Source organism: Cebidichthys violaceus, unplaced genomic scaffold (assembly GCF_023349555.1).
Source record: "Cebidichthys violaceus isolate CVI_PGR_0920_01 unplaced genomic scaffold, fCebVio1.0.p SCAF_52, whole genome shotgun sequence".
NCBI classification, from domain to species: domain Eukaryota; kingdom Metazoa; phylum Chordata; class Actinopteri; order Perciformes; family Stichaeidae; genus Cebidichthys; species Cebidichthys violaceus.
Window position 1 is genome coordinate 1,546,389 of NW_027176728.1, and position 106,271 is coordinate 1,652,659.

Genomic DNA, 106,271 nt, shown 5'->3' on the forward strand with positions numbered 1-106,271 from the left:
CATAGAGTGATTTTTGGGGTTACACTGAATATGTTACATATTTCTCACTGACATGATGTGAGTTTTTGGAGAGCTAGATAAGGACTACAATTAACAGCCATTTTCATTATTGTTCATTGATTACCTTTGAGTAAAAATGTTGCTATCTAATTTTAGAGGTTTAGAGGGTACTGACAAATCTGCAATCAATCACAAATTACAAAGCCAATTGACATGCAGTAAACCTGGGGACTTTGTGGCCCCCTGAAAGGTCTGGGGGACCCCCCCCCCCCCCCACCCCTGTTGGTCATCCATCTGGCTCCCTGCCTGTCTGCCTCACCCTCTGAAACATTCACACGCAGACTCTTCACTGGAGGTTAACAGTCTTTATATAATAATAAAGTCAGTGGAACAGATGGAGGGGGGGGGTGGGGGGGGGGGGGGGGCAGAGACAGAGAGGCGATGAAAACATCAGAAAAGCTGCCTGAGTTTAGTGGACGAGAGGAGACATTTGGTGATTGGACGGGCTTAGAGGATTACCGACACAGACGAACGCCCCGAGAATCTCTCCGCCGAGCATCATCACTCCGTCTTTGTTTCTCCACCTGCCCGTCATCTCCCCGGGCTCGTCTTTACCGAGCTGCCCTCCAGTGACGTGAGAGGACGTGTATGAAGTCGACGATGCGGCACGGGGATGTCTGGGCTCTCCATCAGCAGAGGAGGTGAGTCGGGAAGAGGGAGGCCCAGACCTCGAAGACGACATCGGTGTCTTTCAGATGTCGATTTTACGCTTTGTTTTTTTTTTGTGGGGTCAATTGTCAGCTTTTATCTGGAAAAATGTAAAAAAAAACAACAACAACAAAAAACACCTTTATGAGTGTAAAAAATGTATTATCAACCACAAAAAAATAAATCATTTAATGTTTCTTCCAAATACTGTACATCACAAAAATGTTTTTTATTTTGCATTGATAGGGAAGAAGTTCTGAGGGAAAAACAAAGTGTTCATTCAGCAGCTGTAGCCGAATAAGAAATAAATGCAGAATAACAGTATTGCTTTTATGTCATGTCGGTGTGTGAATTTCAGGCCGGCTGGATTTAATCCTTGCTGCTCTGCTCTTAATGGCTGTGATTATGTAATTAGATTTGCATGGGGAAGGGAGGGAGGGGTAAATCGGATGGAAAAAAATCCTCTGCTGAAAGGACAGTAGCAATTATGAGAGAGATTCAAGTCAGTTATGGAGTGATGAAAATGATGGTTTTGATCGTAGGAAGCGAGCTCTTATTGGGCCATTCTATTGGTAAAGAGGTGAACAAATAGCTTCAAGATATTGAGCATTTTTGGTGGTTTGGTTTAAGATTTAAAGTATTCTGAAATCATATTTGAATAAAAAAAGAGTTGCAAATCAATATCACCTTTCCAGAAGGATATGGGGATTGTCACCAGGTCACCAGCTCTGAGGTCAAAGGTCAGTGCTTGCTTTCTTATTTCCAGGCTGACTACGAGGATTGGCAAAGAGGACATCGAACTACCGAGCTTCATTCGACGTTCCACACTTTAACTACCAGGCCGCCCTCCTCATCTCCTCCCGCTTCCCGGTGAAACATGTGTCTCCTGTTCCTGGCCCCTCCCATCTTCCTTCTTGCCTTTTTTTCCTCACCGTCCCTTTTTCCACCCGTCGATTGCTCGCGGTCGTGTCCGCAACACTGCATTTGTTATGAGCACGCCGACCTGGTGGACTGCCGCTACCGCGGCTTCGAACGCGTCCCCAGAGGCCTCCCGCACGGCACCTGGCTGCTGGAGCTGGGAGGAAACAACCTGAGCGAGATTGGCACCCGAGCCTTCACCGGGCTGTGGTCCCTGCGGGTGCTGGTGCTGACCGACAGCCAGATACAAGAAGTGCAACCACAGGTAACCAAGGGGCGTATGAGCTTTAAAAGGTCCTGTGTTTTTTTTAGGACAAGTCCTGAAAAATAGCATTGGAAACATTTTGAAAGAATGTTACGAGTACATTTATGAAAGTCACAAAATGAAAAGCAGCTGAACTGTCGACTGAAAGAGATTAAAAAAAAACAGCTGAAATGTTAGTCGACTTATAAACAAGACGTTGATTTATCAGCGCTGATCGCTGAAAACAGTTAAATTGCGGATCTCACTTCCCCACTCTATGCACAAATGAACACGTACGCCACTTCTGTTTGCAAAAACCCAAATGCGTGAAGTGCAGAAAGCATCGAAAGCAGTTGAACTGAAGGAATGAAAAGTAAAGGGAACCAGATGGAGGAAAAGAGTGACAATGGTGGAGAAGGAGAAAGCTAAAATAAAGGATTAATAATAATAATAAGAAGAAGGGAGAATCATTAAAAAGAAGACCTCGGGTCCATCTGGGTCACAGTCAAGGGAGGGGGACAGGGAAGATGGAAATAATCGCAAATAAATAATCGCAATAGTAAAATGCCTGCTTCTCTCTGTCTTTATTTCTTTCTCTCTACAGGCGTTTTTCTCTTTGTCCTTCCTGGAGAGGCTGGATCTCAGTTGGAACCAGTTAACAGCTCTGCCTGTCGACTTCTCGACCAGTCTGTCTGCTCTCAGGGAGCTGCGACTGGAGCACAACAGCTTACACCATGTATCTGGAAACAGGTACCAGTCCGTCCGTCAAAGTACAACGGAAGTCCATCTTTTGATCACTATCATATCATATTCCTATTAGCCTCCTCAGAGGACGTGGAACTTGGATTTGCAAGGGGGGGGGGGGGGGGGGGGCGGACTGAGCTTTCAATTAACTCCACTGTGAACACGCCCACGTCCTTATTGCAAACCAGGAGGGCAGGAGGGCGGGCTTGGTGGATTGTTCAAACAAACACGGTACGTTTTTACCCCAGGAGACCGTTGTTCGTGTCACTTGCCTAACTTAAAGTAAACATTGACGTTTTTGTCGTGTGAGTCATTAGTGACGTGAGTCGTTAGTCAAGTGACTCGTTGAAATGAAATCGATCTGTTTAAATGAGGGCTATTTTTGAGTTTGTACTGGGAAGTCCATTCACCTCCCAAAAACAAAAACCCGCTGACTTACAGACGTCTCTTTATACATCCACAGCCATAGAGTCATTGGTGTATTCAGTCCAAGATGGCGGCATGCTCTACGGCAGCGCCATCTGTCGAAAAAGCACGAGCGTCTCGTCTCTTTGCTTCTATGCTCTCTGGTTCCCTTCAGCTTTATGCAGCCGCAATCTGCCATCTTCCAGATCATTGCTTTGTTTTTCAGCGCACGTGGATTGACCGTGTAATTGTCTCTCCCTCCCGTCCGTCAGCTTCGAGCATCTGGACAACATGGAGAAGCTGGACCTCAGCAACAACCAGCTGGTGGCGGTCGGCTTCGGCGTGTTCAGGGGCCTCTCCAGGCTCAGGCAGCTCTACCTGCACAACAACAGACTGACTGTGGTGCAGCAGGGGAGCCTGGATATGCTGCCTGGACTAGAGGTGCAATAAATGAGACTTGAAATGACTCTGTGTGTATACCAGGTTGCCCGTATGCCTGTCTGTCTGATTTACCCGTCTGTCTGTCTGTCTAGGTGCTCCAGCTGAGCAACAACAACATCTCTCAGATCGACAACAACGCTCTGGCGCCTCTCTACAGCCTGGCCGTCCTCGCTCTGGATGGAAACAACCTGAATCACCTCAAGTTTAAGACCTTCATCTGCCTCCACACAACGGCTACACACATCCAGCTGTCAGGTTTCCAGTATCTATACTTTTTTATTGTTGACCAAGTGAAGAGACACCACTATTGCTCACAATAGAAATGTGCATTATTCACTCTATTGCATAGGAAGATGACATAGTACAAGCGCGTTGCTGCCACCGTGATAAAGAAATGTGCTCAGTTTCTCATTTTAATGGGAAAAGGTTGCTTTTCATGTCATTACATTGAGAGCACATCTGTCCGATACGCTCGCAGTCTAGACGGAGGGTCAGCCAACTGTGGGTTGTGTTCATTCGATCAAATATTACAGCAGGGGTTGTTGCAGACACACCTGGCTGCAATCTTAAGTGCACCTTTCCGATTATGACATATTTATTGTCGTTACTAAATTCATTGTTCTCAACACAATCACTTTATTTTGCGTGACGTCGCGAAACTTTACGGTTTCTCATCAAAACAAGAACCACGCCTCGGTATGACATGATAAGTTGTTGGATGTTTCTATGGCCGCAGGCTGCTTAAGGGCAGCTTCTATGGTACGTGCAATGTTGGCTACCAGATGGCAGGTATTATGTGACAAGAATGAGCCTCTCCTAAACCTCCCGCCAGCCACAGCAACACCCACAAGGCCAGATGGCTTTATGTATGTTAGTGCACTTTGTGCACATCAAGTTCATGACCTTTATCTCCCATCAGTGTATAAGCCGGTAAAGACCCGACTACCAATCCTAAACCACATGTTGTATCTCTCTATATATATTTATATAGGGTATTTATATTTAAAAAATAATGACGTATTTGTAGATATGTTGATTCTGTGCAATAACGGGGACTTTTTTTTGATATAAAATTATATTTGTTATGACAACAAACAGTTCTTGTAATAATGGTATGTAGTCATAATGAAAGACTATTTTATAATAACATGAACAATAGACCCTATATGTTTATGTAATTACTACAACATCTTCCACGTCATTTACATTGTGCCTCTGAATAAAAACTAGCTAAATGTACTTGATGTATATCAAAAGTATTCAAATGTTCCACATCAGGTCCATATCTAAGTGTTAGATTGCACCATGCGACATGATCATGCAATAAATAAAAAGACAAAAACAAACAAACTCACAGTGTGTACGTAGAAGGATTTGATCAATGTAAATGTTTTTTACGTAAACATTGCAGCAAAACTAAAAGTACAGAAAACTGAACAGTTTGCGACCAGATGAAATATGAAAAATGCCCTTTTAACCCTTTGAAATCACATTCCCAGTCACATTGTGCCCCAATCCAACAATATAGGCAAAACAACTTGTTTTTCATTATTATTTTAATATCAAAATCCAATCATCTTTTCTTCCTGTAAAAAAAAAGGGGAAAAAAGAAAGTATGTATATATATATACATACATATATGTGAGTGTGTGTGTGTGTGTGTGTGTGTGTGGATTATATATGTGTGTGTGGATTTGATTTAAATCCCTCTTACAACTGTACACAAGTATTGAGTTTCATTGAGGAATACATCTCACCACAGAAGCTAAAGACACTCCAACTTCTCTTTCACTTGGACTTATGAAATATAAAATATAAATATATATATATATATATAAACATTTTACCTTTTTGTCATGTCTGGTCAAACTCTCCTTTGGGTCAGCGGACTCGGAGTCAGCTGTCGTAACCTCTGTTGTCGCACCACCAGGCAACCCGTGGAGCTGCGACTGCGATCTGCACCGCGTCTTCAGCAAGATCCTGCACGTTCGCCACCTCCACATCGACGACTACGGCAACGTGACGTGCCAGGACCCGCCGCAGCTGGCCGGGGCCTCGCTGGCCTGGGTGGACAGCCGGCTCTGCGTAGCGGAGACCGCCACCGTGCTGGTCATCACCGGCACCGTGCTGGTCACCGTGGTGGCGGCCCTGGTGATGGCGGAGAGGAACAGGAAGAAGAACAGGGGGAAGAACTGGGACACCGAGTCACAGAATCAAACTAATACCTAACAATATGGAGACCCTGTGGGAGCGGAGGATGAACTCCCAGGTTCCTCTCGGGACAAGGAGGCAAGATGGCTGCCACGAACTGACCATTACTTGAACGGACAAGTTCCCCTTTTCCTTTGCTATCTAAACAGGCAACAAAGCAGAAGTCTGAAGGAGGGCCTGAAGGACACTGGTTTGACTTTTTGCTCACGTTTTCACTTAAAAGTATAACGTCCACACCTTTAAAGCCCCTGTGTGATGAATATTCTTTCAACGTTTTTCTGTTTCTGGAGAAAACCTCATCGATTCAAGAGAACGTCGATGCCATGCTTTGATTTCAGTCTCTTTTGATGACATCACTTGGAGGCGCCGAAGTCAGAAAAACATGTAAATTTAAGTGTGTGTTATGTGCATGCTGTATGCACAGTTATTAATAAATCTGTTTAGCCAATCCTCTAAGGCTAGAGTGATTTAAAGGTCAGACTGTGCGTATCGAGACAGCTTCTGTTTCAGAACATTCCCGCTGAAAAGCAACAACGATCAATGAAAAACAGCGAATATCTCGTAACGTGGTTAAAACTGGGAAACCATCAACAGGGATGAAGAGCAGTAATAGGAATAGAGCAGAGACCACAGGCTTACTTTTTCAAATACTGTGACAATAATGGTCTCTAGTATGGGTCAAACTCTACTGGATCCCACATTTCCCATAATGCAACTCATTAAAGTCTGTGTCTCCCCCCCCCCCCCCCCCCCCCGGCCTGGTAAACACCCACAGTACCAAACACCAGACATCCAATTGGAGTCTCAAGTCTAATCCGACACACCCCCTGATGACATCACTATGACATCATTAGGACTCGTAAACAAACAAACTGATCTTCATGTGTAAAATCAGTGGAGTGACCAGATTTCCAAGTCAATGATTGCAATAATGCTGCAAGTCATATTATTATTATTATTATTATTATTAGAATTATCAGTACTACTACTACTACTACTACTACTAATACTACTACTAATAATAATACTGCAAGCTGTACTTGAAAACAGAACAGTGGATCATTGCTTTGAAATTCAGTTTTATCATTTTAAAGTTAACTTTACTTTCCTAATATCATGTTGATTATTTCAACCGTATCGTCCAAACCGACTATAAACTGCTCCGATAAGCTACTTTAATCGATTGAATATGTTGATGATGTTCAACAGACTGATGGCTGAGTGAGTAGATGGTTTTATCAGATATACTACAGACACCGACATGTGGTTGGTTTATCCCACCGTGAATGTAACTTGCTGTGAACAACCCCTACAGTATCTTATGGCTAACGTTAGCTCGTTGTTTTTTATTTATTTTTATGCACGTCCATTAAATGTGTCTCCCATCCGGTCTACTGACCATCATGTCTCTTTATGGTCGTCAAAGTTGTTGATTTGGAGGACATCGGTGACAGAAGCGTGACAGTCTGTTTCTTCCTGTTTCAATGAAGCCCTTCTCTTTCTTATACAAATAACTAGATCGTCACGTAACGACACGCATCTGTAGCGGTTACTTGGGTAAACATTGATGAACTACATTTACTACTACATTTAATAAACAAACTTTTGATATTGTATGCGTTTGATTTTGCACAAACTGAAATCTCTGCTGCTTATTACTGCGTGATCTTCTCGGGACTGTGCACAAATCATTGGAGTGGGGACGGGGGCCGAACCTAATGTTTAAGAAAATGAAATATTTGACCTCTTCCCGCTATCTCCAAATAATATGACAGTGTTGTCATATTATCGTGCATATGCAGTGTTGTGCATTGGTGCGACTCACTAAACCTTAAATAACAAAAGAGTCAATGCATAAAGAATTAAGATGGCGACGATGGTGTTGGCCACTTTAGACATTCGTCTAAAGTGAATAAACACAGACGGAGTTCTTTATGAGCATCATATGTCTTCGTGACAGCACTGAGGATTAATGCTGGATGGATGGAGGGAAAGAGAAACAGAGAAGCAGTCCTATTGAGGTCAAATGCCAGATGTCGAGATGATTGCTGCTGAACTGGAATACATTTATTAGATGTGTTTGTGTTGGGGGGGAGGGGGGGTTATAAAGACAGAGGCAGAGTCCAGACAGGCCTGACAGCAGACTGACACTCTTTTAGCCTTGACTTTCACGGATAATTCTGTTCCATATAAATAAGGATGCTTTGTGAAATGTCAGAATCACATAAGAGTAAACCAACAGTTTTCAAAGAAGTGTTACGGTGCGGCTCAGGCTGCATCCTTCTGTCCGAACCCAACAGGCCCAAGAGCCTACCTGCCCCCGCACCTTGAACCCTGTGTCGAGCTAACATTAGCACATCTCGATCATCGTCATCTAACCCATTGTGACCCAGCTTGAATACCCCAAACGTAAAAATACTATATCCAAACAGAAAATGAGGGATCCCAAAGTTATTCAACCAGGGACGGGGTGACCGTGCATCACTGAAAGCTCAAGGGAAGGACTGATAATGTCATGAACGGAGACAAATTCGTCCCCTTTGTCTCTCTTTTAGTTGACGTTTTTTAAAGCTGAACGGAGCAGACTGGAACAACGGGATTAGAGGCAGATGTACTATATTTGACTGACTGCCAGCAAGGATATGTCTGACACAGTCTGAACGGTGGGGGCTGATGTCGGGCGTTAGCCAAATGGAAAGCAGCATTTGTTGCACTGAAGGCCAACAGCAAATGAGTCTTTACCTCCTTACTGTGTTGCGTTTCCGGTTGAAAGAGGACATTGGGATGAGACAGTGTGGGATTATGGGACGGGCTTTCTGGGAAGACATAAAGACCCTTGATAGAAGGGGATTGTTGAAACGTTTATGATTGTTTTCACTGGTGCAGCATGAGGTCGTCTTTGAAGATTTGGCCCGTTCGAGTGTCAACCCTAAGCCCTAAGAATTGTACCCCACACCCCACAAAGGAAATGTTTGACATTTTGGGAATTATAATAAACTACTATTTGCTTTCTTTAAAGAGTTAACTGAGTAAATGAATACCACTTGTGCCTGTGCGCTAGGTATTGACTCGGAGAAAGCAGGTGGTAAATGGTAAATGGCGCTTTTCTAGTCTTTAACACTACTTGTCGTCATTCACCCATTCACACACTGATGGAAGGTGCTACCATGCCACCGGCCCATCAGGACTATCTAACGTTCACCCAGCGCAGGCACAGCTACAGGAACCGACGATCCTCTGATTGAAGGACGACCCTGCTCTCCGCTTAGCCACAGTCGCCCACAAGGTGGTTAGCCTAGCTTAGCATAAATACAGGAAGCAGGGGAAACAACTAGCTCGGCTCTGTCCAATTTGAAAAACATGCCTGCCAACATCTCTAAAACTGACTAATTAAAACAATATATTAATACCAGGTAGACTGGTGGCATGGCTGTTTCTTTTCACATTTAATGTGATTATTTTAGGGTTTATTTGAATAAAACCAGAGTTGATGATCGTTGTTACAGTGGAAAGAGCTAACCAAGATGGTTTTGATGTCAGGTAAACTTGTTTTGTTTTTCAATGGAGTCTGGTGGCTTTGAGGAAAGCATATTAGTTGTATGTTTTGTACGGTAATAGAGTATAATAATAATAATAATTGATTTTATAGATTTTTTTAATAAGCCCACAGGATTTAAATCTGCGTATATTATAATGAAACAACCACTTCCATTTCTTCTTCTCCGAATGCTCGGAAGGAATCTTGCCTAGCCTTCGTAAGACCCGACTTGGAAGGACCCGTTTGAGAAACACCCAACATCTTTGGTTCTGCTGCATCGATTTTGATCCTTTTTTTGCAAAAAAAAAAAAAACCAAGCTGTCCATCTGAGTGTGTCTGACAGTGTTACAGGAGTGCAGTCAGCAGAGTAATATTTTAAGGTGAATAGTGGGAAATGTAGCTATGTTTAAAGGGATATCAGTTTGATAATATAAGACAAGTGTCTGGTAAAAAAAACCCACTGAACACATCCCAGTTCAGTGTTTTTTCCCACTGGGCTGCCTGATCTGACCTTCTGTAAGCAACACAAAACAGTGTGAGGGCTGAGCCTCATCACACTGGGTCACAGGTCTGTGACGGACTGTTTATGTTTCATCAGACCTGAGGTCAAATTCCAATTTCCTGGAGCATCCTCTAACAGTGTCAATGCACTCTCTCTAAGGACAACGCCACACAACTCTGGCTGCTTGTGTTTGTGCCTCTCATGTAGCCTAATTCAATTTATAGTATGAACATATTATGGCATCAGAACTTACCGTTGTGTATGGTGAGTTTAACATGTATTTAAACTCACCAAATGTTTTCAAATGTTATATGAAAATGAGCTGAATGTAAATGTCGGCTAAATATTTGATGGAGTAAAACATTGTTGAAGTTAAACGCCAAAATACAATGACGCATAGAAATGTTTTTGATCGTGAACTGAAAAAAAAACAGGTTGCAAAGTTATAGGACAAAAACACGGACAACTCCCAGACCGCATTGGGAGCACCCTGTCAATCACATGGCAGCCCCGCCCTAAAACATACCCTCTAAATGGACCATAATGTACTAAATGAACATCATGCTGTATTGAAGAAGACTTGAAACTAGAGATTGAGACCATAAACTCATGTTTACAATGTTTACTGAGGGAATAAATCAAGAGAGAAGTAGAGTCATTTTAGACTAGACTTCTATACAATCAAACTTCTTTTTGTAACCAGAGGAGTCGCCCCCTGCTGGTCATTAGAGAGAATGCAAGTTTCAGGCACTTCTGCATTGGCTTCACTTTTTCTGCCACCTGTTTGGTACACTTGCTGCTCTTGTGGCGCCCTTGGTCTGTCCTTAAGGCATCCCATCCACTTTGGAAACACCGCAATGACCTCTACTCAATGTTTTCTTAGTAATAATATTTGGGCATGAGATAGTCAAACAGCTCTTGTAACAAAACAGCAGCAGGTGGACTTTGCCCGCTGGGCACAGAGACACTTCAGCAAAAGCCTGGCAGAGAGTGTCAGCAGGAAGATGAGCTCCACCAAGGTACCTGTCTGACTGTCTGTCTGTCTGTCCACCTTTCCACCTGTCTTATCTGGTCCTTAATTTGTCCAATTTGTTGGGTGGGGTTCTTTTTTCTTACAGATAAAGACCGTTTTTGTTTTGGTGACGGTGTTGTGTGCAACCAGTTTGGTTGTAGCAAACCCAGTGGAATTGGTGAGTGAACTGACCTTTGACCATTGACCCTTTAACTTCAAACTTAGCTCTTATACTGGCTCAACATAACCAACTCTCTCTCCACATATCCCCCGACAGACAGCAGCCAGACAACAGGGTAAGTAATGTGTGTGTGTGTGTGTGTGTGTGTGTGTGTGTGTGTGTTAGAGAGAGAGAGAGAGAGAGAGAGAGAGAGAGAGAGAGAGAGAGAGAGAGAGAGAGAGAGAGAGAGAGAGAGAGAGAGATGAATTTTGTGTCATGTCATGGGTTTCTGTGCTGGGTTTAAGTGTTTAAGTAGAAACACATGGAAATTAGCTGGTGAGTGCAGTCTTTTATTATTTGATTGAGGCATGAATCTGTGTCCCAGGGGGCGCTGTTATTTTCTACGCCGCCTACCAGGGCCAGCTGAGAGACATCCTGTTCAACCCGATCGTCTTCAACCAGGCGCTGGTGAACCAGGGCTCGGCCTACGACAATGACACGGGTGTGTTCACCGCGCCGGTCGCCGGCGTCTACCAGTTTGTGTTTGTCGCCCAGCTCTGCCGAGGAGACCACAACAACGTCTGGTACTTCATGGTCAACGGGAACGGGAGGATGACCTGCCATGCTCAGGTACATGACGCTGAACTAGAAAAACATAAAGAGAGATCGAGCTTAAAAGAAACATTTTAATGGTAATTAAAAGTCAAAAGAATGGTTGCTATGCACTGGTAATACTTAAGTCCACCATAAGAGAAGACAAAATCAAGGGTTCATAATTAACTGAATGAGGTGTGATGTGTAGCATCTGGCCAGAATTTTTGTTTAAAACATTCAACAAACTCACATTATCAATAGAATGTGAAGAGGTTACATTGTTGACGCTAAGTCAAAGTCGTCTATGTAGCAGATATGTCTACTGAAATGAGCATGCTAGCTAGCTAGCTAGCTAGCCGCGGCCCGTCCTGTCTTGTGATACCACTTGTTCCTCAGGAGGCGATAGTGAGCTCTGATACATATTTTGGAGACTGAACGAACAGATACAATTTCAAACATTTACAATGGGTGACATGCAGCATTGTTTCCTGTTAATTGCAGATTTGAATTTGAATTCAGCGCCACAATGGTGGACTCCACCACTAACAATGAAAACTAGCGTATGGAGAGATAATTTAAAAAAATGTAATAATGTGAATGGCGATGGCTGAAAAGATACAACTTTAAGGGTCATCATTGTGACCCGCTCCAGCAGACATGATGAAGTAAGGTGGGCCAGACTGGACTCAGCAATAGACTAAAAACTATACCATAATTAAATAAACAATAAACTTAACAAAAGTAAAAAACTAAGCTTAGCCTAAATAGATCATACTGGAAAAACAGTTAAAGTTAAGACTACTTTAAACTCCGCCGCCCAGTCATGTTACAGTTCAAATCCATGTCTGTGCAAAATGCCAGCACCTATACATTCCATTCTAATAGACATTTGTGTGAAATTGTCTTTATTAACAAATTAATTATTGAGTTATGGGCAACAACGTTTTTTTTTTTGCGAGGACACAGTGCCCTTTGACCATGAGACGGACATACAGACGTAGCTATGGACGGATGAAGATAACACCTCCGACTACTGATGAAGACCAAGACGTGTGGTTTAAAGTACCAGAAAACAAAAAGTACTTTTACAGGACTCTAGACAACTCAAATTAGCTAAACTATATTGCACACCCTGGTCATCTGAATGTCAATGTCAGGTTGAAAATGAAAACAAAGAAAATTAAAAAAACTAAATTAACAAAAGGCCACGAGGATCTACTAAAAAAAAACATGGACGCTGAGAGAAAAATGTGTCTAAAAATGTCATCGTCCGCTCCTGTCCCCCAGGTGTCTGGTCCTGACACCACCCTCAACACCTGCTACTTCATGGAGGAGCTGAAGACAGGTGACCGGGTGTGGGTGAGGCAGAACATGGGGAGCTGCGCCTGGGCCAGCACTGTCTCCAAAACCATCACCTTCTCCGGCGTCCTGCTGGCTAGGGAGGGCGTGTCCACGCTGGGGGGGAAGTATGGCTCTGGAAGCTCCTGTCCACTGCCCAGCATGGCCCGCCACAAAGCGGCCCACAACGCGGTGTCCGGCTCCGTAGGCCGGAGCGCCTCCTTGTCTCGCGTGGCCGTCACTCTGCTGCTTTGCCGTCTCCTCTTGGATTAATCATGGTGAAGTCATAGACGCTTACATTATAGAAGCTTTTAAACAAATCTATTTGACACTTTCCACAGCTCTAACTTGACTTGCTGGGACCTCTTTTTTTAAAAGTGTCGCATCAAAGTTACAGCACAGCAGCGGTAGAACAGCAGAGTTCTCATTTTATTTGCAGTGGCAAAACGTGTACTTCAATCTTTTGCTTGAAGATATACTTCAATAACAAAATGACCATTTGTGTATCAATTGCTCATTTCGTGTTACCTTGAATTCTTGAAGAAAACTTTCTCGCATGCCTTCACGGTGAATGAAGAATCTAAAAGCGGAGAAAAGATTTGATGAATTGAGGTAAATATAGTTGTTGATGAATTGAAGTATTGATTGAATTGGAATTTGAATTTGCATTGAACAGCAAAACTGTATCAAAACATCGGTCGACAAACTCTCACCAATCTCATAGAGTATAATCCAATAGTAGCATTCGTAATATCGCTGCCTCTGTGGATTTGCCTGTTAGTATAGTATAGTAGTAGCAGTAGTATAGTAGTATAGTATATTATAGTAGTCCACTTGTTACTTTGATTGCTTACCTGTATCGTAATGCTGCTGTAGCGAACAAATTTCCCCTTGCGGGATTAATAAAGTATCCATCTATCTATTTATCTATCTGTGGATAGATAGATAAATATCTAAATATCTATAAATATATAAATATCTGTGGATTTGCCTGGCAACGGCAGCTGTGTCGATACCACGGACAATAACTTCATATTTTTAGGGTAATAAAAATGTACCTGAATTCAGGAAAATGTAGGATATTTTTAGAGACATTCATGTAATCTTACGTCGCAATACTATTTTCTGCGAATTATTTCTCTAGCCATCGTTGCAACTAGCTGATCTGACCAGCTAGAAGGTGGCGGGCAAACGTCTGATGGTTGACCCGGTCAAGTAGTCTTCTAGCTAATGAAGTGCTGCCATGCAGGTTGGTTAAAAAAGTATCATTATTATCCAGAAAAGGAAAAAGAAACTTTGAAAAATAAAAGAAGAAAATCTGATGCCCCGTATCTAGTCATTGTCAACGAATCAGCGGTCAAAAGGGGGCTCCTCCATTAGTCATCGCTCATTCCTGTAATACTTTGCGGTTCATGCGCCCTGACTGGACCACACGCCATTCTCCAACTCAATATTCACCAAAAATATCTTCAATTCCATAATATGTCAGAGACATATTGATTAATACAGCGTTAATATTTGGCTTTTAAAGCACCCTGATGTTTTTGGTTTCTTGTATTCAGTTACTTGTGTTGATGTTGCAGATGTGCATTTGTTCTTGAAATCATTAGGTTCAGAGCCACGCACTGGCTGATGGGAATAAAAGTCAGTGGTGTGCAACAGCCCTCTACATCCAGTAGATGGAGACACCTCATTGATGACATCCACTGTGTGCCGCGTGGAACATAATGTCATAATGAAGTCATACATGTCACCTCTCAGGGCTTGGTGCCTTGCTCACTGGAACCTCAGTATCTGATAAAGGTGAAAATATCCATAGGTCATTCAGTTTCCCGCTAGTAATTAAACTTGCTAACAACTTAGAAAATATGTCTGACAACTGTTGGCATGCTATTGTATATCTGTTAAGGTTATTCTACATCAGCTTTGTGAATGATGAAATATGAACACTGTCAGTAATCTATGTTGTTTCAGTCAGTATTCTAGTGAACATGAGCTGCTCTCTCTCAGACTTGTGAACAGGTGAAACCTGTCCAGCTGCTCCTCCATTGACGTTTTTGAAAGTTCCTTTTCTTTGTTATTCTGTCGTAGCGTTCTCAGTTCTGAAACAGGAAATGTTCCCAGACACTCACCTGGGTGCTCTCAGTGTCCTCTATGACATCTTAGCTCTGCACTTTATACTCAGTGACATCACAAATTTGAGCTTTAATACTCTAGTTTTTTCGATTTGGGAGAGAGTTGTCCATGTTTACTCATATTTTTGGACTGCCTTAGACCCTAATTGCATGTCAACATTTTTAAAAACGGGCCGATAGTTCCCCTTTGGAATTGTTTCATCTTTATGTTGTAATAATTGATTGTATTGTATTTATTGTTATCGCTTCATCTACATCCACGACTGTCATGTTATCTCATGAGACATTTGTGAAATTCCCATAATGAGCATATGAACTCTTAAGTTATGGCCCAAAACGTGTTTTGATGAAGTAAATTGAATCAGTTGAGTGCCCAATTTGCTAAAAAATATTTTGACTGCCATAATTTCTGCTGTCATGAGATGTCAAACAATGTCATACACACTATCATTGACTCAACAGCTGCTGGGTCAAACTGTAGCTTCAGTTGACACAGAAACAGCTGTTCGTTGCAGAGTTGTGCAGTGAGTGAGTGTGTGTGTGTGTGTGTGTGTGTGTGTGTGTGGGGGGCGGGGGGGGGGGGGGGGGGGGGGTGCACATCCTCTCCTCTGCTGGAGCTCTGGCGTTCCTCGCCGACAGCAGGCCTCCCAGCCTTCTTCTGCACACGAGATGAGGACGCCGGCTTCCTGTTGTTACATTGGCTGCGATCGACTCACATGCGAACATTCACTTCTTTACCAAAAGCCTTAACTGAAAGGAATAATGGAAATAATAGAAAAGGACTTAAATCCACTGAAGTTCATATTATTCCTAAAGATGTTGAAATAAATTCACAAAAGTATTTCATTTAATGTTGCTTTTTTTTAAATGCCATCATAGAGGCTTTTGTCAACTGCCAACCAAATGACCCAGTTTGTATGAGTGGAAACTTGTGTCACAAAGAAAAGGTTGAGTTCTCGGAAAGAACTAGAAAAAAAACAGATAAGCGAGCTGCTAAAAATACTCTGTCATGCCATGTAGGCTCAGATATGTGGGCAGTGCGTTGTTGTCTTCATAAATGTATGGAAACTGACATAACTTGCATGTTAACTGCTGATCTGACAGGTGGGTAGATTAGTGTTGGTGCTGACTTTTGGTTTCACTTCCTGGAAATGATGATGCTGTGCGCCGTATCTCCTCTTGAAAGACTTTTATTGGGAACAGATTTCAGATTAGAGCAGTTGTCAAGCACTTACACAAACAGACAGCGCTGTTGAGTAGAATACCAAATGCTTTGAAAATGCTCTGATTTGTGCAGAATGTGATTAACTGATCGAGAGTAAAAAAAAAAAAATACTTTAACATATGAATTCACTGAAATGAGGAGTATCTGTTTGTGCAGCTCAGCTCTCAGCCGTCCTGTTTTCCCGAGGAAACCTGTGCAGCAGACAGAGAAGGACACATTGTCAGAGGTTTATAACAAAAATAGCAATCTAATCTATTGACCACTTACTTATCATCTCTTTGGCACAAAGAATTTTTGAATAAACTGCAAAACACCATGCATATTTTCAACTTTCATCCCTTTCAACTGCATGACATTATAAATATTCAGCATAGCAAATTTGTCCCTAAAATTATATTGTGACGAGGAAATGAATTGCTGCCTGAACATGTGGGAGTGAAGAAAGCGCTACATCTATGAAGCTTAGGTTGGTAGTCATGGTGGATGGCGGACGCACAAAGGACATTAACAGCGGAGATCAGGGTTCACATCCTGAGTCCTGTGTGTGGGCAGGTTTAGGACCCAAAAGCACTTTGCTTTAGGTCCAGTGACGAATGCGGTCTCTTGCTGAAAGTCAGTTGAGTTCTTTTGTCGTAAACCAGTAGTTGTAGTCAAATGTCGTGCGTAGCTACACATACGCGTGCACAATTTGAATCATGTTTGAGTTGCTGTGACGGCTCGCTGCTATTGCTTGCTTATTCAAAGTTTGTTAACACTGCACATCCTTGGGTCCCCATCAATGCACCCGCCGAGTGTGAAGTCGATCGGACGAACGGTCCTCGAGACATGCAAAGGACACACGCATGCATACAAAGAGCCCTCGCTTTACATTAGATATAAACGTCACGTATCTATAACAGGTTGAGAAAAAGGTGCGACAGTCCCACTTTCTAACATCAGTCATTATTAAAGTAATCTTCGGTACATCACAGTGACTCGAGTCGGACGCACCTGAAGCCTCCACACCATGAACCCCACAAAGACTCCGAAGACGCCGCCCTTGACTATCAGAACAACGTAGGACAGCTTGGCAGTGTGGATGATCCTCAAATACTTCCCTGGAAAATAACGCATAATATTAGCGAAGTCTTGTTGATGCTTTAAACTGTGTGGGTTCAAACTAAATCATGTTTACCTCTTGTCACTGCAGCTCCTGACAAGGAAAAAAAGAAAGTACATATAGCTGTTGTTTTTTTCAGTGCAATTATTAAAAACATGCATATTATTCAGAGTTTCCTATACCGCTGACGCCTTCGACCCTATTTGAACGGTGCACGGTCTCGTTCCCGTTGAAGAAGCTGACGGTGCAGGTGAACTTCTTGCCCGGTGTGAACCACTCACTGAGCGGGACCCTCAGCCTGCTGGTGAGGCTGTAGTGTCCCCCCCCCCACAGGGCCGCGTTGTCGGTCGACACGCCGTCCGTGACGTTCACCCCGTCGACCTGCCAAAACACGCTCACGTGGTCCGGGTAGAAGCGAGAGGCCACGCACACCAAGGTCTTCTTCTTTCTCTTGTCTTTGTTGTTCTGACTTTCGTTCGGCGAAGGCTGAAGCACTTTCACCGCTGGCGGGGTGACGGCACGGTTTGGATCTGCGTGAACAAAACAAAAAAAAGAGAATGGTTCCACATTTTGGGAAATACACTTACTCTCTTTCTTGCCAGGAGTTGACAAGATTGAGGAGATTGATGCCGCTGTGATGTCAGTACAATAAATACGTAGCTAGAGCCAGCAGCCGGTTAGCATAGCTTAGCATAAAGACCGGAAACTGGAGCAAACAGCGAGCCACAATCTTTATAAAGTTATCCGTATCTACCCAACAGACACTGTTGTATCTCATTTGTTTAAGACATACTTTGTTCAAATTGAACAAATGATAAACGATATGCTAACAAGTGAGCTTTAGAGGTCCTGGTAGGTGTATCTTGTTAACTTCAGACAGAGACAAGCTAGCTAAAGAAGCTAGTTTCCCCCTGATTCCAGTTTTTTGCTGCTGGTTTACCCTACAGACATAAGAGTGGCATCATCTCTCTAACTTTTGGCAAGTAAGCAAATAAGTACATTTTTTTAAAGCTACCTATCAAATTTCTGGAGATACTGTGACCCTTTAATACCAGAATTAGACATGACCAGTGAGGAGGAGGTAGGAGGACTTTCTCAGGTCCTACACGTTACATTAATCACATTTAGAGCCCTTATCGTTCTATTTCGTTAGTCTTTTATTGTCTTACAAAGAACTGTTGGCCTGGTCCCCTTCCTGAGATAAACAGGTTAAGTGGCGCGCAACACAAAATCTAATTAATCTCATTTTACTCCATGTATGCCATTAAGCTTTTTCCCCCTTTGTTTTGTTTCAGTTACTTTGTGTTTGCTTTATTTAACTTTTAAAATGAGAAAGAGACACCCTCTAAATTCCAAATTCACAGCTTTGGATTTTACACTGTTTGGGGTCCATCAAACTACAACGTTTTTGCTTAGACATTCCAATTATAATATTGCCTGTAAATGTTATTTTCCTACTTCAATTTGGTGCCACTACCAGAGTATGCAGGGTTGGAGCTGGTCACCTCGACACACAACTAAAAACTCTTCACACTGTCCAACAGCTGCCTTCAATTAACTGATGAATTGGTTAGTCTATAAAATGTCAGAAAATGCTGAAAAGTGTCTGGAAATGTCCCCAAAAATCAGCCTTAAATTTCAACATAATAGAACACTATTTGAAGAATTAGTTCGGTCTAGAGAACAAGGTGAAAACACTTCAAACCAACCTTGTAGATAAAACAGCTAACTTTGAATTATACATTATGAAATATTACATAATCTGTCTTTTGAATTCTATATCATTTTACGTCTTCTTTTTTTTTTTTTTACCTTAATTAAGAGAGTAAATTTAGTCCCAGTCCCAAAGTAAACATCTCTGACAGTACCAGAGCTGATGAGAACTCAGATTGAGAGCAATAATTTGGGAAAAGAGCCAATTCTTTTAATCCTGCATCAGTTTGCTGAAGATGATGCCGATTTTCTTACCTAAGACGGTCAGTTTAGATCCAGCTCCAAAGCGAGCGGCGGCGAATGAACACAGAGCTGTCCGACTGTGACAAAAACGCATCTTACTGCTTTTGTCTCTGTGTTCCTTTTTGCAATTTTGCCGGTGAACCTCCTGTGTCATTCTCCACCAAAATTGTCTCATGTTTCATGTCTCGCATGTTTTTGCGATTCGCTTTGTATTTTGAGAATCTTAAGATGTTTCCTATGACCTATGAAGTAAAAAAATCAAACTGAAACATGTTGATAAAATGGTCATCTTGGTTTTTCGACAGGAACAGAGTCAGTCAAATTATTCCCAAGTCAGGTAAATTCATTTGGTCGGCAATTTTCAAACAAGGAAAACATTTTTTTGTTTTCTCACCAACTTACCTATAACTGTGGGTTTAGCTCCTTATCCAGAGCAACCTTTGGTGCAACTTTCACTGCATCCTCGATCAAAAAGTAACAAAACTGCCCATTACAGGCTTTAGTTTTTGTACAATGTCAGAATAGAATAGAAAATTGAGTGTCCGAGGTAACTTGCAGCGCTCCACGCTATGCATGTTAAAGGGAGGAGGTTTTGGTACAGCTGCTGTATTGGATTGTATCACCGTGCCCCCTGTCCCACAGTGAAAAAGCTTTACTCAAAAACCTGACTTCCCTCTGCTTGCTTTTGTCTTTCCTTCCCCCGCTCTGCCTCTCCGTATCTCAGCCTCCATCTTCCTGCTTCTGCCTGCGAGAGCAGCTGTGCAGGTCGGCCCCACTGAACAGGCCGGGCTATTTCTGTGACGGCTAAGAACAGAAGCCATCAGGAAAAGAAAACTCTGTGTTTCCATGCTGTAGCTGCACAGAGGAAGTGACGTCTTTACTGATCACACCTTTTTATCCAACCCGGTTCTAACTGATATCATTTTCTGCATCGACCAGAAGGAGCTTAAGCACGATTGTCAAATTGTTTATTGCGGCTACGTTGGTCTGTCAAATATGAAGTCCAACAATTTAGTAGAAGATCATTGGTGATTTCCATAAGTCCTTCACCTTTCTTCTAATGCCACCCTTAACCTGCATTGGTTATCTCCCCCGCCCCCCCTGGAGTGGAGATTTCTTTGAGAACATGGCCTTTATTAAAGATTCCAAAGACACTACAGGTGAATACAGGGTAAAACAAGTTTAACTGCTTAACTGATAGATACCTGATAAAGCTTAACTGATAGATACCAGCATTGAACTTCCCCAGTTGTTTGTTAGTTAGAGGCACCCGTTATTATACAATGTAACTAATAGCTTTATTGATGTTAATAAACCTTTTTCTAATGCCAATTATATCAGTTTATAAACCTTAAAGATATGATTCAGCAGACATAGATTGCAGTTTTTAATCCAGAAAATGTTGAAAAACATAATTTCTCAAAATGCAAAGTGACAATGAGTCCAAAACCTCAAAATAGGCAATTTTTGTGTTAATTAAGCTGATATTAAAACAGAAAGTCCTCGCATTTGAGAAAGTAGAACCAACACACCAACCCTAACCCTTTTGAATGACGTGTGCTGACCTGTGCATTATCTTGGACTACCTATTTAAAAATGCCAGTCGCAGAGCTTGGGGAGGGGAGTTGAAAAGAATCTCTATCCCAAAACGTCTTACTGCCGGAGCACCCCATGATCCTATTTCCTTAACTTACAGGTTACGCACACCCAAACCATTCATCTTTAATGGCTAACCCTGACCATCTTTGTCTCCGCTGCTATACCCATGATGAGGCACTTTCGATTCTTCACCTTTGACAAACTGGTTCATTCTAAACTTTTGGACTTTTTGAAGATTTACACCCAGCGGTCCCTCTGCCTCACTCCCCGCCGCTGGGAAAATAAGTCGCCGGCCAGCTCCAAGATGGACCGTCGCGGCTGTAGCCAACCCAAACCCCAAAGTTAGCACTTCTGTCTCTGGCCTAGCCGTGAGGAGCAGCGACCAATAGATGCTGTAGGGAGAGGCGAGGAGGAAGGTCTAAATAGAGGATGTTAATGTGCTATTATGTCATGACATAGATTAGTCCCAAACGGTCCACTCTATCTCCGAATTGGCTGTCCCAAGTTTCGGGCTGATTTGAATCAGTAGATGGCGATTATGGTCATTTTTGACCGTGAAATGCAGATTTTTTATTATAAATTTGATAAAAACTGCCAATATCAACACCAGCGCTGATGTGTTTCATCACAGTACAGTTATATCATCTTTATACCTGAAAAAATAAACGCTTCGCCCTCAAAACCATTGTTTTACTCTGGTACGCCGAGCCTGGCGTGCGCTTCACTCTTGTTGCGACACGTCTTGGTGTGATCGGCCTCTAATTGTGCAGTTACTCTTTACTAACAAGTAGGAAAGTGGTACCAAATCAGATAAATAAATATCAAAGAATCAAACCAAGTTTCAGGGAAAAGTCCAAACTACAACATAAAGGACAATGTGGCTTTCTGAACACGTTTAATCCAGATGATGATGGGTAGAGATTTAGGTCATGTTGAGTATCGTGAACCAGCCAAAGCAAACTCTGGTATGAAGTTTGCAGATGACAGCACCGCCATCGTCCGTATTACAAACATAGATGAGAGTTCATAAAGAGAGGTGCTCAGAGAACCATCTACTGCTCAACGTCAGTAAAACCAAGGAGCTGATTGTTGGTCTTAGAAAATAGACACACACACACACACACACACACACACACACACACACACACACACACACACACACACACACACACACACACACACACACACACCTCTGTCTGCATCAATGGAGCTGACTCCTCGGTGCGTTTGTTCATGTGGTTTGCAGCAGGTGCACAGCTGACATGTGGGTTTTTGTATGGGAATTTGGGGCTTTTCTGTCATTGTGTGTCTGTAATGCTGCACAGAAGTAATGCCCACTATCTTGGGGACGCCTCAGTTTGAGAAAATGAAGGAATGCCTCCTTCGCGCCATTTCCACTAATGTTAAAACTACCCTGGAAGGGTTTTTCAACAATTTGAACAATTGTGGAAGTTATAAAACCAACTAGCTTTAGAGAAGGGTCTCCCTGAGGGCGGTGATACCACAGAACGGTGTAATAGTCGTTGATGCTGTGTTTGCAGGACAGTTTGACTTCATCTTTTGTCTCCCCCAGCAGATCGGCCGGAGTCTGATGAACATCTTCACTTTTATTTGGAGATATTCCTGCAGAAAGGAGCAAAAAAAAAAATGATGAGTGTTAAAATAAAATGTAGCAATAAGATCAAACTTACAATGTTGAAGCAAAAATGAAGAACTTAATGTACCTTTGATCCAGAGTGAGACAACAATGGTAATTAAAGCACTGTGCATGTTGAGAACTCTTTACTGTTCGTGTGTCAAGCGGGGAAATGGAAGTGATACGTTTCAAACGGCATCACACGACGAAGGAGAGGAAAAGGTTTGACGTCAAAGGCAGATGTGGTTTACCTAATAAGGTGATATTCTGAGAAACAGAATCATTTTGACCGTATGTTGAGTTTAGAATTAATTCTGTGTGAGGATAAACATAAACAATTAGACCAGAAGTCTAAAAGGGGCTTATGTCTTTATTACACCCCATGTATTGGATGGAAGGGTTGGAGACTATATGTATTGAGTCCTATATGCAGTCTATCAGTACAAATGTAAACGTGGCACTAGAGGGAAATCCATGTGAAGTGGATTCTCTTCAAAGTAACCAGACTCCTCTGACAAAACCAGTAATTTTACTTTGCAGAACACAGGAGGATCTGGTCTACCAGTCAGTTAGTTTGTTTGGGTTATCATGTGACTTTGGTGTTTTAAAGGGTAAGTTCAGATTCACCCCATACAACCCCACTCCCTTTAAGCTTAACCTTTATTAAGGTTAGTGGACCGAACAGCTACCTCCAATCCTTTGTTGCTGTTTGACAACATCACTTGACTTCCTCCACGTCAAAATGACTACGGCAGCTTTAGTGTAAAAATAATTTTCTTAGTAATTTTGGGTGCACTTGCTGATATTGTTCTTCTTGGGAGGACAGTCTCCCTTAAACTCAATGTGTGCAGCTACTCCATGTGTTTTTGGAATATAATGACCATAGACGTATACGAGGTGTAAAGCTCATCTTCTCACCATAATCATCTTTTGAACAAGATGTGTCATCGGCCTCATTGGTCTGACCCAAATACCAGATGTCTGGTCTCAAAAATTAATTTCAGGAGGGCAATAAATGATTTGAAATAGATTGTTTCTAAGGATTCCCCTCAACATTGTCGGTAAGACACAAGTAGCAACTCTAGCTGAAATCAACATTACACAAACGTATTAGCTGATAGTGATACGATATCAAACCAAATTCCGACCACAGGAGCAGGTGCCTGCTGTTCCATGTCATGTACAAAACCACCGGTGCTGAAAGTTACTGTAAAGTTCATATAAGTAACAATTGAAAGTAACAGGACTGAGCTTTTTGTACAGCATTAGCAAATACATGAAATGAAACCAATCGTCATCGCTGCAAAACTGCATTGTGAATTACGTTTTTTGAGGGAAACCTGTGGAGATCTGGGTTCGGGGTTGGGGGTCATGGTGGATGGTGAAAAAAAACAGGAGACTGTTGTTCGTGTCCTGAGTGACATAAGCAAGAACTTTTGGCGTGTTTTTATTTTGTTTTGTTTCAATTTTGTAGTAATTTTAAACGAACCATGATATTCTTTACTAAACCGAAGCCAGAGTTCCACGAGAGGGACCATGTTGAGGCTTCTGATCATTGTGACCTATTCTTCCTCTGTCTCTATTTTACTGCACCGGCACACTGAGCACACACCGTGGGACCAACTGAGAGAGGAGGAGTGAGACATTTAGCAAACTGATTTGGTTCTTCCCGTAGTGCTTCTCTCTTCTGTCATTATCTGTGAATATGTACGCAAAGAAAAACTTTATTCATGACAGTAGCCTGTACCGCTATAAACGTTTTACATTTCTGCAAAACCGCGGATACGATGACGGCATTTGGTCAAAGACGTAGCACAACGAGAGACAAGAGCAAGAATGTAGTATAAATCGATCAGCCGTTTTTGAAAGTCACGTGGTATAATAACCGGTATAACAAGCAAAAAGTCCACCCTGGGTGGGGTTGGGGGTTGTGGGGGATGGGTAAAAAAAACACACAGGACTTTAACCCAGGAGACCGCAATCGTATCCCGTGTGAAGCTAAAAGTAATCTCAGGTAGACATTACTCCACTATCTTTTTACATCACAAATAGTTGTTTTTTGTATATTAATGTACTGAATCCTGCATATTGCACCTTTACCCAAATAGTTTAGTTTTTTCTTAACCTAATCAATAGTTTAAAAACTTTAACCACGTTAAACCTTTTTGATTCAGTGACATCGTCATTCAACGTATCCCGTGGTTTTGCAAAAACGTACTCTACCCAACAATGTTCTTGGTTTGTAAAGCATCAGTTGACCCAAATTACAGAAAGTCATTTTGAGACACGCTAGTGGCATTGATCTATGGGAGGCAATGTCTGATGGTTGGTCTCTCTCCCAGGAGATTGAAGCCTTTGACAGCTGGTCAAAGTTTTCACTTATCTTGTAAAACATCTTATCTCATGGATCGGCACTACATTTTGCACCACGAACTTCTAATTCTCCTCCAATATTATCTCATTCTCAGTGACAGATTTGATCAAAACCTGTAAGGATAAAACCAAAACTATCTTCATGAGCAAACACTACTGGGGGGTTAAGTGATTAAAAAACATTTTATTTTCATGTCATTTGGGTAAACTGGCCCTCTAAAGTGCTTTAAAAATCCCAGTCCCTCTTTCTGTACATCTCCATCTCTTCCTTTTTTAAAAACCTGCTTTTACCTGGCCTCACCTCATCCACATCCCTCTGATGTTTACCCCCAGTGCAAAGTCAACTGCTGAGTCCCACTCGCCTGCAGAGGGGGCTTCCTCTCAGCAAACAGAGCCTCCTCTGTGTCTGAAACCGGAGAGGTCAGCATTCCTCTGCCCAGGCCTCAAATAAAGACCCGAATTCTATGCAGAAATAATCCAGATTCCCGCTGGGACTGCAGCCTATCCTGGGGCAGCTGCCTCCCTCAAGGTGGACAATCAGTGTCTTTGTCAAGCCAAGCTGATGCCAACAGGCTGAGCACCGGAGCAGGTCCACCCAGCAGCCCTCAGTCTGGCGGAGCTGGGCAGACGGGTCTGTCTCGCTGTGGAAACACTGGATTATTTTTGGACAAATTTTGATCATCAATACTGGATTATCAGTGTTTTTTTGATGGATTATGGATGTTCAAAATCCTCCTTTTCAAATTGGATTCAACAGCCCGCAGGAAACGTCACAGGCTCTTTTGGGATACCCCTCTTTTGGGATACCCACAACAACGAGGAGTCTCCACCGACTGAGAGGTAGGCCATGATTATTCATCTTTTCTGACCAAGACACAGTACACTCCGCCGGGTGAGGAGCGTGGGATATGTTTTCAGACCAGAGAGGAGGCTGACTTTTTTTTCTTTTTTTTGAAACAATGACGTTTAAGAGATTTTCAGATTTCAGGCAAAATGTCACAGTGCATGTCAAATTATTTCCTGAGCTTGTTTTTTAGCAAACATGGACACCGAAAGACCTGATTTAGCTCCTAAAGCAAAGTAAAGACCTCTCTGGGATTTGTCTCAGTTGCATCTTTTTCTCTTCTCCACACACTCTCTGTCTCAGTTAGGATCAGCCCTTCCAAGGGATTGAGCAAGCATTTCTGAGATTTGTTGCATTAATGTCCCAGATCAAGTCACTGTACAACTGGTGAACCAGTAAAAAAATAAAAACCTGCTTTAATTCAAGTCCTAGGGGGGCAGTCAGTGAGTCACTCAGGGAATTAGGCAGAATTCAAATGTCAGACCACTTAACATGCTTTATTTCAGCATTCAAAATAATTAAAAACATCTCAATTTATTATACATATACAAAATAGGTACAGATCCTTGTGGTGTTTCCCCCCCATGGGTGTGTCTGTCTGCATTATCTCACAAACTTCTTCCTTATGGCTCTCTTTCTGTGCATTGTTTGAAAAAAATAAAATAGATCTCCAATTTTTCTTTTTGTTGAGAAAATTCAACCTTCGCACAAGAAAACAAGAAACAAACTACAACAGATGTGTGGATGAAGGAGGTGGGGGGAGGATTTTTTTGGAGGACAGAAGAGGTGGAGGTTGGGGTTTAAAAACATGAAACCAAAAAGTGTGAGAAGAAGAGATGCGGATCCGCTCTTCACTTTGAACTCAGAGCTAGAGGCTCGAGTGCCAGCGCGACCGTGGCTGGAAAAGAGAGAAGAAGTCTGTCTCATTCTGGGCGCCAAGAGTAAATAAAAAACGATGGTTTCGTTTTAGCACCAAGAGGGCCCTGCCACGCCAGAGTGACCTTAACACTACACAACAGTATAGCCGTACTGGACAGCCAGGAGACCTCAAAGAAAGTATAGCACCTTTAATTTTAGCTGTATCCGCTTCTGCTAAAGTATTGGTAAAAGTCGACTACCCCAACGAACGCCAAAACTACTGCAGGCTTCACTTCACAAACACTGGGCCAGACTTTTTTCATACAGCTGATATTCCTTGCTTTTCTGAGGTAGCCATAGGATTTTTCTTTCACAACTTTCAAAAAAGAGGTTGGAACCCATGTTTCTCTGCTGGTGGTTTTAATGTGACTTTTCTTTAAAAAAAAAAGAAAAAGGGAGCAATAGAAAGGAACAAACAAGAAAGCAACCACAACAACAAACAAATCACAACAGCCACAAAATCAGCGGATGAGGAGGGGGAATTGTCAGTGTTGTCTGTGGCAGGTTGACGGGGTAGGGGGGGCGGGGGGGGGCAGAACAACAGAGACAAACATGGCTGTCAGTTTCACCGTTTATTCATCAACACCTGAAACGTGGTACAAAGCAATTGGGTTCTGTCTGTTGGGGACTGTCCTTTCATTCCTCTCGCCACAGTGGTGTATAAAAATACAAAAGTCACCTGTGTGTTTCTGTAAACTCCAGAGAAGCCTGGTATGGCTGGATGAAGAGGGGAAGTCAATTTTTTTTACACTTTACAGAAGCATATATTATTTTCTTGTTGCCAGTGAAACAAAATGTCTTCTCTACAGGATCCTTGGTGTTGGTGATGGTAAAAAAAAACAAAAAAAAAATAAGAGTCAGAAACGAAAAAAAAAGTAGTGGTCCCAAACGCGGCGATGCAGATTCCGCCGCATCGCCGGCATCTTGTTGAAGTGCAGGTTTTAGGCAAAGTGGACCATCGGAACAATGGCCGAATGGAAATTCGTAGAATCAGGAACGAGGGGTCAGATTTTTCAGAAAAATGGCATTAGAGAAATGTTTTGGTGGGCTTTTTTTTTGAGAGAGATGACTGCTAGAAAAATTAAAACACACACTCACACACACAACAACAATTTCAAGTCCAGATTTCTCTTTTTACAAGAAACAGACGGGTCCAACTTCAAGGCCAAACTCTTGGTCTGGAGCACCAACGTCCATAGGAGCGATATCAATGATGGGCAGGCGAGATGTTTTCGATGTCTTGTAGTCGATGACTGTCTTGCCCCATGTACCGGTGTGTGACTGGAGGGAGAGAAGAAGAAAGGGGAGTTAGTGTCACCATTCAAATTGGTTAACACAGGACATTTGAAAATGTCTCCAATTCTGCCTGAACTTTTGTTCAAATCCCATGAACAGCAAGACTAGCTACAGTAGCTAGCATGCATGTTTGAAACCACTGAGTCGATACCATCAGGGGAAGTATAAGCTTGCTGAATTGTGACCTACTGGTCATTCCTAACTTTGAAGGTTTAGCATTTGAAGCTCACTCAGCTGTCAGTGGGATTGGCAAAAAATCAGTGGGATTTTTCTCACCGTGCATCCATCTTCCAGGACACTGTAGGTGAAGCGGCTGTTGCCCTCGGCTCTGATCTCGATCTCGTTGGAGCCCTGGAGGAGCAGGGCCTTCTTGAGGTTGCCGACGGTGGCGTCCATGTAGGCGACGCTGTTCTTGCAGTGGTAGGTGATGTTCTGGGTTGCCTCAGTGGACATGAGACGCAGGAAAGTCAGCTGGATGTTGACATCCTCTGGCGTGGAGCCCTCGCTGCCGTACTCGAACTGTGTAGGAAAGAGGAAGGGGGAGATGTTACTGACTGAACTGAAGGGACAAGAAGCAGAGAGGTAAGGTCGAGTTGAGGAATAGTAGGAAACAAAAGAGGGACGAGAAGTGGAAATGAGAGGAGGGGTAGAGGAAGGAGGAATTGAGAGGGAAGTTGACCTAAGAGAAGGCAAGTAGGGATGGATTTGGAGCAAGGAGTGAGGAAGTGCTCAGTTTGGTTGGTTCAGCATGTTTACCTGGAAGCCATCGGTCATAGCCTCTCCGAACCAGACGTGCTTCTTCTCCTTGATATTCTTGCTCATGTACCAGTTCTTCTTGGCGACCTCGGGCTGAGTTGGGGTTATGCAGGTCTCTCCGGTCTCCATGTTGCAGTAGACCTTGATGGCGTCATGAGTGCAGCCCTGGTCAGGGTCGATGAAGTACTCGCCTGGAGAACAAGGAGTCAGGAGAGGAAAAGTTCAGAAAAACCCGGTATGCTAGTTTAGATTCTCCAATCCTCCTCTACACTTGGATTGATCCACCGCAGTTGGGTAAAAACTCACCGCTCTTCCAGTCAGGGTGGCACATCTTGAGGTCGCGGCAGGTTCTGGCGGGGTTCTTGCGGGTTCCGTCAGGGCTGCGGATCTGCTCGATCTGCTGGCTCAGGCTCTTCAGGGTGCCGTCCACCTCCAAGTCGCGATCACGGAGAACGTTAGCGTCATCAGCACGGAACATGCGGAAGGGATCGGGGGCCTTCTCCTGAGGCTGGGAAATGAAGCCAAGGTCGAATCCGCCACCAGGGGCACCTGGTGCTCCGGGAGGTCCAGGAGGTCCTGGAGGACCCTGAGACAGAAGAAGGGCAAGAGGAGGAAGAGAAGAAGTATGTTATTTCAGTGCTCGTAGAGGCTTTGTGGTATTCCTAGCAAACCACAACCTCTATTTTCCCTCAGTTAGAAGACACAAAGTTAATTGACAGAGGAGTGGATGGATAGTTAAACAGCCAGACTTACAGCGGGTCCCATCTCTCCAGAACGTCCACGAGGTCCAGGAGGTCCAGTGGGTCCAGGCAGGCCAGTCATACCGTCCTTACCAGCAGATCCAGCAGATCCAGATGGGCCCTGCAAACAGCATAATGTCAAAGTCCCTCCAAACACTCACAGATAGACCAAATATTAAAATACAAAACACCTAAAACTACTCCAAGCACTAAAATATTGTCTGGTGTGTTAACTCACTCTAGGTCCAGCGGGTCCAGCAGAACCAGCGGGTCCTTGCTCTCCAGAAGATCCCTATGGGTTCAGAACAGAAACAGTAGTTAGAAATAAAGTCTGTATGTTGTTTATGTTATATATGTATAGATGTGAGTGTGAAGTGACTTACAGATGGTCCAGGAGCTCCCTGCATGCCAGTGAATCCTCTGTGTCCCTTCATGCCTCTCTCTCCAGCCTCTCCACTCTCTCCCTTGTCTCCGCGAAGTCCAGGACCTCCCTGTTAGGGGTAAAAAGGGGATGAAGAGCATTGTTTTGCCTTCATTTGAATGACGTTCCATCTATTCTATTGTTTGTTTTTATCAATGGCGCAAAGGTTGTTACTTACAGAAGGTCCACGAGGTCCAGAAGGGCCAGCAGAGCCAGCGGGGCCACTAGGTCCCTGGAGCATACAAAAAACAGTTTGATGTAAAGGCAGGTTGCAGCGAAACACAATCTATGCTTACACCTACTGTAGCTCTAATATTAATGGCTATTTCCCATTAACATGTACTCTACTGTATACTGAAGATATCTTCATAAAAGCACAATGACTACACTGAAAAATGTTTTTGGTGACACTCACAGTCTCTCCACGGTCACCGTTCTTTCCAGCGGGTCCAACGGGTCCGGGGGCACCAGAGGGTCCAGGGGCACCAGGGGCTCCAGATGGGCCGCTCTCTCCACGTTCTCCCTAAAATGCAAAAACAAAATAATGTTATTTCACCAGCTTTAATATCCTTACAAGCTGCTGTGGTGAAAAAACGCACAGATAGAACCAAATATATGTCTGGATCGCACCTAGTTTTTTTTGCCTTTGATTTTTGTCCACAGAGACTTTAGATATACACGATTTGGTGAGACAGGCCACTGTCTAGGCTATATAGAACATTACCAGCAGGTATAACTCTACATTGGTGTTTCTATCACGTCAACAGAATTTATTTCAGACAGAATTGGCTCTGATTGTATGAGATAATGTTAATTTAATTTTCAGCTTACTAACTATAGTGCTAAGGTAAGGTGCTAAGCTAAGCATCACTGTATCTAGCAGAAGCCACTGTAGCTGTTGTTGTATGCATGTTTGCTCAATGACCTTGCAGGCTGCATTACCTAGGTTCAGGTCAACATAGCTGACTCTTCCCAAGCCTTTGTGGTTGTTTTGCTTCAATATATAGTCGTATCGTCTCTTTGTGTCTCTTTGCAGCTGTTTTGCAACTCTTTATAGTTGTTTTAGTGTCTCTTTGTAGTTGCCTGTTTAGTAATCCATCTGGTGTTGGTGACTTAGCGATGATGCAATTTGAACTCACCTTGGGTCCAGCACCTCCATCGCGACCAGATGATCCCTCGTTTCCGGGGCTTCCCTAAAACACAAACACAAAGCAGGTTAACTATTTAGAAAACACCTACTGCAGTATACAAAAGTCAGACAGATAGTTAGTGTACAGGTGCAATTGTTTCTTCATACCTCACGTCCAGGCTCACCAGGGGCTCCAGCCAGTCCAGTGGGTCCCATAGGTCCGGGAGGTCCACGCTCACCACTGGGGCCAGAAGATCCAGCCTTTCCAACCTCTCCCTGCGGGTGACACAGGCAAAGTCAGTCCAGTCCTAGCAACCACAATTACTTTTCTAATAGATTCAAGTTTATGTGGGCTTGTTTAATGTTGCAGGTTTTAATGCAGCAAGGTGCTGTTAATTGAGGATAGATTTTAGAAAATCTGCTTCCTACTCGCTGGAGGTCACATAGTGTTGCAACCAGGTGAGTGAAGCGTTTTCATGGAATATAGCAGATTTCCAAATCATCCTCAGTGGTTTTGTTTCATTGTCACATCATTTAGAAGTGGTTTTCAATCACTACATTTTTCGGGATTTGGAGTGATGTTTGATTCTAAACATCATATTGGCTGGATAAACACGTTTGGATATTCTGGTTCCATCAGCTCCACTGTGCAGTTTGTCATTTTGTAGAGTAGAGTTTGTAGAGTAATAACAGGAACTTACGGAAGGTCCGGGCATGCCAGGGAAACCTCGCTCTCCTCTCTGTCCAGGCAGACCAATAACACCACGCTGTCCAGCAATACCTAAAGGTCCAGGCAGACCAGAAGATCCCTGCAAGGGTGGAGAGAGAGAGAGACAAAGTGAAAGAGGTTATAGACTATACATCAAGGTGTAGGAACAACAACGAAAAGCTAAATAATGTTCGTGTGTTGTCAGTAAAAATGTGGGAACTTAATTCAATGCTACCACATAAAGAGGACAATTTAGTTGGAATCAAATCACGCTGTTCTTTTTTAGCAACCAATCATTTGCTTCTGTGATAGATTGAGATGGAAGGGGCTCTAGTTGCTTTTGATGGTTTACTATAACTTACAGGAGCTCCCTCGGCTCCAGCGCCACCCTTCTCTCCAGCAGGTCCTGGGGGTCCAGCAGCACCCATCTCACCAGGGCGACCAGAAGGTCCAGTCTCACCACGGTTTCCTTTGGGTCCCTCTTTGCCAGATGGACCAGAGGGTCCGGGAGGTCCAGAGTTGCCCTATGGGGATGAACGCAACATTGCTGAAAACCATCGAGGATGTTGGGCCCTGCCATAGGAACAATAAGTGCCAATAACATTAAAGGAAGACTTACAGAGGGGCCGGGAGGTCCAACTCTGCCAGCAGCACCAGGGAAGCCAGTAGCACCCTAGGGACAGAGAGAGAGCAATTAGCTGACTGTGGCTGGAAAAATGACCGTATCACATTTGTACAATCAATGAATAAAGAGGGATGAATATTAAACAATGGGCTTTTTTGCAATATAAGTGCATCTGTAGTAAACATATTTTGACAGTGGATTGTCTCCAGAATTCTCTCTCTGCTATGGCCATGGTCACCTCTGACCACTACACTACTGCTCCAGATCTAGGATTTGAAGCTGAAGTCAGCATAAATGTAAATATATTAGAGGAAAAGGAGGACAGAAAAGACAAGTGGTGACTCACAGGAGGTCCAGCGGCTCCGCGGGCTCCCTTAGGGCCGGAGTTTCCATTGGGACCCTGTAAGGACACAACAAATTGTCAATCAACATGGGAGAACCAGTACCATGCAATGTAGCCTCAACTTCTAATGTTCACTCTGAATTATGGGATTTTCTATATGGAAGTTTAAATGTTGACAAACCTGAGGTCCAGGGGCACCAGTGGGTCCAGCAGCGCCGGGGGGACCAGCATCTCCCTTAGCACCATTATCTCCAGACTCTCCCTTACCACCAGGCTGTCCATCAGCACCCTGTGGTGGAATGATGGGGTGAGAGGCTCAGTAAAAAGCTAAAGAAAAACAGTTGGTGAGAGGAGCCAGGACATTCATGAAGAAGTGACTTACAGGAGGTCCAGCAAATCCAGCAGGTCCAGGTGGTCCAGACTCTCCACGTTCACCCTGCGAAAGAGGAGGTGAACAAAAAGTCAGTCAGTGATTTCCATAGTCAAGCAGCTTCCTCTTCTGCTCTTGAGAAGAACAGATGGACAGGTACTTACAGGGCCTCCGCGAGCTCCAGCAGGTCCGACAGGTCCGGCGGCGCCAGGCTCTCCCTTGTCTCCGGTGGAACCAGCGGGTCCGGGAAGTCCAATTGGTCCAGTCAAACCACGGGGGCCATCCTTACCAGGAGCTCCATCACCACCTTTGCCTCCTTGGTCACCCTTGGTTATTGGATGGAGAGGGGGAGTGAGAAATATATATATATACTGGAAAGCTACTGTGGATTGTGTTGCGTGAGTCGGGCTTCTCATTAGGGTACTTCAGTAGTGACTAATCCTATATACTGGGAATATTGGGAGTACTAGGAATATTGTTGTGGCGACTCACTCTGTCTCCCCTCAGTCCTGGAAGGCCAGCGGATCCACGCTCACCAGGCATTCCCTGGAGTCCAGGAGAACCCTGGGATCCAGGAGCACCGGGGGCTCCAGCATCTCCCTGGGGAAGAGGAGGAAGGGGTAGAAAAGAAGAGCAGTAAGGTTACTCAACAATCAACAAGAACAGGCTATCAAGGTTTTTTTTCTTTCACATCTCGCAAGGTTTACCTTGGCACCCTCGTTTCCAGCAGATCCGGGGGATCCACGGCCACCAGCGGGTCCAACAGCACCAGGTGCACCGCGCTCACCGGTGAATCCTCTGTCACCCTGAGGGGAAGGGGTGGCAGAGAGTTAGGGAATTTGAAATGGAAGTCCAAGAGTGGTCAAAGAAGTCATGAGTGATCTGTGATTAGTCCTACCCCATTAGCATTAGCCTGTTATTTGCTAGCTTTAGCCTGTTAGCATTAACATCAATGTTCATACAACTTAGAGCAAGAACATGTAGCTTTGTTTGTAGCCTGGTTGGGAACAATTTAATTATTTAGACAGCTCTCCAAAGATGCTTCATTAATGGATGCTGCTGGGAGCAGACTGCTGAGTAACTGGGAACAAGACAATGATAATAAGTGACTTACTCTGTTTCCAGCAGGTCCTGTGGCTCCAGCCTCACCGGGCACACCCTAGATAGATAGAGAGGCAATTCATACGTTAATTACCAGTAAACAGTATCAATTTGATCATGTATTTAAATCAACCATATTTCAGTCAGTACCTGCTCTCCGGGCTTTCCACTCTCACCAATGGCACCCTGGGGTCCTGGGAGACCCTGGAATCCGGGAGGTCCGCCTGGTCCCTGTTCTCCTCTCTCACCAGCAGGACCCTGAGGTTGAACAGGAGAAGGACTATTGGAGCTAACAGAATGTGGCCAGGAGTAAGGCATGGTGTGGGTACCACTTGTTGTCAGTAGCTTTTAAGTGTAGTTTGTAGTGTGCGACAATAAGGCTTATGAGGCGGGTGTCAATGTGGGCATGTGTGCGTTTTACGTACAGCAGGTCCAGAGGGGCCTTGAGCACCAACGTCACCATCCTTTCCGGGGGCACCCTGAGTAGAGAGATGGTAGGCTTTCAGACACATGGGTTCAACAAACAGTAGAGTACAGTGGATTCAAAGAGAAGCAAAGTGTAGACAACTTACAAGTGGGCCAGTGGGTCCCATTACTCCTCTCTCGCCAGGCTTTCCACCCTCACCCTACAGACAGAAGTAGAAGAGCACTATTAGCAGGGATGCCTACTTCTCAGTAGTCTACTCACTTAAAAAAAAAAACTGAAACAAATGAGCCATAATACTTGAGACCCATTACTCACAGCAGCTCCCTTGGGTCCGGGGAATCCCATGACTCCGGGCTGGCCTCTAGCTCCAACAGCGCCAGGGGGTCCGGGGCGGCCATCTTGTCCAGTGGCTCCCTGGTGAGGAGGAATAATGAAGGATTAATTTAATTACATGCAACATATCTGATGAAAATCAAATATATTGTCCTGAGCGTGAACTTACAGCGGGTCCCGTTTTGCCATCAGGTCCAGGGCTGCCAGGGCTACCAGTCAAACCCTACGAGCAGAGGTCAGAGGTCAGAGGACAGCCTGTGCAGTGAATAAATGATGTTGCTGATAATTATGGTAGGGAATCTCACCTTAGCTCCGGGCAAACCAGGCTCACCAGTGCGGCCAGACTCACCGGTTGAACCTTTAGGTCCAAGAGCACCGGGGGCACCGCGCTCGCCATTGGCACCCTATGACGGGGGAGAAAGAGAGAGAAGAGAGGTAGAAAGGCAAAGATTAGTTCAATCAAATCTGATCTGAAGAATCTCCATGATTGTAAGAGGAAAAGAGGGACGTATCGAATGTGTGTGTTTGTGTTTTATACTCACTTTGGCTCCAGCAGGACCATCAGAACCAGGGAAACCACGACCACCAGGACCACCCTGTAGAGAGAATCAAGCACATGTTTCTTAGCTCGAGGAACAACACTGTATCTAGACAGGGATGGGCTATTGCCATAATCTTAATATGCTCTGTCGTTTCCCATCAAGTAAGTCCATGTCATCAATGTGTAATCCCGCTCTACCTTGGTTGAATGATATTGTATTGTCTAAACTGTTTAAAAATGTCAGGTTTTCTTCACTGTCAGGCATGATGCATTGTGGGCCAGATCAGGAAGGCTCAGGAAGAAATTGTCGTGATGACATGATCATGTCACTCCCTGGTGGCAGCATGAGCTATGTTCGCATTCTATGCGCAAAACATGTCAAATATTGTGTCAGTAATAATTTTTCCAAATATCTGGAAATGATGCTCTGTTTGTGCATTGACAGTTCATCTATCTGGCCTGCAGGGGGCACTAGAGAGTGTGTTTAAATGTGCCTGTTTAGCCAAAAGGGCTTCTGTATCATTTGTGGCCTACACTATGTATACTTGTATTATATGGGTAGGTCATATTACGACTGGCTCCCTCATTTATATATTCATAACATTCATAAGATATTCATATTTGCACTGGAGGGCAACTCGATCACTTTTCTTACAAGTAACACTTAATATTAAAAAATATCACAGCATACAGTATATTACAGTGGAAAGTGAGATGCTTACTCGCTCTCCAGGAGCTCCACGGGCTCCTGCAGCACCAGGCTCTCCTCTGGCTCCTCTCTTGCCTTCCTCACCGGATGGTCCTGGGCCTCCTTGAACTCCTGCAGGACCCTGGAGAACAAACACGCAAACACACACACGGGTGGCATAAGAAATTGAACGTGTATTCGTGCATGTGTGTATTACGGAGCTACGCTCCATTCTGACTGTGGTGAACTTCAACTTACAGCCTCTCCCTTGGCACCGGCCTCTCCCTTGGCTCCTTGGGCACCAACATCACCCTGAGAGAAACGAGCAAATAAAACAAACATTAACTAACGATACCAAGTGAACAACTGACATCAGTGGTCAAAATCAATCAAACAAACACGCAAACAAATAAGCACAACTGAGACAAATCTCAACAACAAATAAATAAATAACAATAAAGATAAACAAATAGCTGTCAACAACAAACAAAACACTGGTACGGAACTAAAGTAAAACAATGTTTACTTGTGATTCAGCAGTTTTACTTTTAATTCACTATGTTTGGAATTAATTACAATTTCTAATCGTGTCCATTACATGCGACAGACTCTAGACAGAAAATACTATTTTTGGTGTTGGTTAGTTGTTTCTGAGAAAGATTTACTCACAGTGTTACCCTTGGCTCCGGGGGCACCACCAGCACCCTGAGGTCCTGGGGGTCCACGTGGTCCGGGGAAACCGGGAGCTCCGGCAACTCCGGCAGCACCCTGCAGGGGGCGGCAGCACACAGCAGCAACACGGTCACATCATGCTGCACTGCCAGTCTCTGAGGCTAAGCTACTATGAAACAACACCTTTTTGAGCCAGGATGGGATTCGAATCCTCAACCCTGTCATCCTCATGAGGTAAATGTGATGAGATAGATACTCACGGGGGTTCCCTTAACTCCAGCAGCTCCATCAGTTCCAGGGTTTCCCTGAGAGGAGAAAGAAGGGAAGAGATTTTGATTTACCAGAAGATTCTTAGGAATAATATAAATGCCATTATATCATCAATAAGGTGATCTTATCTAGAACCTGAACAGTCTGTCATAGAGGGCTTACTGTTTGTACTTACAGAGGCTCCTGCGGGGCCAGCAGGTCCGGGGTTACCGGGCTCGCCTCGGGATCCAGCGGGGCCTTCGGATCCACGAGTACCCTGAGCTCCAGCGTCACCCTGGGTAGAGAGGGAAAAGAAGAGCAGTCAGACAATCAGTGTCCAAAGCAATAGCAGTTTCGTCATGGTTGAAGACTCGTAGAGTGATGAAAAATACCATTATGATGCAAATCAAGTCGAAAAGTAAATGGGCAACAGAGGATTGTATTTTGCGGTTCTACTGTGTTCAAAGTTTAAAAATTATTAAAACGCCAGCTTGTTGGTGTTTCAAACTACATTCGGCAGTTTTGAATATTTGGTAAAACTGCTTTTAGCCATTGTGCTAAAAGCCATTGGAAGAGCCGTCCAACGGCTTTTATGCAGCGTTTCATAATTTTATGGTATGTATTATTATTGGAAGAAATACTACTTTTTCTTTTCTTTTGAAGTTGATACAAGAAATGTAACCTAACAAACACAAAGTAAATGTTTTACAGTGGAAGATTCATAACTAATGCCTGTGAGCTACTGTAGGCTAATAGAATTCATCAACAGCACACTCAAAATAAAAGAAGCCAATCTACTATTCATAATCAAAGTTATTATTAGGTCACTTTTCGCACGCTACTACAAACCCCCAAGTCGCTTAGACTTAGTATGTAGTATGAAATCGGGCTTGGACGACCCCCACCCTGTGTTACCCCTGTTCAAAGACCACATGAAAGGTCACATATGTTAAGAAACGAAAGTAACTTTCTAGTGACTGCTGCAAGCTCTCTTAAGAAGAGGAAGTAGGATACGTGTGGTGTTGTTTTGGATGGTGAAAGCCTTGGAAGATTAAGGAAGATGTAGAAGATGAAAGATATAAAAAAATGGAGGCTGTTTAGGATTATTGCTGTGGATCATAATGGTCGTTGTTGTACCTTGGATCCGGGGCCACCGGGGAATCCGGGAGGTCCAGCGGGGCCAGTAGGACCCTGGGAGAAAACAATAAGACAAACAGGTTTAGACAAATGTAGCAGATCCATCCTGCCATCGCAGCCAATGCAGAACGATTATTTTGATTTGCTTGATTTTATAGCGGGAAAGAAAATAAAAAAATGTTCCTGTCTGAGAATCCCCCTGGGGTTTTAAACAATTAGGGTCACTGGAAGTTGTACATTCAGTCCTACTAAAGGACAAACATGTTTGTTCTGAGAACAGTTTAAAATTTTGGTAAAATGGAAGACTCACAGGAGGTCCGGCAGCACCAGCAGAACCATCGTTACCACGAGCTCCCTGCAGCACACAGACAAACATGATTGGTTGATTGATCTGTTCATTGACCGACTGGCTGATCCATTAAAGCATTTGTTAGCAAGTGTGTGGATGTGTGGACTCACAGCAGCTCCAGAAGCACCATTGCGGCCTCTCTCGCCGGGCAGACCACGAGGTCCCTGAAACAGAGACACAAAGAGTCAGTCAGCTATCCAAAATCCAAGAAGGAAACTACATGACAGAGATGGGGGTGATTGTTTTACTCACCATAGCACCAGGAGTTCCATTCTCACCGGAGGCTCCACTCTCTCCCTAAACATGCGTAAACACACAGGCAGGTGAGGTGATAAGAATGACAGAAACTGTAGCATCGTTTGTCAATATTAATGCAACTAGCCAATATGGCTACTGCTAGCCAATAACTAGCCAATATGGCTGCTGATAGCCAATTACTAGCCAATATGACTGCTACAGCTAGTTGTAACACTACAAACTTACAAACTGTCTACGTGGAGTTTGCAGGTCTAAAGAAAAGATGCAACTGGTTGCATTATGGGAAATGAAGGAGACAGTTTTAGCCAATTTGAGGGGCTAAAAGTCCGGATATCTCAGCTTCTGTAGCTTCCATTCCTATAATTCTTATAAGAATCAGTCTCTCTTGTAAATGTCACTGGAGGACAACATTAACAGGCTACAATGGCGAGTACTTCCACTACATGTTGTAGTACTGCGACTACTATCCCCATTGCTATTACAGAAACTGTTACAACTACTACTTCTATCACTATCGCCACCATTAGTACTGCAAAATCTGCATTTTTCTACACTGAGACGTAGTGCGGAGGAGCGAGGTATCAAAGAGGGGCAGTCACCTTGGGACCAGCGGGGCCATTGTCTCCCTTAGCACCATCCAGACCACTGAATCCCTACAGAGATGGAGAGACATAGCAACAGATTAAGTCCACAGTTATAAGAGATGCCATAATGTTTATTTGTTGAACGGGGAGTCGGGAGTTCTGACTCACTCTGTGTCCCTTGATGCCGGGCAGACCGGGGGTTCCTGGGAAACCACGAGCTCCCTGATGGAAAGAAAAGAGATGGGAGATTTTATTTATAGATCTATCACGGCTCTGTTTTCTTTTTCACTAGGAATAACAATTACACCGCCATGGCGACTTACCTGTGGGCCGGAAGGTCCACGCTCACCACCGCGACCAGGTTTGCCAGACTCACCCTTAGAGAAGAGTGAAAGGGGTGAACACAGTGAGTAAGTCATTCTTCACGCTATGCTGAGATGGAGATGGTGAATACGAGCAGATCCAGTCGACTTACATCCTCTCCGTTCTTTCCAGGGGGGCCGGCGGCGCCACGGGGACCCATGGCACCCTGCAGAGAAAGACACACAGAGGTGAGAATGACCACAGGCTACCGAAGCGCAATGCAGGCGTGTATCTGTTTTAATGTGTTCCTAATACTCACAGAAGGTCCGGCCTCTCCAGGCTCACCAGGGGGGCCGGTGAATCCCTGAGGTCCCTGTAGGTGGAGACACACATCAAACACCATCACTAAACAAATTGACAACGATCTCTTCTAGGTGTAAATCCAACCAGGTTATTGTAAAGACATGCATATCGATGTGTGTTTCAGTGGAGGGTATCTTTGTTTCGTGGCTGCTGTCATCTGACTCGGGTGGGAACAGTAGCATAATTTGAAATGCAGTTGTCAACAGAATAACTTAACGCTCTCCTTGTATGGTAGGTTTCTTTTTCAATTACCTGTTATGTGAACTATTTTAGTGTTTATTTGGAGCGAGTCCTGGCTAGCTTCAAATACGCTCACAGATTTACTGTGGTGAAAGTCGCTAACCGACTAGCTTAAAGGTTTAAATTATCCATTCTGGTGCTGAAATTGTAATGTTTGTGAGAAGCTTGTAGAATAATGTTAATCAGGTGCTGTCAAAATAGTGTTTCACTGTTACTTTTGGCCGACGCACACTCATCTAGCCCACAGACTTTAGCTGTAACTTAAGCTAGTTAAGCTAGCTGAGTTTCGTGTTCAGCTCAGCCTCCCATGGCTCAATCCATGTTTACCTGCGTGTTTCCATTGACTTTGCATGCAAACCACTTCACTACAATTCTGAAAGAAGGCAGTTTGTTCATTTTTTAAGGGATTGACAGGAATGTTCTATTTTTTTAACAACTAAAATAATAATCAGATTAGAAAATATTTTGCCTTGTTGTAGTTTTCATTTGGAAATGAACTCCAATGCATTGAAAGGGAAAGGAGTGTGATAAGAGTTTGGTGATGGCTTCGTGCGAACTGCGCACCGAGGAGATGTCACAAGTGATGTCGTGATGATGTATGAGAGTGCACGCGCTATCTCCTCCTCTATCCTCCCAGCTTCAACTATGAAACATTTTGTGTTGAAGAAGAAGGAAGCGGCGTACTTACGCTAGAACCGGCAGTTCCAGGGGGTCCGCGGGGTCCCATTGGGCCCTGTCAATCAAACAGAGGCAGGGTCAGATACGGCATCTCTATGATTGATGGTGAAATGATTGTGTGTGTGTGTGTGTGTGTGTGTGTGTGTGTGTCTTACCATTGGTCCAGGCACAGGCATGGAAGGAGATTTATCATCATAGCCACCAGACATCTGAGGGGAGAAGTTCTGGAAAAAAGAAAAACAAAGCTATAAATATTCCAATCCATTTCTCATGTGTATTTGCTGAAAAGGTTTTGAATTTCCATGACATGAATGTGAATGAATGCCTTTTCTTTAGTACTTTATGCCAGTTATATGTAAAACATTTTCACACATTCTTTTGTAAACAAGCACAAGACCCATTTCCCTTCCTCTGTAGGTGTATTTTTTAAAGACTTCTATGCACTAGGGGGACTAGTATAATGTGTCCTCAATTATGTCTAAATCCTGGAAATAAACATTCACATCATTTTTTGTTGACAGTTTGGTCCCCTTCACTTCTCTGTCAGCCAGGACCATCCCCCGACCTTTAACCTCATCACTCTTAGTGTTGCTGAATTTGTTGAGTGCAATGAAGTCTCTTTGGATGCTACTTCTGTTATCTGACCACAGAGGCTCCTTAGAAAGTGCAATCTGAGGTGAGGTTAATCGAGGCTAATGTTAGTGTTAGCTTAGCTTGGTCATTTGGAATGGACGTTTGTTGTCGCTATATTGTGGTCAGTTGGGAGTCGATAGTAAACTGAATCATGCTTAATTTGATTTCAAAACTTTTAAAACTATTTGTGGTAAATAAGCATTGGAATTTGTGGTAAATTCTACACAAGCATGCTAAATTAAACTGGGATGGTATGTCAGAATAAATTAGCTCGGTGAATTAGCATGTGAGTCAATGATAAATCATAGCTACAAATGCTAAATTAGGATAGAAGTCAATGGTAAAGTGAATCATAGCATGCTAAATTAGATTGTGATACTATTGGCAATATGTGGTAAAGAACATTAGCATGGTAAATTAGACTGGGGTGGCATGTCATGTTAGCATAGCCTAGTGAATTAGCATGTGAGGCAATAACAAATTCTACATAGGAATCCAAAATTTGCCTGGGAATGTTAGCTCATATTCTAAACTACAATTAAAGTCAATTGAAATGTAAGTTTATACTAAACTTCAATGAGACTCAGAATGTTAATTTAGTATAGTAAATTACGATGGAAGTTGATGCTTAGCTGAATCATAGCATGCTGAATTAGATTGTGAAGCTTTGGGTGTGTTAGCTTTGCATGCTCAGATGTATTAAAAGAAGTATAGGGCATCATTGATAAACGTATACATTATTAGCATAGTAGGATAAATGTGTTCACTCTACAATAAACCAATCAACTAATGGATCTGACAAGCATCCAGGACATCTCCACTTCTCTTTTCCTAAGAATCAACCCCAATTAACTTCTGACCTTCTGACCCCAGACTGAAAGTCAAACTCCAAGTCAGAGGCAATAAATTTAAGCCAAAGCCAACACGTCAATGAAAAGCTTGAGTTTTAGCTGTGAAAGTGGAGTTCAGTTTCCCAGCTCGACCCGTCCTCCCCGAAGCTGCCTGCACAGCCACCATATTGGTTTATACTGGTCTATTTTGATGTCATTCACCAAAAAAGAAGTTTGGGAATCCCTTTTATAATAGCAGCATGGAGGTGGTATGGGCATGCAATCCAACGAACTACAAGAAACAATAAGGATTATGGGTAGGGGGATATGAGGGCTGGGGAACTGAGAAGAGCAAACCTGAATTGGGACTAATGCTTGTTTTTGACTAACCCCCACACATGAAGAAGTTCCAGCTACTGACACTATCTCTGTCCAACAAATGAGATAAACGCAAGAGTCTTACAACTATTGTTTCCAGCCGTGGTCGGCTTAGAACTGGTGAATTTGGACCCGAATGAGTCAAATACAAAGAAAAAAGAAAAGAAATCTACAACTTACTCCACCGAGGCCAGGGGGTCCAGGGGGGCCGGGAGGTCCGGGCATACCGGGCTGGCCGGGGATACCATCGTTACCAGCGGGACCAGGATTACCCTGCATATTGGGGGGCAAGAGAGAGAAAGAAAGAAAGAAAGAAAGAAGGGGTCAGGCTCTAGAGTCAGAATAAAATGGCCGCCTGGATGCTAAACGCACCCAGAGACAACAGAGAGGAAGAAATCAACTGTTTGATTTTGTTCAACCCCCAATCACATGACTGCCTGTACTCTTGTTACGTTGTCAGAACGGATCCTTTTGTATAATTTAATTTATAACTTTAATTTCCTATGTGTGTCCTGGCAGGCTCACTTGCTCCCTATAGTGGTGAAAGCAGCATTAAACCTGGAGGAGGCGCAGTTTACTCCCCTGGGAGACTGACCATATGACCAACCAGGAATGGACTGGCGGTCATGTGACAAGCAGGATACAGGAAGTGGGTAAGAACTGCCATTAACACTTTAGCTACACATTCTGTAAAACAAACCTCGAAATAAATGATCTGAATAACTTCGACATGTTACATAATACCATAAATGCATTACTGAAAACTCATAATTAGATCAAATATGATATTATATTATTATTATTAGCTGTTTATTATTGTTAGCTGTAAATCAAAGATGTCTTTGCAGCTTGCTGAATCAAATCCCATTATCACAAAAAATAAAGAATCTGATGAGAAGATCTGTACAAAATATATACATAAACAAATGAATAAATAAAATAGAAATTAAATTTTAATTCAAATTTTGTTTGCCCATCAATTTAGATAAAAGAGGCATCACCACTGCAAAAGCAATACCAAACCCAACTTTATTTTTTTTTGGAGAATATAATCAATTTTGTTGACATCAAATAGTTTTCTGTATGAAAAGTCTTAATATTTAACGTGCTTGAATGTTAAGACTCTTTTCTCGCAGTTTCTAACTTTCCTTAAACCAAGCAAAGTTTCAAGTTCCTCCTCACTCTGCGTGTCTCAACCTGACCTCGGCATGTTTTCAGTCACTGATCTTTTTCACTGCTCTCAGTTGATGATGAACCCCGTTAAAGCACATTGTTTCCCCTTAATCTACTTTGTTGTGCCATAATGGTTTCTAGAACCAAGATACGTTGACTAAATTCAGAGGTGAAAGCAAAAGCGGTGCAGTTTTAAGGCTGTATATGTGCCATTTACTTTAGTATTGCTATTTTCAGGGGCATTTTTACATCTTTCCTTGTATCTGATGGCAATAGCTACTTTGCAAGCAAATGTTTAAATGCAATATCCATCTCTAAATATGAAGCTATTTGCCTATCAGACCTGATGCTATTTATGTTTCACTTCTAACTCTTCGCTACTGTGATGCAAGTAAGATTTTGAATGACGGCCTGGGCTAAAGGATCCTGTTTCCACATGTGACTGAATGAAAACGGCGTCAGTACAGCAGCTTCAACTCCATAATAAACACACGGGAATCTGCTCAGAGTGGCAGGCAGTGAACTCACCGCGTGGTGACCAGAAATCAAGAGAATTGATAAGTGTGTGAACCTACCCTGTCTCCCTTGGGTCCACGCTCTCCCTTGGGTCCCTGTGAGTAAAGAAAACAATAAAAAAAAAAGATAACGTCTCAGTGTATGATCAAACAAAATTATGGAATTGATATATCTGAACATGATTATTGATGTATCTGATCTAATCAATAAGTGATGTAACACAGATAATGATCAATCAACTATCTGTATCTGATATAAACCAATTAACAATATCTAAAGATTTAGTTGAAGAATTATCATCTTCCACTTGATTATCATACGCCCTAATCATCACTCAATCAATGATCAATACTACAATCAATAGGTACAGCAAATTGATGAACTATTTCTTTTTCACACTGTTTGTGTGATCATGAAGAAAAATACATTGTTTACAATTCAGAGCGACCATTAAATAGTTGGTGTTCAATGCAATAATCAATATTTACCTCAACCTGAGGCTCCTGGAAGCCTGCAGAGAGAGGAGACAGATTATGAAAATTGGATTATGAAACAAAACACAAGCAAAAGTAGAAGAGGCAGATTTTCTTATAGCAAGAGGGGGGAATGTGCATCTGGTGCTGGATGAGAATGAATGTGTGTGTGTATGTGTATGTTTGTCCAGCTATCTTTGTGAGGACAGTGATCTTTGTAAGGACCACAGTTGTGTGTTCTTGTCCAGTTATCTTTGTGAGGACTACTGCTAGCTTTGTGAGGACCATGGTTGTGTTTTTCTGTTCAGCTATCTCTGTGAGGACCAATTTGAGTTTTAGACCTTCAGAGAGAGGACATTTTGGCCAGTCCTCACTTTGGGATGGACCTTAAAAGGCCTGTTTGAGGGTTTCAGGTTGGAATTAGGTTTATCTTAGCAATATGTCCATGAGTGTCTCCACAAAGATCGAGGTACACGGTTGCGTATGTGTGTGTGTTTGCTTGTGTGTGTGTGTGTGTGTGTGTGTGTGGTTAATGGGCATTTGGTCATGTTTGAGCCAAATGTGAAAGCCAGACTAGAAGTGTTTAAATGTTTTGGATTTGCCCTATTTGTAAGGAAACAAGAAATACGAACAAAAGGAAGTGAAATAGACAGTTGAATGCAGGTGACATTAGCGAGACAGAATTAAGTATAGCATAAAAGTCATGTAAAGAAAAACAGAAGAGGACAGAGGAGGCGAGGGGATGCAGTACCGTCATCGGGGCAGATGGGGCAGCACTCGTCGTGGGGGATGACGGGGTTGGGGCAGTCAGTTGTGTCCTCGCAGATGACCTCATCGCACATCACCGTGCCGCTGTCGCACACACAGATCTGGCATGGCTCTGGCTTCCACACGTCCCGGTCCGCAAACACCTGTCCGTCCAAGGTGCAGCTTCCGCCCGTGCCTGATGGGGGGGGGGGGGGGGGGCGACAGAGAGCAAGACAGGTGAGATAGCTGGACACGCTCATGTGGAAATGTAAGGGACTAGATGGAATCAGTTTAAAAAAAGCTGATAACATTTTTTTACATATGAAAAATATTTATTAAAATACCACAATATATATATCTTTTCAGCAATTTTTTGTTGTGTCTTAGCAAATTTTATTATTTTCAAAAATACCTATATCATATCACTTGAGAATAAATTAAAATATTAAGAAAGTATAGGTTGTATATATGTTATAACAGTTGTGATATACTCAGGGCTATGTTTTTGTTCTGTGTAGCACTCTTAGCATTAAAGGAAAGTTTTCAATTAAAAAAAATCATTAAAAGAATTGATACATTGACACAGACGTCATGAACGCGAACTGAGGAAATGGTTTACACAGTAACATAGAAACATCAAGCAGGAGAAGGGAGTGTTGTGAAAGGTTTGGATGGGAACTGGTGGCCTCAGAATGGGACCAGAGAGAGGACAGAATGAGGTGACAGAAAGGGCGCCGGCATCCTTCATGTGGACGCAAGTGGCATCAGCAAAAAGACGCAGGGACCAAAAGCGTCCCCAAGTGATTTAATTTCCCTTTAACAACAATCAAAACGCAGATCGCTCCCCCTGCTCTAACTCAATGTCACATTTCCTCCGCCGCCGCTGTGGCATTTTCTCAGCAAAACTAAACCCAAACGGGGGCTCCCTTTAGGGGCTAGAAGTGTTCCACAGCGTGCCAAAGTGCTGACCTCAGAGGGAAAAGCAACGAAGACTTCGCTGCAGACTTTGGCAGCAGCTGGTGGAAACATGCTCCGCATGTGTTTGCAATTAGAGGAAACAAAAAAAGAAAAAAAAAAGAGTGGAAAGACGAAGAAGAGGAGGAGGGAGAAAAAAAAGGAGGCGGTGTGGGGGGACGTGGCGGCCAGATGTGTCTGCAGGTGCAGAGTGAGGCCTCTGGGTGGCGTTGTGAGACCGTTCAATGGGGTCAAACTGCTACGCATCAGACAGACAGGCAGCTGAGTCCTTTCCAAACAACTGGAACATCTGGAAAAATTGAATTTCAGCTCCTTGGTTTTTGTTTCCAGACCTGATTTTCTTTGTCTTCTTTTGGGAGGAAAAAACGTCTGCGTCTAAACACCATCAGAGGCCTTTGTTCACCCCGTTTCACTGACCCCCAACTCTCTTTTTGGATTTACATCTAAGCTTTTGTAAACTCTCACTCAAGGGCATTAAGTGGAAGATTGCTCAAGCTGTGAAGGTCTCTCCCTCTGTGACTCTCTCACTCGCTCACCTGGCCAACTCGACACTTGGCTCCAGGCAGTGAATGACTCTGCCACATCGATCAAGGCCTGAGGAGAGCTTTCCACTCACCGCCTTGCCGTGTCAGCTGAAAGCGGGGGGGGGGGGATCTTCCTTAAAAAATAAAAGGCCATTTTTATCCCCTCTCCAGTCTTACATCCACAACCGTAGAGTTTAACACCTTTTAAGCCGGGATCAACCTCTGGCAGGTAGAGCGGTTAAGGGTGTCAAATTGATAAAATGCCACGAGAGAATTCTGGCTTTGTCAGAAAAAAAAGCTGATGTTTTCCTGAAAGTACTGCTTTTTTAGGGCGGTGGGGGGGGGTGGTCCAAATTGGATAAAACATGCATTTCTGCTATTGGAGAAAGCCTCGCCTGGAGGAAAGCCTGGAAAACCTGCAGCAACTCGCTCCGTATGCACGGGGGAGGTGGTGGTGGTGGGGGGAGGGAGGGGGGGGGGTTAGAGAGACAGAGACAAACACAAGGAGAGAGAGAGAGAGAGAGAGAGAGAGGGGCCTTCTTGAGATGCCCAATGCATTACGTACACCCTGTACTGTTTAGACTGCAAGCTGCAGAAGCTCATCCATCTATCCATCTGTCTTTCTAGTGGAAACAAAGGTGCAGCATGCATCAAAGTTCCTACTTCTACTTCTTAAACTTTTTTTCCTCTCTTCTCGTCCCTGTCTAAGATCTCGGCAGCCGTCCACCCATGAAGACAAAATCCACTGTTAAAAAAAACCAGTACAAAAAAAAGAAAAAAAAAAAAGAAGAGGGTTGAGAAGCTCCAGCAAACAGTGATGAGACTTACGGTCGTCCTCGCCCTGCGCCCTGACCAAGAGCGCCGCTGCGCCGAGCAGCAGCGCAAGCCGCAAATCCACAAAGCTGAACATGTCTAGATGCCACCAGACATGTAGACTCTTTGAGGCGAGTGAGGAAAAAAAGTTGCTGGGGGATGTTTTCTCTCGCTGCTACACTCCACTCATACACGGGGTGTTTTTGGGGCAGGGTCCGCTCGTCTGTTCACAATCCTCCTGACCCCAGCAGAAAACTCCCTACTGCCTTCACTCACTTTCCGCCGGGGTTTTTATATGGGAGCCTGAAGAACTGGGAGGTGCCCGGGAGGCCTGGACGAACTGGGGACGCACCCTCATTACCCCCGCCGCTGCTGCTGCACGTTTAGGGAAGACAAGAATGGACCCCTCCTTCAAAGAAAAAAAAAAAAAACCTGAAGAAAAGAGAGAAAAGAAGAAAAAGAACCTAGCAGGTCCCTCCTTCTGTAATTCCACAGCAGAAGGGTTGGAGTCGGGATCAGAGGAGGGAGGGGGGGCCGAGCAAGCAAGGAAACCTGATCCTGAAGAGCATCCGAGGTTTCGGAGGAGGATCTCCTCCTCCAGCAGCCACGGGTTTAATCCAGGTTTTTATTTCTGGTTCTGGTCTACTTCCTGATTCACTTTGATTTGTTTAGATTGCTTCAGCTGAGGTGTAGTTGACAAACAAAATGACTCAGAAAATTAAAGATTCAAGTTGTGGTGCGCTGTAGTTCTGTTTCGTGTGTTTCTTTCATTTGCAGGTTTATCTCAGCTTGTAGTTGGGTTTTCTGTTGCTAATTCAGTTGTGATCAATGTGTTTGACCTTGTTGTTGTTCAGACACAACTCAGATCTTGATCAACAGCGAGTGTCTGTGAGAGAACGGCACTGTACTTGCTTTGCGTTGTTGAGTTCTCCTGTATCACACTAGCATGTAAGCTAAAATCCAAGATGGCGTCAACATAAGTGAAAAGTTGTAGTAATATACTGTTTATTAGCCCTTCTGTCTTATTTGTGTATCACTAAATCAATCACACACACAGTACCGTCCAACTTCTATCTGTGGACATGCTGCTATGGTGTTTGTCTAACCTGGCTAACTCTTCCGACTTGTTGTACTGGCACCAGGTCAACTCGGGAGTCACGTCATTCCCAGCCGCTGACTTATGAGGTCAATGGAACGCAACATTAGCATTGTGCAAAGAGTGAAAAGTACACTTAAGATGCGCGGCGTTCTTCAAAAAAAAAAACACGCTCCACCGATTTAGCATCGCGCTTGTTGTCAGACCTCATAATGGACAGTTTGAAAACAAAGGACAGATGCCGCAGAACTAGATGTTGTCTTGTTTTATTTCACAGTCTTCTTCCTCATCCTACATTACCCACAATGCGACTGTTCGGTAGGAGATTCAGGTGTGTGTTATGCTAGCATCGGACAATGTAGCCTCAAGCTAGCATGGTGCCGTTCATTGTTAACCGGGCAGGTTCACGTTTCCAAAAATGCAAGAGTCAGTGTTCAAGTTTGTTGCTTTTGAGGGACGCATGTCGACAATAAACTGATTGAGCATATCCTGACGATCAGATTATTTGGACTTAAAGTTGACCGTGTGCTTATGTTGGAGGTAATTCAATTGGGGCGGAGGCTAACGTTATTATTATATATTGTTATTCGGGACATAGAATATGGTACGGCGATGTGTAAAAAGGTTGGATAAGGCTTCGTCTTGATGCCCAAGACCACCAGAATTATCCCCCTATTTAACTCGATTTGATGGAAATGTATAAAAATAAGAACTTTACAGTGCTGCACATTTGTGTCCACGTAATCACGTAGATCAATAGATAGACGGACGGAAGGACGGACAAATAAATACCTCAGCGAATGAAGCAGCTGATTGTTAAAGGAAAAAAAAAAACATATTTGTTAGGACTGAACCAGATGTTTGCTTTTTTTTTTTTTTTTTTTTTTTTTAAGCGAGCGGCTGCAATCGGCCGAAACTGCCTGTTTTGAAATACCTGCACAATTGCGGGGTTTGCAGACATTATGGTTGTTATTGGCTCTAAATAATAAAAGCCCTTTTTTAGCGGCTGCGTTCCCCCCACCACCCCAGTCCAAATAAAGGTTTACACGGGCGATTCCTCTTGCCCCCCCCCCGCCCTCCCACAGAAGGCTATGTTGAGCGCCGGCCGGGCTGCAGGTGAGCTGTAATTAAGCAGAAAGCAGACATTATGGAGCAGAAAGAGCTGCAGGGAGACGCAGCGCCGCAGTTTTTTTTGCCATCTGATCCACCAGCAGCAGACACGTTGCACAGTCTGAAGCTGGCCAAGCAAGCCTCTAATTCACTCCTCCTCTCTTTCTCTAACACACACACACACACACACACACACACACACACACACACACACACACACACACACACACACACACACAGATACACATACACACTTGTAGATACCTTCACATTATCCATGTGTCTGCCTGTTCCTTTTTTTTCTTTTTTTTTTACAGGGAAGAGGATGGAATGCAATCTGTATTTCAGGAAGAAAGCGAAGCAGAGAAGAAGAAGAAGAAGAAGAAGAAAAAGAAGAAAGGGAGGAAAGCGCCACCTCATCATTCCCTGATCGGACCTCCAGCTCTGTTCGGATCCTCAAAGCGTCACACAAAACCAACACACACAAACACACGTGTGCACAATCCTATACACACACACACACACACACACACACACACACACACACACACACACACACACACACACACACGCACACATTTAGCTTTTGTTCCAATGTGTCTTTGATGAAAAGAACATATCGCTCTCATTTCAGCAGCAAACAACACAGACTCCTGGCCATTCAACGATAACTTCACTATGTTCACTATATTCAGTTGACAATCAGTAAGCAGCCTTCCTTTTTGTCAAGTTTCGGCACGTAAAAAATAATGATTCAGGCGTTCATGTTTAACAAAACTTTGAACAGAAACACATAGATCCTGTATAGAAAATAGTTTTTAAAATGGTGCTTGTATAAGCTGCCTCCACACATGGTCGATTCATGCATTACAATAAAAACAGAAATCCTAAAATATTGCAGATTGTTGCGTATGTTGCTAATGCTAATACCAGTGCTAACGCCATCTTTAAAGCGACTGTAGCTCCTCTCCTCTATATCAGTTTTAAAGGTGACGATGTGTCAAATTGTGTTCACTGCTCCTTTCTGCTGCCCCCAGGTGGTCCAAAAATAATCTGTTATTGCGGGTTTAATATTAATTACTTTAATAGTAAAAAAAAAGAACGTTTTTGACAGTAATTTGGCTTTTTAAAAAATTGCTTATTTCTGTAGGATGTCTAGTGAATATTCTTTCTGACAAATCAGTAGTCTGCAGTGTTATGACTCCAATTTATAGCATATGATCGGCTCTCTTGGAACCTCAAGGAAGTTGGTACCATAAAATAGGTACCAGGTAGCCCACTATCTACACCTTTTTCCAATGGGGATCCAAGACGTGATAAGTGAAAGGGGTCAGTTGGGTGGACCGATCACATATTTGATCAATCATCTCCATGCCGGCACTCCTTCTTTTGGATTATCTCAAACATGAAGTAAAGAAGCATGGAATCAACCACCACAAGATCCAGTGTTTCTAAATGCAACATGAAACTCTGCTGTTTGGAATGAAATGGGTTTGAAGTTCTTGCACTACTGACTTCAAAAATAACTGTAATTGTAGTTCATGCAGGTTAAAACAGTCCAAAAGAACAAATGCTAAAACATGAGCAGAGTTTTCTTTCAACATTTTGTTTGCACACACTCCATGGATAAATGAGAGTCGAGATGTAGTGCAATAAACTAGTGAAAATAGTTTTCTTCTTCTGTGTAGTCTGGACCAAACATGTTGTTGTGGAGCTGATAATTGAGCCCGTTTTTTTTCCAGCCTAAAAAATGAAAGAGTATCATGTGCATTTGCTCTAAAAATGTACATAAAGGCTTTGAGTCCTGAAAAGCCATTCCTAGCAAACATTGCATTCACAGAGCTGTCAGTAATTACTTGTGAGATGATTGGCTGGTTCAGAATTTGGAAGGTCAGATCAGTTCTTACAGGCAGAACATAATGTTTGACCCCAGAGACGAAGCTACACACACATACATATGTACGTGTGATCTAATTAAAGCACATTGCAAAGCCGTAAAGCAATAAAAGTCTGAGTGATCAGTGGAGCAACATTTTCAACTCTGTAATTTCCAACGTTTGCCTGGTAGAGCAGAGCTGCAGAAAAAAACATGGAAATGTTTGGGATTCCTGCACAGGAAGAAGAGATTGAAATTATTTAATTATCCTCAAAGGTCAGATACGAGGTACCAACCCCTTCTCACTCCCAACTCGTTGATCGCTCAACCGCCCAAATACCGTCGCTTGCTTGGCGACATCGAGGCACCACACCATGGTTTTAAACTAACTCCAATGTAAACATTACATTACAGTCATTTAGGAGATGCTTTTATCCAAAGCGACTTACAATTCAATTTCTATCACATTTCTACACCGTAGGAGCAATTTTGGGGTTAAGTGTCTTGCTCAAGGACACATCGACATGCGACTAGCGGAGCCAGAGGCCGGGGATCGAACCGCCGATCCTCTGATTGAAGGACGGCCCTGCTATCCACTTAGCCAAGGTTAAACCCATTTGCGTTAGTATTAGAGCAACTGACGTAGGTCAAAGATTGCCAAAGATTGCCAAAGTCCATGTGAGGTGGAGGTTGAGTTGGATGTATGGGTCAAACAAGCACAGACTTTCATCCAGGAGACTGCTGTTCGTGTCCCATGTGGAACTAAGTAAACGCTGCGACTTATTTTATCACAGTTTTGATACGCAACTTATGTACTGAACTAATGTAAGTTATGTAACAAGCATACTAATTTATGTAACAAATATACTTACTTTAGCCCAAACTATGAACTTTTCATAAACCTAACCCAGTAAACCTAAAAACTAAGTAAACCCAAATTGGAAGTTTATTTTTAACAGACACTGTATGCATGTAACGGGCAAAATCTCCAATGAACACGGAAGTTTATTTTGAAAAGACACTATCCATTTAACAAACGGAAAATGACACGGCGTCCCAGCCCCGTCCAAAATCCCGAGTTGGGACTGAGAATGTGTTGGAGGTAGAGAGGAACATTTAGATTTAGCAAGGTTAAACCAAAAAAATCAGCGTAGAGGTGGCTCGATTAGCCATTACATGGACTATGTACCAGGGTGCTGGCAAGGTAAAGTCTGTTTAACGCCCGGTCCGACTGATTCGGACGGTTCCGTTCTCACAATGAGCTTCCAGATCAGAGTTGCAGTGCATGTGTGAAAGTCTAGAGACAAGGTGACAACAAGGCAGAGAGACAACTGGTAACAAGCTGTGAGGCTTGCTTCACTTTTACCTGTTAATGCGTTTGACACCTAGACGTCAACACACAACCTTGTACATCTATCTTTGTGAGGACAGCTATTGACATAATGCCGTCAAATGCCTGACCCTAATCCTAAGGTAAACTTAGTTCTAATGTGGTCATTAAAACCAAGTCTGAACTCTCATACAAGCCTTTGAAGGTCTGTCCCAGAAGTTAGGTGCAGACAAAATGTCCACTCTTTCCAAAAATGTCCAAACCCATGCCTTCAGCTATTAAAAGCGGGTCTTGACTTCTTTTAGGATGGCTGTTTGTGTGTTGGCCTGACTTTGGGTGCATTGTTCTGTCTTTGTCTTTGTTAACTGCTGAGATAATAAAATGACTGAGGAGATGAAAATCATTGATTTCGTTGGCTTTAACCCTTAACTGTGGCATTTGAGCTTTAGAAATCAAAATTCAGGAAGTTGACGAAAGGGAAAGCATTTCAAACACGTTTTTTTCTTCTTCTCTCTTTTCTCTCTATGACAGAAAAGCTGTGTGATGCCATCATCTGCCACATCATCGCCACAAAGCCGTCAGAGCCTCGGACCAAGTTGGGCTTTCCACTGAATAGTGAAAAGGCCACAAAATGGCTCTGGACCTGAATTCAAAAGCTGTGATTAAAGCAATAAAAACAAGACCCGTCTCTGTCTAGTATGCTGTATGAAAAATTTAGCTCATGATTGCTTGAATCTTGACCCTCGACTCCCACCGTAAAACATCCCCAACCTGTTGTTTATGAAGAAATGTGTAGATTACAGTCATTGAGTCTGGGGATGCTTTAAATATTTACTCACGCCAACACAGCGTCCACTCCATTCCAGGCAAATGGACAAATGACAAATGAATGGCTTTGCACTGTAAGTTAAAAGTGTTTTTCCTTTAGGCCTTATATTACTGCAGCAACCGCTGCTGTCATTACTGGTACTTCTGTTTCTGTTGGTGATATTACCATCGCTGATGAAAGACGGATAAGTGGCTGTGAAGTACAGCACTGCTGAAGGCTGTTCTTCACAAGACAGTCTCACCTGTTGGTTTCAATGAGGTGGTTAGACAAGGGTTCACTTTGGGTTATCCATGAAAACTACTTATTACTACTTACAGATGTACTTTCTGCTTCGCTGAGGTCACACAACTTATAGCGATTTGCACTGAACATTAGCATACTGTATACTGGGTCGAACGAGTGAATGTTCTGTTAGTCATACATGTGTAAATCTAATTTTGATCCCTGTGATTTTTTTTTTTTTTGCCGTCTAGACCCCAGGTTGGGAACCATTGCCCTGAATGAGGCACTTTTTTAATCACTTCATTCAGAAGATGTCTTGTTTTCTTTTACTTGGAAGTTAGGCCTTAAGTTCAATTGTATTTAAAGATAGCCGTTACAGTTCAATGACTAAGACAACTTACAAATGGTTGTGTCATTCATCTGGCATTTTTTGGTGAGATGCAGAGAATTATCATTCAACTCGTGAATGTGGGTGTATACTTGCCTAATAAGCATCTTAAACACTTAGCGTTGAAACAGAGCACACACACACACACACACACACACACACACACACACACACACACACACACACACACACACACACACACACACACACACATAAACAAAAACACTTAAATGATGGGCGGCTGTCAGTCCAGGTGTTAGTGCTGTTTGCTTTCTGCCGCTCATCTTTCAGTAAAAGCAGGTGACGGGTGGGGAGGGGGGCCCTAAACATTCATCTCGTGTTGCCCCCAGCTGTTTCCCCTCTGGGAGCGAGGTTCTTCTTCACTGTAGTTTCCCCGACTGCGTCGTTAAAAAAACCCCAAAAAAAACAGATTATGCAGAAGCGAGGAGGCGGATGGAAGAATGTGGAAGAGAGGGATGGACGGAGGGATGACAAGCAGGACGCAGAGAGGAGGAATGGAAGGACATGATTCAATCACTCCCAATAAATCACAGTTACAGATGGAGGTGTCTGAACAGGAAACGGCTATACCCATGAATTATTCCCAGAATGCCCGAGACCCTCCATCAATATGATTGGCTGGATGAAATCACCTGTTGTGTAACTCAAAGTATGCGCGTTTTCACCTTTGCAAGGTGGAAGTGAGGTGTAACGCTACAATGGCGGCAAAGGGGATCTGTTCTAGCAGAGCGAATCTGTTCTAGCAGAGCGGACCTGTTCTAGCAGAGCGAATCTGTTCTAGCAGAGCGGACCTGTTCTAGCAGAGCGGATCTGTTCTAGCAGAGTGGACCTGTTCTAGCAGAGCGAATCTGTTCTAGCAGAGCGAATCTGTTCTAGCAGAGCGGACCTGTTCTAGCAGAGCGAATCTGTTCTAGCAGAGCGGACCTGTTCTAGCAGAGCGGATCTGTTCTAGCAGAGTGGACCTGTTCTAGCAGAGCGGATCTGTTCTAGCAGAGCGAATCTGTTCTAGCAGAGCGGACCTGTTCTAGCAGAGCGGACCTGTTCTAGCAGAGCGGATCTGTTCTAGCAGAGCGAATCTGTTCTAGCAGAGCGGACCTGTTCTAGCAGAGCGGCACTGTTCTAGAAGAGTGGATCTGTTCTAGCAGAGCGGACCTGTTCTAGCAGAGCGGATCTGTTCTAGCAGAGCGGACCTGTTCTAGCAGAGAGGACCTGTCCTAGCAGAGAGGACCTGTTCTAGCAGAGCGGACCTGTTCTAGCAGAGAGGACCTGTTCTAGCAGAGCAGATCTGTTCTATAGCAGAGCGGCACTGTTCTAGAAGAGTGGATCTGTTCTAGCAGAGCGGATCTGTTCTAGCAGAGCGGACCTGTTCTAGCAAAGCGGATCTGTTCTAGCAGAGAGGACCTGTTCTAGCAGAGAGGACCTGTTCTATAGCAGAGCGGACCTGTTCTCGCAAAGCGGATCTGTTCTAGCAGAGCGGACCTGTTCTAGCAGAGCGGATCTGTTCTAGCAGAGAGGACCTGTTCTAGCAGAGCGGATCTGTTCTAGCAGAGCGGACCTGTTCTAGCAGAGCAGATCTGTTCTAGCAGAGAGGACCTGTTCTAGCAGAGCGGATCTGTTCTAGCAGAGAGGACCTGTTCTAGCAGAGCGGACCTGTTCTAGCAGAGCGGATCTGTTCTAGCAGAGCGGATCTGTTCTAGCAGAGAGGACCTGTTCTAGCAGAGCGTGGCTGAAGAACTAAATGGGCCTCAGAATGCCTTCAGTTCTCAAAAACAACACGATTAACACTCTCAAATTAGTTCCTTCTTGGCTCTGAGTGCTTATTGGCTCGTCTTGAGTGGAAGTTGTACCGGCGGGTCCCCTCCCTCGAAACATTTAAAATTCCTCATCAATTTTATTTTCAACCCTCTAGTTTGGTTCTAGGTTTCTAAACACTGAAGGAACCATACTGGTGTATGTGTGTTTTCCTTTTCGATTTGTGTTTGATCCTTTGATAATTGAAGATATTTTTACGTCCCGTCTGAAACGGTGTCTAAAAGCATTATGACCTCCGTTACAGCTATGAGCAAAACAAACACAAGGAGAGCTTGTTATGTAGCATACGACCGGAAAGGCATATTCAGGGAAGTAAAGTGACACATTCCATGATTAAAACATATGTACCCATATCTACATTTTAACAGCTTGCTATCCTACCCCACTACTTCTGGCCGTTTTTGCCCTGTTTAAGTTTTTTGGGGGGGGAAGTTTCTCCTTATCCAAAGTGAGATCATAAGGACAGAGGGTGTCGTATGCTGTACAGATTGTAAAACCCCTTGAGGCAAATTTAAGTCGTATAAATAAAACTGACTTGACCTGACAGGTGCTCGTGATTATTAACCCTTATGTGCTGGGGTTACGTTAAAATAAAAAAAAGCTCAACAACAGGGTAGCGTCACAGAGGGGCAGGGAAGGCCAAGAAGTATCTACATATACAAAATCACATACTTGAAGATATTGAAGAAAAACAATTAAAGGAAACACGAGAGAAGACTGAGTAAAAGGAGGGTGAGGAGAGAGGAAAGGCGGGGGGTGGCCGAGCATGTAGGAAGACGACGGAGGGAAGAGGAAGGTAAGAAGGACAAAAACATGAAGATGGAGATGAGGAGACAACAAGATGAGGATTTAGAGAAGACAAACGAAGAAAAAAGTGAGATTCAAAGCTAGAAAAGGGCGTGTGTGTCCTCGGCTGGACCGACTGAAATAGAAGCAGTCATTACTCCCTGCGCTGCGGTGACTGTTAACTGACTGACTGATTGTCTGTCTGATCGTCTGACTGTCGGTCCGATTGATTGTCTGGAAGTCCGATTGTCTCTCTCTTACCGACTGTCTGACTGACTTTCTGCGCTGCGTTCATAACGTCCTGTGGTCAGTTAGCAGCGAGGCAGACTGCAGGGTGGAGCTGCCTTCACTGTAACCACACACACACACACACACACACACACACACACACACACACACACACACACACATATACACACATATACACATATACACACACACACATATACACACACACACACAGATGTGATTTCCTCTTGATCTGGATCTGAACTGTTGGTAGCCAAAACGAAGTATTTTGCCATCTTTTCCTGAACCTAACTAAGTGGTTTTGTTGCCCAAACCTAACTAAGTGGTTTTGTTGCCCAAACCTAACTAAGTAGTTTTGTTGCCCAAACCTAACTAAGTGGTTTTGTTGCCCAAACCTAACTAAGTAGTTTTGTTGCCCAAACCTAAATAAGTGGTTTTGTTGCCCAAACCTAACTAAGTAGTTTTGTTGCCCAAACCTAACTAAGTAGTTTTGTTACCCAAACCTAACTAAGTGGTTTTGTTGCTCAAACCTAACTAAGTGGTTTTGTTGCCTAAACACATTTAAGTAGTTTTGTTGCCTAAACAAATGTATGTTGTTGCTCGACTTTCGTAGAAAAATTCACAAAAAATGAGAAATCACTTTTCGTAAGATATTATGCGAATACGTTGATGATACTTAATGCCTAAAATGTACATTCTGACGCAACGAAACTGCATTGTCAATTATATTTGCGAAGAAAAAAGTGTTTTGTCCTGGATTACGTTTGTTTTTCGATGTCGCGCAAAAACGTTAATTTTCACAGCTGTTCGGAAGTCTGCACAGGGAGGAGGTTTGGTTGGACCGATGGGTCAACACAGGACTTTCACCCAGGATACTGCTGTTTGTGTCCCGTGTGAAATTAAAAGTTGACCTTCACTTATTTTAATTTAGGTCTGTAACTTGAATGAAACAAGCATGACATGCCTAAACTAACTAAGTCATTTTTTCTTTTGTTTCAATTCACAGAAAAAAAAAAAACTGTGACTGTAATCCGGGATAAAGTTGTATGGCAACATTATTTTGTAGGAGACCGGGTTGTTCAGCCTCGACGCAGTTAGGATGCTGCAACTCGTTTTTGGCGGTTTTGACTCTCTGAACTCTGTGTGGCACAAACAAGAAAGAGCAGCAGTCACACTTTACATTTTTTGTGATCCAACGCTCTTGACTGATAGAGGTTGTCTGCAACATCAGCTGACAAAGGAAGGAGGAGAAGTGGTAGCCTCTGGGGTTAGCTAATACATCTCATAAATGGGATTGACGCTACCAGTTCTCCAACCTATATGACCACATAGGTCGCTCGTTGCTAGCCTCCAATGCGACCAACTGGAGCGTTTCCTAATTCAGCGGCCTTAATGCAGGCAGGAGATCAACACGTCCTCACACCTGAACGTAACGATTAAACTATGTGGCTAACGTTGTGAAACGGTCGCAGTCTGGCTCGGGTTTAGGTTTAAGGTTGGTCAACTTGGTTAAGTTTTGTATGAAAGGCATCTATCTACGATAGGTATGTGACGGAAGTTGACGTTATGTTAACTTGCATAACGTACTTAAGTTGTAAGTTGAACTTACAAGTCAATGTTGACTTTTTGTTTTACATGAGAGACGAACAGCGGTCTCCTGGGTGAAAGTCCCGTATCCGTTTGGCCTATCTATCCACCCCGACCTCCTGCCTACGCAGACTGTGAACCAAGGGCTACACGCTGGAGAAGGCTGTTTGTTCCGCTACGTGTGGCTTGTAACCGAGCTTTATCTTAACCTGTACATACACTGTCTATGTTTATTAGAATACCACCACGAAGTAGATATCTGATTGAAGGGGTTTCAACTTTTGGCCAGAAGATGTTCATTTTTGAACTCTTGTGTTCCCTACCAAAGAGCACCTTCATTATACTTGTTTGAACTTCCGAACAATTTCTTTTTTTTTGTTTTTTTATTAACGTATATATGGGTTGCATAAAGCTGTATGTAAAAACGACCTATGGGGTCGTCTCTTGGGGTACGACGGTTTCGATCTCGTTTCGGATGCTCTCGCTCATGACAGTGAAGTTCGTCTTTAGCCTAACGTTAGCTTTTTACTTAGCAAACTGCACTCACGCTCATAAAAGTGGTGTTCATTTGTGAAGATCATCTCACTGAAGAAAACGTGTAAGTATCATAAATCTTTGTTCCAATGGGGAATGGTTGGCCTTAAATACATTCAGTCACAAACATTCCTGTTCCCCTTTAGATCAAGTTGAATAACTTTAGTGATGCTTTAGAGCGCCATTATCACATTGATTTATGACCAATTACCTGCAGAACTAATGCTATTCCCATCAGCTGTACTTGTTATTCAGCGCTATGTAGCAATGTTAGCTAAGGAAACATCTAAACATAGATTTCAGTTATTGGGGGTTGATGCGACTCAGACGTTAATCAGAAGTCAGTTAAATTCAGCGTCTCATTTAATACAGTTGTACTTCCAGATGTTAGCTGCCTTTTAGCGTGCCAAGACACACTGATGTGTATAGAGCGAGCAGAAGGAAATGCAGAGACATGATTATGTCGGGCCCATTTTAAAACTCTGGACGAAAACAGCATGAACTTAATCCAACCAATGGATCTGAAGTGAATTTTCACAGGTTCAACTGTACTAAATTGCGCACGTGCATTTAATTAAACTGTGCTTAACTGTACAGTGGCGAGCAGCCGCTTTGATGTCGCCCTGTTGTCGACTTTGCACTTCCTCTCAGGTTGTAAAAACCTGAACACACAGCTGTCTGTCATCACACACAGCGAGACAGCCTCTGTGTGTGTGTGTGTGTGTTTGTGTTTGTGTGTGTGTGTGTGTGTGTGTGTGTGTGTGTGTATGTGAGAGACAGAGAGAGAGGGAGGATGAAAAGCATAGCCTACCTGCTGCTTTCTCATTACTACCTCAGCAATGGTTAAGCATGTGTGTGTGTGTGTGTGTGTGTGTGTGTGTGTGTGTGTGTGTGTAATGGGCTCTTTATGAACGGAAGCTATTGGCTGTTTGAAGTTTACGCTACTGGCAAAGAACGGAGAAGAGAGAGGTTTTGGGTTTTATGCAGAGTATGTATGTGTGTGTGTGTGGTGCGTGCGCATATGCGTGTGTGTGTCAGTGTGTGTGTGTGTGTGTGTGTGTGTGTGTGTGTGTATAAAGAGGCCTCCCGCTAATAATCATTTACTGCAAGCGTGTGTACGCTAGGAAAGGGAGGTTTACACCTAATAATCGTGTTTCACATTGGTGTGTGTGTGTGTGTGTGTGTGTGTGTGTGTGTGTGTGTGTGTGTGTGTCCTCACTGCTAAACAGGAACTGACCACCTGTTGATTGGCCATTCTGGGTCTGCTGTTGTGTCCTCCGGCATGCTTGCGACGCACACGCTCCATTAATATTCTCTTTGGCTTTTTTAAAAGAAACTAAAGCAACGACTTCCACAATGGACACATAACTATGGAATATGACAAAACCCCCCCGAGAGTAGGATTCCTCTTCTTGTCTTAAACCGCTGAGAAGCTAATGCTAGACAAAGTGAGGACCATGTCGTGGACAGACGGACAGACTGTTACGGTTCTAGTCCACCCTGCACTGATTGCAGAACGTTAGTTGAGGAGATTGACACCACTACGCTAGATTAGCTTAAGAACAAAGTCCGGAAATGTGAAAATTCCAAGCCCTATTCTGTCCAAAGGTAAAAACATAATCATTTGTCTCTAAAACTCTCTAATTCAGGCTGTCTCAAACTTTTTTGGGAGATAACTTCAAACCAAACCGAACTCGAACAGTTGCCACATTTCCTCAATTTAGCTAGTTTGTGCTTAGCGTCACTTGACCCTGTGGACCGACTCAAATATTTCTTCGTGCTTACCAGCTATCTCGATGGCTAATAAGCCAAGCTAAGCAGCAGCATATGTCTTGCTTTTCACAAAGTGTGAAAAACGACTTTACAGTTGCTGCTCCCGGCTAGTCCAGCAAATCATCCACCGTAAAACACACCAGCATGACGATTTTACACTTTAATCACAGATTTAGCAAACGGTATTTTGTTACCTTCAGACGGAGGCAACAAATCACATAAGTGTATTTCCCAAACTATTTGACTGTATGTCAAACTATTCAAAATCAGATTTATATTGAATTCTCGTAACAACAATTTCTTGGCTGTTTAAGTTACCCCAAACAGAAGTCGGGTTGAACCCTGTTAGCCCAGTTGTTCCCAAAAATGCTAAGCTGAAGCTAAAAGAAACGCTTCACTCAAAACTGTATCTCATGGCAATAAACCATGCATATTACTGTCATGTCTTTCTGCAGCACAGTACGAGAGTAGCTGGATCTGGTAATGAGTTAATCGTGACATGAATAGTCCAAGAAGGAAGGGGAGTTGTGTCTCGTCATGCGTACGTCTCAGGGTTACATTTGTGGAAATGGAGGTGCTGTGAGACGGACGAGCGACAGACATTTAACAAAAACGATATAGAAAGACTTCAAATTGCCCTTAATGATGTAATATGATAATGATGTGTGTGAGAGGGTAAAGTGCAGGCCTGTGGGCTAGACTGACTACCCTCTACTGCCACCTGCCACCTACTGGAATTACTCACTGACAGAGAGAGAGAGAGAGAGAGAGAGAGAGAGAGAGAGAGAGAGAGAGAGAGAGAGAGAGAGAGGGAGGGAGTAGGAATCAGTTAAATCTCAAAGAACATTATGAAGGAATTTCCTGGGTTGAAAGAGATAGAGAGAGAGGCAGTGTCGAGATAAAGGGCTTGTTAGTCCCCGGTCTTCCTCTTCTCTCTTTCTCTCTCTCTCTCTCTTGGAAACCCCCCCCCCCCTCCCCCATATAATTGAAGGCCTCACTTTGGTTTGGGAAGCAAGAGGAGGGACGAACAAAGACGGAGACGCAGTGATGGAGAGTGAGAGAGAGGGAAGCCACGTCCACATGTATGACTCACTCTCCTTCCCTCCCCCCTGCTCTATAACTCTTCCTCTATGACACTCTACCTCTCTCTCTCTCTCTCTCTCTCTCTACCTCTCTCTCTGTCAACAAGGTCAAACTGAACTCAGAGCTGCGCTGATTTTCCCAGAAAATACTTCCACTGGTACTAATTATTGATCCTACTATTGATAGCAGTAACAGTAAATATCAATAGTAGCATTAGGAGTACCAATAGTGGTATTGAGAGTATTACTACTAGGAGCAGTATAAGCACTCCATGTAGTAAAATGTGTCTGAATGTTAGGGGCATGAGTTAGTCAGACAATGACACATACATTGTCTGATTTCGATGTGTGTGTGTGTGTGTGTGTGTGTGTGTGTGTGTGTGTGAGAGGGGGGGGGGGGGGGTTAAGGTTAAGGCTGAAAAAATGTCGTGTGGATTCTGTAGCTGAGAGTGTCAATAAGAGAACATCAACCATGGCAGTGTGTGTGTGGCGTTTTCTTTTTTTTTTCAAACACTCGACACAGTATTTGATAGTTGTTCTCCCTTTAGGCCCCTGATCCTACCGAGACGCGTCGCAACGGGCGCGGCCGCTTCAAAAACGCCCCTTTTGGCAAAGCGAACCGGGCAAAACAGCTGATGAGCCTGTGGCGATCAAACGTAAACAATAGAGGGAAGAAAACGAGTCAACGGCGACAGCGAGCTCTCGCTGGTTGCTTTGCTATTGAATCAACTTTTTTAGTCTGCCTTTGACCGTCCCTGCCCCATCTACCGGCATCAGAAAAAGAAAGCCCGCCCCTTTGCTCGATTTGATTGGCTGCCTGGGCCTCAAGCGTGACATTGACTGACGAGCGGTGCGACACCGCGCCTGCCGCTGAAATATTGAGAATATTTGAACTCCATACGACAGAAAAACCATCGTTTTTGAGGGCGACGCGTCTCTAGACTGGCTTTGTCAGTGCATTGAGGCCTTGAAAAAGTAGGTCAAAGCGATTCCCACGGTAAACGCCTGCGTGCGCTCTCTCCGATTGGGAGCCACGCACCGATTTGCAGTCTTATAATACTGTTAATGCTTGGGAGTCATTTCTTTACATGGAATTGGATTTCCCCAAGTGGGTCCCGATGATGCAGGATGACGATCGCCGGGTCCGATCGCCAACTAACTGTCACAGCAGCCCAGTATCATGGCCGAGACCGTGTCGGTCAGTGTGTGTGACGGCGCCCCTGTTTGGTTCTTCTGTTGTGTCTGTGCTGTCCTTCTCCGGGGCTGCAGACCTGATTGGGGGAGTCATCAGCGCCATTGGACACACCTGGGCCCGGTGTTCCCCGTGCATAACAGCCTGAGCAGCAAGAAGACATTTTATTGAAAGATGTCCTCTCGTCCAATAACCCTTTGGTGCGGCTTTGATTGCCTTTTCTTTGTTTTTTTTTTACACCCATGCAGCACATTTTCACACATCGACTCCCTACACTAGTGACTTTACACATTCCTCCATCCATTCACTTGACTTCTGTTGACTTACATTTTGGTTAATAAACAACTTTTTGTTACGTACACCCACATGTCTCCTGTTTTTATCACAGTTGTTTTTTTTAATGCAGGGTATATGTGTCTGTGTGTGTGTGTGTGTGTGTGTGTGTGTGTGTGTGTGTGTATAAAGGGGCCTCCCGTGTGCCCCAAAGAGACGCATTTGAGACGCATATTCTGAAAGCGCAATACACTGTACATGTCCAAAGAATGCTCCTAAAATCTGAACGATACGACACATCCCACGTGTCTGAATTGAAAATGCCGCGTTCGGAATAAGCCAGAATATCCAAAGGGAATATGCTGTTCACACATAAAACATATTACCGTATTTTTCGGACTATAAGGCGCACTTAAAATCCTTAAATTTTCTCAAAAATTGACAGTGCGCCTTATAATCCAGCGCGCCTTATGTATGGTCACTTGTTGTGCTTATTGATCGATTTTATGTGGTACAATGCGCTCAAAAACCTGCCGAAATGTGTAAGTACGACTTTGGTAAGCAACAAAGCCGCTCCGCTCAATGGATATTCGGAGCATTACGGTACGCTGTGTCACTACCTGATCGGCCCCGTAACAGGAATGTAATGTCTAAACTAAAAGTCAAAATCGATCAATAAGCACAACAAGTATCCATCGGTCGCAACTGTCGTCCGAGCTTTCACGAAAGCTGGAATCATCACTGAACAGCCAAGTACCGATAACAGCAACAAGACTGACTCGGAAAATGACGAGAGGGATTCGGGCATTCTTGATGCCGAAATCGCACAGCTGTTTCACTCAGACACTGAAGATGAAGAATTCGATGGATTTGTGGAAGAGGAATGAATCGATAAGTGAGTGTATTTTTCTGTACCGGTATTTGTTGTTACAACTGAGTTGAATAAAGTTTGATTTACCGGACTGTGTTGTTTTGCTTAATGCGCCTTATAATCCGGTGCGGTTTATCTGTGAACATAGACACGTTAATTCACAGTGCGCCTTATAATCCGGTGCACTTTATAGTCCGAAAAATACGGTAAATTCCAATTACTGTCACATTTGGAATAATAGTGAAACATGAGCGTGAACGCAGTCATTGTGATCGTCCACCCCTTACATGTTTCACCTTATCCCGGGAAGTAATGAAGTCAGTTCACCCCAATATGTGAACTCTTTATGTTCTAGAAACCGACACAGTTGACTGGTGAGTGATGCTGCAGAGTTTGGTGCAAACCGACACACAGACAGACAGACAGACAGACACACAGACAGACAGGCAGACAGACAGACAGGACGACGGGGCAGTATCTGTCTTACAGGGAGACCCTCCGCTCACAATGCAACCTCTGAGTGACGTCACCCGTCTGCAGCCAATCGCACGCTCGCAGTGAATGTTTAGAATGCCTCTGCATTTTGCAGGGGCACGTCGGCTCAGCTGCGGGACGGACACCAATGTGGCAATCGGTCCAGACCAAAGTGTCCTCGTGCGGTAAGACAGGGGGGGGACATCGGGGACTGAAAGGTAGAGAGTGGAATGAAGAAGGACAGTCCTGAATAAGGGATGTGTTGCGTTTAGAAGAAGAGACGAGGAGGCCAGCTGAGAGAGAATTAACAAATGGAAAAGCAGACCGAGGGAGTGACTCAGAAGAGAGAGAGAGAGAGAGAGGGAGAGGAATGTTTAACACACTTTTATGTCTCTCTGTTGCGCTCACTTTCTCTGTTACCCAACATGCAAAAATATCAAACCCATCCCCCCCCCCCCTCCTTCTCCTGACACACACACACACACACACACACACACACACACACACACACACACACACACACACACACACACACACACATGCATGGGGAGCAGACAGGCTGAGGATGGAAACTATGAGCACAGTGCTGCTGCCAGACAGCAGAGAGAGAGAGAGAGAGAGAGAGAGAGAGAGAGAGAGAGAGAGGGAGACGGTCCACAGAAGGGAAAAATATCCAGTAATGCTCTGCCTCCGTTCTTTTCTGCTCTGCCTTCGATTCCAATGAAAGGGAACGGCCGTGAACATAGTGATATCGCGGATGCATTATACATTTGTTTGTGAGTTGAAATCAAGTCATGACACGGCTACACATCCAGACCCCCCCCCCCCCCCCGCTAGGAGGATAATGATAAGGTGCCGCCTAATTGTCGCCATAAACTAACACGCAATCAACGTCTTTTCATTCGAAGAGAAAGTTGAGTGTGGTGATACAACACAAACAGACACACGACTCACGAATCGTCCACTGACGATGCAGATTATTGCAGAAAATGCTCCGACAAAAACATTCGATTCTCTCGCGTGTAAATGATTTCACATCGTAGCGTGTTCGTTGTTATCTGTCCCTGCTTTTAACTTTTCTGACCTGACTAAAAGAAAAAGGTTATCAAGCATTTAGCGGTGTTTATACTCAGTGGACACGTGCCACCACTGCCACGAGTGAGTTTAGCAAAAACACACACACACACACACACACACACACACACACACGCCCCATTAAACCTCCACGCGGCTGCGATACACGAGTGCTGTTCAGGCCCGGTCAGAGAACAGGCCCGCAAAAGTGCTACTGTGTAACATGGATTGCTAACGTAGCAACGCGGCATCATCCTCTATGATGGAGACGCAAAATGAAGAGCTGTGAATGTGATCTGCATGTGTGTGTGTGTGTGTGTGTGTGTGTGTGTGTGTGTGTGTGTGTGTGTGTGTGTGTGTGTGTGTGTGTGTTAATGAAGTTCCATAACCTCCTGACGTCCTCCATTTCCTGGTAGTAAATCCGCAGCCTCCAGTCTCCCGTCACACCTGTGTTGTGTGTGTGTGTGTGTGTGTTTATGTGCGTGTGTATTCTTCACCTCATGGTGCGCGTAGGCGCCATTTGGAGGCCTTTAAAAAGACAGCCCCGCTGTGCGCTGACTCCAAGAGGTGATGGTAAATTTGGGTCGGGCTAATTAAGCTAGGCTAACAAGCTATGCAAAAAAACCCTAGAAATATGGTTAAAAAAGGAAATGAAAAGAGAGGGACTTATTTCGGTGTGTTGCTTTAGGTACCAGTGTTTGCTGCCTTATAATACTATGAAATGTCACAGAGGGAACTCTTGATGAGGACTCGGACGCAGGTGTTGAGGTTCAACTGACGATCTTTTATTTACAACAAAAAGGCTCAGGAAAATCCCTGGAAACAAAGCCTCTTTTAGCGAGGCAGGAAAACAAACTCACAAAGCAGAACTAAAAAACTCCGATTTAACTCAAAGAGCAGTAAAGTAAAAACGGCAAAAGCCAAACCAAAAATCACTTCGCAAGGAAGGTATAATGCTACAAATAAAAAAGCTCTGATTCAACTCAAAGAGCTGGATGATCAAAATGGCAAAATGCAAAACAAAGTCGCTCTTACAGAAGAAACTAGAAACAAGAAACGAGAAACAAGAACGGGATAGACAATACTCAGGCTTGGATTTGCTGATATCATGAGGCGGGTGTGCAAGGCAAAAGGACATGACACACTGGCACAGGACAAGGGGAGACGCAGACTATAAGTACACATGAGGGAAGTGGGGGAGCAGGTGGAGACAATCAGGAATCAGGGAAGACAATCAGACTGGTGACACATGAGGAAGGGCAAGGAACCTGAAACGAGAGGAGAGTTAATTTCCAAAATAAAACAGGAAGTCACCAAACAAACGTGGAGACAGGACAAAAACCCAACTTGACATACAGGTGTGACATGAAATGCATCAACAGCGGTTGTTTGAACCGCGGATTAGCTACACAGTTCAACGTTAACCATCACAGCGTAAAATAAAGTTCGACTGACTATCGTCAGCCGCCGATATTCAGTAAAATATGCGATCAGGACGTCGGCGAAGGTCAAGTCTAACAACAACATAAATATTGGAGATGAATTATGACCTGTTAACACTAGCGCTAAGCAGCTTATAATAATTCCTTAAAACCACTAATGACAAGATTTGTTATAATTAATTAAATTGCAAGCTTTTATTTCTTTATCATTTTATGAAGAAAAAAAACACTATAAATTACTAAACCAAAATAAAAGGGATCTGTATTTGCCAATATGGATCCGATATGTCTAGATAAGCTCTCCAGTATCCAGCACCCCGCTGCTCCATTAGCTGATGCCCCCCCCCCCCCCGGCTGCCAGGCAAACCCGCAGCCCAGGAAGAGGAAGAGACACAACACACACCACTTATCTACACCACCTCTGTGGTTACACACCTACTGTACCCGCCCGAAACAAACAGGAGATAAGCCTCTCCGACACACGAATGCATCCCATCATTCAGCGGTGAGGAGCGATAACCGTCGGACGTTTGATGATGTTTTGCTAACAAAACTGATCTGTGATTATAATGTCATCTAAAGCAAAAAATGTGTCTTTAAGCTAGTTTTGCAATGTTTACTGATGCTTTCCCTCCCTGTGATACTCCACACTCATAGTCTGTGAACGCTTTGTGGAATAAAACACTGATCTGGGGTCATTTCCTTCCTGCTCTCCCTGAGTGTATTCTGCGCAACATTAGCTCACTCCCTTTAGCCAGCAGTGCAGAGCGACACAACAGCATTTGCTTTGTTACATTTTTTTTTTTTTTGTCCCTCAAAGATTTTGTTTGCAGAACATCTGGAAACGCTCAGCCCGCCGTTGCCACGGTAGCCACCGGGGAGGTGGACAAAGTGTAACATTCGCCTCCGTCGGTGGGATGCGAGAGGCATGATGAGTAAAGCTGGATATCACAACAGGCAGGAGTCGGGGAGGGGGGGGGGGGGGCTGGGAAAGAGTAACGAGGGACGTCCTGACTCAAGATGGAGTGTCTGTGTGTGTCTGTGAGGTCACATCATCACTGCTCATTCCCCTGGTACAGGTCAAAGGTCAGCGGCGGTAAAATGTCTGACAAGGCAAAAGCTTTACCAGCTGCCACAGCTCCAGGCTAATTCTTTGCCGTTGGTTTTATCGACCCCTGGAGTGCCAGGTGGGCGGGGCTTTACCGCATAAGGCGTCGTCCTCGCGGCATCAGGTGAGCTGTAAATAACCCCCGTCTGATCCCGACACCTTTCAAAAAAAAAAAAACACTATTGTGACTCTTCTAAATGAGTCGGGGTCTTCGATTGTGCGTCCATCTTGTGCAGCGGAACGTAAAAACCCGCTTCCTGCTGCTCCCGCATGTGTTTTCTCCATCACTGCTGAAACACTGCGCCTCATTGGCTGAGAGGTCAGCGACCCCGTTTACTGTGAAAACGCACAGTAAACGGGGATCCTCTCCTCCGCACCACACGCTACAGCGAAGGGTGACTACATTACCCAGAAGTCCTTTCTCTGCCGACGAGGCGAATTAGACTGCACAAGGACGGCCGCACAGAAATGCGAAGCGGAGGGATGATGTCTGAGAGCAGATTTAAAGGGGCCATAGGCTTTACTATTGAGGTAACTCTCCACCATGCTTCCAACAAACACACAGCAGCGTATCACAAGATACTGTGTGTGTTTGAAAAAAATCATACACTGAAGTCAAAACATAAGGAAAGATCAAAAGAGGATCATTACTTTTTTATTTCTTTACATTAGCAGCAAAAAAAAAAAAAAGGAGTGAATTCTTTCTTTTTAAAACAGTCCAACTGTTCACACCGAACATGACTTTGGTAAAGCTGACAAACACATATTTAAGTATCTAAAAGTATATATAATATATACATGTATATAAAAGGAGGCAGGGTTGTGGAGCCCTTAAGTTGTATTTGAGAAAACGACGACCTTAAGTTTCCAACTCAAGATCTCCCAAACTCAACACAAGTTCTAGCTGGTTCTTTTTTTTCTGAATTCTTTTTTTTTAAAACGATGACTTTTCTTATTGATCGTTTCTTTTAAACCTCTCTAGCTGTCCTGGTCTGTGAGAACTCGGTTAGAAACGCGGTCTGCTTTTTTTTGTATGGAGTCTCTTTCTCTTTTTTTTTTTTTCTCCATCTGTTTTTGATGAATACATGAAATAAGAAAGTGAATGTCTTTTGTCCGCTGCGACACCCTTTTTTTTTTTCTCTCACTGTGGCTGCCACCCGTCCTCATTCTAAACTCGTCCCACAGAGTTAAGGTGAGGTGATGAGGACCGAAGAGAAAGCCTCCCGGGCCGCCCTGCCCTTCTCAGAATAAACTCCTCTCTCTCTCTCTATTTCCAGCCCCTCTTTTCTTTCACGTCTACTGCTTTTACATTCTCTTTTCTTCTGCTCTTTCCTTTTCTCTCTCTGTCACTCCGACATTAAAGTGACGTTGTGCTTTTGAGGTTTGCTTTAATGTCTATAATGATAACGCTTCTGCCTCAAGTCCCTGTTTTTAGGTTTGTTTTCGCCACGTTTTTTCATTTGTGTCGTTTCGTCTTCCCTTGCCGCCTTACAATTCTCATTTTCATTACCTCTCTTGACCTCTATCTCTGTGTGTCTCTCTGTGTGTGTGTGTGTGTGTGTGAGAGAGAGAGAGAGAGAGAGAGAGAGAGAGAGAGAGAGAGAGAGAGGCAGACTGCCCGTCCTCGACGTGGCAGGGTGACGTTGCAAAAACCCGAACACGAATAGCTGAGAGACAACCGTGCAGAGAGAAAGAGTGCGAGACAGAGTAGGAGGAGGCAGTTTTAGTTTCTTCTGTGTTTATTTAGACACAGTGGCCATTTAACGCTCGTATCAATAAAGCTTTTTGAAATAAACTATGTTGAAGAAAGAAGCGTGTGCTTCGTGAAGCCCTTTTGTAGCCGTGTGTGAGGCACAGAGAGACACACAGTGGACACACATGTTGAAATAAAACCAATCGGAAAATCGAGTGAAACAAAGACTAAAAGGCACTTACAGTATCGGTGGCATTCTGCACAACACAAAACCTTTGGTGGAGTTTGGGGTTATCTTCGGTAAATTTGTAGAACTAGGAAATCCAAAGTTGGCACAAGGGGTTGGGGAGGGGCGAGTAAGGGGGCAACCATTCTGAAGACACCTGGAGACAGCTGTCAATCATGCAAACACGTTCTCCCAAAACATACACTCCTTAAACCCTTTGAGTGTGTTCATGTTCATAATCCCCATTCAGACGCACAAGACTAAAGATGTTTTCTCATATGAACAGAAAATCTGGACCAATCTCCGGTTCTGAAGAGTGAAGACAACGGCCAAGTGCCTAAAAACCTGCATTCTCTCAACTGGCCATCAGGGGGCGACTCCTCTGGTTGCAAAAAAGGAAGTCTGATTGTATAGAAGTCTATGAGAAAATGACTCTACTTCTACTTCTTCAAGCATTGACTGCATATAAGACGTGGACGTCACCCATTGATTCGTGGACTGCTGTAACGAAGCCTGGAGTTCAGCGATTTTGTCGTCGCCATCTTGGATTACGGCCGTCGCCATGTTGTTTTTTTTCGCAACCGATGAACAGAAGTTACCATATTTGGAATGAGGAGGAGTGACGTAGAGACGCCCTTTACGGCTCTGGAAGCGGCAGCGACCTGTCAATCACAGTAGCCCCGCCCTAAAGCATCCTCTGCTTTATGGTCTGTTTGACTCTAAATGGAGCATAATGTACTAAGTGAACATCATGCTGTATTGAAGAAGACTGTAAACTAGAGATTGAGACCATAAACTCATGTTTACAATGTTTACTGAGGGAATAAATCAAGAGAGAAGTAGAGTAATAAGGGTAAAAAGTAGGGAATAATTCATGAAGTGTTGACCTTCTTCCCCTTGTTTTAATATAGTTTGATGCCAGATTCTATAGCAGCTCAACCATGCTTGGATTTTTTAAAGTAGTATATTTTAAGCAGCCTTAAAATACACTACTTAAAAACATCTAAGCATGGTTTCCACTCCTTTGTCTTACACAGCCAAGACCAGTCGCACCAGCGTCTAACATGATGTTCATATTTGAGTTCAGCTAAACCTAAAGTCAAATTATAAAACTGGTGTAATCCCGAAACAAAAACATTTACAGTCTATTAGCTGAAGACGTCACCATCTCTTGCCCCTTTGAAAAACCACCCAGCCGTGTTTAGTCGACAGCGTCACATTTTATCATTTTCCTTTTCCTCATTTCGTTTCCTCAGATAAGACCGTCTCAGATTTGAATGTGTTGAAGCTGAACAACAGGAGAGCCGTTTGGAGACTTTGCTCTTTGGCTTTGGGAACATGAGCTGGAAAATCATAAATACTGAAAAATGAAAACATGTTTCTCAGCCATCTTTGCTTGGCTCCCTTTATGAAAGAGTTTTGCTAATTTTGCAAAACGGCTGAAAATATCATACACAACACACGTTTTGCATACCTCACTATGCAACTAACGACGTGTGAACTTTCTTGTGAAAACTAGCAAGTTGTGTTTCTGAACTGAGGACGCCCTTTAAACTCGAGTGATAGGATTTATAGCAGTGTAGGTACACTCTGCTTTTAGAAAAGTGCTGCGAAGATAAAATGGGTTTGTTGTTGTGTGAAAACTCAGTTTACTGAGCTGAGCTGAGAAAGAAAAGAAAAGGAGAGTAACACGAGAGATGACAGGAAAAAAAAGAGTCTGGGTCAAATGTGGGGAAAAGAATATTTCTCTCTCTCCCTCTCTCTCTCCCTCTCTCTCTCCGTGGCAGTTTAATCTAACCAATATGTGTGTGTCTCACACATGAGGGGAGGAGACGGAGGAAGAGAGAGAGAGAGAGAGACAGAGAGAGAGAGACAGAGAGAGAGAGACAGAGAGAGAGAGAGAGAGAGAGAGAGAGAGAGAGAGAGAGGGATTGCATTCTTTTCCATTGAGGTCAATGTTTTACAGATTATTTGACCACTGCCTGCAGAGTCTCTCTGTGTGTGTGTGTGTGTGTGTGTGTGTGTGTGTGTGTGTGTGTGTGTGTGTGTGAGTGTGAACAGTTTGGTCGGATGACAAATAGAATCGTCAATAAATCACATTGCGACGTCTTTCACTTCAGTGCCCTGTCAAAACTGAACCTTCTGTGCCATTCTCCAAATGACGCGTCGGCATCGTCCCACATTTATGACATCACGGCCAGATGTTTCGTTCGGTCTGCGATGTGTTTCATCCCAGCCAATTCAAACGTTACGTTCTGTCAGCGGGGATAACAATCACACGTTGGTTATCTTTAATAATACTTTAAATGAACTTGAGTTTAAAGTGGAGCTTAATGATATTTTAATGGATTCAAATTTGATTCTTGAATCATTTGAAAGAATTGACGTTAATTTTTTTTTAATGTTTTACACTTTTGCTCTCCCCTGCACTTCCTTCACTCTGTCTTTCTCCTCCCTCAGTGTTCCTCCGTCTTCATTCTACCCCTCCCTCTGTCTTTTCTCTCCTCCTCAAATGTCCCAGTTTATTCAGATCCAAGTCCTCACTGTGTTTTTTAGTGATTGCTCCTCCTCTCTATACTCACACGTCACGTCTTTTTTCGCTTGGTTTTCTCAAACATTTTCCCTCCCGTCCTTCCTTCCTTCTTTCTATCTCTGTCATTTTGACTCTTTCCTTTAGTCCAATCTTTCCACTTTCTGTCTACGTCCTCTCAGCCGCCCTTCGGTGTCCAGTTCCCAATTTTTTCCCCAAATCTTTTTTTCTTGTCTTATGCTCTCTCTCGGCCTTATTTATTTTCCATCCCTCTTTCTGCCACCTTTGTAACGTCTCGTCACCATCTACCTCTCCCCTCTTGTCGTTCTCTTCTCTTATGTGTTTTAAATGGAAATTATTTTTTAAACAGCTAACGTTACTGGTTCTGAAGTCTACGTAATGTTAGCTAACTTCCCCTGTTCCGACTCCTCTGGTTGCAAAATGAATCTGATTGTATAAAAGTCTATGAGAAAATGACCCTAGTTCTCACTTGATTTATTCCCTCAGTAAACATTGTAAACATGAGTTTATGGTCTCAATCTCTAGTTTACAGTCTTGTGATTGACAGGTCGTCTACCAGAGCCGTATTCGGCGTCTCTACGTCACTCCTCCACAGTCCAACCATGGTCAGTTCTGTTCACTGGTTGCAAAAAAAGAACCAAGATGGCGACGGCCAAAATGACGAACTCGAGGCTTCATAACAGCCACAAAAACCTTCTCCTAGATGTATTCTTGAGGAACCGTGTTTTGGCTGCTTGTCTCAAGCTAAACAGTATTGTGGATCAGCTTCTGACTGATAACACTGAGCACTGGTATCTGCAATAAGTGAGAGAACCTAAAGTGAGCAACCGGTCCAAACAATGACGGAAATTGTATTTACAGAGGAGAGTCAGTTGTTATATTGCTACAGATCACACTGACAAGGGAACTGGGTGGGAACTATTTAAATAGTCTGCTATAAACAGGGAAACTTTTTCCGAACTGAAGCTAATTTAACAAAATGAGTAAAAACGTGACGGGTCTCGAGATGTATCACACACACACACACACACACACACACACACACACACACACACACACACACACACACACACACACACACAGTTTCATCAGTAGCCCTGTCATTTGTGGTCAGCGTGGATGGAATACGAAGAGTTAACCTCCCTTTAGACGACTCCTCTCCGCTCTGGTTTCTCTCATACTCTCACCACTCCCTAACATGAGCTCCAGTCCACCGCAGCACTCTGAGTGTGTGTGTGTGTGTGTGTGTGTGTGTGTGTGTGTGTGTGTGTGTGCGTGCGTGCGTGCGTCAGACTCCAGTCCTTCCTCTCAGCTGGATTTGGAGACTTGCTGGAATCAGCTGTGGTGCGTTTATTTCATTGTCAGAGGTGGAGAGAGAACCAAACTCAAACATATATGTTTACTTTAACTTCCAACGTCGCAAGCATTACCACGCTTTTTTATTAAGCAGACATTATTCTGTGGTGGTAGTTTGACTGCAGTTCATGATTTTGTCCGTCTTGTCCCTCATCTGCCTTTTTCTTTTCTCTCTTTCTGTCCCTCGCCGTTACTTTCTGGCACGCGTTTCTTTTTCCTCCCTGTCTCCTGTGTTACTGCAGTCTGCATATTCACTCTGTGTGTCCTCTCTCTCTCTCTCTCTCTCTCTCTCTCTCTCTCTCTCTCTCTCTCTCTCTTCTACACTCCTTAATCTCTCGCCCACATGACCACCTATTTCCTCTTGTCCTTCTCTCCCTTCTTTCTTCCTTTGTTTACTTTGCTTGAAGTTCTGCAGTCACAAGTCTGTCCCCCCTCTCTCTCTTTCTTGTTTAATATAAAGTGTAGATTAGCAGTAATGCTAATTAGCCTAATGATCTGGGAAAAAAAGAAGGCTGAGAGAGGACTTATAACGTATCACATAACTCATAACTTTTCACATGTTAGGAGTTATTTCTTTTCTTTTTCATACTTTTTATTTGAGCCAGGCTGGGAATTGTTGTGGACGGGAACCAGTGTTGCCTATTGAGTGACTGAATGTGAAACTGGGCCGTATGAATAGACTCGACTGCCTGGTTTAAGCATAATGATGTTTTAGTGCAGCAGAATGTCTTTGGGATGAGGTTAGGGTGGTAAAAACCGAGCAAGTTCGACACACGTGATTGTGTCTGTTCACAACCAACAGACAACCATGAACATAAAGTTTGCCTAACCATAAAGGAATAGTTGACAGCATGTCTTATGTACGGAAAACATGAAGCTAACACCAGGGAACAATTAGCTTAGCTTAGCATGAAGACTGGAAACAGGGAAACCGACAGAGCCTGGCCTGCTGTTTTCTCCGTTTCCTGTCTTTATGCTAAGCTAAGCTAAGCTAACCAGCTGCTGGCTGTAGCTTCATATTTACAGTACAGACATGAGAGTGGTATGAATCTTCTCGTCTAACTCTCGGCAAAAAAAGTGAAGAAGCGCATTTCCCAAAATGTCAAATTTCTTCTTTATTTAAGCAGCTTTAGTTGCCTAAAACAGCCAAAAGTAGAAATTGCAGATCGGAAAACGCTCATATGGTTGTTCCAGTGGCCACTGAGAAATTAACAACTTTGTTGTTTAGGTTGGAGCACTGGTTGGTGGATTCATTAAATTAAAAAAAAACTACAGTTTAAAAAGTGTACAAAAGTCAACCATGAACATAATGTTTTCCAAACCTTAAAGGAATGGTTGATACTGCTCTCATGAATGGAAATTGTGAACGAAACACCAAGGAACAATTAGCTGAGCTTAGCATGACGACTGGGAACAGGGAAACCCACAAAGCCTGGCCTGTTGTTTACCCTTTTCCTGCTTTTGTGCTAAGCTAAGCTAACCAGCTGCTGGCTGTAGCTTCATATTTACCGTACAGACATGAGAGTGATATGAATTTTCTCGAACTAACTCTCGGCAAGAAAGTGTGTTTCTCAAAGTGTCAAATAATCCCCGAGCAGTTTTAGTTCCCTAAACTAGCCACAACTAGAAGCAGCAGATCAGAAAATTGTTTCTTCCTGAAGCAACTGAGAAATTACCAACTTTTTTCAGTTTAGGGTGATGGAGTTGTGGGTAGATTCATTAACTTTAAAATCAAAACATCACTTAAAAACTCTACCCTTGTTTGATACTGTATAGCTGCGGTATATTGCTAATAAAGCACGGAGTAATTGTTTGCTTCATCAGATGCTAATTTTTATGACTACTCGCTCTCTACTCTCGACAGCTAAGCTGACCGCCAAGAATTTAAAAACTGTATTTCTTGAACTAAAAATAATTATACTCTTTGAAACGCATTCCTCAACCAGGCCTCACCTGTCCTGTTAAAACACTTCAAATTACACGTTTCTCCGCATCCCCTAAAGACCCCCTCCCTCTCTCTAAATCCCCCCCCCCCCCCCCCAACCCTCCCTCTCTGTCTCTCTCTCTCATCATACCACCTGTGTGCTCTGAAGCAGGTGTTTCCCATGATTCCGTTGGGTCTGTAATATGTGACATTATGGAAGCAGAAGGGAGAAATATGCGTGGTTTTATGATCGCCCTGACACCCGTTATTTTCGTATGATTAGAGGTTTGCCCGCTAGAAACGGAGTGTGTGTTTCTTTGTGTTTGCGAGGACAAGGAGAGGACTCACACCACCGGCTTTAAAGATGAGGAAAGGGTAGTTTTTTGTTTTTTTTGTTTATCCCATTGTGGATTTGGATTGGCGACGTTCTCGATCCAGAGACGTCAAAAGGTCAACCCAAAAAAACACAGGAAACAGCCTAGCTCTGTGATCATCGTCGGGTTTCACCGATTAAAGGCAGACAAGAAAACGAGAGAGAGGGACAGAGGGCAATAATAACTGAGAGGTCAGTCCATTTGCGGGGAGTTTTTCTTCTCTCTTTTAGGGTGAAAACCACACAAACACTCAGGGAACCAGAAGGCAACTCACAGGCATGGGAATTTCAGAAATTACTTTGCGCTTTAGTGAACTGGTCACTGTCCTCTCCTCACTCTGAGACGTCAATCAGAAGTGGAATATTGAAGGACAAAGTTAGTGACATTTTCCATTTTTTGTCGTCAAATCCAACAAAATGACCAGAAACCAACAATGAACATATCCTCCTAACTAGTATCCATCGCCCTGATAAATCTCATTCCTTGTGCACAACTTCGCGCTGGCTGACATGTTCGTCTGTAGTTTAAACTCAATCCTACATACGACATCCCGGTGCCAGAAACAATCACGAAAATGTGTGTTAATCCTCAACAAATGCACCATCTCCTCCAGGTTTGGGTAAAGTCAAATAAAAACTACAGTGACCAGTTGTTTTAGACAATTACTGGTCCCTCTTTCAAAATCAAATCATCTTTTAGCCATTTTTTAAGGAAACGGGGCAGAGTGCTGATAAGAGGGTAAGGTGATCATAGATCATTGGGAGACAGACGAACACATTGTTGGTTTTGTTCTACATGGGATTGGTTGATAATAAGAAAAACACAGAATCAAATAAGACTAAAAGGCGTTCACACGAAGTTGTGATGGATAAACAACATGAAAATTGATGGAAAATGGACATTATATGTCTAGGGCTTTTTTTTGTGAAAGGTAAGAAGGAATGGAGTGGATCCCACATTTGTCAAGGTTGGAAGGAGTGTCTTGGTTCAGACTATTGATTGTTGTCTCACGAATAAACGTGCACATCAACCCGTTCCCCACGACGAAATTGGTTGATGCCTTTATTTGCGGTGGAATTGCATTGTGGGTTATTCAGGTGGTGAAGAAGAAAGCGTGGTTCTGTATCAGTAGTTTTTTGTCTTAAAAACAACTGTCCATTGTGAGTCTTAATATCATAGGAGTACACCGCTAAATTGATAATTCTATTTTAAACTGAACTTACTTTAAAGTGATTATTTTTGTAAGCATGACCATACAGGTCTAATAAAAATGTGAAGATGGGATGCAAATATTCAATACGCATACAACTGCTGTCGAACTATATTCCTCATTTTCTATTTTAGCTCTGGTATGATTGTGAGGTTACAGTATGTTGGGAATATTAAGTTTTTTTCCACATTCTCCTCTTTTCTCCATAATTTTCCATTCACTTCCTGTTCCTGGGCAAAGAGGACACCCTCGGACGTCTTTTTTTTGTTCATGCTGAGACGAATTGCTTGTGTGTGACCGTGAAATATGTGTATGTGTGTGTGTGTGTGTGTGTGTGTGTGTGTGTAAGCTGGCTGCCTGATTGAAAAACCTGCTGCTGTTTTTCCACCAGGACACTGGAGCCGATGTGAGCGCGGGTGGACTTGCATTCATCTGTATGCTTACGCATGTGTGTTCATATGCATGTTTGTCTGAGAATGTGTTTTTCATATAATTAAAAGTTCGTGGAGGAATTTAAAACTGCAATTTATTCTAATGAAAATCTCCCCAATTAGGGGATTCTCATGTAAGGATCTAGTATATCCACGGAACTTTTTTTGTCTTTACCAATCAATCAAAATCAATTTTGGAAAACTTGGAGCCACAAATAAGGTCGGTTGAAGGCAGGCTGTGTTAGAAAACGACATATTGGAGAGTCTAAATTGAAGGAAGCTATCGTAGCTTTTTACAGCCGCTATCGGTTGACGATTCAGCCTCTGGGAACAACGGCCAACATGTCCAAGGTTCCGATGTAGCCAACGGCTATCAGGATAACGGATGTCCAATGGATGGCCAAGACTTCCTCTTATGTCAGTGTTAACGGTCAGATTAGCAACTTCAAATGCGAGAAAGGAGTTGTCATGATTAAAACTAGATCATGCATTTATGATTATACATGTATCAAGACTAGAGTCGACGGTACAAAGACGCAGATGGATTTCACTCTCCTCGTGTGAGCATTCCTTTAAAGAGAATAAAAAAAGCAAATGAGGAAAAGAAAAAAAAGAAAGAAAAAAAAATTGATTGTAAGCCAGAAATGCATGTCTTTCATCCTGAAGATAATAACTTAAGGTGAGTGTGTGCATGTATGCATGTGTGCGTTATGAGTTATAGGAAGTCATAACTGTTTTTCTTTTTTTCGTGATGCAGGTGTACCGTCGCCAATGGAAACCACGCCCCACGCCCCCCAGTCTGGTTTAAGGAAAGGCCAGGTGTTTCAATGCATAACACACACACACACACACACACACACACACACATATATATATATATATATATATATATATATATAAAACTGTCAAATCAAATAAAGAAAGTACACATCAATTATATTTGAACAATTATTATTCTGTTTTCACATTTAACTGGATGGATTATAAATAATAGAAATACATAAATAAATGTTCTTCTCATTTCAAGTAAAAAACGGGCTACATTAATAAAGAATAACTGACATAACAGAAAGCTTTTGAAAAATGTGCATCTTAAAATAAAGTACTTAATTTTAGTCAAATGTATTTCACTGAATTGCCCTGCAGCTTTAAATTCAGTTCATTCAGGTGTGAAGTGATGTCAATCAAAAAAGTCTCATCTTCTAACAAGAGAAATGTGTGAGCATGGACTTTATGTGTGGTTATTAAACTACTTGTTTCAGCTCTATTCTCTCTGTTAACATCATAGTTGGTCAATGAGTTCATGTGTTAGGATTCTGGTCATATTGGGCTCTTAGGTTTATTTTCTGTGTCTTCATTTCAGATGTGAGTTGGTACGTTTGCTCAAAAGAGTTGTTCTTTGTCTCGTAGTGGCGCTTCACATTACCGCTTTTAATAATCATCACGGTCTCTGAACATATGAGACACACTGGTTTTAAACTGTCTGTGTGAAGAATTCACCAATAAGAGTCTGTTCATTACTGGTTAAAGACTCTGGTCTCTCTGGTCTCTCTGACCTCTTCTCTCTCTTTGGAGAACGTCATGTGAAACAACTTCTCTGACTCACGTAATAATTCACCTGCCCTTCGTTCTCTTTCCTCGTCTCAACCCCGTGTGTCTACATCTCACTCGAGTCAGGAAACGTGTCTGAATACACATCTTTGATTGACTGAGCTGCATCACGTGATGTGATTTACAACGCATGTAATTGGTCGGTTTGTTTCCTGGACCACTGACCGAGTGCCGTAAAGGCTGGAAAATCAGTTTTAGGTCCAGGGTCCGGACCGCGGTGCGCCTATTAGTGACCCCCCCGCTCTGAAGTATAACTTCTCCCTAAGTGCCTCCTCCAGCTCTTCTTTGGGGGATGAGGAGATGTCAGCAGGCCGAATGGGAAGTGCAAGCCCTCCAGCGTGTTCCGGGTCTGTCCCATGGTTTCCACACAGTTGGACAGAGAAGCATCCTAATTAGACGCTCCAACCACCTCGACTGGAACGTTTCAACACGAAGGAGCAGCAGTTCTACTCCCACCATCTGGATGTCCAAACTCCTTCTTTTTGCATGGTAGGGTTAAAGTCAATTCAAATGTCCCAATATTTAATCCTATCAGAATCAGGGAGCATTCAGATAGAAAGATTAAAAAGCGGTCACAAATACATATGATACACACTGATTTCAGGGGCTACCATGCAAGGTGTCGCCTGCCCATCAGGACTCACATTCACACACCGTATAGGAACAGCCTACGGGAGAGCGTCTTGCCCCCGGAGACATCGAACCGCCATTCCTCTGATTGAAGGAGGACCACTGAGCCACAGTGAGTCTGATTCAAAAAAAAGAAAATAAATAAAAAGGAGCAATAAAGGAGTGCATGTCGAAGTACACGGGATTCATTGTTGGACTTTTAATATTAGATTTAGATTTAGTATTAGTAAAACTAAATCAGTGCTACCAATGTAGCATATAGCTAGCATTGTGCAGTTTCTCATTGCTCTTGCTTTCCGTCACCTTTCAGAATAAAAGCCCCAACAGCAAGGAATTGGTGCGCTATAGTCACAGGAAGGGAGGGGGGGAGGGCCGGGGATAGTAGCGTGTAATCACGCCTCCGCTTTTTCCTCCATCCATCGTGGCGTCCAGGCCACTCAGACTGCTATAAATACACATTAAATTAGAGACTCCCTTTGTGTGTGTGTGTGTGTGTGTGTGTGTGTGTGTGTGTGTGTGTGTGTGTGTGTGTGTGTGTGAACTAATGGTCCTTGGGTTTAGAGATCGTGAACAGTCCATTGCAATGTTTGCGCCTTTCTTTCTTTCTTTCTTTCTTTCATATCTTTCCGTTTATTTTTTAGCAGATGAGTCCAAAGAAAAGAAAGAGACACAGCATTATTTTAAAGAATGTTCATTCTGAAAATGCCCTCTCAACCCCTCCATTGAGGAATAAAAACTTCAAACTGTCCGTCAACACGTAGCTTCCTTATTTTCCACGCCGCCGCCGCCGCTCTGCTCTTAACATACTTTGCGTTTGGCAGCAGGTGTGTCGAGGCGTTTAAAAGCTGTGCGTGTGTGTGTGTGTGGTTAAGCAGACGTTCACCGAGCTGCCATTGACATTACCGCCGCCGGTGCTCCCCCATTAAAAGAAAAACTTCACTAAAACTCGGTTCAAAACAGATGTCAGCTTCTTTTCGTTCCCGGCTGCATTTTTTTGTAGTTTGGCGTGTCTTTCTTCCGCCTGTGGGTAAGAGGCCAGTACATACATTACATGACATCACATCCAGATATTTCCAGTAGCTCCCGTTAAGTCTGAGAGCAAGACATGTTTAAGGGTTACTAAACATCAGGCATTAACAAATCAGCTGCGAGTTACATTAAAACCAGCTGCAACAGCGTCCGTCTTTGTAAGACATGTCACTGGCTGCAGGTGAACCACGTTTCTGTCTCATTGAGTCGTATTGTTCTCTTCTCTGAGAAGCAAAGGGGTAAAGTGAAACCAGAGCTTTCCGGGTTTGTTCCCAAAGTAAACTAGAATTTGTCGCCTCGCGGTCGAATCCCTCCGCCAACCAGTGAAGTTTCAGGTTTACGTCCGTGTCCGTCCAAAATGTCATTTTTCGATTCATCATTTTATACTATGAGACGCTTGTGTGAAATTGTATCGTATTTGGTACATGAATTCTTGAGTTATGGCCCAAAAAAAACGTGTTTGTGAGGTCACGGTGACCTTTGACCACCAAATTCTAATCAGTTAAACGTTGAGTGCAAGGAGACGTTTGAGCCAGATTTATAGAAAAAGAAGATTAACAGGATAGAAAAGCAGAAAACAATAACCTACATCGTCTTTTTGTATTTTTAACTTTTTTCAAATTTAGCATTTCTCTAATTAATTCTTTACGGATAGTCAAGATGGCATGTAATACATGCACTGTAATGAAAATAACATGGGAGGTGTAGTTTCAGTTTTTAAAAAACATATTTAGCATTATTTAAAACATTTGTATTCAGTTGATCTTTTCGAATGTGAAGCGGCAGTAGGAAGTGTTGGGTTAGCATTAGCGGTATGCTAACATTTTGTTGATGGAGTGAACAGTGAAACAGTTAGGCTAGATTACATGCATGTATGGTTTCCTGTGACTCAAAATGAAAAATAAAGAATAAAGACGTGATTTCAAAATGCCCAACCATTGACATTGATTGACAAAATGCAAGACAAGACATTGACATTTTTTATTTTTGGATTATGACATTAACATCACAAAGTGTTTGAATCAAATCGCTTTTATCAAAAAAACAAAAACAGATTGACGTCAGGACTTTGGCTCTCTATACAGCTTGTTGATGCAAGGCATTCTGGGAATGGTGAAAGTGCACTGAACATCAAAAGTAGCAGTGTAGAAGGATAGAAAATGTTCCGTTTAATCACGGCTACTGATACCGTTTTGTTAATGTTAGCACTAAACATCCATTTTAAAAAAAGCTGCGACTGATTTTACTAGCGCAGTGTGAACGTGCGTGTGCACGTGCGTGTGCACTCTCACCATGCCTGGTGTCGCTGGCGGCGCCGGGTTTTTTTTTTTTTTTTACACGTCAAAAGATCAAGGAGGAGAAGCGGTGGGCATGGTGGGATACCTGGTGTGTTTACTGCTTCCTTAGAAACCAGAACGTCTTATTGGGCTGTTACTGTGTGTTTGTGTAAAGTCAGCGAGAGAGAGAGAGAGAGAGAGAGAGAGAGAGAGAGAGAGAGAGAGAGAGAGACCCCAGCATTAAATGATCTCACCTAAATGTCAATTAAGCGCGTATTAACTTTCCTTCCTTACTCTTTATCCTCATGTTTCACCTTAATTCTTTTACCTTTGCTTACTATCTTATTATACTCTTTTTGTTTCTCCTGCTGACTCATCTTCCTCTTACCGCTTCTTACTTACATGATTCTTTGCTTTGGACATTCAACCGTACAGACAAACAGACAGGATTTCTTTATTGAATTTCTTTCATCATTTTATCAATGTTTCTATCAGTTAAGACAACTTTGTACTTACCCAGCGTATCCTCATACAACGGTTTGTACGATATCCTAGGAAAAAGTTACTCCACATTGCTGTATTCGTGCGGTACCCTACGAAATACAGCAACACTCGTCACATGCCTACGGTCTTTCGGTCTTTCGGTCTTCGCAGTTAAGTTTAGGCAAAAAAAAACCTCACTTAGTTAGGTTTAGGAATAGATCAGGTCAAAATAACCACTGAATTGCCGCAGCTAAAGTACGCAAGTTACGTGACAAAAACATCAATGTTGCCTGGCTGAAATATCGCTGTTTGTTGGACCCATCCACCTGTATTTAGCGGAGCCGCTGTATTCCCAGATCTTTGAAATGACTTTGGTGAGTACAATATATCGTAGCTAAGTGAAACTATGAACCAAGTTGTATTAAACCAAATGCATCCCAACGTTTAAAGCTGCACGAATGAATATTTTTACGTTAACAAGAGATCAAAAGACCATGTGCGATGGGAAAGGGAATGCTTGTAGCGATTAACCCAACGAGAATAATCACCCAACCCTGTCAGATGGAGGAGACCAAAACAGAGCTGCAAGGTGAGTGAATTCTTGTAATAAATACCGTCGACAAACACAATTTCCAGATTATTGCTCCATGTGCAGGAAGAGTTCTGCGTCAAATATTAGATGGAATCAAAATCGACGCACGGTTGGCTTTGTCAACTTGACCAACTTCCAACCTGAGCTGGAGATTACATCTCTAACCTCTGTCCTGATGCCAAAATCCAACATCAGCCCTTGCCACAAGGCCATAGGACGGCCATCTTTGAATGCAACTCAGTAGTACCTGGGTGAACACACGCAAACATACACACACACACATCGGGCTGAAAGATCAGCAGCTAACTGATTGCCATAAACGTCTTTATGGAGGGGTTTTAAAATGGCCCCCCTCTGGCGGTTACCAGTATGACATCGGGGGGGCCACAGGTCACCTCTTCCTCTCCTTTCTTCTCCTCTTTTCATGTCCCTCTTTCTCTCCCTCTCAGCAATTTTTAAATAGTCCTTCCTTCCATATTAGCTGCTCTGAAAGCCTGTTAACTACCCCCCCCCCCCCAATCCTGCACACCTCTAAACCTACTGCTGTTTTCTGTTAGCACTTAGCCACGTTAGCAGGGGGGGTTATGGATAAACAGGCTCTATAGGGACGAAGCGGACGTTTTTGAAGTTTTATGGTGGTGTTTTAAATTGGATTTGTGGGGCTTTACGTTACTAAAGTTTATAGCTGCCCCCTTCTGCTTTGTTCATGGTGGGGCACTTTATTTTCCTCGTTGTCAGGAGAGCCGGGTTTCAACACCCAACCCTGCCGAAGACGCAGTCGTTAGAGTTTGGCTTTGAGATGTCCTATCGTGCTGCAATCTGACACAATGTGTGCAGAAGTTGAAGCTCATACACTGTTCATAGGTATACATACCTACTGCCGTACATAATCATCGGAACCGTGAACCAGGACAGGTGACGTGCTGAAGTCTGGGTGGATAAGTGGGTCTAATACTATTGGATTCTCACCCAGGAGACCTCCGTCCGTGTCTCGTGCAAAACCAGAAGTCATGGTTGAATTATTTGTTACTTTATTTCAATCCAAACCACGATCTTTTCCTAACCCTCACCTAAGTAGTTTTGTTGCCCGTAGGAGCTTGAATGGGTGCGCTGATTGTTAATTGCTGGACATTTGTAAGAGAGAACTTTTCATAAGATCTATAGAGAGAAAGTATGTAAACTCTGATTTTATTTTCCATCTACAGTTCGACCAACATCTGTCTTTTCTCAGATGTGCGCTCCTTCGTTTTCTTATTATCGGCACTCTGCTTTCGATTTAACAAATAAACTTGGGTTCGTGGCTCAGTTTTAAGAGCGGGTCGTCCTTTAACCACAGGGCTGGCTGACAATGATTGACTCGTGGGTCGTCCTGTCCGCCATGTCCAAGTGTCCTTGAGAGAGACACTGAACCCCGAGTTGCTCTTTACAGCAGCCCACTGCTCCTAAGAATGCTCAGAATGAACGTAGAGGTCTATTTTCCTGTATGTCACAGTTTAAATAAAGTTTTAAGTGTGCAGAGAAATACATGCTAGATTTTTAACCGAAGAGCGCTACCTGACAAGCCTTTTATTTTTCTACATCTTCATGGTTTTAAGCCTGTAAAACCATCAGAAAAAAGAAGCCGTGGAGCTGCAGCCGCTGCTGGGCGGCAGCTCAGATATCCACCAATCACCGCCAAACTGACGGGCCCTGATTGGTCCTTACCAAGGCAGGTTGCATCCTATTGGCTGCGGCGGCAACGAGACATCGGAGCTGCTGGAATCCGAGGGAGTTGATGAGATCTGCAGAGGACCAACACACACACACACACACACACACACACACACACACAGACACACACACAGCCAATGGATTACTCATCACTGCCTACACTGTAACAGTTATGTGGCCTGGTTTCCTCTCTGTGACTTTCTCTGTGTTTATCTATAGTCTGTCCCTCTAATCTTCACTGTTCGCTCTGCTCTATCAAAGATGTTCTTCCAAGTCACCTTGTTTTCTGAAAGTAACGCTCATTGTTGTAATATTATTAAAGATGCGGTGGACCTGGTCCTCTTTTAGGACACTGTAATCATCTCTGACGTGTGCTTTCTACTTTTGTAGGGCGCCTCCTCTTTGTATATTTAACTTTTCCCATTTACTCTGCCACATTGGACGCTGGTCACGTTCAACAATCAGTGCCGTGTGTCTCTGCAGCGCGGTGTTGAGGTCTGGGCGGTGAAAGGGTGTGCGAAGGTTTTAACTTCTGATTGAACCTCGGCCAAGTGTCTTAGCCTCCTAGCCTTAGCCGCACTTCAACGATACTTTAAACAATGCAGGAATTTCCCAAAAAAAAAAATTTTTTTTTGGGGGGGGGGGGATTTATGAATCAACAGGGACAGGTTAGGTCACAGCACCATTGCTCTTCAAGGCCATTTGCTTTCTTGCCGAGACTTAGACAATAACATCGGTGTCACTCTTGTTCGACCTAACTTTGATTGTTGCATAATCACTCATGAATGCTTGAGGTTTGCAGAGGAACAGCATGAGATTTTGGTTTGTTCCAGGGGCTTTGATATTTCTGTAAGTTGACGTACAACCACCTGTACAGCTGCTTCGATTTCATCCACACTTCTTAATCCCGCCTGCGACGCTCCGATTGGCTCAGTGGTTTTGTCCAACTAGCTGTCAGTGAGCGCACCGCCAGACCTATCCAAATCACAGTTAAAAAAAAAGAAAAGAAAAAAGGAAGATGTGGGCAGTGATTCAAAGGTCTGGAACCAGTCTGGGTCTGTGAAACACTGTTTTTTTCACCATACAAAATTGTACACATTTAGTTGCATCTCATTGTTATCCCTTTAGGCTGTTTTAACCGAAAAGCAACATGGCACAACTATGCAGATGATCAACACTTCAAGTACTATGGTGAGTGGAGGCCTCGGGTCTACAAGCCTTTGCTATGTTCCCTGAGGGATCTTCAACAACACTCAACCAACAGCCCCTAAACAACGTTTACCATAAGCTCCTGAAGAAGCATTCTGTCATTTGTTACATTTCTGCCCATGACTGTAACAGGGGTAAAGGATTGCTGTAGTTTTAACAGTACCTGGGATCTCAACAGCTCTACTTTGAAAGACATAACTGTCCTGGCGGCCCCTGGTGGTCACACTGGACAACTGCACTCCTACAACCAGAACTCCCATTCACACACACAGACCCTGGATCCCTGCAGCTCCTCTAAGCTGCTGCTCTACTGGCACCACCACTACTACTACTACTACTGATACTGGTCTCACTGGTGGACTAGTTTACTGGTGGTGGAATTTGAAGGAGACAACGCGCTGGATTACTCTGTTAAGGCGAGCAATCCCTGGACGTGGGAGAAAAACAATGTCGATGTTGGGGTGTCGGCGGGGGGGGGAGAGAGAGAGGGAAGGAAGGCTGAGGGTAGAGCCGTGGAGGGGAGCGGGGGGGGCGTGGTTTTTCAGAGGAAGGGCGGGGTTAAGGAAACGGAAGGAGGTGTCCCGTTTCCCATATGGAAGGCAAAGAGAAGGCAGAACGAAACACTCCAACCTGCTGTTACCCTCATGCTCCAAAACAACATGCAGCCTCCACATACAGATGGACAAATACATGTTCAAGGGAATCAGATCGTATCCTGATCATAGGCAGAAGACACTGCCGTCACAGACTGGCTCAGGGGATGTGACAAGGTCAGAGAGCAATGAAAGCAGTGCATGTGCTGAAGGAGGTGTCAAAGATGCAGAAAACATGCAGCGCTCTATAGAAACCGTTACCGGCATCGAGACGGTCGTGGTATTTGACGTTCTGTGCATGCACACAGTTGAAAGCATCTACATCTATATGTAATATATAATTTGAGGTACTATTACTTTGTTTCAGGATTTCCATGTCATGCCACTTTATACTTCTGCTCCATTAGAATTCAGGGGGAACTGTTATGAGACAAACGAGGTGAACAGTCCGTGGAAAGAGCACATTTTCTGCTGGCACTTTCTGCTGCTTCCCCCTCACAATGCATACCGAGCCTCCTCCTTCGCACCAGACAAAAGTCAATGACGAATGAGGAGTTACTGCATCCTCGACCTTCCTCGCCGGGAAAGCCTGCATCACCGGCGTAGTCGTGTCGTTTTCGGTCGTGGCGTCTGGACACACAAATCCGATCTCAAAAGAACTGAATTAAGAAACAAATCGGACTCGCCTGCAGTCAGAACGAAGCCTCATACTTGCATTCTTTCACTGAAGTAACATTTTGAATGCAGAGCTTCTAACAGAGTATTTTTTTACAGTGTGGTCACTGGATACTTCTTCCACCACTGATTTTGACATCTTGTAGGAATGGTGACTCAATCTTTCCAGTTAGATGATTGGCCAGTGGCTTCAGGTTAGAAATCAGAAAAGACTCTGTCTATCACTCTTTCTCATATGTTTGCCTGTTTATATGAGTAATGTTTCACATGTTTGCTTCAGGCTTTGTATTGGATTTGTGAATAGGGAACATATTTAAACAGTGTGATAAAGGGGGAAAAAAAAGAAAAGGTCTACAGTGATTCATTTGAAGACACACACACACACACACACACACACACACACACACACACACACACACACACACACACACACACACAACAGAACAGAAACACATTAAAAGCTTGTGAAGCCATTTGGTCGTCTCTCTCTTCATCCCACATTCCAGGGGAGTTCTCTAGCTCGGGGTGAAAAGACACACCCTGTGAGAACAGAGGGAGGAGGCGTACACATCAGCCTCCACTCTCAACGCTTCGATTCATGGCTGAAACCTTTTTCCCTCATCTGAACTGAGGAGGGGAACCGAGGGAGGACGTGTCGCTGTACCGACTACATATGCAGGCTTTTGTCTTATTGTCTTTCGGAAATCGACTTTTTTTGAAGGAGGTGGATAGGTGATGGGCCTGGCGGCACTCGGCACTCAATGTTTTAGGTCATTCAGTTTGCCACACACATTGATTCGTAGGCATATAGACTCATGAGGTGCATTGCTTTCGGCTTGAGAACCACTTAGGTACTATTGAACCTGGGTTACTTCGAAAAGTTGGTTTACTTTTATTCAATTTTATTCAATTTGATTGTTTCCAACTTATGCAACTCAAATACTTTGACATATTGACAAACCAAAGCAAGTTTATACTGACCGAAAAGGTGTAGGCTGAAGCCTCGCGTTACTACACCCACCCTTTTATTTTTTACAAATCTCATAGATTTTCTGCACTGAAGATAAGAAACAAGATAAAATACATGAATATTATACATACCCAAAATGTCCCAAACAAATATTCTATGCACACCAGTGTTCATATCACTATTAAACGCTTTTTATACACATTTTATATATATATTTATTATATTTTAAGAGTATTACACATTTTCATTTACGTTTCAGAACTATTACACAAATGAGCTCCTTCGACTGTTTGCTCTCGTCTTTGTTAGCGACTGTGCTGGAGAACATTTAGCATCTAAAGAATCTGCTGTTCTCTCGGGAGGTGGTGGAGACCAAAACAGCTAAAAGGGCTAAAAGAGGCAACTGCTAGCTTACATGTTCACGAGAAAACTTTATGAAGTAATGATACGTTAGCGTTGTGTTTAGAGCTTGTTGTGCTGCCCCAAGTTGCCAAAAACAACTTTGAATTGGAAGCCACGTGTGATGACGTTTTCAAAATCACTTAGCGTCAGTAGCGCCGAAATTACTTTGTGAGAAAGTTTAATGTCAGTCTGGACTCTAAGAGAACACCAAGCAAAACCAGCTTGTGTTCATTTCCTGGTATGACCTGTTGGTGAATCTGCTTTTTCCATTCTGAGGAGGGGGGAGGAGTGTGTGAGTGTGTGAGTGTGTTTGTGTGCGTGTGCGTGTGTGTGTGTGTGTGTGTGTGTGTACTTGTCTGACTGAGCAAGCAAAAAAAGAGGAAGGAGAAAAAGTCAAACTAAGTAGAGAAAAGAAGAGACAGACACATCTTCTTCCCAGAATGCATGTTGGTGACCTGCGTCGTCATCTACACACAGCCACACAGAGAAGACCTCCCCTGCCTTTTGGCTTAACCCAAATCTACACACACACACACACACATGCACATCTGGCCTGCTGATGTTGCCTGCTGCTCCACATCAATAGCAGAGGAACTTTTTTTTTTTAAGTCAAAGCTCCCCCCACTCCTGTTGATGGCTCCGCCCTCTCTGAAGTAGATCCTGAGACAGTCCAGACCAGCAGAGAGCACACACACACACACACACACACACACACACACACACACACACACACACACTGCTTAGCCTCTCTCGCTCTTCTCCCTGATCTCTATCTCTCTCTTCCACACACATATTTTAACATAAACTATCATGCTGAGTCCTGTGTTAATAAACACTGTCTTGAAGCTGAGGGCGCGGGATATTTCTGTTCGACTGCAAAGCAAACTCAGCTTGGTGCCTTATCACAGTCACACACTCACACACACAAACATATATTTCATTTGTCATTTTCAGAAAACAAATATATATATTTTTACAGTTGAAATACATAAGCAGCAAATACACTGCATGAGGGTTTACAGCTGACTGGTTGCAATCAAATTGTGTAGTCCTGCAAGTAATCCTGCAATATGTGTTTACCAAAATCATGCTTACCGGGTTTTTGAAGAGCAAATGTTGAGAAAAATGTTTTTATTTCCGGTGAATGATTAGAAAAGGCTGCATCTCAGTCAGTAAACGCATCACATTATATTATATCCTCAGCAAACATATCCATAATCACGATGTTAACATCAGAGCCGACATCCAGGCAAAAGATTTAGTCACAAGCTTTTTTTCAAACATTTTTCATTGATTAAATAATTGTAAAACCCAGGAGGCAGAGTCAAAAAGTGACCAATAGCACAGATTTATGAAAAAAATTTATAAAAATGACAAATATGATATATATTATAACTAAGTCTGTCAAATTAGTCAAGTCCAAGTTTCAGTTATGAAAACAAGTTAGTAATTTCCTAAAAACAGCTGGCCCCTGTAGTTCAGCATATTTAACTCAAAGAGGAGTCGTGCATCTGTTCAGCACATTCTCACAACCAACTCATCGCATACCGACGCTCGGTCAGTGGCCCTACGCTTCACACTATGACGCGCCTCTTTAGTGTCAGTTTTCGGACGTGTCAGGGACGGCGCGTCACTTTCCATTCGCTTGTCTTTTCAAAATGAACTTCCGTCTTTACGAGAAATTAGGTTTGGGCAACAAAACCAACTTTGTTAGGTTTAGAAAAAGAGAGCGGTTGACGTTAACTTTTGTGCCTCACGTGGTTCACGTGGCTTACGACTCGAGTGACAAAATGTCGTCTTTAACTTTTCATTTTGGGACACAAACGGCAGTCTCCTGAATGGAAGTCCTGTGTTTGTTTGGCCCATCCACCAAGCTCTCGTGCCCGCCCTGTGACCAAGCGTCAGCATTTGACGAGTCGGTAGTGAGACTAGGTTTATTTGTTGGGAACTATTTACAGAGAAGCGGATTGCGAAGAAGGCGACGGGCCAACATGTCGAACCCGAGGCTTCAAAACGACAGTCCGCAAAACAATCGACTACGTCCACTTCTTATCTAGTCTGTGATTCAAATCTTTACACTTGTTTCATCACTTCAATCTTTATTTAAAATAACTTTATTGACACCTGTACAGGGGACAAAACTGTTACTTTAAACAGTTATAATGTCTTGTATTTATTGTTGGGCGTGTCACGTCCTTATATGTACTTGTGACTGTTGAACATGCGGCAGGATGCTTTGTGTTTCTGTCGCTGGAAGATTAGCTGTAGCTAGTTAGCTTGTCAAGCTAACGTTAGCGCCAGGAGTTCAAATCGCACTGAAGTCTGTACAACCCTCAACGCCTCTCTCTCTCTCTCTCTCTCTCTCTCTCTCTCTCTCTCTCTCTCTCTCTCTCTCTCTCTCTCTTGTTTCCTCTATGTTCCTCAGCCTCTCTCAGTCATCTTGCCTGTGCCTGCATCCAGCATACCTCAAGTTCCAGCCCATTTCTTCGAAGAGTCCCCCCCCCTCTCTCCCGTCCTCTTTTTCTCTGCTTCTCTGAGCTTCTTTTCTTCCTGTAGGTGTTTTTTTTTTTTTGCATTACAACACCTCTCCTGGCTTTATTCAAATCAGAAGCTGGATGAAATAATACCACAACGTTACAACTTTTTTACATTCATGTTCACTTAAAGTTGCCTAGAGGCCAGGATTACTCTATGACCACCCAAGCTTTAAAACACACACACACACACACACACACACACACACACACACACACACCTGTAGGCCCATTAAGTTACACTGGTTTGACCTCTGCCTATACAAACATACAGACAAGCCTGGACAGGCATTGGATATAGGATTACACACGTTCACACAGTGGTGAAGGACATCCTGACACACCAATGAGTATTAGATCATTTATGTTATAAACACAGAGGTGCAGTTCAAGTCCTCAGAGTGGTTTAGTCATGCCAACATCACAATGAAAAACAATCGACCAAAAATGGAAAATAAGTAGTGTCGCTGCTTCATTGTGTTGAAAAGAACTAGATCAGGTGGATCGGGCATCTGGTCATGATTGATAGATGTGTAGCAACTCTGCTCACGCCTACTAGCCACAAAAATGGCCATCAGGGGGCGACTCCTCTGGTTGTATAGAAGTCTAGTCTAAAGTGACTCTACTTCTCTCTTGGTTTATTTCCTCAGTAAACATTGTAAACATGAGTTTATGGTCTCAATCTCTAGTTTCAAGTCTTCTTCAATACAGCATGATGTTCATTTAGTAAGTTATGATCCATTTAGTGTTAAATAGATCATAAAGCAGAGTATGCTTTAGGGCGGGCGGGCTCTACGTCACTCCTCTGCATTCCAAATATGGTCACATCCGTCCACCGGTTTCAAAAGGTCAAGATGGCGACAGCGAAATCGACAAACTCAAGGCTTCATATCGGCAGTCGAATCGGTCTGCCGATGGGTGACGTCACGTCAGTGGCGGGCCGTGTATTTTATAGCTGGACCTTCAGTGCTGTCCTACTACAGCTGAACCACCTCCTAATAACCTCATTATGACGCCAGCATGACGGGATGCTTTGTCATTAAGGGGCAATGCATATAGTCAAAATCAATGTAATTAACAGAATGACGAGAACAAACTCACAAGAACCAGTCACATATATTTAAATGACGACAAAGCAGGTAGAATAACATAAAACCAAAATAACACGATTCAACAGGCCTCTGCACATTCCAGCAAAACTGCAGCAAATAACACAGTAGTAACGCTACTGCAGATGTAAAAAAACAAAAGCAGTTCACTTACCAAAGCTGCTGTTCACTTAAAGACAAAGTCCACCCTCCTTTTTTCTGTCAGGTAAAAACTTCTGACATATCTTTAAACTTTAACTCTTACTACTACAAAGTTCTGTTAGCTAATTTCACACTTGTAGACCAGCTAGAAGCTCTAGCATGTCAAATAATACGCCCAACACGTCAAACTAAAGATCTGATTGGTTGAAGACTATGACAATCAGGGATTCACTTGTAATTCTGAAGGCCTCCGGGCAGATTTTTTTTTACCTAGAGACAATATAGGGGCGAAATCTGATTGGATAAAAGCTCTACTTAAAACAAGCTGCGCTGGAAGCAGAGCAACTGAGGAAGACAGTAGCTGTGCGATGAGAAAATAAGCTAATGGGAAAATTATTTAGAACACATGTAGTGTATTTATGAAAAATACTAAAATTATTAAATAGCTATAACTTTGTGATTCTGTCGAGGTCAGCAGAGAAGGCCTTGCTGGGCCTGACGGCCCACCACTGCGTCATGATGACTACGTCCACTTCTTATATACAGTCTATGGTCCTAACTCACCATCGAATATTGCTCTGTTGTTTGTTCTGCAGCCTAAAAGAAGGGTACACAAAGTTAGACCAAAACAAAACTGCTTGGCGACTACTGCACTGTCCATATATCACAATAGAAATGACCCTACTGCACTGTCCATATATCACAATAGAAATGACCCTACTGCACTGTCCATATATCACAATAGAAATGACCCTGGCTTCATTTAAAGCTGGGGTTGGCAACTTTAGAGAAACCAGCGACCTAGAGTCAGCTAGATTTTGAAAGCCACGGATTTAAATTAAAATGGGTGAATGTTGAACGAATGATCCACTCCTTTTTCCCATTTTTGGATTAAACGGGAGCTAGGCTGCATCGTCATCGCCGAGATTGTGACGGGTGGAGCCGCCCACTTTGAGCTCCTCAATGGCTCCTCAGAAACCTCTGGGTGGCGTCACGGAGACCATGTCCATACAGAATTTTACACAGTCCATGGTTGACCCACCCATCCACAATGACCTCCTGACCTCCTCCCTGCGCAGACTTCTGCAAACTTATGATTAGAACACGTATTTGTGATATATCAAAAACAAATCTGGGAGAAAATACGTTTCTCTCAAAACGAAAAAACACAATGCAGTTTCGTTGCATGAGAACTTCATTTTTAGGAGACCAGGCTGGTGGACCAGCAGGTAGGCCATCCAATCACATCATGCGAGCCAAAGATGAAATGATTGGACAGGCTTATTACAAGCCTGCAACAGCCATCGGGTTCTTTTCTTCTTTTGTCAGAACATTTGATTTATTGATTGATTAAAGCTTGACCCAAGCTTTAAGTAGGCCTATGCCGTTTTTCAATTTAAAAGCATCTTTTAGGTAAACCTGAATTATTTTTGGCCCAGCTTCTACTAGTTGAAAGTAAAAAAGTACAAAAACCACCCCGCTTATAACACTAAAAACCTTTTAAACTGTCATTCATGCGTTCATCACTTCACGTCTCAACTATTAAGCTGTAATTTCTACCAGCATTAAAAAGAAAAATATCTCTCATGTCTGCAGCTTGTTCAAAACTCTGCTGGAGATTTTAACCAGAACAAAGACAGAGCAGCTCATTTCCCTCACAGCTTTTGCGTCCCTATGCAAAATGTTTTTGATAATTTCCAAGTTACCGAGCTGCTAATTTCCTTTGCGCTTATGAATCTCATTAATTTACCCCCAGCTTTTTGAAAGTGCAATTCAACTCGTACAATTTACAGTCTTTATATGATTTCGCAAAAATAGGGGAGGAGAGATTGGGCATATATAGATAATGCCCCTTTTTTTTTCTTCTCCATTTGAAGGTTTTCTGATAGTGAATGTGGACCGGCGGCACGGGGAGATGGCTGCAATCAAACGGTTACATTGCAATAACATATTATGTGTCTCAAAGACTATACTAACAAATGTAAAAAATGTGTAGATTTTGTATGGTTATTATTGTTTACATAGAAAACGCATTCATCACCAAGACTTCTATATTTTGTTGTAACGATATTATAAAAAAAGAACAAACCAAAAAACATGGAAAATATGTAAAAAGCTTTAAATAATGAGTATCTAGCCAAGTCGATACCGTATTAGAGGTCCCGTATTGTAGAAAGTGAGATTGCCATGTCTTCTTTTTTATTATAAAGCAGATTTAGGTGCTATGTAAATACTGTAAAAAAATCAAAAAAGCTACATCTATGTAGAAATGAAATTTGAAAAGTCTGAATTCAGAAACTGTGCCCTTTAAACAACACGTCGTGATTTCCATAAAGTTGTGACGTCACACATATACAGTCACCGGTGGGCTTAAAGAGACAGCGCTAAAACGGAGCGTTTCAGACAGAAGGTGAATACAGGTATATTCAGAATGACAGTATGAGAAAAATAGAGTTGTTTTTTTTAACATTAAAGCATGTGAACAGGTTCTAGCAGTAACCCAAAATGCAAGCATGAATGTGAAAATGAGCATGATGTGTCCTTTAAGTGTCTCCGTTTCATGAAGCCTGATCTATTGCCGTAAATAAACATGTAAAATCCTTTTTAAGATTTTGCAAAAAGGATTGCAAACACTTTTTTGCATTATTAGTGGATATCCTGCTCGTAAGATATGAAATTCCCCAGACCAGATCATCTGGAACTGCTTTGCTTCCTGTTCCTATTTGGAACTCCAAGTACCTACGTGGATCACATCACCAGAGGAACACTTCTTACAAGACATCTGAAACCTTTTTACACCGCTTGCTGTTCCATCTCGTAGTTATTTCTAATTCTTGCTTTGAATACGTGTGAAAGTTAGTTTCTCCCAAAATAATTTCTTCTATAAAGCACTTTGCATTTCCTCTCACTTTGTGAACTGTGCTCTGTAAATAAACTTTATGCGACAATACATAAATACAAGCCACATATTGTTTCACGGCTGCGTTTTGTATCGTCCGTTTGGACCTTGCAAGTCAAGTGAGCTTGTCTCTGAGTGGGTGTTTCTTCAAGTCTGGATGTCTCTCAATCGACCTCAATGTAAAGCTCCCTCTAGTGGATTATTGCTTCTACTTATTGGTGATACACGTGTACTGTTTTCTCCAGCCAGGGAAAAAAAAAGAAAAAAAAAGAAAGTTGGCATTCTAGCCGTGCATTATGGGAGCTCTCAGCATGCCGTGGAACAGACTCTGACCAACGAGGTCACTTGGCTGAAGCTCGGCAATGTTTGAACTGGATGTGCTGTCGACCTCAGCCGTCCAAACCCATCCGACACCAGACCAGCCTCGTGTAATTCTATGGTGCAGTAATCACACACACACACAGGGAAGTCTACTTTCAGGATCGTGGTTTTCCGCACATGCCTAAGTTTTAACTCTCAACTCTGCCTTTCTAGCTTTATGCTACATCCAAACCAAAGTAGACAAATGCAAAGACATACACACACACACACACACACACACACACACACACACACACACACACACACACACACACACACACAGTTCCTTTTTTAAGGATCACATAGATTTGACTCTCTTTCTTTCTTCCTTCTTTTTTTCTATACAAGAGTGTGAGCCATTAATGTTCCTAAACCTGCTCTAAATGCTCTAAACGGATATCTCATTGATACAGTTCAGACTGTATTGTGAATTGGGTTTCCTCTGCGGTACCGTACAGCATCATACATGTTTAGGAGTCCCAAAAGATTTGTGGAAAAATAAATCCCCAGGTACCTAAATATCCAAGCACAGATTCAGGCAGAGGCAGGGCCAGATGGGTGGCACAGGCCCCAAGCAGAAGGTAATAGCTAGTGGGCTCATTAGTAGCATAACGTCTGCATTAAGTGACTACAAAGATACACAAAATGACTACAAAGAGACATAAAACAACTAAAAGCAAACAAACAAAGAGGCAAAATGATAACAAAGAGAAACAAATTGACTACAATTACACATAAAAAACAACTACAAAGAAATCCGAAGTGACTATAAAGAGATACAAAACAACCACAAAGAGATACAAAACAACTATAAAGAGATACAAAACAACTACAAAGAGATACAAAACAACTACATAGAGATACAAAACAACTACAAAGAGATACAAAACAACTACATAGAGACACTACACAACTACATAGAGATGCAAAATGACCCCAAAGAGACATTTTACGTCTCTTTCAGTCTGATTGTCTTGTGTTCCATGGAAGGGTGGGGCGCTTGTCATTTGTTCATGGCTGTTTTTCATATTAGAATATGTTGGTTGTTTGGCATTCATTTATTGCATTTTGTTATTTGTCATGGACCAGGGCCTCAAATGCAAGTCTTCATACATTTTGACTCAATTACTAAATGTGCACCCTATTTTTAATACATTGTATGCAGGCACACATATTCCCTCTCCTCACAGTAAATAACACATGGTGGTTAAATGTTCATTCCTGTGTTTTCCGCAGTGATCTGACTGGATTTCATTCATCCCTGCAGGCAAACAGATAAGCAGCGTCTTGAAGCTCCGGGTGATGAACTCTCCAGCAGCAGTCTGTAACCGAGAAAAGTGTGTCTCATCACACCGACGGAGGATTTGTTGAAGCATCCTAGCGTCCCCTGGCGGCCATGTTGGAAGATTACCAATGCGTTTCCAGCACTGTTGCCCTGAAAAACCCAAAATCACATTGCCCTGACAAAAAAAGGGAAAGATGATAATGTGTGACCAATTTATATTCACATACTTTACTCACAAAGCGATCGAGTGTGTCATGGCATATTTATGAAACTATACTTACAGATCATGAATACATTAGGTGAAATATAATATCACAGCATGTATTTAACAGTTCAACAGCTCAAAAGTTGGAGGAGAGAAAGATACATCTCTAATGCACTCACACTCTAGTCGTTGCATTGGACTGAATTTGAATGTACAGCATGTGCTTGTGAACAAAATAACTATTTATAGTGTCACTCTGACAGACCCTGAGTGCAGCTAGCAAGTGAAAAAAGGCATTGTTGACCAAGCATTTTTGTTAGTTAAATGAGTAGAACTCTACACAGGGAGAGAGATGATGAGAACTTTGGACAGTTAGATGTTTTCCCCATAGATTGCTGCAGGGATGATGTATTTTTTGTAGGCCAATACAGAAGTTGGCATTGCACTGGTTCTTTGTGATAACTTTTAGTGGTCGAATTTTGCAACTTGGTAGCAATAGATATTTATAAAGGTCCAAACTTCACAAGCGGGTTTTATTGACGTATTTCATATCCTAGAACAAAACGTTGAAATCTCTTTAACTTGTATTAACTACAGACCTTATTTCAGCCATCAAACCAAAAAAAACTTAACTTTGAAACGAGGGAACTGGAAGTGGAAAAAAAATGGAAACTCATTTCCGGGTTGGAACACATTCCTGCACTACTCTATTACATATAATATTACCTATACATTTCTTTGTCAACTTACATTGGCAGTCTTTAAGATTTCAGTCCTGGTTGATTTATAATTTTTATTTGAGTAGAGAAAAAAAATGAAATTTCACAGCCACAAACCAACCTCCACAATATCCACAAATACGAGTAAAAGCACATTGTTGAATGTATTGACTTATGAGCATTTTCACAATTTGTACATTATATTTTATTCTGAATATAGTTCACAGAAAAAAAGTGCTAAGTTCATACACATGCTTTTTTTGTTATCTATTGAAAGAAGTGCATTTTATCTGCCACTATTCACAACTACCTTCATCAAAAACTTAAAAAGTAGACAGCACACAATCCACTTACTTTGTAGAATAATAACAGAATTGACACATGAACCTTAGAGGAAGAAGAAGACTTTGATGAAGAACGAGATTCATTATAAACGCTTGTAACAGAGGAAGTTCCTTTTCTCCTCGCAATCCCTTGTCTCGAAGAACGTGGTGCCGTTGGTCACCAGGATGCCGCAGAACCTCTGACTCTGGCAGCTTTGAATATCCTTATACTGCACTGGTTCTCCTCCCACCCACAGCCACTGACCGGCCAGGTAACGCAGGCCCGTCCACACCTGCCGACATTAATCAGAGAGCTGTAAAGCGCGGAGGAAGAGTTGCTTAGAAACACAACGCATGCGCTAGCAGAAAACCGCCCTACCTCATTAGTAGTTGCCCCTTGTGCCTTCTCCCGTGCAAAGTCGTGGTCATCTTGAGTGAGCAGGGTGGCCAGGTCATAGCGGTGGTTCTGGTAAGATGTGGCCAGCTTGCTTGAGTTCACCGCCTCCAGAGCCCTGCAGTGCTTTAATGCCTGCTCCCAAGTCTTCATCTTCTTCACCAGAACCAGCTTCTCGTTGTAACACATGGAACTGTGTCCTGCGTCACAGCGATCGCTCTCCCATTTATCCGTACGTGGGTACTTAAAGGCGCAGTTCTCGTCATTTTTGGGATCATCTGCAAGAAGTAGGAGAAGTGGGGGCACTTTGACTGGATTCAAGTCTCAAATATGAGAGTTTGAGTCAGAACATTTAAATCCCACATTTTCCTGTGAATTTTGCATCATTCGAAGAGACAGTAGATCATTGACAGGATTGGAGGAGGCAGAGATGCAACAAAAGTCCCTTGGCGGATTTGATTTGCTGAGGTTGCAAATACGTGGCCGGCCTCTGGACCACCTGGTAGCCCTTAAATAATGTGACGTCCTTGATTACATGTTAACTAGTGAATATTTGAAGCAAAAACATTCAAAATGGAAATTTGAACCTTCTCCCTCGACTAAGAAATGAACTGCTAAACCTCCCCCTGAATATCCTAAAATAACAGAACTACGTTGCTTAAATTATTATAATATATATATGCAAGTTACGTGCTTGCCCTACTTACCATCCTTCCAGATGGTGAATTTGGCAATCTCGCCTGTTCTGGACCATTTCCACTCAGAGTTTGAATCCTCGCGGTACAAACCGATCCATCCCTGGCCACTGACAAAGTCCTGATTCTCTTTTTCACTATTGATGGTGACCAGGTCAGTGAACTTCTCTCTGCATTGGGCCTGCGCCTCTTTCCAGGACATGAAGTCATTGCGTTGTAGAAAGTTCTTAGTTCTCAGGCCTTGGGCGTCCACACACACAGCAAGAAAGGCCAGCAGCAGGAGAGGAAATAGAATGCAGGTTTTCTTCATCATGTTGTCCACAGGAACGATTCCACGCACCTGAAGTTACATGTGGATTTTTTTGAGCATTCATATTTAGTTGAACTATGCAACCTTTTTCAAATGTGAATCAACATTGATGGAGCTGGCTTGTAACGTTGGACTTTTTAATAATTATATTTAATTTATGTACCGTGTTTCACTTACTTTGTGCCATGCATTCTCAGAGTGATATCTCACACCTTGAATGATTACGATGTTAATAACTCCATCCATACAAAGTAAATAAATAAATAAATAAGACAATCAGTTGGTAAACAGCTAAACTGCCTTTCAGACGTTATCAGAGATATCAGACATTGCTTTTACCACTGAGTCACAGCAGGTTAAACCATTCATTATACTGGTCCAACTATCACATCCAACTATCCCCATGACAGCTGTCAAGAATGAGGTCTATGGATTGTTCAGATCGCCACTGAGACATTGCCTCTTGAAAACGTTGCTGCCGAGTTCATTTGAAATGAGTGTTTTCATGCTTTGCTAAACACAATCCCACTCAACACACTGTTTTGCATGGCTAGATTGCGCAATTGGTGGAGCCTTTCATCATTTCACTTGGAAATCACAAGGTTTTCGCTCAAAAGCAACAATATGACACAATCCTGAATGCATGACCGTAAACGTTAATGCCTCAATAACCAAAGACGGATCTTCAATGAGTACTTCACCTTTTAGTATATCTTCCTACCACCTCTGCTACCGACACAACATTTTGAATGACAGTTAAACCAACTGCTGCTTGGAAGGAAAATAGTTGGTACAGTAAATATAAAAAGAACAGGCTAAGTCGTGTGTCAAATCACTAATACAGTTCTTTAAGCACTTCGTGTGACATACCATCTGCCGTCTGTGTAGTCTCTCGGGGAATAAACACTCAGCAGCACTCGCCTTGAACGATGGCAGCAGGAAAGCCTGCTTTTAATGTCTGTGTTTTCATCTTATATTTCATAAGAAATAAAGGCTACAGACTAACGGCACCAATCACGGCTCAGATAGACTCTGACACGACCAATCAGAAGTAATCCTGCCACCCATGGCATTCGCTACAGGTCACAAGACACCTTACCTCCCTCGCTGTCTCTCTCTCTTCCTGTCTCTTTTGGTCGTCTTAATCTCACCTGTGCTTTCACGGTTAATCCTTTCGGAAACCCAGCAGCCATGCAAAGCAGAGTTTAACATCCTGGTGTTTAGTCCTTGGTCCTTGTAGGCCATTTCACAATGTCATTGTATTTGTTGTTATTCAGTACGATTGGCAACCAATGGAAAACCAGATATGCCAAAACAAAAAAGGCAATGAGCAATGTGAGAAATGTAATCAATCACTCATAGCCAATTACTCGTTGTAAAAGCATTTGCATTATTTTACTAATTGTAAAAGTAAGCTTTACTTGTTACTCAACAGAAAGTACTTTATTGCCTTCACAGAACTCCACAGTACCCACACACATTGCATCTCCTACAACAAACACATGCAGCCAAAACATGGGCCAGTTTTGACATTTTGGCGGCGTGATTGCGGCCCAGTGATGCAGTGTCGGCAGCCGGTGTATTTGGCCCGATGCTGGGTCTTGTTATTTCTGATCAAGGCCCAATGTTGGCAGTTTCGGCAGCCGAAGTCGGGCCGGTGTGTTCGGCCCGATATACTACATCTTTTTCTAAAAATAATGTGGAAAATTGCAGGGACGGGTCAGTGTTAATTATGCTTTTTAATATTTTGTGAAACTCCGCCCAGAAAGCTTTTTATCACTGGACACTCCCAAAATATATGCCAATGATTTGCTTCATTTGCTAAATATTTTACTGGCTATGGGACAAGTAGTTACATTTTTGGGGGTTCTGGGATAAATATGAATAAGGCAAATCAGTTCTTTCACAAGGTTTGATGAATTTTTTTTCATCTCTTGCACTGAGTAGTGCTGAGGACCGTTGCCCAGCCATTCTTATGTTAATGCTGAAGAGGTTTGACAGCAGTTAAAGCGCCTTAAGGCTAACAAGGCAGCAGGCCCCGATGGTGTCCAATCACACACCCTGAAATTCTGCGCTGACCATTTGTGCTCAGTCCTTCATTCAATCTTTTCTTTGTCTCTGTCTTCATCAAACATTCCAGTTATGTGGAAAACACCTTGTCTTGTTCAAATCCCCCACCCCATAAACCAATGTGAGGGGTAGTCGTCTCATTCGCCTGAGACCTACAGCCCTGACGTTGCACATAATGAACTGTTTTGAATGGGTTGTACTGGGTCACCTGAGTAGACAGGGCTCAGGATCCCTTACAATTTGCATACAGGAAGGTCGTGGGAGTAAAGGACGCACAACTTGCTTTGCTTCACAGTATTTACAGCCATCTTGAAACAACTGCCAGCTCTGTTTGGATCATGTTTTTTTTTACTTTTGTAGTGCTTTTAATGCAACCACACCTTTAGCTAAAAAATGAATCATTTTCAAACTGCACAATACAGCTGTCACTTGGGTCTTAGATTTCACTTTTGGCTCGACCTCAGTTTGTTAGGCTTGATAAAAACAGAACCTATCTGACACTCATCTCATCTCTCATCTCATCTCATCTTCAACCGCTTATCCGGGATCGGGTCGCGGGGCCAACAGCTCCAGCAGGGGACCCTAAACTTCCCTTTCCTGGGCCACATCAGCCAGCTCTGACTGGGGGATCCCGAGGCGCCCCCAGGCCAGTTTGGAGATATAGTCCCTCCACCTGGTCCCGGGCCTCCCTCGGGGTCTCCTCCCAGCTGGTCGTGCCTGGAACACCTCCCTAGAGAGGCGTCCAGGTGGCATCCTCACCAGATGCCCGAACCATCTCAACTGGCTCCGTTCCACGCAAAGGAGCAGCGGCTCTACTCCGAGTCCCTCACGGATGACCGAACTTCTCACCCTATCTCTAAGGGAGATGCCAGCCACCCTCCTGATGAAACCCATTTCGTCCGCTTGTACCCGCGATTTAATTCTTTCGGTCATGACCCAGTCCACATGATCATAGGTGAGGGTAGGAATGAAGATTGCCCGGTAGATGGAGAGCTTTGCCTTGCGGCTCAGCTCTTTTTTTGTCACAACGGTGCGGTAGAGCGACTGCAATACCGCCCCAGCTGCTCCGATTCTCTGGCCAATCTCACGTTCCATTGTTCCCTCACTCACGAACAAGACCCCGAGGTACTTGAACTCCTTCACTTGGGGTAAGGACTCATTCCCTACCCAGAGTGGGCAATCCACCGGTTTCCTGCTGAGAACCATGGCCTCAGATTTAGAGGTGCTGATCCTCATCCCAACTGCTTCACACTCTTCACCTATCTGACACTATGTTAACTAAAAGCGGAGCACAGCAGGGCCCGATTGTATCCTTTTTATTCTCACTTTATACCACTGACTGTGTGCGTAGCCAGGAGTCCTGTAAAATCCAAACGTTTTCAGAGAGACTGCCCCAGTTGGTCTACTTGCCCAAGGCATTGACTTGGCCTAAAAATGAGAGGTTGATGTGATGCACATTTATTTTTAATTAAATGTTGCAAAGACCAAATAGTTAGTTATTGATTTCAGAAGGAATAAGGAGGTATCTCTGTCCAGTCATGCAAATGTCTTGGGGTCTACCTGGACAGTAAGTTGAACTGTAAAAATAAACACTGATGCTGTATTGATGAAGGCTCAGCCAAGGCTCTTCTTCTTGAGGAAGCTTAGATCATTTTATATTTATATGTTTTTGTTTGTTTGTTATCAGGGAATCTTAGCTATGACTTGAGGTCACTGTAGAAAAGAGAACTAGGGCCAAGTTAAATAGGGTTGTGTATTTTGAAGGCCATCCATTACCCTGTGTTCTTAATGGACTCAGAAGCTCGATCAGTGAGCGACTCGATCTGCCATTCCCAGGCATGAGGCAGTCTAATCTCCAAGAACAGTATCTCAAAGCGGAAAACATTCTTGTTTATGCACACCTGTATAAATTCACCAATCTGTAAAAACATATATATCCACACATCTGCATAAACATATATATTTACACACCTGCAAAACATATTCACTGATCTGTATGAACATATATACACAGTATATTCACACACCTGCATGAACATATATATTCACACACCTGCATGAACATATATATTCACACACCTGCATGAACATATTTATTCACACACTTGCATGAACATATTTATTCACACACTTGCATGAACATATATATTCACACACCTGCATGAACATATATATTCACACACCTGCATGAACATATATATTCACACACCTGCATGAACATATATATTCACACACCTGCATGAACATATATATTCACACACCTGCATGAACATATATATTCACACACCTGCATGAACATATATATTCACACACCTGCATGAACATATATATTCACACACCTGCATGAACATATATATTCACACACCTGCATGAACATATATATTCACACACCTGTATATTTTCTCAGGTGTGTAAGAAAATATATTTCTCACACACCTGTGTGTATATATATGCTTAAACATATATATTCACACACTTGTATGAACATATATATTCACACCCCTGTGTGTATATATATGTTTAAACATATATATTCATAATCATGAACACATACAGTTGTGGTCAAAAGTTTACATACACTTGTAAAGAACATAATGTCATGGCTCTCTTGAGTTTCCAGTTATTTCTACAACTCTGATTTTTCTCTGATAGAGTGATTGGAACAAATACTTCTTTGTCACAAAAAACATTCATGAAGTTTGGTTCTTTCATGACTTTATTATGGGTTAACAGAAAAAGTGACAAAATCTGCTGGGTCAAAAATATACATACAGCAACATGAATTAGCAATTTTGGTGACTTAGAAAGTTGTGTCAATGAAATGAGCTTCATAGCATGGCCTCTTAACTTCTTGTGAGTGATTATGAGTGACTACAGCTGATGACTTCTCTGAGGCCATTTAAATAGGGCTCATTGGATACAAACGCCCACAAACGCTACAATGGGAAAGTCAAAGGAGCTCAGCATGGATCTGAAAAAGCGAATCATTGACTTGAACAAGTCAGGAAAGTCACTTGGAGCCATTTCAAAGCAGCTGCAGGTCCCAAGAGCAACAGTGCAAACAATTGTTTGTAAGTATAAAGTGCATGGCACTGTTTTGTCACTGCCACGATCAGGAAGAAAACGCAAGCTATCACCTGCTGCTGAGAGAAAATTGGTCAGGAGGGTGAAGAGTCAA

At 43.1% G+C, this 106,271-nt stretch overlaps 4 protein-coding genes, 1 long non-coding RNA gene and 1 gene segment (V, D, J or C); 3 read left to right on the top strand and 3 right to left on the bottom strand.

Annotated features, from left to right (window-relative positions):
- Window positions 1-1,696: 1,696 nt before the first annotated feature.
- si:ch211-237i5.4 (leucine-rich repeat-containing protein 70) lies at window positions 1,697-6,106 on the top strand (the record flags this gene model as incomplete). Its single annotated transcript, XM_068731485.1, has 5 exons — window positions 1,697-1,891; window positions 2,475-2,620; window positions 3,292-3,460; window positions 3,553-3,715; window positions 5,391-6,106. Coding segments are annotated over 5 exons (972 nt in total), but the record flags the coding sequence as incomplete, so codon positions are not given.
- A 4,589-nt stretch (window positions 6,107-10,695) lies between these two features.
- On the top strand, window positions 10,696-15,503 carry LOC137888231 (cerebellin-3-like). Its single transcript, XM_068731581.1, has 5 exons — window positions 10,696-10,730; window positions 10,830-10,901; window positions 11,001-11,019; window positions 11,269-11,513; window positions 12,765-15,503. Exons 1-5 carry the CDS (start codon window positions 10,716-10,718, stop codon window positions 13,086-13,088), a joined length of 675 nt encoding a protein of 224 aa, XP_068587682.1. The 5' UTR covers window positions 10,696-10,715; the 3' UTR covers window positions 13,089-15,503.
- Window positions 15,504-16,339: 836 nt separating this feature from the next.
- LOC137888165 (Ig lambda chain C region-like) lies at window positions 16,340-19,324 on the bottom strand. The segment is given in 4 exon segments: window positions 16,340-16,366; window positions 17,166-17,272; window positions 17,457-17,804; window positions 19,243-19,324. Coding segments are annotated over 4 exon segments (564 nt in total).
- Window positions 19,325-26,158: 6,834 nt separating this feature from the next.
- Window positions 26,159-48,221, bottom strand: col1a1a (collagen, type I, alpha 1a). Its single transcript, XM_068731571.1, has 49 exons — window positions 47,990-48,221; window positions 45,667-45,858; window positions 44,931-44,953; window positions 44,502-44,537; window positions 42,934-43,026; window positions 41,068-41,136; window positions 40,923-40,967; window positions 39,951-40,004; window positions 39,804-39,857; window positions 39,652-39,705; window positions 39,497-39,550; window positions 39,344-39,397; window positions 38,739-38,783; window positions 38,597-38,650; window positions 38,448-38,492; window positions 38,138-38,191; window positions 37,197-37,295; window positions 37,012-37,056; window positions 36,749-36,847; window positions 36,338-36,391; window positions 36,114-36,221; window positions 35,393-35,446; window positions 35,156-35,254; window positions 35,020-35,073; window positions 34,833-34,931; window positions 34,663-34,716; window positions 34,516-34,569; window positions 34,241-34,348; window positions 34,104-34,148; window positions 33,697-33,795; window positions 33,482-33,589; window positions 33,154-33,315; window positions 33,002-33,055; window positions 32,801-32,908; window positions 32,623-32,676; window positions 32,271-32,324; window positions 32,014-32,175; window positions 31,644-31,751; window positions 31,111-31,218; window positions 30,953-31,006; window positions 30,229-30,336; window positions 29,992-30,045; window positions 29,776-29,883; window positions 29,631-29,684; window positions 29,406-29,513; window positions 28,959-29,238; window positions 28,653-28,843; window positions 28,173-28,415; window positions 26,159-27,881 (listed from the first exon to the last, which is right to left on the bottom strand). Exons 1-49 carry the CDS (start codon window positions 48,069-48,071, stop codon window positions 27,735-27,737), a joined length of 4,344 nt encoding a protein of 1,447 aa, XP_068587672.1. The 5' UTR covers window positions 48,072-48,221; the 3' UTR covers window positions 26,159-27,734.
- On the top strand, window positions 39,669-43,387 carry LOC137888224 (uncharacterized). Its single transcript, XR_011105120.1, has 3 exons — window positions 39,669-39,738; window positions 39,824-39,879; window positions 43,273-43,387. It is a non-coding gene; the product is annotated as an uncharacterized lncRNA (long non-coding RNA).
- A 51,507-nt stretch (window positions 48,222-99,728) lies between the features above and the next one.
- LOC137888166 (L-selectin-like) lies at window positions 99,729-100,915 on the bottom strand. Its single transcript, XM_068731487.1, has 3 exons — window positions 100,726-100,915; window positions 100,004-100,296; window positions 99,729-99,917 (listed from the first exon to the last, which is right to left on the bottom strand). Exons 1-3 carry the CDS (start codon window positions 100,913-100,915, stop codon window positions 99,729-99,731), a joined length of 672 nt encoding a protein of 223 aa, XP_068587588.1.
- Window positions 100,916-106,271: the final 5,356 nt, after the last annotated feature.

What these genes read in the sequence shown, in the direction of transcription:
- LOC137888166 (XM_068731487.1), bottom strand. Translation starts at nt 100,915, where the DNA reads ATGTCCTGGAAAGAGGCGCAGGCCCAATGCAGAGAGAAGTTCACTGAC. An exon ending in ATTCACCATCTGGAAGGATG is followed by an intron (nt 100,297 to 100,725) that starts GTAAGTAGGGCA and finishes TACTTCTTGCAG; the next exon opens with ATGATCCCAAAAATGACGAG. An exon ending in AAGGGGCAACTACTAATGAG is followed by an intron (nt 99,918 to 100,003) that starts GTAGGGCGGTTT and finishes TAATGTCGGCAG; the next exon opens with GTGTGGACGGGCCTGCGTTA.
- col1a1a (XM_068731571.1), bottom strand. Translation starts at nt 48,071, where the DNA reads ATGTTCAGCTTTGTGGATTTGCGGCTTGCGCTGCTGCTCGGCGCAGCG. An exon ending in CTGGAGCTCGCGGAGGCCCT is followed by an intron (nt 33,056 to 33,153) that starts GTAAGTACCTGT and finishes CCTCTTTCGCAG; the next exon opens with GGTGAACGTGGAGAGTCTGG. An exon ending in AGGGAGCTCCTGGACCATCT is followed by an intron (nt 29,685 to 29,775) that starts GTAAGTCACTTC and finishes CTGAACCCATAG; the next exon opens with GGATCTTCTGGAGAGCAAGG.
- LOC137888231 (XM_068731581.1), top strand. An exon ending in GGATGACCTGCCATGCTCAG is followed by an intron (nt 11,514 to 12,764) that starts GTACATGACGCT and finishes CCTGTCCCCCAG; the next exon opens with GTGTCTGGTCCTGACACCAC.